Source organism: Dendrobates tinctorius, unplaced genomic scaffold, assembly GCF_039654945.1.
Source record: "Dendrobates tinctorius isolate UK_male_01 unplaced genomic scaffold, ASM3965494v1 ptg000039l, whole genome shotgun sequence".
NCBI lineage: Eukaryota > Metazoa > Chordata > Amphibia > Anura > Dendrobatidae > Dendrobates > Dendrobates tinctorius.
Genome location: NW_027361707.1, coordinates 45,464,253 through 45,608,431, shown reverse-complemented (window position 1 = coordinate 45,608,431; position 144,179 = coordinate 45,464,253).

Below are 144,179 nucleotides of genomic sequence, written 5' to 3'. Positions count from 1 at the left end.
AAAAAGATGCACACATTGCAAGCTTAATTCCGTTAACGAACGAGACTCCGTCATGCCCCGCGGTCCGAGTCCGGCTTACTAGAGGGACACGCGAGGCTCTGGCACGTGAGATTGGCCAATAACTGGTGTGTCATGCCCTTACATGTCCGTGGCTACATGTGCGCTACACTGAAAAGGCCAGTGTTTGTTGCTTACAGGTGCAGATAACCCGCTGAACAACGTTAGTGATGGGGATCTGTGATTACAATTATTACCCGCGAACGATGATTTCCCAGTAAGTGCAGGTCAACCGCAGTTCCGGAATTAGGCCTAACCGTCATTCCTGAAAAAATGAAAAACTTACGTGTGCAAACTACAGGTGCTGTAGCTTGCTTAACAGCTCGCCAGCCCTTCTCAGGCCCAGTATGGATTACACGTGATTGCACAAAGGTGAGAAAGGGTATCGTATCCCCGGATAACATGTATGGATAGCATAGTGTACACATTCAAAATATATGTCTATACATCAGGAGGCAGGCTCAGATGGTGTCAGGCCCAGTATGGTTTACACGTGATTGCACAAATGTGAGAAAGGGTACCGTATCCCCGGATAACATGTATGGATAGCATTGTGTACACATTCAAAATATATGTCTATAGATCAGGAGGCAGGCTCAGACGGTGTCAGGCCCAGTATGGATTACACGTGATTGCACAAAGGTGAGAAAGGGTACCGTATCCCCGGATAACATGTATGGATAGCATAGTGTACACATTCAAAATATGTCTATAGATCAGGAGGCAGGCTCAGACGGTGTCAGGCCCAGTATGGATTACACGTGATTGCACAAAGGTGAGAAAGGGTACCGTATCCCCGGATAACATGTATGGATAGCATAGTGTACACATTCAAAATATATGTCTATAGATCAGGAGGCAGGCTCAAACGGTGTCAGGCACAGTATGGATTTGATGGCCCAAACTACACAGCGGAGGAGCAGGGAGAGGTAAAGATTGCAAATGCTGGGGCCCTGCCCAAGCAAGGGGGGCCCACTCATGGGCGTCGGTACTGGCACTGGGCCCCTCATAGTACGGCGGTGTGTCTGACGGCGGGTGTGCACCACCACCGTCAGAGACACTTGATTGCACTATGAGGGAACCTGTGCCAGTGCCCGCGCCCGCGCCCAAGAGTCTGCCTACCCACCTGTCCAGGGCAATGGCACTCGCACGGTTTCGTGCACTAGGTGGTGACCCTGGCCATGGGGGGGAGGCAGCACAGTTAGGGAGTTTTAGAAAGTGGCATATGTTGATGTTGGACATTCAGCTGATGCAAAAGGCGAAATTATTCAAGTCCCAGGAAGAGGAGGACCAAAGCAAGCCATTTTTCTGTCACCCTATGTGTCACCAGGGGAAGGTGGGACAAAATCCTTGGAAACCCATGCATGGTTCATTTTAATGAAGGTTAGATCATCCACATTTTGGGTTGACAGACGGGTCCTTTTTTCTGTCAGGGTTGATCCAGCTGCACTGAAGACTCTTTCCGATAGCACACTTGCAGCTGGGCAAGCGAGCTCCTGTAAGGCATATTGTGCCAATTCAGGCCAGGTGTCCAGTTTAGCGGCCCAATAGTCAAAGGGGAATGACCTGTGCGGGAGTATATCGATATGGGAGGAAAAGTAGTTTGTACCCATAGTTGACAACTGCTGTCTCCTGTCACTTTCCATCGATGCAGTATTACCAGTTGTGTGAGCGGTACTTGAAAAATCAGTCCACAACATTGTCATGAAACCCCTGTCTCCAACGCCACTTCTGCTGTGTGCACCACGAACACCTGTGCCAAGCTGCCCCCGGCCCGTACGGCTCGTGTGAGAACCATCACCGCTGCTGTGTGCTGGGAATGCCTCAACCAACCGGTTTACCAGAGTTGCTTGTTTATTAGCCAATATTAGGTCAAGGTTCTCGTGTAGCATGATGTTTTGTTATTTGCCTTTATAGCGTGGATCCAGGATGCTGGCCAACCAGTAGTCATCATTAGAGTTGAGCAAAACGGGTCGAAAAAATTCAAAAGTCGCCGACTTTTGGCAAATTCGGGTTTCATGAAACGAAACCCGACCCTAGGATGAGGTCGGCCACGAGGTCGGCGACTTACGCGCCAAAGTCGCGTTTCAAAAGTTTGTTTTGCGCTCTTTTTCAGCCAATCAGGATCCACGGACACTGTGGGCAACGTGATGACATAGGCACGGGTCACCACCATCTTTCAGAAGGGCATGCAAGTGATTGGCTTGCTTTGGGGGGCGTCACAGGGGGTATAAAAGGGCGTGCACGCCGACCGCCATGTTACTCATGCTGATCTCAGAATAGGGAGAGCTGTGCTGCTGATGATTTTGTAGGGAGAGCGTTAGGCAGGGAAGAAGACACCAAAAACTGCTTCTGCTGCTAGCGATTTTGCCTGTACAACACACCAGTCACTGTGCAGTGCAAGGGGAGGCTATATAGTGGTGTATCAGTGGTGTTGGTTGTTGGGCTGCCTTCTAAGGCTTCCTGACATTCCTGCATTGCTGTTTACCCACTGCTCCGCAAACTGCTTTTTTAAAAGCAATCCCAATTTTTTCTTTTTGTCCTGCTGAGAAGAAGAAAAAAAAACTGCTTCTGCTGCTAGCGATTTTGCCTATACAACACACCAGTCACTGTGCAGTGCAAGGGGAGGCTATATAGTGGTGTATCAGTGGTGTTGGTTGTTGGGCTGCCTTCTAAGGCTTCCTGACATTCCTGCATTGCTGTTTACCCACTGCTCCGCAAACTGCTTTTTTAAAAGCAATCACAATTTTTTTTTTGTCCTGCTGAGGTACTGAGCGTGCATTTTTTCACACCATACAGCGGTGTACGCTCCTCACACAGTACCGTGTAACGGCTGTTATCACAGCCACAGTGAAGCTATCAGTGAGTCACTCTGTGAGAATAAGTCGAGGACATGTTCCGTTCTTACAGACCTGCACTCTAGGGAGATTCCAATTCTGCCCAATTCTACATACACCTTTTAGTTTGTGATACACTAGCCAATTTCTGCCTGTGACATAGCGCTCAGATACTCAGTGGGCCTCACACAATCCATAAGTGTCCAGTGTCCACAAGTGTGTGCAGAAATTCAAAATCTCCCTTATCCTCTAGTCACTTTGGTCACAGCTCTGCCATCGAGCCTGTGACAGAGCGCTCAGATACCAGTCAGTGGGCCTCACACAATCCATAAGTGTCCAGTGTCCACAAGTGTGTGCAGAAATTCAAAATCTCCCTTATCCTCTAGTCACTTTGGTCACAGCTCTGCCATCGAGCCTGTGACAGAGCGCTCAGATACTAGTCAGTGGGCCTCACACAATCCATAAGTGTCCAGTGTCCACAAGTGTCTGCAGAAATTCAAAATCTCCCCTGTCCTATAGACACCTTGTACCTTGTTTTACATTACTATATAGTTTGTTGGATTTTGTCTACATTTCTACCAAAAATGAGGAAGGCTGGTGGAAGAGGTCGTGGAATTGGGCGGGGGTTGGCAGCTGGTAATGATGGTGTTGGTGGTGGATCTGATGGTAGTGGCAAGAGCAAAATAGGACCGAATGCAGGAGGTGTTGAGCCTGCGTCATCGTCTGGCTACATAAGGCCTCGAACGCTTAGTTTTCTAGGAGTTGGCAAACCGCTTTTAAAGCCAGAGCATCAGGAAAAAGTTTTGTCTTACATTGCTGACTCAGCCTCCAGCTCTATCGCCTCCTTTTCTTCAGATGTAAAAAGTAAAAGCACTGAGTCGTCATTGGAGGCTCATGTTCATGAACCACACCTTTCCTTGTGTCCTTCACCCCAACCAAGATTGAAGGATGACGCAGGCCATACTACTGATTACTCCATGGAGCTGTTTTCACATACCATGCCTGGATTATCAAGTGAAATGGTGAATTACCCAGGCCAAGATGAATCTGACATGGAGTGCACTGATGCACAGCCGCTGATGGATGATTCTGCTAGTACATTCACTCAGAGCACTACATTGTCCTCGCAGTGTACAGAGCCAGATTCTGACCCTGATGAGACTCAGGTGCCCTTTCCCGCACACTATACCACCATACACGGTGACACAGAGGAAGGTGCACATGACATAGAAGAGGAGGTGATGGATGACCCAGTTGTTGACCCAGATTGGCATCCATTGGGGGAAGAGGGTGCTGCTTCCAATAGCTCAGATGAGGAGCATCCACAGCAGACATCGACATCGCAACAGCTGTTATCTGGCAGGCCCGGAGCACTCCAAAGACAGGTTCCAAACATCAAAAGAGTTGCTGGACAGCTTGTCCAGAGGGTCAAAAGATCACAGCGTGCTAGGCCGCAAAATGTCTGCCAAAGTAGGAAGAGTGCAGTGTGGCACTTTTTTGAACAAAATCCTCATGATCAGGCCAAGGTTATCTGTAAGAAGTGCGCAAAGACCTTTAGCCGAGGGAAAAATCTGAAAAATTTGAATACCAGTTGCATGCTTAGACATTTAACCAGCATGCACTTGCAAGCGTGGACACAACACCAAACCTCAAGTGCCACATGTGCAACTGATCACAACGAAGGTAGTCAGCAACGCTACATTGTTTCCCCCCCTGTAAGCCCACCGGTTAGCACAGCAGCAAATGTTGAGGTGTCGGTGCAATGCCACAGCAGTCAGGGAATCCCACTGTTATATCAACGAAAGACTGATTCTAGGCCATCAGAAAGAACAACTCCATCACCATCATCAAGCGTCTCTCAGTCCGCCCTGTCCACCGCTACTTCCACCATATGCAGCTCTCAAGTCCAGCTCACCCTCCCAGACACTATGAGTAGGTCAAGAAAATACTCAGTCTCTCATCCGCGTACACTGGGTTTGAACGCCCACATTGCCAAACTAATCTCGTTTGAGATGGTGCCCTTTCGGTTGGTGGAAAGCGCAGCTTTCCGCGAACTCATGGCCTATGCAGTACCATGCTATGACCTACCCAGTCGCCACTTCTTCTCTCGCAAAGCCATCCCAGCGCTCCACCATCATGTGAAAGACCGCATTGTCCATGCACTCAAGCAGTCAGTGAGCGGAAAGGTGCACCTCACAACTGATGCATGGTCCAGTCGGCATGGCCAGGGCTGTTACGTGTCCATCACTGCGCACTGGGTTAATGTGGTGGATGCAGGGTCCACAGGGGACAGCGGTGGTGGGACAGTGCTGCCTAGCCCACGGTATAGGAAACAGTTGGCTGTAGGCGTTCGACCCTCCTCCTCCTCCTCCTCCTCCAGAAGCGAAAGCTCGTCCACAGAGCGCAGTCGTACGAGCACTCCATCTGCAGCTGCCACTGTTGCACACGATGTGTCCCCCTATCGAGCAGCTAGTGGAAAGCGTCAGCAGGCTGTGTTGCAGATGACGTGTTTGGGCGACAGACACACCGCCGAGGTACTGGCCGAGTACTTGAAGCGACAAACTGAGTCATGGCTGGGCAGTGTACATCTTGAGGCAGGCAAGGTAGTTAGTGATAACGGCCGTAATTTTGTGGCAGCCATAGCCCTTTCAAAACTCAGCCACATACCTTGCTTGGCTCACACCTTGAACCTGGTGGTGCAGTGCTTCCTCAACAATTATCCGGAGTTAACAGCCCTGCTCCAGAAGGTGCGAAGACTGTGCGCGCACATCCGCCGGTCGCGTGTACACTCCGTTCGTATGCAGAAGCTGCAGCGATTGCTCCACCTTCACAACCACCGCCTCATTATCGACATTGCAACAAGGTGGAACTCCACCCTGCACATGGTGGAGCGGCTGTGCGAGCAGAGGCAGGCCATAATGCATTTGTGGGAGGCTACACGGCCAGGCACTTTGAGAGCAGACATGGAGTTGACAGGTGTGCAGTGGTCGAAGCTGAAAGACCTCTGTAAAGTCCTTCAGTGTTTTGAGGAATGCACATGGCTGGTAAGCGCAGACGACGCCATCCTAAGCATGAGCATCCCACTTATGCGTCTGCTCATGCAAACTTTGACGCACCTTAAGGAGCAGGCGTCTGCAGCCAATGTTGATGAGGAGGAAGAGGAGGAGGGAATCCTTGATGACATTCAGCCATTGTCTGCTCAGGGACCTATCCTGGTCGAGGTGGAGGAAGAAGAGGAGGATGATGATGGGGATGATTACTTAGGGAGGAGGATGCATCTCGTGGGGCAAGTGAAAATGTTGGCGTGGCAAGGTCTGGTACAGGGTTTGTGCGTGACTGGAGGGATGTGGATTTGCCAGAAAGTGCTCCTCCAACCAGCACTCGCAGTGCATCATTGACACCGGGAACATTGGCCCACATGTCAGATTATGCCTTGCAGATCCTAAAAAGGGACCGCCACATTGCCAAAATGATGAACAATGATGACTAGAGTTGAGCGACTTTTGGTTTTTTAGGGTCGAGTTTCGTTTCGTGAAACCCGACTTTTCCAAAAGTCGGGTCGAGCAAGATCGTCCGACTATAGGGAAAAGTCGGGGTCGTCCCGAAACACGAAACCCAATGTAAGTCAATGGGGAATAAAAGTCGGCAGTGAGAGGAGGACAGGAAACACACCTACGGTGCCCATTTGAATGCCAAAAGCATCAATTCTTCTTACTTAAGCTTGTCAACCTTAATTAACTTCATAATACAAGTTACGCACTGAAAAATGGGGGTTATTTGGCTAAAGTTGTGGGGAGGGAGGGCTGACTCTAGGTTTTCATGTGCCCTGGGCGAAAGAGCGCCCCTTTAACACATACCACAACTCATCATGCTCCGATACGGCAGAGAAATAGCGGTATAGTACAATGAAAAATACTTCACTTATTACATCTCATGACGAGGCCCATCTATTTCTCCATACAGAATCATTGGTCCCATATAATGTTTGAAACAGTATATGATGAGCTCCACATAATGCTACAGTATATGTTGGTCCCCATGGATGAAGCTCCACTGTCTTATGGGCCCAAATAATGCTCCAAACATAATGGGCCCCATTTCTAATGCTCTAGTGTATAATGGGCCCTGTAAATGCTGCTCCAGTGTCTGGGAAGGTCTGGTACAGGGTTTGTGCGTGACTGGAGGGATGTGGATTTGCCAGAAAGTGCTCCTCCAACCAGCACTCGCAGTGCATCATTGACACCGGGAACATTGGCCCACATGTCAGATTATGCCTTGTGGATCCTAAAAAAGGACCCCCGCATTGCCAAAATGATGAACGATGACGACTACTGGTTGGCCAGCATCCAGGATCCACGCTATAAAGGCAAATTACAAAACATCATGCCACAGGAAAACCTTGACCTAATATTGGCTAATAAACAAGCAACTCTGGTAAATCGGTTGCTTGAGGCATTCCCAGCACACAGCAGCGGTGATGGTTCTCACACGAGCCGTACGGGCCGGGAGCAGCTTGGCAGAGGTGTTCGTGGTGCACACAGCAGAAGTGGCGTTGGAGTCAGGGGTTTCATGACAATGTTGTGGACTGATTTTTCAAATACCGCTCACACAACTGGTAATACTGCATCGATGGAAAGTGACAGGAGACAGCAGTTGTCAACTATGGTTACAAACTACTTTTCCTCCCATATCGATGTTCTCCCACACAGGTCATTCCCCTTTGACTATTGGGCCGTGAAACTGGACACCTGGCCTGAATTGGCCCAATATGCCTTACAGGAGCTTGCTTGCCCAGCTGCAAGTGTGCTATCGGAAAGAGTCTTCAGTGCAGCTGGATCAATCCTGACAGAAAAAAGGACCCGTCTGTCAACCCAAAATGTGGATGATCTAACCTTCATTAAAATGAACCATGCATGGGTTTCCAAGGATTTTGTCCCACCTTCCCCTGATGACACATAGGGTGACAGAAAAATGGCTTGCTTTGGTCCTCCTCTTCCTGGGACTTGAATAATTTCGCCTTTTGCATCAGCTGAATGTCCAACATCAACATATGCCACTTTCTAAAACTCCCTAACTGTGCTGCCTCCCCCCCATGGCCAGGGTCACCACCTAGCGCACGAAACCGTGCGAGTGCCATTGCCCTGGACAGGGGGGTAGGCAGACTCTTGGGCGTGGGCACTGGCACAGGGTCCCTCATAGTGCAATCAAGTGTCTCTGACGGTGGTGGTGCACACCCGCTGTCAGACACACCGCCGTACTATGAGGGGCCCAGTGCCAGTACCGACGCCCACGAGTGGGCCCCCCTTGCTTGGGCAGGGCCCCAGCATTTGAAATCTTTACCTCTCCCTGCTCCTCCGCTGTGTAGTTTGGGCCATCAAATCCATACTGTGCCTGACACCGTTTGAGCCTGCCTCCTGATCTATAGACATATATTTTGAATGTGTACACTATGCTATCCATACATGTTATCCGGGGATACGGTACCCTTTCTCACCTTTGTGCAATCATGTGTAATCCATACTGGGCCTGACACCATCTGAGCCTGCCTCCTGATCTATAGACATATATTTTGAATGTGTACACTATGCTATCCATACATGTTATCCGGGGATACTGTACCCTTTCTCACCTTTGTGCAATCACGTGTAATCCATACTGGGCCTGACACCATCTGAGCCTGCCTCCTGATCTATAGACATATATTTTGAATGTGTACACTATGCTATCCATACATGTTATCCGGGGATACGGTACCCTTTCTCACCTTTGTGCAATCACGTGTAATCCATACTGGGCCTAACACCGTCTGAGCCTGCCTCCTGATGTATAGACATATATTTTGAATGTGTACGCTATCCATACATGTTATCTGGGGATACGGTACCCTTTCTAACCTTTGTGCAATCACGTGCAATCCATACTGGGCCTAACACCGTCTGAGCCTGCCTCCTGATGTATAGACATATATTTTGAATGTGTACGCTATCCATACATGTTATCTGGGGATACGGTACCCTTTCTCACCTTTGTGCAATCACGTGTAATCCATACTGGGCGTGAGAACCGCTGGCGAGCTGTTAAGCAAGCTACAGCACCTGTGGTTTGCACACGTAAGTTTTTAATTTTTTCAGGAATGACGGTTAGGCCTAATTCCGGAACTGCGGTTGACCTGCACTGGGAAATCATCGTTCGCGGGTAATAATTGTAATCAGTGATCCCCATCACTAACGTTGTTCAGCGGGTTATCTGCACCTGTAAGCGACAAACGCTGGCCTTTTCAGTGTAGCGCACATGCAGCCACGGACATGTAAGGGCATGACACACCAGTTATTGACCAATCTCATGTGCCAGAGCCTCACGTGTCCCTCTAGTAAGCCGGACTCGGACCGCGGGGCATGACGGAGTCTCGTTCGTTAACGGAATTAAGCTTGCAATGTGTGCATCTGTTCTGTAGCTGGCATGGTTGAGGTTTCCCAGGTGGACTCGAATTTAACCGTAGGCTCCACTCCTGGTGGTGCCCTTCTGGACATTCCTTTAAGGTTCAGCTTTGCAACCATACTGCCCATGTAAAACAAACACTTTGCCTTCATGAACGCTGTTTGGAGGGTCATGACTCGTGGGAATAACGCCGCCCAATCAGTTAACCTGCTAGAGAGATCCTTCGTTGCTCCCAAGCATGACTTCACACTCCCTAGGAGGAAGGTAATGCCACTGTGGCGACCGTACTCCTGGGGGCGACACAAGTGCACTGATGCCCAGCCACTGCTCGATGAATCTGCTGGTACATTGACCCAGACCACTACATTCCCCTCGCACGCTACACGGCCTGAATCTGACCCTGATGAAACTCAGGTTACCCTTCCCATATACAGTTCCATCTTACACGGTGACAAAGAGGAAGCTGCAGATGAAAGTGCAGGTTCGGCCCACCCACCATCAGACACACCACCGTACTATCAGGGGCCCTGTGCCAGTGCCGTCGCCAACGAGTGGGCCCCCCCTGCTTGCTCAGGATCACAGCACTTGCAAGGTTGAAATACTGTGCAGTGAGATGGAAGATGGGGACGACGAGGAGTCCAGACTAGTACAGGGATTCCCTAGCGAGGAGACTTATTTCATTGTTTTCAATGTTGGGACAGCAATTTTTGGGGAGCACTATACTCTGGAGAATGATAGATGGGGCCCACCATACACTGGAACATTCCAAAGGTGGACATCAGACACTGGAGCAGCATTTACAGGGCCCATTATACACTAGAGCATTAGAAATGGGGCCCATTATGTTTGGAGCATTATTTGGGCCCATAAGACAGTGGAGCTTCATCCATGGGGACCAACATATACTGTAGCATTATGTGGAGCTCATCATATACTGTTTCAAACATTATATGGGACCAATGATTCTGTATGGAGAAATAGATGGGCCTCGTCATGAGATGTAATAAGTGAAGTATTTTTCATTGTACTATACCGCTATTTCTCTGCCGTATCGGAGCATGATGAGTTGTGGTATGTGTTAAAGGGGCGCTCTTTCGCCCAGGGCACATGAAAACCTAGAGTCAGCCCTCCCTCCCCACAACTTTAGCCAAATAACCCCCATTTTTCAGTGCGTAACTTGTATTATGAAGTTAATTAAGGTTGACAAGCTTAAGTAAGAAGAATTGATGCTTTTGGCATTCAAATGGGCACCGTAGGTGTGTTTCCTGTCCTCCTCTCACTGCCGACTTTTATTCCCCATTGACTTACATTGGGTTTCGTGTTTCGGGACGACCCCGACTTTTCCCTATAGTCGGACGATCTTGCTCGACCCGACTTTTGGAAAAGTCGGGTTTCACGAAACGAAACTCGACCCTAAAAAACCAAAAGTCGCTCAACTCTAGTCATCATTGTTCATCATTTTGGCAATGTGGCGGTCCCTTTTTAGGATCTGCAAGGCATAATCTGACATGTGGGCCAATGTTCCCGGTGTCAATGATGCACTACGAGTGCTGGTTGGAGGAGCACTTTCTGGCAAATCCACATCCCTCCAGTCACGCACAAACCCTGTACCAGACCTTGCCACGCCAACATTTTCACTTGCCCCACGAGATGCATCCTCCTCCCTAAGTAATCATCCCCATCATCATCCTCCTCTTCTTCCTCCACCTCGACCAGGATAGGTCCCTGAGCAGACAATGGCTGAATGTCATCAAGGATTCCCTCCTCCTCTTCCTCCTCATCAACATTGGCTGCAGACGCCTGCTCCTTAAGGTGCGTCAAAGTTTGCATGAGCAGACGCATAAGTGGGATGCTCATGCTTAGGATGGCGTCGTCTGCGCTTACCAGCCCTGTGCATTCCTCAAAACACTGAAGGACTTTACAGAGGTCTTTCAGCTTCGACCACTGCACACCTGTCAACTCCATGTCTGCTCTCAAAGTGCCTGGCCGTGTATCCTCCCACAAATGCATTATGGCCTGCCTCTGTTCGCACAGCCGCTCAACCATGTGCAGGGTGGAGTTCCACCTTGTTGCAATGTCGATAATGAGGCGGTGGTTGTGAAGGTGGAGCAATCGCTGCAGCTTCTGCATACGAATGGAGTGTACAGGCGACCGGCGGATGTGCGCGCACAGTCTTCGCACCTTCTGGAGCAGGGCTGTTAACTCCGGATAATTGTTGAGGAAGCACTGCATCACCATGTTCAAGGTGTGAGCCAAGCAAGTATGTGGATGAGTTTTGAAAGGGCTATGGCTGCCACAAAATTACGGCCGTTATCACTAACAACCTTGCCTGCCTCAAGATGTATACTGCCCAGCCATGACTCAGTTTGTTGCTGAAAGTACTCGGCCAGCACCTCCGCGGTGTGTCTGTCGCCCAAACACATCATCTGCAACACAGCCTGCTGACGCTTTCCACTAGCTGCTCGATAGGGGGACACCTCGTGTGCAACAGTGGCAGCTGCAGATGCAGTGTTCGTACGACTGCGCTCTGTGGATGAGCTTTCGCTTCTGGAGGAGGAGGGTCGAACGCCTACAACCAACTGTTTCCTATACCGTGGGCTAGGCAGCACTTTCCCACCACCGCTGTCCCCTGTGGACCCTGCATCCACCACATTAACCCAGTGCGCAATGATGGACACGTAACGGCCCTGGCCATGCCGACTGGACCATGCATCTGTTGTGAGGTGCACCTTTCCACTCACTGACTGTTTGAGTGCATGGACAATGCGGTCTTTCACTTGATGGTGGAGGGCTGGGATAGCTTTGCCAGAGAAGAAGTGGCGACTGGGTAGGTCTTAGCGTGGTACTGCATAGGCCATGAGTTCGCGGAAAGCTGCGCTTTCCACCAACCGATAGGGCATCATCTCTAACGAGATTAGTTTGGCAATGTGGGCGTTCAAACCCAGTGTACGCGGATGAGAGACTGAGTACTTTCTTGACATACTCATAGTCTCTGGGAGGGTGAGCTGGACTTGAGAGCTGCATATGGTGGAACTAGCGGTGGACAGGGCGGACTGAGAGAGGGTTGATGATGGTGATGGAGTTGGTGTTCTTTCTGATGGCCTAGATTCAGTCTTTCATTGATATAACAGTGGGATTCCCTGACTGCTTTGGCCTTGCAACGACACCTCAACATTTGCTGCTTTGCTAACCGCTGGGCTTACAGTGGGGGAAACAATGTAGCGTTGCTGACTACCTTCTTTGTGATCAGTTGCACATGTGGTACTTGAGGTTTGGTGTTGTGTCCACGCTTGCAAGTGCATGCTGGTTAAATGTCTAAGCATGCAACTGGTATTCAAATTTTTCAGATTTTTCCCTCGGCTAAAGGTCTTTGCGCACTTCTTACAGATAACCTTGGCCTGATCATGAGGATTTTGTTCAAAAAAGTGCCACACTGCACTCTTCCTTCTTTGGAAGACATTTTGCGGTCTAGCACGCTGTGCTATTTTGACCATCTGGACAAGCTGTCCAGCAACTCTTTTGATTTTTGGAACCTGTCTTTGGAGTGCTCCGGGCCTGCCAGATAACAGCTGTTGCGATGTCGATGTCTGCTGTGGATGCTCCTCCTCCTCATCTGAGCTTTTGGAAGCAGCACCCTCTTCCCCCAATGGATGCCAATCTGGGTCAACAACCGGGTCATTCATCACCTCCTCTTCAATGTCATGTGCAACTTCCTCTGTGTCACCGTGTATGGTGGTATAGTATGCGGGAAGGGGCACCTGAGTCTCATCAGGGTCAGAATCTGGCTCATTACACTGCGAGGACAATGTAGTGCTCTGACTGAATGTACCAGCAGAATCATTTATTAGTGGCTGTGCATCAGTGCACTCCATGTCAGATTCATCTTGGCCTGGGTAATTCACCATTTCACTTGATAACCCAGGCATGGTATGTGAAAACAGCTCCATGGAGTAAACAGTTGTATGGCCTGCGTCATCCTTCAATCTTGGTTGGGGTGAAGGACACAAGGAAAGGTGTGGTTCATGAACATGACCCTCCAATGACGACTCAGTGCTTTTATTTTTTATAACTTCAGAAGAGGAGGCGATAGAGCTGGAGGCTGAGTCAGCAATGTAAGCCAAAACTTTTTCTTGAAGCTCTGGCTTTAAAAGCGGTTTGCCAACTCCTAGAAGACTAAGCCTTCGAGGCCTTGTGGAGCCAGACAATGACGCAGGCTCATCACCTCCTGCATTCGGTCCTATTTTGCTTTTGCCACTACCATCAGATCCACCACCAACACCATCAGTACCAGCTGGCAACCCCCGCCCAATTCCAGGGCCTCTTCCACCAGCCTTCCTCATTTTTGGTAAAAATGTACACAAAATCCCACAAACTATATAGAAATGTAAAACAAGGTACAAGGTGTATATAGGACAGGGGAGACGTAGAATTTCTGAACACTCTTGTGGACACTGTTGGATTGTGTGAGGCCCAGTTAATATCACGCCGCTATGTTACAGGCTCAAAGTCGCAGGTGTGAAAAATGTCACTATAGGACAGGGGAGATGTAGAATTTCTGAACACACTTGTGGACACTGTTGGATTGTGTGAGGCCCAGTTAATATCACACCGCTATGTCACAGGCTCAATGTCGCAGGTGTGAAAAATGTCACTATAGGACAGGGGAGATGTAGAATTTCTGAACACACTTGTGGACACTGTTGGATTGTGTGAGGCCCAGTTAATATCATACCACTATGTCACAGGCTCAATGTCGCAGGTGTGAAAAATCTCACTATAGGACAGGGAAGATGTAGAATTTCTGAACACACTTGTGGACACTGTTGTGTGAGGCCCAGCTAATATCACACCGCTATGTCACAGGCTCAATGTCGCATGTGTGAAAAATGTCACAATAGGACAGGGGAGATGTAGCATTTCTGAACACACTTGTGGACACTGTTGTGTGAGGCCCAGTTAATATCACACCGCTATGTCACAGGCTCAATGTCGCAGGTGTGAAAAATGTCACTATAGGACAGGGGAGATGTAGAATTTCTGAACACAATTGTGGACACTGTTGGATTGTGTGAGGCCCAGTGAATATCACACCGCTATATCACAGGCACAAATTGGCTAGTTTATGACAAACTACAAGGTGTATATAGAATTGGGCAGAATAGGAATCTCCCTAGAGTGTAGGTCTGTAAGAATGGAACATATCCTCGACTTATCCTTACAGAGTGACACACAGATAGCTTCACTGTGGCCGTGATAACAGCCGTTACACGGTACTGAGAGAGGAGCGTGCACGTACACCGTTGTCCGGTGTCCGTAAAATTGTCAAGCTCCGTGTTTTTTAAGTATACGGACTGACACACACTGTCTCTCTATAGTTTTGAATGTGATCCAACAGCAAACATACTTAACTGTTTGAAAAGCAGACAAAACTAGAAGGTGTAGGTCTGTAAGAACGGAACTTGTCCTAGACTACTTCTTATAGAGTGACACACAGATAGCTTCGCTGTGGCCGTGATAACAGCCGTTACACGGTACTGAGAGAGGAGCGTGCACCGCTGTATGGTGTGAAAAAATGCACGCTCAGTACCTCACCAGGACAAAAAAAAACATTTGAATTGCTTTTAAAAAAGAAGTTTGCAGAGCAGTAGGAAAACAGCAATGCAGCTATCAGGAAGCCTTATAAGGCAGCCTAACAACCAACACAGCTGAGCCAGCAAAATATAGCCTCCCCTTGCACTGCACACTAACTAGTGTGTTGTACAGGCAAAATCACTAGCAGCAGAAGCAGTTTTTTGTATCTTCTTCACTGCCTAACACTCTCCCTACAGAATCAGCAGCAGCAGCATCTCTCCCTATTCTGAGATCAGCATGAGTAACATGGCGGTCGGCGTGCACGCCCTTTTATACCCCCTGTGACGCCCCCCAAAGCAAGCCAATCACTTGTATGCCCTTCTCAAAGATGGTGGTGACCCCTGCCTATGTCATCACGCTGCCCACAGTGTCCGTGGATCCTGATTGGCTGAAAAAGGGCGGAAAACAAACTTTTGAAACGCGACTTTAGCGCTAAAGTCGCCGAGCTCGTGGCCGACCTCACCCTAGGATTGGGTTTCGTTTCATGAAACTCGACTTTACCAAAAGTCGGCGACTTTTGAAATTTTTCGCCCCGTTTCGCTCAACTCTACTCTTCATTATTTCCACTTTTTTAATGTAATACCTTATATCCAGAACATAGATTAATAACAACATAGGGAGGGAGAGTGAACAACTCTAATGCACGTATTGCTATGAAATGATCTATGGTCCGAACTGGGCATTCGGGAAATGACAACTAATGCTGTGTGACTATGCCTGGCACACCTTCCAACCGCATGGCTAGCAAGAATTCAACTGTGACCTCCATTTCTGTTTTGAAATATATTCCCTCATCCCCATGTTCCCAGTTATAATGATACTGCATCCCAAATTTGCAGACATTAGAAAATGCACTGCTCAAAAAAATAAAGGGAACACTTAAACAACAGAATATAACTGCAAGTAAATCAAACTTCTGTGAAATCAATCTGTCCACTTAGGAAGCAACACTGATTGACAATCAATTTCACATGCTGTTGTGCAAATGGAATAGACAACAGATGGAAATTATTGGCAATTATCAAGACACCCTCAATAAAGGAGAGGTTCTGACAGACCACAGACCACATCTCAGTACAAGTGCTTTCTGGCTGATGTTTTGGTCACTTTTGAATGTTGGTTGTGTTTTCACACTCGTGGTAGCATGAGACGGACTCTACAACCCACACACGTGGCTCAGGTAGTGCAGCTCATTCAGGATGGCACATCAGTGGGAGCTGTGGCAAGAAGGTTTGCTGTGTCTGTCATTGTAGTGTCCAGAGGCTGGAGGTGCTACCAGGAGACAGACCAGTACATCAGGAGACGTGCAGGGGGCCATAGGAGGGCAACAACCCAGCAGCAGGACCGCTACCTCTTCCTTTGTACTAGGAGGTACAGGAGGAGCACTGCCAGAGCCCTGCAAAATAACCTCCAGCAGGCCACAAATGTGCATGTGTCTGCACGAATAGCTAGAACCTGACTCCATGAGGATGGTCTGAGTGCTCAATATCCACAGATGGGGGTTGTGCTCACAGCCCAACACTGTGCGGCCCTCCAAAGAAATGCCACCCCACACCATTACTGACCCTCTGCCACTGGCATTCAAAAGTAACCAAAACATCAGTCAGAAAGCATGAGATGTGGTCTGTGGTCCCCACCTGCAGAACCACTCCTTTATTGAGGGTGTTTTGATAATTGCCAATAATTTTCATCTGTTGTCTATTCCATTTGCACAATGACATGTGAAATTGATTGTCAAACAGTGTTGCTTCCTAAGTGGACAGTTTGATTTCACAGAAGTTTGATTTACTTGGAGTTATATTCTGTTGTTTAAGTGTTCCCTTTATTTTCTTGAGCAGTCTATAATGTGGAGAATGACGATTTGAGCAGTAGCTGCCTTTTTAAGAAGAGGATGATGTTGGTGATGGTAGTTTGTGCACCTAATCCACAATTATGAAGAAGCAGAGATAATTTGAAAAGAACAGCCTCTTTACTAATGATAATGGGGCTCGACAATAGTTCTCATAATGTGTTACAGCATACAGTTTACACAGAAATCACAGTACTTGCATGGAACACATTATACATCCCGTATCCCATGGAGATGGGATTTTTGTGGAATAAAACAATGAGAGCACAGATTAAAGCCCTGATAGCATTGAGGCCAGAAATAAACCGGTTAAGCAAGCCATCACTCTCTTATGAAACAGCCAGTATTTTTGAAAGAAAAAACATATGTGCTACAACATTTCCTTAAAATCTCCTAATTACTCCACAAAGATGTAAAAAATGCCTTTCATGCAGCAAAAAATACTCTTAAAACTCCTTTGTGACAAGACCAAATGTTTCAAATATGACATGTTACTTCATGTAGCAATAATGCTGGAATGTATCCAGTGAATTTGAACATTTTTCGTGACACATTATGCTTTATGTTAATGGTAAATTTAGGTTAATATGTTTGCATCTATTTATAAAAATTATAGAAATTGGACAAAAATTTCCAAAAAAATTGCAATTTTCAAACTTTCAATGATTATCCCTTTAATCTAGATATTCACACCACACAAAATAGTTAATAAATAACGTTTCCCTCGTGTCTGCTTTACATGAGCACCATTTGTAAAATGTTCTTTTACTTTGTTAGGATGTTAACAGGTTTAAAAATTAAGCAGCAATGTTTTCTTTTTTCTAAGAAATTTACAAAACTTATTTTTTAGGGACCTATACAGATTTTAAGTGACTTTTGGGGACATATATACTGGAAATCCCCCAAAAGTGATACCATTTTATCAACTGCGCCTCTCAATATATTAAAAACTGCTATCAGTTAGTGCATTACTCCTTCAGGTGCTTTTCAGGAATTAGTACAAAATGGCATGACAGAATGAAAATGTTAACTTTTAAAACCTAAATGTTGCTAACTCCTGAACAGGCCACTATATCCGGCCGGCATTAAGGCCGTTATTTGTCCATGAATTGCAATAGAAACCATCAGGATCACACAATCATGATAGCAGGGTCTCAATAGGGTTAAAGATGGAGACCCACATTCTCTTAACCATTTACATACATTGTCACTATTGACAGCAGCATCTGAGGGGTTAAATAGCGATGGTCAGTGTCATCACCGATTGTAGCTTATACAGCAAGGTGTTGGCTATAGTGTACAGTTGACAGCTGCATAATTTTCACCCATCAAGGGATGCTATTCTCTTGTTAAGGTGTTAGAAGAATTAAAAGTTTAACACTAATTTCTCATTTTTTCAAGAAATTTCCAAACCTGTTTTTTAGGGACCTATTCAGCTTCAAATGGGCTTTGAGGGGACTATATATTAGAAACTTCCCAAAAGTGATACCATTTTTAAAAATCTTTAAATACTACAAAACTGTTGTCAGTAATTTTTCTAACCATTCAGGTGTTACACAGGATTTAATGCAAAGTGGAATGAAAAAACAATTGTAATGTTTCCTCTAAAATGTTGCTTTAGCCCCAATTTTTTCACTTTAACAAGGGATGACATGAAAAAATGTACCTACTAATTTATTACCCAGTTTCTTCTGTGCGTGCTGATAACCAACATGTGGTCAGAGACCTCTGTTTGGACAATCGGCTGGGCTCGGAAGGGAAGGTGCACCATTTGAATTTTTTAACACAAATTTTCTGAAATAGATTGTGGGCACCATGTCACCTTTGTAGGGTCCCTAAAGGGCCTAAACAGCAGAAACCCTCCACAACTGACCACTTTTGGAAACTAGAACCCTCAAAAGATTTAATCTAAGAAATCATGAGGATTTTGAACTCAGAGGTACTACACAGAATTTGATGAAATTAGGTAATCATTACTGATGAGCAGTGTTGAGGAAATTCCCACGCAGCAATGGCATAAAGTGAGACTAGGGACTTTTTTTTTACAGTGGTGGAGGAATACAGTGCGGAAGGATACCTACCTTCCGTCATTGTATTCCTGGAGCTTGTAGAGAACGGTAGCATCAGCTGATGCTGCTGTTCTCCACGCAAGATGGACGTGGGACCCTCGTGGACTTCTGCGGATCGGGGTAAGTATATTGGTGTTTTTTTATTTTGATATTTATTCCTCAGGCGACAATGGCTTCGGGGATCAAAGTGACAAGTGACGGTGAGTATGTACTCTATGTTATATGTACTGTATGTCTATATGTATGTATTGTATGTAGTATATATGTATGTTGCATGCATGTAGTATATATGCAGTATATATGTAGTATACATGTTGCATGCATGTGGTATATATGTAGTATGTATGTAGTATATATGCAGTATATATGTAGTATGCATGTTGCATGCATGTGGTATATATGTAGTATGCATGTAGTATATATGCAGTATATATGTAGTATATATGTTGCATGCATGTCGTGTATGTATGTAGTATGTATGTAGCATGTATGTAGTATGTATGTTGCATGTATGTAGCATGTAGTGTGTATGTTGCATGTATGTAGCATGTAGTATGTATGTTACATGTAGTATATATAGTATATATGTAGTATGCATGTTGCATGCATGTAGTATATATGTTGTATGTATGTTGCATGCATGTAGTATATATGTATTATGTATATATGTTGCATGTATGTAGCATGTAGTATATATGTAGTATGTATGTTACATGTAGTATATATAGTATATATGTAGTATGCATGTTGCATGCATGTAGCATATATGTTGTATGTATGTTGCATGCATGTAGTATATATGTATTATGTATGTAGTATGTAGCATGTATGTAGCATGTAGTATATATGTAGTATGTATGTTACATGTAGTATATATAGTATATATGTAGTATGCATGTTGCATGCATGTAGTATATATGTTGTATGTATGTTGCATGCATGTAGTATATATGTATTATGTATGTAGTATATATGTGCATGTATGTAGCATGTAGCATGTATGTAGTATGCATGTAGTATGTAGTATGTATGTTACATGTAGTATGCATGTTGTATGTATGTAGCATGTATGTAGCATGTATGTAGCATGTAAATTTTTATTTTTTTTTACATTCAACACATTAGCCGGATGATGGGACTACTACTGTCCCATCATTGGCTAATGTGTCAAACACTGTCATGGTAGCAGGCATCGCCCGATGGGACTTGTAGTCCCATCGGACGATACCTGCACAGACCCCCGGAGCCTGCACAGACCATCGGCAGGCCGGCACAGCCCCCGGCAGGCCGGCACAGACCCCCGGAGCCTGCACAGACCACCGGCAGGCCGGCACAGCCCCCCGGCAGGCCGGCACCGACCACCGGAGCCTGCACAGACCACCGGACAGTCGGCACAGCCCCTCCGAAGGCCCGAACTGATGGCGCATCATGATGCGCACAGACAGCGCATCATGATGACGTCATTTCGGCAGCCAATCAGAGCCACAAAAGTGGCTCATTGCATTTTGGACTTCCGATTCCGGTATCCGATACGAAAAAAGTATCGGTACTCAGTATCGGAATTCCGATACGGCAAATATCGGCCGATACCCGATACTTGCGGTATCGGAAAGCTCAACACTACTGATGAGCGATCACTAAAATGCTCAGGTGCTCGTTACTTGAGTCATGGAAATCTTAATGCTTGGGTGCTCAACCCGAGTAACGATTAAAATGGAAGTCAATGGGAAACGCGAGCATTCTTCCTGTGGCTCCCCCCGGAGGTATGGAGGGGTCTAAATATTGCTCAAAATGATGGAAAAATGCTAAAATGGCATGGGAACAGCATGGGCAGACCCAGGTCACTGCTGGGAACAATGCTGTCATAGTATTATGCCACTTTTAGGGACTGACAATAAAATATACAAAACCGGAAATAAAAAAGATTTCACTGGAAAAAATGTTAAGAAACCTTCTATCCAGGATAATGACTTGTACATAAGGCAAAATAAATAAGAGAAAAAAAATGCTGCTCAACATCTTGGGCTATGTTGACACGTAGTATTTTTGCTGCATTTTCATTGCTTTTAATGTTGTAAAAAACCAGTCACCAGGAATGTAATTTTAGCAATTTACTATCTTGTCTTTCTGTGTGCTGTGTGAGACATGATCAACATAAGGAACCTCTCTCGGAGCCTTACTGTATCTGGGAGCCTGACTGTAGGTTCAGGAGAGTGCAATGAGATATCAACAGTGTTAGAATACTTACAGATAGACTGGGAAGAAATTCCCAGCAAAGATTTTAGAGCCAGAAAGTTCCCTTTGCAGGTGGTTAGGAGACGAGGCCAAGGCACTATGTTCCACAGACAGATCCTGCATCATTTGTGTCAGACTATCCATTTGATCCGCCAAGGTATGGAGCAGATCCATAGAGAGCAGAGCAGAGAAGAAAAAACTATCTGTTTCGGGTGGGTTATAATATCATGCTGCTGCGATGCAGGTAGGAATAAGCAAAGGAAAAAGCAAACTCACTGTCAGGGACAAGCGAGAGAATTAGCAACGGTAGGAAGCGGATAAGACAAACACAAAAGACAGAAGCAGGTCAGGATGCAAGCCAAGTCAAAATCAGGGAGTCAGCACACTAAAGGGAAACACTGAGTCAGGGCGGGAATAGGGGAAAACAGAGACACAGGATCAGATGGCAAGCGTAGCAGGACCAATCAGAGCAATCAGAGTCAGCTGCAGCAGCCCTAGGCAGGAACTATAACCGACTTCGCCTGCAGGAAGCAGCAGCGATAAATGGCAAACCTGAATCCAGACTGAGGCTGAGAAAGGTTAACACCTTCATGACCAGATCAGGAAAAATGGAAATCAGGGCTCCAACCCCAGTCTGGATCATGACAATTATAATGTAGGAGCATGTTGGAAGCTATTGATTTTTTAAAAACCTTAGTAATAATATTATCATTTATTATACTTATTTGCACATCTAAAAACTTTAGACTATTAGGCCCAAATTTTACTTTAAATTTCATGTTAATTTTGTTGTAATTATTTAAATAATTAACAAAGTCATTCAACTCTGTTTCTGTTCCTGACCATACAACAAATATATCAACCATCGTCTCTTGGGTTGGATTTATTACTGAAATTGGAGATTAAAACCTTTATTAAAAATATTACCAGCATATATAAAAGACACTAATGATTTTTTAAAATTTTTTCAGATTTACAGTGGAAAAAAGTTTGTAAACTGAATAGATGTTGAAAGTTTATAAACGAGGATCCCACAATCATTGGGGATAGATTCTATTAAGAATATTTTGAAATAACCAAAGGATATAGAACTAAATATAAAATTCATGACAGAAGGACTAGATGTTGTATTATCTCATAATGCCTTCACCTTTGACAATAATTGGTATGTGCAAGCAACGGGTACAGTAATAGGTACGCCCGTAGAGTGCACTTTTGCAAATTTGTTTTTGGCTAGTTTTGAAAATGATTATATCTACAGTGTTGGCAACCTTTACATCAAATACTTATATGCAGCGTATCATAGATACGTGGATGATATATTTGTTGTATGGGCAGGAACAGAAACAGAGTATAATGACTTTGTTAATTAAATAATTACAACAAAATGAACATGAAATTTACAGCAAAATTTGCGTCTAATAATCTAGAGTTTCTAGATGTGCAAATAAGTATAATAAATGATAATATTATTACTAAAGTTTTAAAATAATCAACAGCTTCTAACATGCTCCTACATTATAATATTGCACAGCCCAGTCATACTAAAAAAGGAGGACCTTTTAGTCAGTATCTTAGACTAAGGCCGGGGTCAGACTTGCGAGTGTGATGTGAGAAACTCTCGCATCAATACCTGGCACTGCCACCGGCACTCGGATCGGAGCGTGCAGCTGCATGTAATTCTATGCAGCCGCACACTGAGTGTGCCGGCGGCAGTGCCGGGTACTGATGCGAGAGAATCGCACAAGTTTATTGCATCACACTTGCAAGTGTGACCGCAGCCTAAGACGAATCAACAGTAGTGATGAAGGTTTTGAAACTCAAGCAATAAAACTCACAAAAAACTTTAGAGCTAGGGGTTACCCTTCCACATTACTAAAAGAGGCACAAAATAGAGCCAAAGAAAAAACGCACGCCGAATTAATAAAAAGCAAAGAAGAATTGATATGATTAAAAGAAAACAAAGATTTTTTTATTTTTAGAAAGAACCCAGATATGAGATTGATATAGAATGCGAACAGAAAAAAATGACATTTATTAGTGTCACGCGGCGGCTGCCGCGCGCTCCTCTCTCTGCCTCCTCCCGGCCGCAGCTTACCCTTCCTCCGGCATCCTGCTTCCCTCTGCGCCGGCGTCCGCGGTCTTCTCCACGGTCCTCCCCGGCTCCTCTTCTCCGTCCGGCGGTCCCCTTCGTCCGGTCTTCCGGACCGCGCCGGGTGCACGCCCCCGCCCCTCCTGCTCGGCGGGCGCGCGCACATACTGTGCCTGGGCACGCGCGCGCCTCCCCCTCCTCCTCCTACTGAGGACGCGCGCCTGCTCTCTCTCCTTTAGGTCACGACCCGGAAGCCCTTCTACCAGTCCCTATATCTGGCCACCTCTCCCTGCCAGCTGTGCCTGAGTATCACTGTCCTTTCCTAGTGATTCTGGCCGTCCTCTTTGCACGCCTTCGCGCCCTGTCCATCCGTTGCTCGTTCACCTCTCCATTTTCCTCTCTCCTAGGTCCTGTGTCTCCCAGCCGTGCCCGCCTATCCTGTGTCTCCCAGCCGTGCCCGCCTATCCTGTGTCTCCTAGCCGTGCCGCCAGTTCTGTGTCTCCCAGGCCGTATCTACCTGTCTCGTGTCTCTAAGCCGTGGCTGTCTGTCCTGTGGTTCCCAGCCGGTACCGTCAGTCCTGTATCCCCAACTCGGCTCTAGCAGTCTGTCTGTCGTTACCTCCCAGGGTACCAGCTGCCGTGGTAATAGTTACCCGCGGGCTTGCCCCAAACGCTCCCTGTATAGGGGGTGGTCCACCTGGTCAGCTCGCCCCCGGGAGGTTGTTGCCACGGTCTAGCGGGTCCACCCCAGGTGTACCTTACAGAATACTCAGGCCATGGATTCCGCTGGTACCCCGACCCCGACCCAAAAGGAACTTTTGTTCCTTCGTGAGAATCAGGCGAGGATCATGTCGTTCCTCAAGTCCATGGAGTCCAGACTTTCATCTCTACAAACCTCCGATCCGGGGATTGCCTCCCAAATCTCCGGCTTACAGCAGGAGCTTGCTCAGCAGCGCGACACCCAGGCCCATATTTTAAACTACATGGCCTCTGTAGATAACCGCCTTCTAGCTCTACAGACGGCGGCCGCTGTCCCTGCGCCTGCGGCAGCCTCCCAGTCCTCGCCCCGCTTGGCTAAACCCCCACGCTATAGTGGGGATCCCAAGCTCTGTCGGGGGTTCATTAACCAGTGTCAGTTGCACTTCGAGCTGGCATCCCTGCAGTATCCCTCCGACCGGGCCAAGGTGGCCTTTATGATTTCCCACTTAGAGGGTGAGGCATTGGCTTGGGTGAATCCTTTGTGGGAGCGAGATGACCCGATAGTCTCCCAGCTCGCAACCTTCTTGGAGACATTCCGCAAGGTCTTTGATGAGCCCGGGCGTCTGGTCTCCGCTACCGAGTCCTTATTTTGCCTTCGCCAGGGTGCTCTCTCTGTGGGACAGTACGCCATCCAGTTCCGTACGTTGTCTTCTGAACTAGGATGGAACAATGAGGCTTTAGTAGGGGCTTTTTGGCGTGGCTTGTCGCCCCGAATCAAAGATGAGTTGGCAGGCAGGGATACACCTGCGTCTTTGGAAGATCTCATCTCGCTGGCAACGCGAATTGACCTGCGTTTCCGGGAGCATTCCCGCGAGGCCGTCAGGGAGAGAAGACCCACTCGGTTCTCTCCTCCCATGCGCAGTCCTCCCCGCGCTCGGCCTTCCACCTCGGCGTCAGCCCCTGAACCCATGCAGGTTGACCGACTCAGGCCCGCAGAGCTACGCCGCCAGGAGACACTCACTCATGGTCTCTGTCTCTATTGTGGCAGTGCCTCCCACCTTCTACGTTCCTGCCCTGTGAGGCCGGGAAACTCCTCCGCCTAGGACAGGTAAGAGAGGCCTCCCTAGGTGCCTTTGACACCTCTCTACCTTTGACCCTTCCTGTTTTGTTTATCCAGGGATCCAAACGTTTCTCGGAGCTAGCCTATATTGACTCAGGGGCTGCTGGTAATTTCATCCAACTCGAGGCGGTGAAGAGATTGGGGATACCTGTTAGGTCCTTGGAGGTTCCCCGGCAGTTAGCCTCAGTCGACGGGATTCCCTTGCGCGAGACCGTAACGTTGGTCACTGAAGAGCTGGAGTTACAGATCGGGGTCCTGCACCGTGAGAGAATAACCTTCTTCGTGCTGCCGTCTCTATCCCACACCTTGCTCCTGGGCCTTCCGTGGTTGAGGATGCATGAACCTGTCCTGGATTGGCGGACCGGAGACATCCTTCGCTGGGGCTGCGTTTGCCAGACTAGATGTCTTCGTCCAGTACAACCCCTCAAATGCTCGTCTCCTGTCTCGGGTCCTGCGGATTTGCCCTCGGCCTATTGGGCTTTTTCAGATGTCTTTGATAAGAAAGAGGCAGAGGCTCTTCCACCGCACCGGCAATATGATTGCCCCATCGAGCTTGTACCCGGCTCAACTCCGCCCCGGGGGCGAATCTATCCGTTGAGTCCACTCGAGTCCCAGGCCATGTCTGAATATGTACAAGAGAATTTGGCCAAAGGCTTCATCCGAAAGTCGTCTTCTCCCGCTGGGGCTGGCTTCTTTTTTGTTAAGAAAAAGGACGGGTCTCTCCGCCCCTGTATTGACTATCGAGGTCTTAACCAGATTACCATCAAGAACAGATATCCTCTGCCTCTCATCCCCGAGCTGTTCGACCGGCTGCGAGGTGCGCGAATCTTCTCTAAATTGGATCTCCGTGGAGCCTATAATCTTGTCCGTATTCGCTCCGGAGATGAATGGAAGACCGCCTTCAACACCAGGGATGGACACTACGAGTACCTCGTCATGCCCTTCGGGTTGTGCAACGCTCCCGCAGTTTTTCAAGAATTCGTGAACGACATCTTCCGAGACCTTCTGTACTCCAGTGTGGTTGTATACCTTGACGATATCCTGATCTTCTCTCCCGATCTGTCCACCCACAGAAAAGATGTCCGCCGAGTGCTGTTCCGATTGAGGGAGAATCGCCTGTACGCCAAATTGGAGAAGTGCGTCTTTGAACAGTCCTCCCTTCCATTTTTGGGATATATCATCTCCGACTTTGGCCTGCGTATGGATCCGGAGAAGGTGTCTGCCGTGCTCAACTGGCCACGTCCCCAAGGGGTGAAAGCCGTTCAGCGATTTCTCGGCTTCGCAAATTATTATCGGCAGTTCATCCCTCATTTTTCCTCATTGGCCGGCTCTATCTCTTCTTTGATTCGTAAAGGAGCCAATCCGCACGTCTGGACCCCTGAAGCAGAGGAGGCCTTTCTATCTCTAAAACGAGCTTTTACCACGGCGCCCGTACTCCATCGTCCTGAGGTCAACAAACCGTTCGTCCTCGAAGTGGATGCATCAGCAACTGGAGCCGGAGCGGTTTTGTCTCAAAAATCTTCTTCCGGTAAACTCGTCACGTGCGGCTTCTTTTCCAAGTCCTTTTCCACCCCAGAGCGGAATTATTCCATAGGGGACCGAGAACTACTGGCCATCAAGTTAGCTCTAGAAGAGTGGAGATACTTATTGGAGGGCGCCGCACATCCCTTCACAATCTTCACAGATCATAAGAATCTAGCTTACCTTCGGTCTGCGCAGAGACTCAACCCACGCCAGGCCAGGTGGTCTCTGTTCTTCGCTCGATTCGATTTTGATCTACATTTTCGCCCAGGCAACAAGAACCTCAAAGCTGACGCCTTGTCCAGGTCCTTCCTTCCCGCAGATGTCGAAGAAGAACCCACGCATATCTTGGATCCATCCCGGCTCATCACGGTGGCACCACTTTCTCTTCTCTCACCTCCACCTGGCAAGACTTTTGTGCCGGAGAAGGACCGAGGACGAATCCTCCACTGGGGACATGCTTCCAAGCTGGCTGGCCATCTCGGGCTTAAGAAGACACTTCACCTGGTATCCCGCTACTACTGGTGGCCGACTCTTCCCCAGGATGTCCGGGATTTCGTCGCCTCCTGTCTCTCCTGTGCCAAGATCAAGGTGCCTAGGCAGCTGCCTTCTGGGCTTCTACACCCGCTTCCTATACCCTCGTCCCCCTGGCAACACATTGCCATGGACTTTATTACGGACCTACCCCACTCTGCCAACTGTACAGTCGTCCTAGTGGTGGTTGATAGGTTTTCTAAGATGGCACACTTCGTTCCCCTTTCCGGCTTGCCATCGGCCCCAGCCTTGGCGAAGATCTTTGTTCAGCACATCTTCCGTCTTCATGGACTGCCCCAACATATTGTTTCTGACAGAGGAGTCCAATTTACCTCTCGCTTCTGGAGAGCCCTATGCAGATCAATGGATGTCACTCTCGACTTCTCCTCATCTTACCACCCCCAGTCCAACGGTCAGGCCGAACGGACAAATCAGTGCTTGGTGAACTACCTCCGGCATTTTTCCAATGTCCACCAGAACGACTGGGCTGAACTTCTCCCGTGGGCTGAGTTCGCCTATAATAACCACGCCAGCGAGTCTTCAGGCAAGTCCCCTTTCTTTATCGTCTATGGGCAACATCCTGGTGTACCTCTACCGGTTCCTCCTGCCTCGGGTGTACCGGCGGCTGACCTTCTGACCGGGGAATTCTCCAGGATCTGGCAGGAGACCAAGGCCGCTCTCGAGTTGGTACGTAACAGAGTTAAGAGACACGCCGACAAAAGACGCCTGGATGCTCCGCCATATCACCCTGGTGATAAAGTTTGGCTGGCCTCCAAGTTTATTCGCCTCAAGATCCCTTCCCATAAACTGTGTCCCCGTTATATTGGACCTTTTGAGATCTTGTCCCGTATTAATGATGTCTCCTATAAACTACGGCTTCCTGCCTCTCTCCGTATCCCTAATGCCTTTCATGTGTCCTTGCTAAAACCAGTCGTCTTCAATCGTTTCCTTTCTAAGGCCCCTCACTCACCTCCGCCTGTCTCCGCAGACGATGTATTTGAGGTTAAAGATATTTTGGCCATGAGGAAGCAAAAGGGGAGAACCTTTTTCTTGGTTGATTGGAAGGGCTTTGGCCCCGAGGAGAGGTCCTGGGAGCCCCAAGAGAACATCCAGGCCCCTCGAATCTTGGCCAAATTTTTTTCCGGACTGCGGAGGGGGGCGCGTAAGGAGGGGGGTACTGTCACGCGGCGGCTGCCGCGCGCTCCTCTCTCTGCCTCCTCCCGGCCGCAGCTTACCCTTCCTCCGGCATCCTGCTTCCCTCTGCGCCGGCGTCCGCGGTCTTCTCCATGGTCCTCCCCGGCTCCTCTTCTCCGTCCGGCGGTCCCCTTCGTCCGGTCTTCCGGACCGCGCCGGGTGCACGCCCCCGCCCCTCCTGCTCGGCAGGCGCGCGCACATACTGTGCCTGGGCACGCGCGCGCCTCCCCCTCCTCCTCCTACTGAGGACGCGCGCCTGCTCTCTCTCCTTTAGGTCACGACCCGGAAGCCCTTCTACCAGTCCCTATATCTGGCCACCTCTCCCTGCCAGCTGTGCCTGAGTATCACTGTCCTTTCCTAGTGATTCTGGCCATCCTCTTTGCATGCCTTCGCGCCCTGTCCATCCGTTGCTCGTTCACCTCTCCATTTTCCTCTCTCCTAGGTCCTGTGTCTCCCAGCCGTGCCCGCCTATCCTGTGTCTCCCAGCCGTGCCCGCCTATCCTGTGTCTCCTAGCCGTGCCGCCAGTTCTGTGTCTCCCAGGCCGTATCTACCTGTCTCGTGTCTCTAAGCCGTGGCTGTCTGTCCTGTGGTTCCCAGCCGGTACCGTCAGTCCTGTATCCCCAACTCGGCTCTAGCAGTCTGTCTGTCGTTACCTCCCAGGGTACCAGCTGCCGTGGTAATAGTTACCCGCGGGCTTGCCCCAAACGCTCCCTGTATAGGGGGTGGTCCACCTGGTCAGCTCGCCCCCGGGAGGTTCGTTGCCACGGTCTAGCGGGTCCACCCCAGGTGTACCTTACAATTAGAAAGTGAGAGAGACCTTAGTACTGTAGCTCAGAATAAACCGTTAGTTAAGATGAAACAAAATTATTGGCAACCTACTAGTGAGAAAAAGATTTACAACTGATATAAAACATCTACATGGTTAACAGATAGTAAACCATTAGGTAATTTTCGTTGTGGACATTGATCATACTGTTGCCTGCGGATTACAGGGCAGGTTTTAAAATTAGGTAAAATGATGCATACAATAAAAGATATCATCACGTGTCATACAAATTACGTGGTATATGTAATTTTATGCCCTTGTCAGTTCTACTATATAGAGAAAACAATTAGGCCATTATACACACTCTTCAGGGAACATTTCCATTCTATCACTCTAATGAAAGGGTCAGTAAGATTCATCAAACACATACATGATTGCCACAGTGCAGATACAGTCATATGTTAAAGTTTGGGCACCCCTATTAATGTTAACCTTTTTTCTTTATAACAATTTTGGTTTTTGCAACGGCTATTTCAGTTTCATATATCTGATAACTGATGGACTCAGTTATATTTCTGGATTCAAATGAAGTTTATTGTACTAACAGAAAATGTGCAATCTGATTTAAACAAAATTTGACGGTGCAAAAGTATGGGCACCTCAACATAAAAGTGACATTAATATTTCGTAGATCCTCCTTTTGCAAAAATAACAGCCTCTAGTCGCTTCCTGTAGCTATTAACCCTAGAACGCATACCCATAGAAATCTACACATTCACGCACCTGAGGCCTTTTAGGCCTGTTTACAATTATCATGGAATAACTCAAATAAAAATACTTTTCAAAGTTTATTGCAAAGTAAGGATGCATTCCCTCTAGTGCTGGGGTCCGCCAGGATGGGATTCCGTAATGCATCTGACCTCCTGGTGACCCCAGCTAAGGCTGGTGGACGCATACCTGGGGCCTCGCAAGCCTGCCAGGTTACTTGTTTTCAATTTTCTGTAAAATTACTTTAGTTAGAATTTTGAAACTCTAGGTATTCCTCAGGTATATAGTTGTTAGTAATTTCCAGTTCATATATTTTTATGTTATAGGCATTTCGGTATAACAACCTTTTTTTGGGACTACCCCATATTCATGCACCTGGGGCCTTTTAGGCCTGTGTGCAAATAACACGGAATAACTCAAATACAAATACTTTTCAAAATTTATTTTACAATTGCAAAGTAAGGATGCATTCTCACTAGCGCTGGGGTCCGCCAGGAGGTGATCCGTAATGGATCTGTAATCCGTAGAGCAAGTGTTTTTACTATGTCGAAACATAGGTCTTTCTGGACTGGAGCATCAGCTTCTTTACCACAGTAAATCAGACCATTCATCCCATAATAGCTTGCTGAATCGCACATCCAGAAAATTTTTATGCCATACTTAGCTGGCTTACTGGTCATATACTGAATGAATTTTCAACATCCCCTAAAGGCAAGAAGTTGCTCGTCCACTGTCACATTATCACTGGAATGGTAAAGCTTTGTACAGTTCTTGATAAAAAGATTCCAGATATAGCTAATAGGGGCTAATTTATCGGTTGCCAACCTCACAGGGCGAGTTCTCTTTTCATCAAAACGAAGGCATCTCCGAATACCCTCAAATCTATTGATGGACATAGTAGCTTTGTAGTGTGGATCTGCAAATGGGTTCTGAAATAACTCTCTGATTGGAACATCGTATGATTTTGTTGACCCTGCCAGAAGAGTAAGGCCAATATAAGCATATAGTTCCTCTTTAGTTATATTTTTCCATGTTTTTTTCTTCCTGACGCGATACGTTTTCCTTCCACGTTAGTACACAAAACTACCTCATCTGCAATATCATCAGAAACAAATTTACTGAAAACATCTCTTTTGGACATGAATTGGGGAATTCCAACAGCTCCTTGAGCAACTCTAATAATGTTATGTGATGGGGTGCGTGCAGGAGCCGCAGCAGTACTGTTCCAAAAAATATTCGTTTTAGATGTTCTATTTGAACGTTCTGCTGGATCCACTACTCCTTCATCATCTGAAGAATCGCTGGACGATGAAGTTGATACATTAGCTGGTGGCATGTACTCTTCATCAGACAAAGAAATTTCACTTTCTTCATCACTATTGAAAACAATCACCTCGATTTCATGGTCAGTCAATCCCCTGGAAGTAGACTGTGCCATTGTAATTTTAGATGTCAGTAAACTAAAATGAAAAAAAAAAAAGATTACAATCAGGCTTGTGCACTGTAAACAGTATGTGATAAGACTCTTTGTTAGGGTCCCAGCACACCAAGCGATATAAAGCAAGTAAAGTGCAGCCCCCCTCCTCTTACCTCCAACAGATCACTTTCTTGTAGTGCAGTAGAAGCCTCTGGTTTTGGAGCTCAGAAAGTTTCTATTTCCAGACAAAAGAAAGCTGACTTCTTCCTCCAAAGTCTCTCCAGCAATTAGGACAAAAAGACCTACGATGAGGTCAGAGACACATGACTTTGTGAGGGAGCCTCCCTTCCAAGATCACATGACCATGTTGTCATGCAGAACCCACACTCTTCCCAGCAATAGCAGAGTCATAAAAGTTCTTCCCCAGCAACAATACAGACAAAAAGACTGAGTATCACATTCAAACCTAGTACAGGCCTAAAAGGCCCCAGGTGCGTGAATATGGGGTAGTCCCAAAAAAAGATTGTTATACCAAAATGTCTGTAACATAAAAATATATGAATAACTGGAAATTACTAACAACTATATACCTGAGGATTACCTGGATTTTCAAAATTCTAACTAAAGTACTTTTACAGAAAATAGAAAACAAACAAGTAACCTGGCAGGCCTGCGAGGCCCCAGGTATGCGTTCTAGGGTTAATGAGTTCCTGGATCCTGGATGAAGGTATTTGTGACCATTCCTGTTTACAAAACAATTCCAGTTCAGTTAAGTTTGATGGTCGCCGAGCATGGACAGCCCGCTTCAAATCATCCCACAGATGTTCAATGATATTCAGGTCTGGGGACTGGGATGGCCATTCCAGAACATTGAAATTGTTCCTCTGCATGAATGCCTGAGTAGATTTGGAGCGGTGTTTTGGATCATTGTCTTGTTGAAATATCCATCCCCTGCGTAACTTCAACTTCGTCACTGATTCGTGCACATTATTGTCAAGAATCTGCTGATACTGAGTAGAATCCATGCGACCCTCAACTTCAACAAGATTCCCGGTGCCGGCATTGGCCACACAGCCCCAAAGCATGATGGAACCTCCACCAAATTTTACTGTGGGTAGCAAGTGTTTTTCTTGGAATGCTGTGTTTTTTTAGCCTCCATGCATAACGCCTTTTTGTATGACCAAACAACTCAATCTTTGTTTCATCAGTCCACAGGACCTTCTTCCAAAATGTAACAGGCTTGTCCAAATGTGCTTTTGCATACCTCAGGCGACTCTGTTTGTGGCGTGCTTGCAGAAACGGCTTCTTTCGCATCACTCTCCCATACAGCTTCTCCTTGTGCAAAGTGAGCTGTATTGTTGACCGATGCACAGTGACACCATCTGCAGCAAGATGATGCTGCAGGTCTTTGGAGGTGGTCTGTGGATTGTCCTTGACTGTTCTCACCATTCTTCTTCTCTGCCTTTCAGATATTTTTCTTGGCCTGCCACTTCTGGGCTTAACAAGAACTGTACTGTGTTCTTCCATTTCCTTACTATGTTCCTCACAGTGGAAACTGACAGGTTAAATCTCTGAGACAACTTTTTGTATCCTTCCCCTGAAAAGCTATGTTGAATAATCTTTGTTTTCAGATCATTTGAGAGTTGTTTTGAGGAGCCTATGATGCCACTCTTCACAGGAGAATCAAATAGGAGAACTACTTGCAAGCGGCCACCTTTAATACTTTTTCTCATGATTTGATACACCTGGCTATGAAGTTCAAAGCTCAATGAGGTTACAAAACCAATTTAGTGCTTCAGGAAGTCAGTAAAAAGTAGTTAGGAGTGTTTAAATCAAGAAAATTTTAAGGGTGCCCATACTTTTGCACCGGTCAAATTTTGTTTAAATGCAGATTGTACATTTTCTGTTAGTACAAAAAGCCTCATTTGAATCCAGAAATATAACTGAGTCCATCAGTTATTAGATATATGAAACAGAAATTGCTGTTGCAAAAACCAAAATTGTTATAAAGAAAAAAGGTTGACATTAATAGGGGTGCCCAAACTTAAACATATGACTGTACTAACAGGTTAAAATGTGCATGTAGAAAATCCACTAAGAGGAAGCAATAGCAATTAATTGCTTCTGCCAAGAGAAGCAAAATGGATTTTAGACACTGAAGCACAGGGTCCTCTAGGCTTACATGACATGTTAGATCTGTCTGTTTTTTGTGACATGTTTTTCTTTGTGGACACATGTGATGTTTAATCAATGTTATTGTATTCACCTAGTCTTTCACTTCCCTCATGGAATGAGGTGTTTTCACATAGTAACATGGACCAGTAGAAGCGCAAACTAGTGTGAAACATTTGAATTATACTTAATCGGATAACGTCCCTCCTCGTGGGATCATGTAATCACCATACACGGCACATTGACAGCGGTTTACCCTGGGCTTTACTGGGCGTGGCTGCACCCCGAAAAATAAAGTGCAAAAAATACAAAATTAGTGAGGTATTAGCTGATATTTTTGGCCAAAATACGTGAGCCCGTAACCTGCACCAAAGGTCCCCACGATTTTTTGCACTATATTTTTCGGGGTGCATCCAAGCCCAGACACGTCTGGTCTCTCATGAGGGGTGTTCTCATAGCTATGCACTGAGAGTGTGCTGTCCAGCCTGCCTAATCAAATAGTAGGGGCGAGACTAATACGCTGTGAACCAGACACTGTGCGGTATCTTTGTGTGAACATCGCCCTATGTGGGCCTTTATTGTGCAGTTGTATACTGGGCAGTGATCCCCTCCTTGAATGGGTAGGTGGAGAGTGGCTGCTTATCTAGTATTTTGCACCTGTGTTGCTGACATCTTACTTTATAGGCTGGCTGCACCCTGCAGTGCATTTGTTTCAAGATCTGGGCAGGTAAGTGTTGCTGCCTTTTGTCTGCGGTTTAAAAATGAATTTTTGGAGACCTTCAGTCTTCTTTAGTGGCTTTGCTATTTGGTCATTAAGTACCAAATTGGCTCTGTCACTAAAGGGTAGAAAAACTACCAGGTCTGGGAGAGCCAGAATTCTTGCTGGTTGGTAGGTGATCAAATACTTATGTCATGCAATAAAATGCCACTTAATTATTTAAAAATCATATAATGTGATTTTTTTTTATTTTTATTTTTAGATTCTGTCTCTCATAGTTGAACTGTACCAATGATAAAAATTACAGATCTCTCCATTCTTTGTGGGTGGGAAAACTTTCAAAGTTGTCAGTGTATCAAACAGTTATTTTCTCCACTGTATTTGTGCAGAGCCGATCCTTGAAGATTCTATAACAAGATTCCGTGATGACATCACTGATGATGCTCGGCCATTATGAGATCACTGATGATGCTTGGCCATTATGACATCATTGATGATGCTCGGCCATTATGAGATCACTGATGATGCTCGGCCATTATGAGATCACTGGTGATTCTTGGCCATTATGACATCACAGCTCAGTCACTACTTATAGAATGTACACTGGGTCACCGGTGCCATTTTTGGTTCTATAGTGACTGAGAGCATTTGCAATTTTTCACTATGGCTGAATTACTTTTACAGAATTTTCAGGTGCAAGCACTGCGGGAGATTGTTATCAATAATCGCCCTGGCATTGTGCTTCCACCATCTGATGGCATCCTCAGCTTAACTTACCGGCTGGTGGTGCAGCTAGCAATGGATTGCCTGACTAAACATCAAATAGATGAACTAACGTCAGAGTATCTGACGGATTTATGTCACAACATCAGGACACTACTACACCAGGTAAGTGGCGGACGCTACGCACAAAATTTCTCCATAATCCCAGATGATAATGGTGGGAGAGAAGCTTCTTCTTTCCTCCAATATAAAACACGACGAGTCCCCAGATATGGAGTCATTGTATCTGCAGAGAGGAGCAGATGTCACATACAATGGCCGCCTCCATTGTGTCTTTTCTCATCTCACACTTTTCCTTTTTGTTTCTTTTCTTCTTTATAGGCTGAAAAAAGATCTCAAATTGAAGATTTGGCTTTTATTAAAGACCTGGCCGAAAAAATCCTGTGTGTACTAGAACGTCCGGCCCGCTCGTCGGAACGCCCGGTAAGGAGCCATCATCTTCTCTATCACATGTCCTTGTTTTCTGATCTTCTCCAGATCACCAGTCAGAGATGAGAAGATCTGGTGTTAGATCTTACAGGCCTCCCTGTCAGTCCCGGCAGGCACAGGAGGTTTTATGGCCGCCTGTCTGTGCTGCTTTCTATGCTGCAGATCTAGCAGAGCTCTGAATCCTGAGCCTTGTAGAACCCCGCACTCACTACTGATTTGCAGCTTTCTGTGTACACTGTGTATAGGCAGAAAGCAGCTATTCAGTGGTGGTGGAAGGTTTACAGAGCAATAGGACTACATGGCATGAGACACATAGTCCTCCAGTGATAATATCCTGCTGATAAAGCACTTATTTTATTAAAACAACAGCACATAGCCTATTAAGTAACATAGCTGGAATCAGGGTCTCTGCTCCTAAATCATGCTGCTCTCAGAATACATAGTTCTCCCCTGTGTAACCTCCCATATTATCCAGCCCATTACAAAAATACTGGTATATATTACATCCGTGTCTACGGTGCATCTGGCTTGTATTGTTCCCTACATCGGATCAGTGTAAATCAGCTGGGAAATAATAGAGGAGGACAAGTTTTTACATCCTGAGATGTTTTCTTGTAGCTTTTTTATCTTAGTATTATTTCTTATTCTTTTTTAGGACTTGATCAGATCATTGATCCCGGCAGGAGAGCCGCGTATGAACGATTATGAGACGTCTAAACTGATCAGCAGCGGAGCTTTTGGGTGAGATTTCTGTTCTCATAATCCCCATTTCTCAGGGTTCCCCATGACAATGCTGCTGCCTCTGTGCTCTGCCATTCAGTGTTGTCGTAGGGAAACGATCAGAGTCCACATCACTGTCCACAACTCAATGTCACTATTCAGCTCAGTTATATACAGCTGAGCGATCAGATCTGTAACAAATCAGTCTGTAAGGAAAGGGATGATATAATACATTACACCCACCGGTCCTAGACCTCATCTTCTCTTATGCTGCCACCTCCACCACCGATTCCTCGTCCTCTGCACCGATCTTTGGATTTTTTGGGACCCTATTATGAAGCTGATAATAGTGATTGGCTGCACACGGTCACGTGAGGGGTGACACGATACTGACGCCAATGACATCTGCACCTCCACCATGACCATGTTAGTCCGATCATTGTCCTCAGCAGCAGAAGGGAGAACAACCAAAGACTGGCACAGAGGGCGGAGGACTGCAGTGATGGACGGGGAGGGTCGAGGACAAGTGGGTTATTGTGTTTAATTATATTATAACTTCTTCCCTCCCTTCCATTTATTCTGCCTTGGGCTGTGGAGAAAGCCTAAAATCCATCCTGCTACTGCAATTGAGGCATTTTCAATTTAGACCAATTTTTATTTGGACTGAATCGTATGTACTGGTCGGTTATAGCGAATCTGCCCAACATGAATTTCAGTAGATTCTGTCATCTATAATGTGACCTGGGTGAGGGTCCGGCAGACGTGGCATTGTGCAGACCCCCATAGGTGATCTATGTAGAGCTCTTTTATGTATTCGTAGATGTGGATTTCTAGTGATGGCCGGACTGCTGGCAGATACGGACTGGGGCTAAAATTCAGCCCAGGCATTTGAAATCACACATGCCCATGCTGTCCCAGTAATCAAGCACCAGATGGGATATATTACTAATATTACCCTTGATGGAGGAAAGCAAGATTTATTACAAGACCAATATTTCTAATGATACCTCTGTTACAACTCTTAACAGTATGGGTGTCATGAGAACACCGATTCTGTTAATAACATAGCAGACAAGGTGGCGCACCACCAGACAGGCCCTTCTTGCATTTGCCAGAATTGCCAAATGGCCAGTCTGGCCCTGACTGCTGGTATCAAACATTACTACAAAAGATCATATAATGACTTCTATATACAGACTGTTAGTAAGGGTTCATTATAAACCATGGATTCTCCTTCTCTCCAGGGCCGTCTACTTAGTGCGCCATAAAGAATCACAACAGATCTTCGCTATGAAGAAAATGGCCAAGCGCAACCTGAATACTCCACAGAAAGTGGAAAGGGCCTTTATTGAGAGGGACATCCTAACATTCGCAGATTGTCCCTTTGTGGTCTCCATGCTCTGCTCCTTCCCTACTAGATCTCACCTGTGTATGGCCATGGAGTATGTAGGAGGTAGGACACGTACATTGTATTATATTCAGCCTGTGTCTGCTGACATTTTATCACCACTCACTTCATTAAGACTTGTCCCCGTGGATGGTTATATCCCCACACAGCATTTACTATAGGTTATCTATTTCCTAGATGCTCAGAAAGTCATTGATCTGTGTGATCTCCCTGTATGTCCTCACAGAGAACGTCAGTATCTCCAGCTGTAGACGATACGTGACATCACTTTATGTCATTAGTTACATAGATGACATTTCACCATGACATCAGACTAATTCATTTGTGCAGTATACAGTACATTATATCTTTATATATTGTCTCCTGCCCCAATGTTTCCTGTCACTTCTCATCACACATCATGGCGATCTGCTGTATAAACCCCTCACCGGTCATATTTCCTTTCTTCTCTAGGTGGAGACTGTCGGACCCTTCTAAACACATGTGGTCCTTTCCCTGTCCCGTTGGCCCGCTTGTACATTGCAGAAGCTGTCCTTGCTGTGGAATATCTGCATAGTTATGGTGTGGTGCACAGAGACCTGAAGCCGGATAAGTAAGTGTATACCTGTAGTATAACAAAGAGAGGAAAGTTATCCTTTATTATCTCATGGTCTATGAAGCTAAAATCATCTTCTGTTTCACAGCCTCCTGATAACTTCTGATGGACATATTAAAGTTACCGACTTTGGACTTTCAAAACTTGGTGTCATGATACCCCACACCAACATCTACAAACAATCAGCAGATGACATCTCCACAGAGTTCCTGGACGAGGAGGTCAGCATTACCTACAGGAACTTTGCTTGTTCTTCACTACGTTCTTCATTTTTAGAGAGCTTTTTCACTGATATTTTATTTTCTGTCATTCTGTTTTTATGTCAAAAACTTGTCATAATAATTGTTTCATCGATTCTCATCTCTATCTTCCATTGGTTCCAGGTGTGTGGCACCCCGTATTACATAGCCCCTGAGACCATCCTGAAAGAAGGCTATGGAAGACCTGTTGACTGGTGGGCAATAGGCATCATATTATATGAATTCCTCATGGGATATACACCATTTGATGGGGATTCCATAACTGAGATTTATGACAATGTGATCAATGGTAAGTAGAATAATCTGATCATTGCTTTGACTGGTTATCTTGGTTTAGTTACGTCCTTTGCTTTATCTTACAGTCCAGTAAAGAGGTTTTATGTTCTGTAATTTTCTATATAACAGGAGATATAATATGGGATCCTCAATACACTCCTCCACCCGATGCTCAGGACCTCATCACTCAGCTGCTCAGAAAAGATCCTGTGGATAGGCTTGGGACAGGTAACATATAATAATATTAATATTCCCATATTACACCGAGGACATATCGCTTATGTCCATGAGGATCAGCTCTTCTCTATCAGCTTCTCCATTTATAGTTCTCCGTACTAAGATTTTCAGTCTATTTCCTACATGTCTGCTTGGTTACGTAATTAGTTCAGATTAAGATAAACTGTTCAAATATAGTTACATAGTTACAAAGGTTGAAAAAAGACCTTCGATCCATCATATTCTCCCTTTCTCCACCAATTATTCATTTTGTCACTAAATTAACTATAACCCACAACCTTATGTTATTTTTTAAAAGCTGTTATAATGTCTGCCATTACAACCTCTTGTGGTCGGCATTCCACAGTCTGACTGCTCTAACTGTAAGGAACCCATTCCTATTTAGCTGCTGGAATCGCCTTTCTTCCAACCATAATGAGTGCCCCCTGGTCCTTAATATGGTCCTTGGAAAGGAATAAGACATGCGCCAGTCCTCTGTATTGACCACACATATATTTCTACATATAAATGAGATGTCCCCTGAGGCACCTTTTTTCCTAAGGAAAACAATTCCTTGTAATAATCTAGTTGCCCGTCTTTGAACTGACTCTAATTTCTGAATGTCCTTTTTTAAATGTGGAGCCCAAAGCTGGATCACATATTCTAGATGTGGCCTCAACAGTGATTTGTAAAGGGCTTACAATACATTGGGATCGCGGGATTTTATCTCTCTTTTTATACATCCTAAAACTTTTCCTTTTGCGGCTGCTGCTTGACATTGAGTGCTGCTGCTCACCTTACTTGTAACCAGAATACCCAAGTCCTTCTCCTGTTCTGTAGTCCCAAGTATTCTCCCATTTAATATACATGTAGCTATAGGATTACTCCATCCCAGGTGCATTACTTTACATTTATCTACATTAAACCTCATTTGCCAAGTGTTTACTCATTCAGACATCTAATCAAGATCGTTTTGCAAAATTGTAATGTCAAGGTCAGATTTTAGTATTCTACATAGTTTGGTGTCGTCAATAAAGAGTAATACCGACTCTTTACTCTCAATCCCATCAAAAAGGTCATTAATAAAGAGGTTAAAAAGAATCGGTCCTAGCACAGATTCCTGCGGTACCACATTACTACCAATACAGATCCCTGTGGTCCTCACTGCTCCTAGTACAGATCCCTACGGTACCCCTCAGTACAGATCCCTGCGGTACCACACTACTACCAATACAGATCCCTGTGGTCCCCACTGCTTCCAGTACAGATCCCTGTGGTACCACACTGCTCCCAATACAGATACCTTCCGTACCCCACTGCTCCCAGTACAGATCCCTGCGGTCCCCACTGCTCCCAGTACAGATCCCTGCGGTACCCCACTGCTTCCAGTACAGATCCCTGTGGTCCCCACTGCTCCCAGTACAGATCCCTGTGGTACCACACTGCTTCCAGTACAGATCCCTGTGGTCCCCACTGCTCCCAATACAGATCCCTGTGGTCCCCACTGCTCCCTGTACAGATCCCTGCGGTCTCCACTGCTCTCAGTACAGATCCCTGCGGTCCCCACTGCTCCCAGTACAGATCCCTGCGGTCTCCACTGCTCTCAGTACAGATCCCTGTGATCCCCACTGCTCCCAGTACTGATCCCTGCGGTCCCCACTGCTGACTATAACCCATTTACAGAATGTACCATTTATGATGACTTTTTGTTTCCTGTCATTTAGCCAATTCCTTACCCATCTGCATATAGTTTCCCCCAGTCCCTGCTTATGGAGCTTCAGTATAAGGCTGTTATGTGGTACAGTATCAAACACCTTTGCAAAGTCCAGATAAATCACATCAGCTGCCTTACCAACATCCAGACTTGCACTTACCACCTCATAGAAACCCAACATATTCGTTAGACACAACCTATCTTTAATGAATCTGTGCTGTTATCAGTTATTATATTATTATCTACAATATTTTTCTGCAGGTCATCTCTTATAATGCCCTCATAAATTTTGCACACTACTGATGTCAGTCTTACATTTCTTAAATATCGGTACCACTTCAGCCATCCCCCAATCCTGTGGCACCACCCCAGTTACAAGAGGGGCTAAGAATATAAGATACAGCGGTCTGTCAATTACTGAGCTCAATTCCCTCAGGATCCATGGAAGAATGCCAGGGGATATGTCAATGTTAATTTGCTCACATGCAGACATACTTCTTGTGTTATTTCCAGTGGTGACCTTAGATTTTTGCCCTGTTGAATGATCCCTGGAACAGTTAGTTCATTGGTGAACATGGATGAAATGTGCCTGCTTAATATCTCAGCCTTTTCTTTTATTGTCTTTTAAGGGACCCATACCATCTTTTTTTTTCTTTTTGGTATTGATATGTTTATAACATTTTAGGGGATTTATTCTAATGTCACTGGCAATTTGTTTCTCTGTGGATAACTTTGCCAGCTTCATTTCTATTTAATATTTCTTACTTAGATCTTTATACTCTTGAAATGGTATTTCAGTATTCTCAGCTTTCAGGATTTTGAATGCCCTTTGTTTCAGTCTGAATAAACTTTGTAGTGTCTTATTTATCCTTAATGGTTTCTTTTTAGTCCTGGACATTTTATTACCAGAGGGTATAAGTTTTCAACAGGATTCTAGTAGGATATCCATAAACATGCCCCATTTATAGTCAGAATTCCCAGTTACCATGAGATGGTCCCAGCCTACTCGATTAAGTGCTTACCTTAATTTGTTGGTATGGAGCTGTCTCTGACAATGTCCCAATCACTTCTGTTTTACTTTATTCAGGAGGCGCATTTGAGATCAAGGATCATGCATTCCTTAGAGATTTAGACTTTGATAACCTTCTAAGTCAAAAGCCTGTTTATATTCCTCAGCTTGCATCAGATGTGGACACCAGTTTATTCATCAGTAAGTAGATGAGACGTCATCTAGACTTAGTGTCTGCTTGTCTCGTCTTCCATATTATGTCATAATCGGCTCCCATTAATATTAATGATAAATGGTGACTGTGTTATACTGACAACCTCTAATAACACTTCATTGTCTATGTTTTATAGACCATTATAATATGAAAATACATCTGGTCTCAGAGGATGAGAAAAGCACAAGTGAGGCCAATGAGTGGATTGACTTACAAAATTTTACATCATCATCTGAAAGGCTTTCTAAAGTAAGTATGTGATTAATAAATCCAAAATATGCATAAAAAGACCCTTAAAAGTAAACACAAAATGATTTAATATCTTGTTGCTTCCGCATTTAGCTCTATACCACCACTAACGGGACGAAGAACGATGAGGATCCCAAGTCACCTCCAGAGTGTACCCCAACATCCAACACTGACATCTCAGAAATGTGAGTAGATCATTACTGGGAGCTCCAGACTAATATATGTGCACAACACCAAATATAGGACAGAAATACCGTAATATCACATGCAGCATGCATGGTTAGCGGTCATTGTGCTTTTGGCTTCAGAAACCGCTGGTGATAACAGCCCATGATTGTGGCCAGTCATACATTTTTAGTAATACCCACACTGTAGGAGAGATATAGTATTACATGCCAAAAATTCTTGGTAGTTGTTTTCCACTCTGCTCTATAAAAGTTAGTTTTGAGCATTAGACCTTCCCCACTATGGCAGTCATATGTCCTATTAGGCCTTATAGTCAGTGTTCTTATAGTGAGACAACCACTTTTATACTGTTTCCTTGTGATTCACGTGTTTTTCTTCTTCCAAACAGGCAGATAGATTCTGTCCCCGTATCTGATAGAGACAATGCTAGAGACAACGCTATTATTATCTTGCCATCCTTGTCCCAAATGTCAGGTATGTCCTTGTTTGCAGCACCAACAATGGGAATGTTGACTTCAAGGCTCAAATATAACCACATGGTTTTTATGTGTTCCATGTTTCATGCATAAATGTTGACTGTGTTATATTGACAACCTGTAATAACACTTCATTACCTATGTCTTGTAGATCACTCTGATATAGACAAACATCTGGTCTCAGAGGATGAGGAGGATCCCAAGTCATCTCCAGAGTGTGCACCAAAATCCAGCACAAATATCTCAGAAATGTGAGTAGATTATAGGGTCATTTCTGGGAGCTCCAGGCTTATATATGTGCACAACACCAAATACAGGACAGGAATACCATAATATCAAATGCAACATCCACCACCCCATGGTTAGTGGTCATTGTGCTTTTGTCCTTAGAAAGTGCTGGTGATAGCAGCCCATGATCGAGGCCGGTCATGTATCTTTAGTGCTGTCCCCACACTGTAGGAGAGATGTAGTATTACATGCCAGACATTATTGGAAGTTGTTTTAGTCTCTGCTCTATAAAAGTTAGTTTTGAGCATTAGACCTTCCCCACTATGGAAGTCATATGTCCTATTAGGCCTTATAGTATAGTCGGTGTTCTTATAGTGAGACAACCCTTCTATACTGTTGCCTTGTGATTTACGTGATTTTCTTCTTCCAAACAGGCAGAAAGAATCTGTTCCCATACCGGATAGAGATTACGCTATTAGCATTCTACCAACCTCGTCCTCACTATCAGGTATGTTCATGTCTGCAGCACCAACAATGCGAATGTTGACTTCAAGGCTCAAATATTTCCACGTGGTTTTTCTGTAATAAGTCTCCTATGTTATTCATGATTCATGGATCACAATTATGTTGCCCATGGGCCCATACTGAATCCCTATTTCACAAATTTTGTACAATTGTTTTCATGGATTCTGTGAGATACGTTGCAGCGTCCAATGACCTACATCATCGTAAGAAGACATCATCTCCTATAATAGAATATCGCTCATCAGTGATGCACCACATGGCGGCACACAGGGCGCTTACTAATCTATATCAGTGACACATCTAATGCCCCTCAGATAGGATTATGTACATTATATAGGACTTATTCTGTCCTATTATGATATAATACCAGATTATCAGGACTATAGGAGACAGGACTAGAACAATCCTACTATATACAGGAGACAAAGCAGATCCCATTAGGATATGTCATTACTGAGGGGTTTTTTTTACTTTCTAATCAGAATTTCCAGCTCAGATGGAAAGAATATCTGCAATAAATTTGATTAAAGAAGAAGAAAAATCAGAAACTAGAGAAAAGGGCAAAAAGAAACTAGGTAAGTGTGAGAATCAATTCCATGTTGTGTGATGTCAGTGAGAATCATTCGTGTGGAGCAGATGTCATCTGTCAGTGATGGGATTATCACATGAATGATGGCTGACAATGATCCCTGACATCTGTGTGATAATATTCCTCTGCCGTCTGGCCACAGTGACCGCACAGTAATATAATGTCATATGGAGTCCCATCTCTTACATTATATGTACTTCTCTTCTCATAGGTTCCATCTTCCGCCGGATCTCATCATCCTTCCGGCGCGGATTATCCAGGGCTGCGCAAGTATTTGCTTGTTGTTACTGTTGCCCTAGAACCATCTGAAAGACAGTAAACCTAAGCATCCAGCGCCCTGAAGTCCAGCAGATCCTCCATCACTGCTAGACCATCACTGCTGGACCTGTTTAGAAGCGGGACTAACTCCTAGCCGCGGTCTACGGACCAAACATTGGGCATGGGCAGGGCCTTGGGGGCAGATCCCAAGTGCGCTCAACCATGTGAAATAGCTTGCGCTCAGGAACATTGAGGGATGGCGCTATCGGATAGCTCTACCCGTTCATTTCCTTTAGGAATAGAGCTATGGGATAGCTCTACCCGTGCACTTTCTTCATGGATAGCGCTATCGAATAGCTCTACCCGAACAGTATTAACGACAGAGCTTTTCATACACAAGGTAGGAGTGGCAGGAGAGGCACACCAGGTATTTATGTTTGCTGTTAGTCTGCACATAAGCCAGTCTGATGTGTGGTTACACCCCATTGCAAGGTCAGCCTGATGTCTGGTTACACTTCATTGCGTGGTTCGTAATCCCAGCGCGCTCCCGAAGGGCGCTCGATCACTCGTTATTAACTAAAATAAAAAAATAAAAAAACTTTTGGCTTCTTGAAATTTTTTTTCACATTTATCAAACTTAGCTATGTATTTTGTTATCTGATAAAATTCAGTACATACAAATACTGGCCGGTTCATGCAGCCTTATATGTATATCCTCATTTATTGTAAAGGTGGCCGTGTGGTGCCGGCAGGTACGCGGGATGCAGTGACGAGACACAAGACTTTATGCTTTTGGTAATAACTAGTATAGATCAGGTGACTAGTCTAAGCAACCAAACAGGTAACAGGGATTGTCCTCGCAGGGACTCAACACAAGCAAACATGGATATATATGAACACGACAACCCCGGCAACGGCCGGTCACTATAGGGCCACGGTATGGCCGACTACGGGTCCTTAGTTATATAATGTCACTTATCCGTCCTGATATCTTCGGCGTCCTGGGTGATGGGCCCAGCTGCTGAAGAACAGGCAAAGCAGGGCCACAACAGGCCCCGGAAGAGTTCTTGGACAGATGGGCCGCAATCTCTGGATGGGGGGTAAGCGGTCACGAAGCGGGGTGGCAATTGGCAAGCCACCGGCACTGCCAGCGGCTGTAACAGGGGGTCCGCGGCAGGCGATGGCCCGGCCCTTGCCACGGACTGGAACGGGGAACTAGTGGCTGCCGTCTGCAATGAACTGGCCGCAGCCGTGGTCGGGAGTGGGGCGGCTGCGGGCGGCGTGGGGTAGGCCGCAGCTGCGGGCTGGAGTGAGGCGGCAACAGCCTTGAGTGACCGCGGGCAGGCCGCAGCCACAGGTTGGAGTGTGGCGGCAACAGCCACGGGCGACCATGGGCAGGCCGCAGGCGTGGGCTGGAGTGAGGCGGCAGCAGCCACAGGTATCCGCGGGCAGGCCGCGGGTTGAAGCGGAGCAGCAGTTCACTGACGGCCGACTCGGCGCCGTCCCTCTGCTGTCCAGTGTAAGTGTCCCTCTTGCTTCTGTCCTCTATGGCCTCTGTATGTCGCTCTGGCTCTCGCACACTCCCACTGTCTCCAGCTCCTTCTTCCCCGTTCTGCTAACTCACTGTGACTAGCGTTCTCCTCCCCTTTTATATCGGCTCCTCCCCCAGCCCATCTGTCAGTCTCCACGGTCCGGCCCTGAACTCTGTCCCCCGGAAACAACCTGCCTCGGAACCTAAATGACGGTCCCCTTGGTTCCGGCCAGGACACTCGACGGGGGCCCCTTCTCCCACTCTCCCCCATCCTGTATGCTCGCCAATCCTCTGGCGAGGGCCTTAGTCGGCTTGTAGTGGTCTTTGGAGATGACAGTTCTTGTCGCCATATGAACTGGTCCTATTCGTAACGTTCAGGGGGTTTGCCAGCTGTTGACCGCTCAGAGTGTCTGAGTTCAACTGTGGTGGAGCCTTCTGGGGTGGTGGAGGGTGGTGGGCTGGTCAACTCTGGTAGGCCGACTGTCTACTGCCATGTCCCTACTTGGAGGGCCCGCTGATATGGCTGAGCAGTCCTCTTCGTCATCTAGGTCCAAGACCGTTAACGGAGGGTCGGGGACCTGAGGGATAGGCTCGGGTCACGTGGGATCGGTGGATGCACATGGGCGTAACATATTACGGTGCACGGTACGAGTGAGAGGTACGCCGTCCTTCTCAGATTGTATTTCGCACACAGGTCCATCGGGGCTTACTCGGCACAACACTCGATAAGAGTTTTCCTCCCACCGTGGGTCTAACTTGTTTTGGGGCCGCTGATCTAGGACGAGTACTCGATCTCCAGTTCGGAAGTCAGTGGGTGGAGGCAGCGCTCCCCCTGGGTGCTCCAGGTCCTGAAGTTTTGTATGGACGATTTGGTGGAGGGTTTGCAGCCTGTGCTGTTGGTTTCGGACCCATGATGATACTTCGGTCCAAGGTTGAGGTTCTTCCGGGTTTACTTCCACTTCCGTGATTCCTTTGCCATCTCGTCCAAATAGCAGTGTGTAGGGGGTGTACCCGGTCACTCGATGCACCCGGTTGTAATAAACTCACACCAGCTCAGGGACATACTCAGCCAGCGTGCCATTTGGTCACTCTCCAGGGTGCGCAACATTTGGATTAATGTCCGATTGAATCGCTTGCAGGCTTCGTTTCCCTGCGGATGATAAGGCGTAGTTCTGGACTTGTCAATACCATAGAGTCGATGTAATTCTTCCATAACTTTTCCTAAGAAGCACGCTCCCTGGTCTGAGTGTATTTGTTGTGGGCAGCCATATACTTGGATGAAATTTTTACAAATTGCATAGGCGGCCGACTCCGCAGTTTGGTCTCGGGTGGGGGTGACCACGGCGAACTTAGTGAAATGATACATCATCACGAGACAATGTTCATACCCCTGGTATGCGGGACCTATGGTTAAATAGTCCATCATTAGGAGCTCAAGGGGAGCTGACGTCACTATTGTTTGCATCGGGGCTCGTTGTGCGATTGGTTTGGAGAGCTCACATGGGCGGCAGGTCCGGCAAACTTCTTCCACGGCAGCATACAAGCGCGGATGGTAAACGATCTGTTGCAAACATTGCAAAGTCTTTTGAGCACCATAGTGAGCCCCCTTTTCATGGGGTTCCCTAGCCAGTTTGGCTAGTAGGGCTCCGGGCACTATGACCTGCCAAGTTGTAGCAGACGTCGTCCGTGACACTGCTTTACATTACAATAGCCCTTTCTTGAAGGCAAATTTTTCCCATTGGCGCAACATCAACAACATGTCCTGAGTCAGAGTCTGTCTCTGTGAATCAGTGGGCAGTTTGCCGGTGATCACCCATCAGCGCAGGAGCCCAATTTCTCCATCTTCCTGCTGCTGTTGGATCCATTTGTCCCGTGGTTGCTCCAGCATCCCCCATGAGGGTCCTGAATGGGATGCCTCCTGTGCGCCCGCTGTAAAAACGGCATGGGTGAGGACGAACGGCGTCTCTTCCCCTTCCAATTCGTCGTGACGACTTATCCCTAGAGATGTATGCCGAATTCTGGAAAGGGCGTCAGCATGTACATTTTCGGCCCCTCTTTTATAGAGGATCTTATAATTGAACTTAGCCATTCGAGCAACCCACCGTTGCTCCAGGGCTCCCAATTTGGCATTTTCCAGATGGGACAGCAGGTTGTTGTCCGCACTACTACCTCAGAGCCCGCCAGGTACTCTGCGAACCGCTCCGTCATGGCCCACACTACCGCGAGGCGCTCGAGCTTAAAGGAGCTGTAATTGTCAGGGTTATGCTCGGAGTCATTCAGCGATCGGCTACCATAGGCCATCGCTTTCTCTCGAAGATCCTGAACCTGTGATAACACAGCCCCTAGTCCCTGGAGACTCCCGTCAGTGTGCAGTATGAACGGTTGCGAGAAATCCGCATATGCTAACACCGGGGCTCCTGGGAGTGCAGCCTTAAGGTCTTGAAATGCGTCTTCTTGCAGTTGCTGCCATTGAATTTTCTGTCCATTCGCCCCGGCAGGAGCTCCCTTTAGCAGGTCCTGCAGGGCTCGGGCTCGGCATGCAAAATTCTTCACGATCTGACGGTAATAGCCGGACAACCCCAGGAAAACCCATACGTCTTTCATCGTCTTGGGGGTAGGCCACCCCTGCATGGCAGCAACCTTTTCCAGGGACGGCCGAACGCCCTCAGCCGAGACTACGTGCCCCAGATATTCGATCTGGGTGCGAAACAGGTGGCATTTCTGGGGCTTTACCTTCAACCCGTACTTCTGCAGCCGGCCGAGCACCTGCCCCAACCACCGCAAACGTGGCGGAATAAATGATATTATCCAGGTATATCAGAGTGGCTTCAAAGTTGAGATCTCCTAGACACAGCTCCATCAATCGCTGGAAAGTTCCCAGGGCGTTGGCCAGCCCAAACGGCATTCGGTTGAATTCAAACAGTCCCATAGGGAGAATAAATGCCATCTTGGCTATTTCTTCCTCCGACTTTGGCACCTGCCAGTACCCACTGGCCAGGTCTAGAGAAGAGAAGTACGTTGCTTTTCCAAAGGCGGACAGAGACTCTTCTATGCGGGGCAGCGGATACGAGTCCTTAATGGTGCAGGCGTTCAGCTTTCGGTAGTCCACACAGAACCGGAGGGTACCATTCTTTTTGCGGACCAGCACAATGGGAGCCACCCAGGGGCTCTGGCTTTCTTGTATGACCCCTTTCCAGAGCATTTGTGCTAGTAGAGTTTTCACCTCCTGATATAGCTGTGGAGGGATTTGCCGATATCGTTCCCGGATTGGGGCCGTTCCTGCCATGGGGATTCCATGTGTGATGGCCGTGGTACACCCAAGATCATCCTCGTGGCTAGTGAATACTTTGTAATACTGTCCAAGAAGGGTTTCTACCTGGAGAAGCTGGGTTGACGTCAGGCCGGAGAGTTCGGCCCGCATTCTTTCCAGTATGGTTCGACCTTTCTCCTTGGTCGAGGATTCGGCAGTCTGTATGGTTCGTATCATTACTGCCCATGGGTCCTCGGGTTGCACCTTTAACTGGACCGCCGGGGCTGGCAACATCTCCTCCAAAGGCCTTACTAACTTGGCCACTTTGGCCCGGGGGTTCAAGATGATATCTTGGTCTTCCAGGTTAACGCAGCGGACCAGGATGGTTCCTCCTCACACCGTGGCCAGGGAGCGAGCTACCAGTATGCCAGGGTGCAGGCGTTACGAGAAGCATGGCTCTACCTACATCTCCACGCCTTACAATGTTATCGGGGTGCGGATCAGCAGGGCCACCACTGTCTGCCCGGTGGGAGCATGAACGGGGGAGCCGCAGGCGTGATGATTTTGTCCAGCGCCTCGCCCTCCGGGCAGTCCTGGAGTACTCGCGCCTCCCGCACCAGCCGCTGGAAGACCTGCCCTTGAGCTGTGCGGGAACCCCAATGTTTCATGGTCTCTTGCGTGGGGTCATTGAGGAGTAGATTGCCGAACTCCCGCAGTACGTTCATGCCCAGGATAACTGGATGATGGTGGTTAGTTTCTCTTTGGGTCAGGACTAGAGTTGAGCGACTTTTGGTTTTTTAGGGTCGCGTTTCGTTTCGTGAAACCCGACTTTTCCAAAAGTCGGGTCGAGCAAGATCGTCCGATTATAGGGAAAAGTCGGGGTCGTCCCGAAACACGAAACCCAATGTAAGTCAATGGGGAATAAAAGTCGGCAGTGAGAGGAGGACAGGAAACACACCTACAGTGCCCATTTGAATGCCAAAAGCATCAATTCTTCTTTCTTAAGCTTGTCAACCTTAATTAACTTCATATTACAAGTTACGCACTGAAAAATGGGGGTTATTTGGCTACAAACTGTGGGGGGGGAGGGCTGGCTCCAGGTTTTCATGTGCCCTGGGCGAAAGAGCGCCCCTTTAACACATACCACAACTCATCATGCTCCGATACGGCAGAGAAATAGCGGTATAGTCCAATGAAAAATACCTCACTTTTTACATCTCATGACGAGGCCCATCTATTTCTCCATACAGAATCATTGGTCCCATATAATGTTTGAAACAGTATATGATGAGCTCCACATAATGCTACAGTATATGTTGGTCCCCATGGATGAAGCTCCACTGTCTTATGGGCCCAAATAATGCTCCAAACATAATGGGCCCCATTTCTAATGCTCTAGTGTATAATGGGCCCTGTAAATGCTGCTCCAGTGTCTGATGTCCACCTTTGGAATGTTCCAGTGTATGGTGGGCCCCATCTATCATTCTCCAGAGTATAGTGCTCCCCAAAAATTGCTGTCCCAACATTGAAAACAATCAAATAAGTCTCCTCGCTAGGGAATCCCTGTACTTGTCTGGACAGGTGCTGTAGCTTGCTTAACAGCTCGCCAGCCGCTCTCACGCCCAGTATGGATTGCACAAAGGTTAGAAAGGGTACCGTATCCCTGGATAACATGTATGGATAGCGTACACATTCAAAATATATGTCTCAGGAGGCAGGCTCAGACAGTGTCAGGCACAGTATGGATTGCACGTGAATGCACAAAGGTTAGAAAGGGTACTGTATCCCCGGATAACATGTATGGATAGCGTACACATTCAAAATATATGTCTATACAGCATGAGGCAGGCTCAGACGGTGTTAGGCCCAGTATGGATTGCACGTCATTGCACAAAGGTTAGAAAGGGTACCGTATCCCCGGATAACATGTATGGATAGCGTACACATTCAAAATATATGTCTATTCAGCATGAGGCAGGCTCAGACGGTGTTAGGCCCAGTATGGATTGCACGTCATTGCACAAAGGTTAGAAAGGGTACCGTATCCCCGGATAACATGTATGGATAGCGTACACATTCAAAATATATGTCTATACAGCATGAGGCAGGCTCAGACGGTGTTAGGCCCAGTATGGATTGCACGTCATTGCACAAAGGTTAGAAAGGGTACCGTATCCCCGGATAACATGTATGGATAGCGTACACATTCAAAATATATGTCTATACAGCATGAGGCAGGCTCAGACGGTGTTAGGCCCAGTATGGATTGCACGTCATTGCACAAAGGTTAGAAAGGGTACCGTATCCCCGGATAACATGTATGGATAGCGTACACATTCAAAATATATGTCTATACAGCATGAGGCAGGCTCAGACGGTGTTAGGCCCAGTATGGATTGCACGTCATTGCACAAAGGTTAGAAAGGGTACCGTATCCCCGGATAACATGTATGGATAGCGTACACATTCAAAATATATGTCTATACAGCATGAGGCAGGCTCAGACGGTGTTAGGCCCAGTATGGATTGCACGTCATTGCACAAAGGTTAGAAAGGGTACCGTATCCCCGGATAACATGTATGGATAGCGTACACATTCAAAATATATGTCTATACAGCATGAGGCAGGCTCAGACGGTGTTAGGCCCAGTATGGATTGCACGTCATTGCACAAAGGTTAGAAAGGGTACCGTATCCCCGGATAACATGTATGGATAGCGTACACATTCAAAATATATGTCTATACAGCATGAGGCAGGCTCAGACGGTGTTAGGCCCAGTATGGATTGCACGTCATTGCACAAAGGTTAGAAAGGGTACCGTATCCCCGGATAACATGTATGGATAGCGTACACATTCAAAATATATGTCTATACAGCATGAGGCAGGCTCAGACGGTGTTAGGCCCAGTATGGATTGCACGTCATTGCACAAAGGTTAGAAAGGGTACCGTATCCCCGGATAACATGTATGGATAGCGTACACATTCAAAATATATGTCTATACAGCATGAGGCAGGCTCAGACGGTGTTAGGCCCAGTATGGATTGCACGTCATTGCACAAAGTTTAGAAAGGGTACCGTATCCCCGGATAACATGTATGGATAGCGTACACATTCAAAATATATGTCTCAGGAGGCAGGCTCAGACGGTGTCAGGCACAGTATGGATTTGACGGCCCAGATTACACAGAGGAGGAGCAGGGAGAGGTAAAGATTGCAAATGCTGGGGCCCTGCCCAAGCAAGGGGGGCCCACTCGTGGGCGTCGGTACTGGCACTGGGCCCCTCATAGTACAGCGGTGTGTCTGACGGCAGGTGTGCACCACCGCCGTCAGAGACACTTGATTGCACTATGAGGGACCCTGTGCCAGTGCCCGCGCCCAAGAGTCGGCCTACCCACCTGTCCAGGGCAATGGCACTCGCACGGTGTCGTGCGGTAGGTGGTGACCCCGGCCATGGGGGGGGGAGGCAGCACAGTTAGGGAGTTTTAGAAAGTGGCATATGTTGATGTTGGACATTCAGCTGATGCAAAAGGCGAAATAGGTGAAGTACCAGGAAGAGGTGGACCAAAGCAAGCCATTTTTCTGTCACCCTATGTGTCATCAGGGGAAGGTGGGACAAAATCCTTGGAAACCCATGCGTGGTTCATTTTAATGAAGGTTAGATCATCCACATTTTGGGTTGACAGACGGGTCCTTTTTTCTGTCAGGATTGATCCAGCTGCACTGAAGACTCTTTCCGATAGCACACTTGCAGCTGGGCAAGCGAGCTCCTGTAAGGCATATTGGGCCAATTCAGGCCAGGTGTCCAGTTTAGCGGCCCAATAGTCAAAGGGGAATGACCTGTGTGGGAGAACATCGATATGGGAGGAAAAGTAGTTTGTAACCATAGTTGACAACTGCTGTCTCCTGTCACTTTCCATCGATGCAGTATTACCAGTTGTGTGAGCGGTATTTGAAAAATCAGTCCACAACATTGTCATGAAACCCCTGTCTCCAACGCCACTTCTGCTGTGTGCACCACGAACACCTCTGCCAAGCTGCCCCCAGCCCGTACGGCTCGTGTGAGAACCATCACCGCTGCTGTGTGCTGGGAATGCCTCAAGCAACCGATTTACCAGAGTTGCTTGTTTATTAGCCAATATTAGGTCAAGGTTCTCCTGTGGCATGATGTTTTGTAATTTGCCTTTATAGCGTGGATCCAGGATGCTGGCCAACCAGTAGTCGTCATCGTTCATCATTTTGGCAATGCGGGGGTCCCTTTTTAGGATCCGCAAGGCATAATCTGACATGTGGGCCAATGTTCCCGGTGTCAATGATGCACTGCGAGTGCTGGTTGGAGGAGCACTTTCTGGCAAATCCACATCCCTCCAGTCACGCACAAACCCTGTACCAGACCTTGCCACGCCAACATTTTCACTTGCCCCACGAGATGCATCCTCCTCCCCTAAGTAATCATCCCCATCATCCTCCTCCTCCTCCTCCTCTTCTTCCTCCACTTCGTCCAGGAGAGGTCCCTGAGCAGACAATGGCTGAATGTCATCAAGGATTCCCTCCTCCTCTTCCTCCTCATCAACATTGGCTGCAGACGCCTGCTCCTTAAGGTGCGTCAAAGTTTGCATGAGCAGACGCATAAGTGGGATGCTCATGCTTAGGATGGCGTCGTCTGCGCTTACCAGCCGTGTGCATTCCTCAAAACACTGAAGGACTTTACAAAGGTCTTTCAGCTTCGACCACTGCACGCCTGTCAACTCCATGTCTGCTCTCAAAGTGCCTGGCCGTGTATCCTCCCACAAATGCATTATGGCCTGCCTCTGCTCGCACAGCCACTCCACCATGTGCAGGGTGGAGTTCCACCTTGTTGCAATGTCGATAATGAGGCGGTGGTTGTGAAGGTGGAGCAATCGCTGCAGCTTCTGCATACGAACGGAGTGTACAGGCGACCGGCGGATGTGCGCGCACAGTCTTCGCACCTTCTGGAGCAGGGCTGTTAACTCCGGATAATTTTTGAGGAAGCACTGCACCACCAGGTTCAATGTGTGAGCCAAGCAAGGTATGTGGCTGAGTTTTGAAAGGGCTATGGCTGCCACAAAATTACGGCCGTTATCACTAACTACCTTGCCTGCCTCAAAATGTACACTGCCCAGCCATGACTCAGTTTGTCGCTTCAAGTACTCGGCCAGCACCTCGGCGGTGTGTCTGTTGCCCAAACACATCATCTGCAACACAGCCTGCTGACGCTTTCCACTAGCTGCTCGATAGGGGGACACCTCGTGTGCAACAGTGGCAGCTACAGATGGAGTGCTCGTACGACTGCGCTCTGTGGATGAGCTTTCGCTTCTGGAGGAGGAGGAGGAGGGTCGAACGCCTACAGCCAACTGTTTCCTATACCGTGGGCTAGGCAGCACTGTCCCACCACCGCTGTCCCCTGTGGACCCTGCATCCACCACATTAACCCAGTGCGCAGTGATGGACACGTAACGGCCCTGGCCATGCCGACTGGACCATGCATCAGTTGTGAGGTGCACCTTTCCGCTCACTGACTGCTTGAGTGCATGGACAATGCGGTCTTTCACATGATGGTGGAGGGCTGGGATGGCTTTGCGAGAGAAGAAGTGGCGACTGGGTAGGTCATAGCGTGGTACTGCATAGGCCATGAGTTCGCGGAAAGCTGTGCTTTCCACCAACCGAAAGGGCATCATCTCAAACGAGATTAGTTTGGCAATGTGGGCGTTCAAACCCAGTGTACGCGGATGAGAGACTGAGTACTTTCTTGACCTACTCATAGTGTCTGGGAGGGTGAGCTGGACTTGAGAGCTGCATATGGTGGAAGTAGCGGTGGACAGGGCGGACTGAGAGAGGGTTGATGATGGTGATGGAGTTGGTGTTCTTTCTGATGGCCTAGAATCAGTCTTTCGTTGATATAACAGTGGGATTCCCTGACTGCTGTGGCCTTGCAACGACACCTCAACATTTGCTGCTGTGCTAACCGGTGGGCTTACAGTGGGGGAAACAATGTAGCGTTGCTGACTACCTTCGTTGTGATCAGTTGCACATGTGGCACTTGAGGTTTGGTGTTGTGTCCACGCTTGCAAGTGCATGCTGGTTAAATGTCTAAGCATGCAACTGGTATTCAAATTTTTCAGATTTTTCCCTCGGCTAAAGGTCTTTGCGCACTTCTTACAGATAACCTTGGCCTGATCATGAGGATTTTCTTCAAAAAAGTGCCACACTGCACTCTTCCTACTTTGGCAGACATTTTGCGGCCTAGCACGCTGTGATCTTTTGACCCTCTGGACAAGCTGTCCAGCAACTCTTTTGATGTTTGGAACCTGTCTTTGGAGTGCTCCGGGCCTGCCAGATAACAGCTGTTGCGATGTCTATGTCTGCTGTGGATGCTCCTCATCTGAGCTATTGGAAGCAGCACCCTCTTCCCCCAATGGATGCCAATCTGGGTCAACAACTGGGTCATCCATCACCTCCTCTTCTATGTCATGTGCACCTTCCTCTGTGTCACCGTGTATGGTGGTATAGTGTGCGGGAAGGGGCACCTGAGTCTCATCAGGGTCAAAATCTGGCTCTGTACACTGCGAGGACAATGTAGTGCTCTGAGTGAATGTACCAGCAGAATCATCCATCAGCGGCTGTGCATCAGTGCACTCCATGTCAGATTCATCTTGGCCTGGGTAATTCACCATTTGACTTGATAATCCAGGCATGGTATGTGAAAACAGCTCCATGGAGTAATCAGTAGGATGGCCTGCGTCATCCTTCAATCTTGGTTGGGGTGAAGGACACAAGGAAAGGTGTGGTTCATGAACATGAGCCTCCAATGACGACTCAGTGCTTTTACTTTTTACAACTGAAGAAGAGGAGGCGATAGAGCTGGAGGCTGAGTCAGCAATGTAAGACAAAACTTTTTCCTGATGCTCTGCCTTTAAAAGCGGTTTGCCAACTCCTAGAAAACTAAGCGTTCGAGGCCTTATGTAGCCAGACGATGACGCAGGGTCAGCACCTCCTGCATTCGGTCCTATTTTGCTCTTGCCACTACCATCAGATCCACCACCAACACCATCATTACCAGCTGCCAACCCCCGCCCAATTCCACGGCCTCTTCCACCAGCCTTCCTCATTTTTGGTAGAAATGTAGACAAAATCCAACAAACTATATAGTAATGTAAAACAAGGTAAAAGGTGTCTATAGGATAGGGGAGATTTAGAATTTCTGCACACACTTGTGGACAGTGGACACTTTTGGATTGTGTGAGGCCCACTGATATCTGAGCGCTATGTGACACGCTCGATGGCACAGCTGCCTGTGACCAAAGTGACGAGAGGATAATGGAGATTTTGAATCTCTGCGTACACTTTTGGACACTGGACACTTGTAGATTGTGTGAGGCATACTGATATCTGAGCGCTATGTGACACGCTCGATGGCACAGCTGCCTGTGACCAAAGTGACGAGAGGATAATGGAGATTTTGATTCTCTGCGTACACTTTTGGACACTGGACACTTGTAGATTGTGTGAGGCCCACTGATATCTGAGCGCTATGTGACACGCTCGATGGCACAGCTGCCTGTGACCAAAGTGACGAGAGGATAATGGAGATTTTGATTCTCTGCGTACACTTTTGGACACTGGACACTTGTAGATTGTGTGAGGCCCACTGATATCTGAGCGCTATGTGACACGCTCGATGGCACAGCTGCCTGTGACCAAAGTGACGAGAGGATAATGGAGATTTTGAATCTCTGCGTACACTTTTGGACACTGGACACTTGTAGATTGTGTGAGGCCTACTGATATCTGAGCGCTATGTGACACGCTCGATGGCACAGCTGTGACAAAAGTGACTAGAGGATAAGGGAGATTGGATTGCTTTTAAAAAAGCAGTTTGCGGAGCAGTGGGTAAACAGCAATGCCAGCGTGTCAGGAAGCCTTAGAAGGCAGCCCAACAACCAACACCACTGATACACCACAATATAGCCTCCCCTTGCACTGCACACACAGTGACTTGTGTGTTGTGCAGGCCAAATCGCTAGCAGCAGAAGCAGTTCTTTTGTCTTCTTCCCTGCCTAACGCTCTCCCTACAGAATCAGCAGCAACCTCTCCCTATACTAAGATCGGCAGAAGTAAGATGGCGGTCGGCGTGCACGCCCTTTTATACCCCCTGTGACGCCCACCAAAGCAAGCCAATCACTTGCATGCCCTTCTGAAAGATGGTGGTGACCCGTGCCTATGTCATCACGTTGCCCACAGTGTCCGTGGATCCTGATTGGCTGAAAAAGAGCGCAAAACAAACTTTTGAAACGCGACTTTGGCGCGTACGTCGCCGACCTCGTGGCCGACCTCATCCTAGGGTCGGGTTTCGTTTCATGAAACCCGACTTTGCCAAAAGTCGGCGACTTTTGAATTTTTTCGACCCGTTTCGCTCAACTCTAGTCAGGACCACTCCCCAGCGGCCGAGGGATTTACCACACAGCGTCATTTGTAGCCATACTAGTCCGGCGACAAGTACTGGAAGGTGGTTAGCGGCTACCAGTCTTATCATGGATCCCCACTGGGGCCTTGCTGCTTCAGGGAAATGCTGCCAAAAATAGGTTGCCAGCATGGTCGTCACTTGCGACCCCGTGTCCACTAGGCACCGTACGGCACGGCCCTCGACCTCTGCCCGTATCACTGGATATTTTGCGATCAGATTTTCGGGACTTCCACCACCCCTTGTTGTGGCTTTTGGCTCTGAGCGGTGTCCCCCCTGCCCGGAGCCCTCTAGTTTATTGGCCGTTGGGGTGGATATCTCCCACGCCGCGGACACTCTCGTGCGAAGTGGCCCGGCTCCCCGCACTCATAACACCGGGATGGCGAGGTACGGCCACTCTGAGCATTGAAACCAGGCCGCCCAGTTGTGGACTCTGTTCTCCTTTTCTCTTCAGCCACCTTGCGTCTGATGTTCTTCAGCTCTTGTCTCATCTCTTCGGTCTAGTGGGGTTCTTCAACAGCGCTTACGGAAGCCTCCATGCCCCAGACCTCTCCCACGGGGACCGTCATTCCCTGCTCCTGCTCTCGTACTTGTGCCTGACTCCCCACCTCAGAGAAGGCTATATGTGGGTTCATCCGGACCTGCTCCCGCAATGCCTGCTTGATTAACAGGTTTCGGAGTCCAGTCACTAACAGGTCATGTAGGGTAATGTCGATGGGTCCTATGTCCTTCCATTCGATGGCCGTGTATAGCTCTTGGAGGACATTCATATACTGGGTGATGGTCTCCCCCCCTCCCTGCATTCGACAGAACAACCGGTTCCTCAACTTTCCCGCATTGGTTGGATCCCCATGGGTCTCTTCCGGAATCCGCAAGACCCTAACAAATGTGTTACGGTGTCCCAGGGGCCTCAACATTACTGAATTCTGGGCCTCCCCATCTAAGGCCATGAGAGCCACCTCAGCTTCTAAGTCAGGGGTCATCGGATGCATGCGGAAGAGCCCTCGCTTACGCTCGGTCCAGCACCACAGCATGGTATTGGAGCCCAAAAACCATGGCAGGTTGTTTAGCATAGCCCCTAAAGAAATGCTGGACTGGGGACCGCCATTACCTGCGTCAAACACGGCCCCAACTGGGTCGGGTGTGCCGCTGTCTGCGCTCGGAGACTGCATCCTGCCAACTACGCCAATTGTGGTACCGGCAGGTACGCGGGATGCAGTGACGAGACATGAGACTTTATGCTTTTTGGTAATAACTTTTTATAAGTATAGATCAGGTGACTAGTTTAAGCAACCAAACAGGTAACAGGGATTGTCCTCGCATGGACTCAACACAAGCAAACACGGATATATATGAACACGACTATCCCGGCAACGGCCGGTCACTATAGGGCCACAGTTTGGCCGACTACGGATCCTTAGTTATCTAATGTCACTTAGCCGTCCTCATGTCTTTGGCGTCCTGGGTGATGGTTCTTCGGCATAGCAGCCACTAGGCCCAGCTGCTGAAGAACTGGCGAAGTCTTTGAGCGTTCCGATGCTCAGGCGAAGCAGGGGCACAACAGACCCTGAAAGAGATCTAGGACAGAAGGGCCACAATCCCCGGACGGGGGTAAGCGGTCGCAAAGCGGGGTGGCGATTGGCAAGCCACCGGCGCAGCCAGCGGCTGTAACAGGGGGTCCGCTGGGAGACGGCCAGGCCCTTGCCATGGACTGGAGTGAGGAACTAGTGGCTGCCATCTGCAATGAACTGGCCACAGCCGCGGTCAGGAGCAGTGTGGCTGCGGGCGGCATGGGGTAGGTCGCAGCCGCGGGCTGGAGTGAGGCGGCAACGGCCACGGGTGACTGTGGGCAGGCTGCAGCCGTGGGCTGGAGTGTGGTGGCAATGGCCACAGGCGACCATGGGCAGGCCACAGGCGCGGGCTGGCGTGAGGCGGCAGCAGCCGTAGGTATCCGCGAGCAGGCCGCGGGTTGAAGCGGAGCAGCGGTTCGCTGATGGCCGACTCTGCACCGTCCCTCTGCTGTCCAGTGTAAGTGTCCCTCTTGCTTCTGTCCTCCTCTCTGGCCTCTGTACGTCGCTCTGGCTCTCGCACACTCCCACAGTCTCCAGCTCCTTCTTCTCCGTTCTGCTGACTCACTGTGACTAGCGTTCTCCTCCCCTTTTATATCGGCTCCTCCCCCAGCCCATCTCTCAGTCTCCACGGTCCGGCCCCGAACTCTGTCCCCCGGAAACAACCTGCCCCGGAACCTAAATGACGGTCCTCTTGGTTCCAGCCCGGACACTCGACGGGGGCCCCTTCTCCCAGACTCGCACCTTATACTACAAACATTTATTACCTTTTATGTCCAACATTTTACTTATGGGATGTAAATGTTTGTGCAGAGTCATCACCTCCTCTTGTAGGAATTGAACTATGTGTTACTTTGTGATGTCTCACATTGTACCTGTAACCTCTGAATTATGAAATACCATGGAATAGTTACATTATGTTTATTATTATTATTATTATTATTATTATTATTATTATTAATAAAAAGTACCTAATAATTTTATATTTATGTTTGATGACATTGATCAATTAAAATGTTTTTAGTCCATTTTTTCTCAATTTCTTTTTCAATGACTCTCCATAGAGAGTCATTATGTGTCAAGGGGCAGTAATAAGGCTATGGATATGCCCGGCCAGTAATAAGGCTATGGATGTGCCCGATATTCAGGGATCGTTTACTGTGAGCCTTTTGTCTATGGCATTATACCCTCACATAGTCGTCCTAACTAGACCGTTAGACTGGCACTATCATCCCCCTCTAAACTGTGGATAGATTTGCCATTTTACAAAGAAAACATTGCTCACATATCGCCAGCTGTGGTTTTTGACAACACTACCAAAATATACAACGCAAACGAATGAATAACATGACCATACAAAACGGATAACGACATTTTGCACTAAATCTCTTCATTATTTCCACTTTTTTAATGTAATACCTTATATCCAGAACATAGATTAATAACAACATAGGGAGGGAGAATGAACAACTCTAATGCACGTATTGCTATGAAATGTTCTATGGTCCGAACTGGGCATTCGGGAAATGACAACTAATGCTGTGTGACTATGCCTGGCGCACCTTCCAACCGCATGGCTAGCAAGAATTCAACTGTGACCTCCATTTCTGTTTTGAAATATATTCCCTCATCCCCATGTTCCCATTTATAATGATATTGAATCCCAAATTTGCAGACATTAGAATGTGCACTGCTCAAAAAAATAAAGGGAACACTTAAACAACAGAATATAACTGCAAGTAAATCAAACTTCTGTGAAATCAATCTGTCCACTTAGGAAGCAACACTGATTGACAATCAATTTCACATGCTGTTGTGCAAATGGAATAGACAACAGATGGAAATTATTGGCAATTATCAAGACACCCTCAATAAAGGAGAAGTTCTGACAGACCACAGACCACATCTCAGTACCAGTGCTTTCTGGCTGATGTTTTGGTCACTTTTGAATGTTGGTTGTGTTTTCACACTCGTGGTAGCATGAGACGGACTCTACAACCCACACACGTGGCTCAGGTAGTGCAGCTCATCCAGGATGGCACATCAATGGGAGCTGTGGAAAGAAGGTTTGCTGTGTCTGTCATTGTAGTGTCCAGAGGCTGGAGGTGCTACCAGGAGACAGACCAGTACATCAGGAGACGTGCAGGGGGCCATAGGAGGGCAACAACCCAGCAGCAGGAACGCTACCTCCTCCTTTGTGCAAGGAGGGACAGGAGGAGCACTGCCAGAGCCCTGCAAAATAACCTCCAGCAGGCCACAAATGTGCATGTGTCTGCACGAATCGTTAGAACCTGACTCCATGAGGATGGTCTGAGTGCTCAACGTCCACAGATGGGGGTTGTACTCACAGTCCAACACCGTGCGGCCCTCCAAAGAAATGCCACCCCACACCATTACTGACCCTCTGCCACTGGCATTCAAAAGTGACCAAAACATCAGTCAGAAAGCATTAGCACTGAGATGTGGTCTGTGGTCCCCACCTGCAGAACCACTACTTTATTGAGGGTGTTTTGATAATTGCCAATAATTTCCATCTGTTGTCTATTCCAGGGTTCTCCAACTCCAGTCCTCAAGGCCCACCAACAGGTCATGTTTTCAGGATTTCCTTTGTATTGCACAGGTGAAGCAATTATCACCTGAGCAATACTAAGGGAATCCTGAAAACATGATCTGTTGGTGGGCCTTGAGGACTGGAGTTGGGGAACCCTGGTCTATTCCATTTGCACAACGACATGTGAAATTGATTGTCAAACAGTGTTGCTTCCTAAGTGGACAGTTTGATTTCACAGAAGTTTGATTTACTTGGAGTTATATTCTGTTGTTTAAGTGTTCCCTTTATTTTCTTGAGCAGTCTATAATGTGGAGAATGACGATTTGAGCAGTAGCTGCCTTTTTAAGAAGAGGATGATGTTGGTGATGGTAGTTTGTGCACCTAATCCACAATTATGAAGAAGCAGAGATAATTTGAAAATAACAGCCTCTTTACTAATGATAATGGGGCTTGACAGTAATTCTCATAATGTGTTACAGCATACAGTTTACACAGAAATCACAGTACTTGCATGGAACACATTATACATCCCGTATCCCATGGAGATGGGATTTTTGTGGAATAAAACAATGAGAGCACAGATTAAAGCCCTGATAGCATTGAGGCCAGAAATAAACCGGCTAAGCAAGCCATCACTCTCTTATGAAACAGCCAGTATTTTTGAAAGAAAAAACATGTGCTACAACATTTCCATAAAATCTTCTTTTATATTTTTGTTGATACATCTTAAAATCTCCCTATTACTCCACAAAGATGTAAAAAGTGCCTTTCATGCAGCAAAAAATACTCTTAAAACTCCTTTGTGACGAGGCCAAATGTTTCAGATCTGACATGTTACTTCATGTAGCAATAATGCTGGAATGTATCCAGTAAATTTGAATATTTTTCGTGACACATTATGCTTTATGTTAATGGTAAATTTAGGTTAATATGTTTGCATCTATTTATAAAAGTAATAGAAATTGGACAAAAATTTCCAAAAAAATTGCAATTTTCAAACTTTCAATGATTATCCCTTTAATCTAGATATTCACACCACACAAAATAGTTAATAAATAACGTTTCCCTCATGTCTGCTTTACATGAGCACCATTTGTAAAATGTTCTTTTACTTTGTTAGGCTGTTAACAGGTTTAAAAATTAAGCAGAAATGTTTTCTTTTTTCTAAGAAATTTACAAAACTTATTTTTTAGGGACCTATACAGATTTTAAGTGACTTTTGGGGACATATATACTGGAAATCCCCCAAAAGTGATCCCATTTTATCAACTGCGCCTCTCAATATATTAAAAACTGCTATCAGTTAGTGCATTACTCCTTCAGGTGCTTTTCAGGAATTAGTACAAAATGGCATGACAGAATGAAAATTTTAACTTTTAAAACCTAAATGTTGCTAACTCCTGAACAGGCCACTATATCCGGCCGGCATTAAGGCCGTGATTTGTCCATGAATTGCAATGGAAACCATCAGGATCACACAATCATGATAGCAGGGTCTCAATAGGGTTAAAGATGGAGACCCACATTCTCTTAACCATTTACATACATTGTCACTATTGACAGCAGCATCTGAGGGGTTAAATAGCGATGGTCAGTGTCATCACTGATTGTGGCTTATACAGCAAGGTGTCGGCTATAGTGTACAGTTGACAGCTGCATAATTTTCACACATCAAGGGATGCTATTCTCTTGTTAAGGTGTTAGAAGAATTAAAAGTTTAACACTAATTTCTCATTTTTTCAAGAAATTTCCAAGCCTGTTTTTTAGGGACATATTCAGCTTCAAATGGGCTTTGAGGGGACTATATATTAGAAACTTCCCAAAAGTGATACCATTTTTAAAAATCTTTAAATACTACAAAACTGTTGTCAGTAATTTTTCTAACCATTCAGGTGTTACACAGGATTTAATGCAAAGTGGAATGAAAAAACAATTGTAATGTTTCCTCTAAAATGTTGCTTTAGCCCCAAATTTTTCACTTTAAGGGATGACATGAAAAAATGTACCTCCTAATTTATTACCCAGTTTCTTCTGTGCGTCCTGATAACCAACATGTGGTCAGAGACCTCTGTTTGGACAATCGGCTGGGCTCGGAAGGGAAGGCGCACCATTTGAATTTTTTAACACAAATTTTCTGAAATAGATTGTGGGCACCATGTCACATTTGTAGGGTCCCTAAAGGGCCTAAACAGCAGAAACCCTCCACAACTGACCACTTTTGGAAACTAGAACCCTCAAAAGATTTAATCTAAGAAATCATGAGGATTTTGAACCCACAGGTACTACACAGAATTTGATGAAATTAGGTCATCATTACTGATGAGCGATCACTAAAATGCTCAGGTGCTCGTTACTTGAGTCAAGGAAATCTTAATGCTTTGGTGCTCAACCCGAGTAACGATTAAAATGGAAGTCAATGGGAAGCTCGAGCATTCTTCCAGTGGCTCCCCCCGGAGGTATGGAGGGGTCTAAATATTGCTCAAAATGATGGAAACAATGCTAAAATGGCATGGGAACAGCATGGGGAGAACCAGGTCGCTGCTGGGAACAATGTTGTCAGAGTATTATGCCACTTTTAGGGACTGACAATAAAATATACAAAACCGGAAATAAAAAAGATTTCACTGGAAAAAATGTTAAGAAACCTTCTATCCAGGATAATGACTTGTACATAAGGCAAAATAAATAAGAGAAAAAAAAATGCTGCTCAACATCTTGGGCTATGTTGACACGTAGTATTTTTCTGCATTTTCATTGCTTTTAATGTTGTTAAAAACCTGTCACCAGGAATGTAATTTTAGCAATTTACTATCTTGTCTTGCTGTGTGCTGTGTGAGACATGATCAGACATATCCTGCTTAATTTATGAAGGAGGGACTCTGAAAGTCACACATTTTTTTTTCAGGGTAATCAGGCGGCCTTCATTATTTTTATAGGGTCTACAGATGTCTTGTGGACATATGAGACTAACATAGAGCTTTTTGGTAATGCACATCATTGTACTATTTATGGAAAATGGAATGAGGCCTACAAATAAAAGAACACAGTAGTTAAAGTCAAATATTTCAGTGGCAAATCAGAAGGCCTAATGATTTTTACGTGGAAATCTGGCATTTTGATTTGCCACTGAAACACAATTTTAGCACAAGCAATTTGGAGTAGCTAATTGGCCCTCCAGGCTGCAACCCAATATTAATTCTAATGATTTTAAAGAGGAAATCTGGCCTTCTGATTTGCCATTGAAACACGGTTTTATCACAGCCGCTTTGGAGAAGCAAATGGGGCTTCTGGAGACTGCCACACAGTTTTTGCACAATTTTCTTCCATGCTGGATGATTGATTTCACAAATGACAGGATCCTATCTATTTCACTGACAAGTTCACTTTCAGCACCAGCACTAGCGCAGGAACATCCTCTCTGTACTGTGACACTGTGCAAATGGTGCCAGCAAAACAAAATGGCCAGGGACATGTGTGTTTGGCAACCAATCACAGAAGACCTTGTGTCATGACATTGTGGATGGTTTCTGTGCGACTTCTCTTAGAAATAATGTTGTATGCCCTGTTTATTGTCCAATCAGGATATTTGCACTTTTTTAACTTCTGTGAGGAATGAGCCAACTCAGCTTGCAAACTGTTATTGTCGCTGCAGTTGCGTTTGAATCTAATAAATTCACCCACAGGTCTAGACCTAATGGTGTGCTTAGGAGGACTACTGGTGGCATTAAATATAGTATTTCCTGAAAAAGGGTTAGAAAACGTTTTGGTAGAAATAATTTCACCATGCACACCCTGCAACTTAAGATCAAGAAATTAAATGCATGTGGGATCACTATTGTAAGTGAATCTTAAATTATAATCATTGGTGTTGCGATATCGCACAAGTCCGGTATGGCAGAGACATCCCCACTACATATAATGAATGTATCATCAATGTATCTGCCATAACAGATGATGTGCAACATGAAAACATTGGAAACAGAATACAAATAATTGTTCTCCCAAAAGACCATGACGAGGTTTGTCAATGAAGTGGAAAATTTTGCCCCCATAGCCACGCCTGAGCACTGTAAAGAATATTGCCGATCAAAAGGGAAAAAATTATGATTAAGTAAATATGACGTCACCTGTAAATCATAATCAATCAAATCCTGAGAAGAAACACTAAACCTCAGTAGATTAAAATCTAATGCCTCTGTAAGGAGAAAGACCGGACCGTGGGTACCTGTGTAAGGGGGTGAAGCATAAGAAGGACAAGAAAGGGTTTACCTCCTCTGCTCCATGCCTGCAACCATATAGCTGCACAGTAGGGTTGCCAGGGGGGAGACTCTTGGACCTGGACCGACTGCATCATGGCCTGTCAGTAGCAGTGGGGAGGAGGAAGTTGTGCTGCACAGGAAGGAAGCCAGGCAGAGAGCAGAAAGACAAGGCACACTGAGCAGAGAGCAGCTTGTGCAGCTGTTAGGACAGGACGCAGCAGAGCTCCGGGGAGGAGAGAGAACTCCCGTTCTGAGGGCAAATTCCCGGGGGACTGCACAGAAAGACTGCAGCTCGTGACTGCACGGAGCTGGAGTTTGCAGTGACAGCAGAGGTGTGTCCTGACTCCCGTGCTGAGACTGTGCCCTGTGTAGAGACTGTTGCTCGTGCTGAGACTGTTCCCTGTACAGAAACTGTGACCCGTGCAGAGATAGTGAACCCCACGCGAAGCCCCAGTACCCACGGTGTTAGTGCAGAGCCTCTGATTCCTGTGGAGAGACTTAACTGTAGTGTTGGAGTGAAGGACTAGGAGCAGAGGGGACCCCATTTGTCTCGTACCCCCTCTAGCTCCCGCAGTAACCCCTGAGACCCCGGCTGGGGAAAATTAAAGACCACAGAGTACAGAGAGACTTTAAACGACAAGTGCCGCTGGTGATTCGGCATCAACGTGGGAGAAGTTCGACCCTTCAAGCAAGTCCCCTTCCGACTGATAAGTTTTTTCACAGAAAACACTGTCTGATACTGTTTAATACTGTTGAATACTGTTTATGCCTTTTGCCTGTTTTAGAACTTGCTTTCACATTACCAATACTTGCACTGCTATATTGCCAGTGTTAATCCCTGTAAATAAACCCCCCTTTAACTGTTGGTCCGTCTGTTCCGTGGTGGCATACCCAACACCTGCACTTTATTACACTTGGCATAGTCAGCAGGATGTCACATGGAAGTGCGGAAGGGGCGGACCAAGCAGTAAGGGAAGGCCCCAGGTCTAGCATTCCCCTGGGAGTCATGTTGAATAATTTGCCGAGGTTTACTGGGAGCAATGCGATGTTGTGGGGTTGGACGGAGCGTATCCGTGGAATGATGCAGATGCATCCCATGACACCAGCCCTGGAGGCAGAGATTGCATTGATGGCCTCCCTGGAGGGGGAGGCACGTGACTCTGTCATGCATAGGTCCCCCTGGGAGAGAGATACCCTGGACAAAGTAATACGCATACTTGAGGAGACGCATCGGGACCCCACTGATGTAGGGGAGCTGTGCATGCGACTGTTTCACTGGGTACAAAGAGAGGGGGAGACTGTGATGCAGTTTATGAACGCCCTTCAGGAACTCCATACTGCCATCATATGGAAGGACTGCGTAGGTGTATGGCCAATTGACGTTGTCCTACGAGACCAACTGGTGACGGGCTTGGGAGATGTGTTGATGAAGCAGGCCCTGCGAGAGCGCATGCGGGTAAAGACAGACATGACTTTCTCTCAGGTTGGAGTGAGGCACGCACGCGCGAGCAGGGGCAGGGAGTGATAGCACCGGTGAGGAAGGAATGTAGTGAGGAGGTAGCTGCCCCTCAATGGGTAGAAGACTTGAAAGAAGAGATCAAGCGGGTCCGTGAGGAAATGGCTGAATATAAGAGGGCCCCTGCTGTAGAGACCGCCTCCCCAACATGAGACTAGTGCCGCTCAATGAAGGAGACCGTCTACATGCTATAACTGCAGAGTACTCAGACCAAATAAAGGAGAGACGACAGGGACCCGGGATTCCAGGCTGAAGATAAGAAGAATGTGGGAGAAGATTGAGAGTCTGGGGGAAACCCTTACTACTGTCTTGGGGACCAGCTGCATGCCCCGAGGTAACGTGTGGAAGCAGACAGAGGAAGATAGAGGAGAGGTGCGGAGCATGAGGAAGACTTCAGGGGCGGTTCCAGAGCGTAACCACGTATCCGGGAGTGAAGAGCAACCAACGATGAGAGATACTTCCCACTGAGGTCGACGATCCAGACCAAAGTGCCCACCAGACAGACGCAGACGTGAGTGCTGGGCATGCAGAATAGTGGGACACCTGTCCAGATATTGCCCTACCCGAGAAAGGCGGTGGCAGAGATCCGCTCACCCCTTTGAAGGTCCTGCTAATTGGAGGGAGCACCGCCCCTGGAGAGAATGGTACGGCGGGAGATGGAGAGCTCCACTCAGAGCAAGACAGTGTCACAGTTTCAAACGGCAAGAAGAGGTAGAGAGGATGTCGACTGTCCACAAACAAAGGTCTGTACTGTCCAGATACGCGGAGGCGGGATTAGTAAAACCTCAACCTGGGTTAGCGGTCGCGACGGTGAGAATCGACCAGAAGAGGAGGAAGAGACGATTGCCCGAGTAGCGCATCGAAGTGAGTTACTGATAGGTCCGCCACAAGCCACTGACAAAGGAGAAGAGGTGAAAAGATTTTCTGCAACACACGCCCCTACAGTTCTGGTCAATGAAAAGAAGGAGCTGCTAGTGTCGTCCTCTGAGGTGGAGAATTTGCTGGCTGTCAGTTCACAAGATCCTGGCTGGACAGAGGAGGTGGAACAGCTGAGTGAGACAGGGAGTAGAGCTGAGAAGCCCTGGGAAATGACACCCGCAGAGCCCAGCGTGGATGGTAAAGGTTCCTCCTTGCGTGGTTTAAATCCATCTAGTCCTAGTTTGGATGACAGTGCCCCTGTCAAAGAGGGGGGAGCTGTTTAGAAGAGTCACTCGTACTAAGCCTCCAGACCGAGGGATCCGAGCAAGGAACCCCTGAGGTTGTTAATAACGATAGAGGAGGGGACAGATCATCTACTCAAGCGGCTGCCAGCAACAAGGCAAAAAGGAAAATAAAAAAGAAGACTAAGCCAAGTTCTTCCCAAATATTTTCCTCTGCGGCTGGTGAAGATGAAGAGGAAGATGGGGATATCTTCGACTGGCCTCACCTGAAGGATTTAAAGCCAGAAGAAAGAGTTGCGAAGGATGTGGGCAGCTGTCCGTTCTTGGCAGAGCATAGTGGAGTACGATGACCCCTCGCCCATGGATTGGCAATATTTAAGAGAGGAGGAATGTAAGGGGGTGAAGCATAAGAAGGACAAGAAAGGGTTTACCTCCTCTGCTCCATGCCTGCAACCATATAGCTGCACAGTAGGGTTGCCAGGGGGAATACTCTTGGACCTGGACAGACTGCATCATGGGCCTGTCAGTAGCAGTGGGGAGGAGGAAGTTGTGCTGCACAGGAAGGAAGCTGGTCAGAGAGCAGAAAGACAGGGCATGCTGAGCAGACAGCAGCTTGTGCAGCTGTCAGGACAGGACACAGCCATGCTCTGGGGAGGAGAGAGAACTCTCGTTCTGAGGGCAAATACCGGCAGACTGCACAGAAAGGCTGCAGCTCGTGACTGTATGGACCCGGAGTTTGCAGTGACAGCAGAGGTGTTTCCTGACTCCCGTGCTGAGACTGTGTCCTGTGTAGAGACTGTTGCTCATGCTGAGACTGTGCCATGTACAGAGACTGTGACCCGTGCAGAAACAGTGACCCCTGCACGAAGCCCCAGTACCCGCGGTGCTAGTGCAGAGCCCCTGATTCCTGTGGAGAGACTTAACTGTAGTTTTGGAGTGAAGGACTCTGAGCAGAGGGGACCCTGTTTGTCTCATACTCCCTCTGGCTCCCGCAGTAACCCCTGAGACCCCGATTGGGGATTATTAAAGACTACAGAGTACAGAGAGACTTTAGACAACAAGTGGCGCTGGTGATTCGGCGCCAACGTGGGAGAAGTTCGACCCTTCAAGCAAGTCCCCTTCAGACTGATAATTTCTTTCACACTGTCTGATACTGTTTAATACTCTTTATGCCTTTTGCCTGTTGTAGAACTTGTTTTCACATTACCAATACTCACACTGTTCTATTGTCAGTGTTAATCCCTGTAAATAAACCCCCTTTGACTGTTGGTCCGTCTGTTTCGTGGTGGCATACCCAACACCTGCACTTTATTACACCTGCATGCTGGGTCTGGAACTGAAAGGGCTGCATCCTCTGTTTTCAGGGGGGAAGCCTGAGAGAGGCGTACCTTCCCCTACTGCATGAGGGAAGCATTAGTGAGATGAAGCTTCCTGCTGACAAAAGAGGGGGGAGATTGAGTGGGGAAAAGCGCGTGCAGCAGCAAAGGTATAAGAGCAGAAAGCACGCGCTGCCTCCACTCAGAGAGTACCAGCGCTGCATAGAGAGAGAGCCCGTTGCCTACAAAGAGAGCTGTGTAGAGCAGAGCAGTGCAAAACAGGGTTGTGCAGTGCCAAGTCGGGTGCTGCAGCATTGAGTGAGAGGAGTGCTCCATCCTGGGAGCACCTATGCCACACAGACCAGCGACCGCCGTCGCCCGCTGTCATCAGAGGGGACAAGAGGAAAGGAGACGTACAGTGCGTGCCCCGTGACCGCCATAAAGTCAGGTGCAAGACGCTCCAGGAAAGTGAGTACCACGCGCGTGCTGCTTGAAAAGAGACCGGGAGAGTGACCTTCAGGTACCCCTGACTGTGTTAGTTAATAGCTGCCCAGACACGCGTGACCTGACTTCACCAGGGGTTATATTTTTTGTGCATTATTATACCATTCTCTGATTGTAGACTGGCTGTCTCATCAGGTATTTTAGCACCTGTGCCATCTTATTGGGTCCACTGCACCTTGTTAGTGCATTTGTTCCGTGGCCTGGGCAGGTAAGCATTTTTTGCCTGTGTGTTGGTTGTTTTTTACACACTTTTATTACAGTTATTAATGTGCAATGCTAACGGTAAAGATGAGACCATGAATCCTCCCATGAAGTGTGCGGTGAATAAAATGTCTTTCTACTTTACAATTCCTGGAAAGCGGCGCCTAGTAAAACAGGCAATCATTTCATGGAAACAGATGAGCAATTGGCTAATGGAGAAAGCCATCTACTGCAACGCCTTAATGCTGTGATTTTGTTTCTCTCAGTCAACAAAAGCCATTCCTATGGGAATTAGGAGCCTGCACATTAAGGAACAGCTTACACATTAGACCAGTGATGTGTATAGTCACAGAAAATCACAATCATTTCCCAAAATAAGGAAGCATAACTGAGAATCCAAACATTAATGCTCGCGTGAAATTTGGGGAATGACCTTGGAGATGAGATGAAAAAAAAATGCAATGATATAAATGTAACTCGTGAAGGTATGAGAAATGAGAGCAGAGCACGACAAGACGAGGACCACTAGAAAGTCCATGGAAGGTCATCATTTATGTTGATAATTGTCCCTGATTTGCTTAATCAAAGTTTTCATCTTCTTAATTTTTATTGCACTGGGAAATAGTGCACATTTCAATGCATTAGGAGCAGGGCCAGCTCCCGGTTTTCATGGGCCATGTGAGACAGAGTCACGATTCATGATACACAGATGAGAAATATAGTTATAGTACAATGCCAAAGATTTCACTTACTTCTTACATTACATGAGTGATATCAATTATAAATTCTACAATAGCTGAGAGATTAGCGAATACTCGCAGTGCATCGTGCGTGCCCTGTGGAGAGTCAAAGATCTGCAGTCACACAGAGAGACTGCAGACTTTTCATTTTAGACCAGACAGTATAGTCCTACATACAGTATTATGGGCACCATATATTGCTCCATATACTATTATGGGTCCCATGTAATGCTCATTACAATATACTGGGCCCATATAATACTCTATACAGAATATTGGGCCACATATATTGCTCCGTACAGTATATTGACCCCATATAATGGTCCATACAGTGTAATGGGCCCCATATATTGCTCCGTACAGTATATTGACCCCATATATTGGTCCATACAGTGTAATGGGCCCCATATATTGCTCCATACAGTATATAATGGCCCCATATAATGCTCCATACAGTATGAAGAGTCCCATAAATTGATCCATATAGCATACATACTGCTTGGCAGAAGTTGAGCTGTAGTGACGTCATTGCCCCCCTGCCCTGAAACTTCCCATAAAGTTAGAAGATGCTGAAGAGACCGGAGCAGTGGGGGAATGGGGAGAGGTGATTATTTGATTACTTATTTTTTGTGTGCGATATTTGGGGCCAATATACTGTATTTAGACTTATATGGGGCCGCTATACTGTATGTAGCAATATATGGAGCAGTTATACTGTATGGAGCATTATAAGGGGGCCATTATACTATATGGAGCAATATATGCTTGCGAGGGTGCGCCAGGTGGTGGTCACGCTGGACTTGGTTAGAAGTATTTATCACTATTTGTAACATAGTCATGAATCCCATTGATCTGCTTCTCATGGTGGGTGAAGAGGCCATATCCAAGTGAAAACTTAATCGTGACTTGACCACATGTGAATAACTCTTTCCATTAAGGTCTATATGCCTGATTTATTATAGCATTTGTGCATTTTTTATCTAATTTGTCTTAAGTTTTTTCATTTTTCTTTTTTAATTGTTGTTCACCTGGTTTTTTTTTACATTGTGGGTAAAGTTTTAGTATTTCCAGATATTTTCTGTTGGTTAAACATTTGTCAATTTGTCACAAATGAACAATACTTTTTAGTGCAATTTTTCAACATGTACGCCTTTTTGCACTAAAAAGTTGCAAATAAGGTCAAAGACAAAAATATTGAAGATTTTTTACTTTGCAGAAAATTAATGTGCCATTTGTAAGAATTTGGCACAAAATCCAGCAATGAATACCACAAGACAAATAAAAAACGAAAAGAGACTTAAAAACTGCAGATAATGAATTAGTGCTTAAATTCTTCACCTGAAATTTACAGTATATGTATATAATACATTTCATAAAGGGAGTGTCAGGGACTCACCTGCACTGTAGGGGGGCCCAGGGTCAGGTACAGCCGGAAAGTACAGATACACAGGACGTGTGGACGCTGAAGTTTAGCAAGCAGTCACAGGACCTACGGTCATGTGACTGCAAGGGGGTGGGGCTTAACGTCCTGCTTTCAGAGATGGCAGGACACTATACAGAAATACTCAGTCAGGCAAAACGGAGGTCATACCCAGAGATATCAGTAAAGTACCAGTGATGAGACAAAATGGATAGTCAGGGCCAAGCAGAAGTCAAAACCAAACAGACATAGAAGATGCCAAGCAGAATCCAAAGCAATAACCAGAGAACAGACCGAGTCGTACACAGAGAATCAAGCAACCAGAACACAGCACAAACACACTCAGGGGTCACCACACTATGCCAAGGACGAAAGTATAACTGACGGGGGATAGGAGCTTCCTGAGGCTATAAGAAGCTTTCCCAGAACCAATGAGAGGCCACCATAATAGGTCCCAGGTGTGCAGGTAAGAGTCTGCACTGAGATCAAAACATTAACCCCAGAAGTGCCGGTCACCCAGCACTGGTATCATGACAGGGAGAAAGCCTATTTAATGATTCCCTTACACACATTTTTTATCAGTTTTTTGTCTTGTACGTGCCCTTTGATTTATAAGAATTTTAAAAGCATTTTTGGGTATTTTGTTTCCTTTTTATTAAGGGTTTTTTTACATGCACTTCCAATAAGTTTATGGGGAAAATGTCAGAAATTAAGATATGCCTAGAGCGTGATGTGTTTTCAGAAAAAAAAACATTACGGACCTAAGAAATGCAGAGTGAACAAAAAAATAAAAAACACACAAAGAAGCGCTCTTTGTACTGTTTTATATTTTCCATTTACTTTCCAGCTAATATCTAGCTGTAGGGTTGAAAAAAAAAAATTGCTAGTGTGCACCAGGAAATGAACTGATTTACTGAGATCTCGGGGGCAAGTTCTCCATCTGCTTTGCTGTGTACATAGGGGTCGGTATAAAAATTAATTGTGGCTTACAAAGAACATAAAATAAAAAGCTTTGATAAAAACATTGTGCATCAAAATTTTTTTATTATATACCTATGTATGAAATCGCGTATCGGAGGACAAAATGGATTTTTTGGTTTCTTTCTTGCTAATGGACAAAATTTTTTTTGAACATGCCAGGATCATCTACACCAAATACTTGCTCATAGTGGGATGTGTAATAGATAGCGTCGATCCATTTAAAGCTGAATTCTTACATCTAGGGCTAGGTTTGCGGAACATACAGCATTTTCTATAAATTAGATTTTTCTGCAGCCTGTCCTCCTCCCACCCTGGTGCTGCACTAACCCTATAAGAGCTGGATCCACTTCTCATCTTCCAACCACACCATCACAGGATCTGACAGCAATCTGTGCCCTGTCCACCTCGATTTACACTGCAGCCCCCAGGATGGACACAAAGAAAGTGGAGAGTATTTCAGCCCGGTTGGATGTGTCGGAGGATTCTTCAGGGGGTAGGACCTGAGGCATGCTCTTACTGCATCAACCTTCATTATAGCTTTTATTAATACGTCTCCCGGGACTGCATGACAAATTAAAGCGGCGACAAAAGCCACTGACCTGTAACTGCAAGTGAGCAACTGAAAAAGATTGAAAAGAAAGACTTGGTTGTGGTCCATGTGTTTTTCTGCAGGTTTTGATTCTACTTTATCGTATTCTGTAAATTTTATTTTACTTTTTTCTTTTACATTTTTGATTACTGCACTTTGTGAATGATTATATTTTGTAATTTTTGTTAAACATTTTATTTAGTGCACAGAAAAGTTTTGAAGAGAAGTTAACATTTAAGAATTACATAAATTTTTGATAAATTTGTCAGACTTGTAATTGTTTAGCAGACTTCTTTTTTTTGCTATATAGCTTTTCTGGCGTTTTTAATTTATGTTAAATTTTGTTTTTTGGTAAAATTGTAAGCTTGTTTAATAGAGTCAATATATAACACAAGTGATCTTTAGTACAAGGTTATTTTTCTCCGTCTTGTCATACACTATTTTACAGTAGTTGTTAGCAAATAGTCACTACTACCAGGGCGATGGCAGTCATCCAGTCAGGCACATCAATAACGCTGCACTGACAGAAGTAGATTTTCCGAACCACTTGTCAAGCAGGTAGAATCATAATATATTCACATCCCGGGATCCCGGGATACATAATTTATGGTTTACACATGAGATTCGAAATTTGGCAATGGTAGTTGACTGTAAACAGTAAAATCTTTTTTGTGCATGCTGTTTTTATATTTCTTCATTTAGCTAATTTGTATTCGTTAATTAACACAAAGCCTGAGTTTACGTTGATTTTTTTTTGGCATTTGCTAAGTTTTCAATCAATGGAAATATAGTGTTAGTAAGAAAAACCAAAGTCAGATTTTAGCCAAGGCCAGCCAGCAGCCTTTTCCACACTCCTGAACATTGATCTTGCAGCAACCAAAATGAAAATTTGTTGAATTATGTAAATCACAAGATGAATAAACATGTTAATGATATGCAAATGATGAAAAATTGAAACAAAATTTTTTAAATAAGTTGATTTATTCAGTTTGGAGAAATCCTTTACCATATAGGTTATTAATGGTTGTTCTGGAATGATGAATGCAGTTGGATTTGGCTTACAAATACTCAGGCCAAAAAAAATCTCCAAATAATCAGTGTGCACGTGGCCTTAGGCTGGTTTCACACTTGCGTTTTTTGTGCTGTATTTTAGCGCTAAAAAATGCATGCGCTTTTTTCCCTATATTTTGCATGGGATGCGCTTATATGTGCATAAACATGCGCTTCTATGCATTTTTACGTGCATGCGTTTTTTTGTGGTGTGCGCTCGGGCGCACAAAATGCATCCTGTTGCATTTTTTGGGCGTCTGACTTGCCTCAAAAAAACACATGCCCGCGCAATGCGTTTTTTTACAGCAAGACACCCATGATAAGTCTATGGGTGCGCATATGTGCGCATTGGCATGCTCATGTATGTGTTTTCTTGCGCATGCGTTTTTTTGTTGACCATTAGTTAGACAATGGAAATTAGGGGTTTGGGTTAGAGTTAGGGTTAGTTAAGGGGGTTAGGGTTTGGGTTAGGGTTAGTATGGTTTGGTTAAGGGCAAAGCAAGTGTGAAAGTAGCCTAAATCTGATCTACAGGTGATAGTCACAAATTTCAAAAGTATAGCGGCCAAATAAAAAGTGAACACAAAATGAACAGGATCCGTGTGGTTTCCATACAGTAAGGAGTGGTCTAACCAGATTGTACGGTCAATCTCAGTCTTGCTGTGTACTACTTCATCCCATCAGTTTCTTGTATGTTTACTAGGACAACCCCTTCTTAAACTAAATGTTCGGCCCCGATAAAATAATAAAGACTATACTCACCTCCCATGCCGGGTCAGTTCCAGCGGCATTGGCACTCGTGGTCCTGGGGCTGGGATGCGGTGGAATGACACGAAATGCCCAGTGCCAAATCAGCACTGGCGTCACAGTCCTGGCCTTAGGACAAATTGAACATGAAAAGGACGTATGGACTGCAGGTGATCCATGGCTTCCTCTTCATGTTCAGTTTGTATGAAAGCGGAGACAGAGACACCAACACTGACTGGGCGCCGGCGTCACGTGTCACAACACTGCATCATAGCCCCTGGGAGAGCGAGTGCCGATATCATGGGAACAGCACCGGCACGGGAGGTGAGTATAGGCTTTATTTTATCGGGGTCAAACATTTACTGTAGTTTAAGAAGTGGTGAACAACTCCTTTAAGTGCAATTATAGGCTTCTGCTGCAACCTCTTATAACTATGAATCACTGTCGATGATATTTCAATTGCAACTAATTTTTTTTTTAAAAGAGGTTGATAGAGTATAAAACTGAGATGAAAAGACAAACCTCTTGTTATAATTTTTCCTATGAACCTTTATTAAAAGGCATCAATAGATAGAATCAAGCCTCGTAAGCTGTCTATATGGGCATGCAGCTCATAGAACGTTACATCAAATGATACCCTTGATATCTGTGATCTGATAAATGGTTTGCAAAAAGTCCACGTATTTCAAATATGTAAATAAGCTGCGTGGTCTAGCCCTGTAGCCATGTTTTGTTCCATTTCTACTGTTTTCTCTCCTTCAGTGTAAGATGGACATATTGATCTGCATAGGAGCTGTTTACTGAAAATAGGAGAATTTGAATAAAAAAAAGAAAGACCACATATTAGCTGTAAAATGTAACATAAAATGCAGAAAGTTGGAATTTTGTAATCTTTCAGTTGTCCCTCTGTTAGTCTATACTCAGACTGAGTTTTTGAGACTGTCAGGAAACGTTTCTTTCTTGGGGGGGGGGGGGGAGTTTTGGGTTTTGAAAAATTTTTCCCCCTGATTTTTTTTTTTTACAGTCTTTTAATGGAACAATGCCTAAAATTGAGTATTTTCCATTAGGAATTTTGCTACTGGGACGTCCTGTAAGTTTTTAAAACCTGAAGAGGAAAAATACTCTCAAAACACTGAACATATGAACAGCAAAGTGGTTTTACAATAGAAACTAATAGGAAGAGTCTTTCAGTAATTTTTTAAACAACTTTTCACGTGTTTTTTTTTGTTGGAGTGGGCCATGTCGACATAGCCTCTGATACCCACATAAAACAAGTTGTGCAAAACAACTAAATAGGTTTTTATTACAGTACTGTAATCAAGAAAGTGCTGATGTAATCATGCATTCAGTGAGTAGATTGGTGGAGTGTTACTCTGGGGTATTGCAATTGGTAATTTAAGCTATTCAGCTTTTTTTTTAAATTATTTCCCATAAGTTTAGTGCCCGGTTACTGAACTGAGACCGCGGATCCCATAACTGCACATTCAGGTAGTCATTGCCTTGTTGCATGCATGAGACGGGAGGTCCGAAATTTCTTATGAAGCAGAGTTGTTCTGCTTCTTTTGTGCAGTGAAAAACCACTTAATTCAGTAGATTTCCTGACTTTTCACAAAGAAGATACATTACGCTGAGTTTAAGCTTTTCTGCATTTGAACATCTGCTTTACAAGACTGGTGACATGGAAATGTGTGCTCTAAACACATCCATTATAAGAGTTCGTTTTACCAGAAAAATCAATATTCGTCTCCATAAAATTGACTATTCTACTTGACACCATAAACACAATAATTCACTTTCCTACATGATAATGGAGCAGTTTCTCACGGGTCCAATATGCCGACATTTCCCACCAACCCCAACAGCCTTAGGTTGGCACACAACCGTTAACGTCACCTTCATGTGAGCATTCTGTCTGTTTTCTTCTTTTGTTAAAGGGAACGTGCCAGTCTTTAATATAAAAATGAAATTTACGTTAGCACCTATAAGTGATGAATAACTGCTATTTATTTTCCATAGTATTCTTTAGCTGCTTTTCAGCTCCCCCTCTTTAAAGCAGAGCTGTAATTTGTGACTACAGCTCATATACAATGTGAAGTCAGGAAGTCAGAGTTAGGCTGGAGTCACATACATCGTATAAAAAAATGGTCCATTTTTCACGGACCAGAATTGCACAAATGTTTCATGAACAGTGATCCGTATGTCATCCGATTGTAATGTGAGGATGTGATTTTCTCACAGCTAAGCATCCTTGTGACATCCATATGGCATCCGTATGGCGAGGTTTTGTCGCCGGCTTGCAAATTGGACACATAATGGATCCCAATGACAGGTTTTAAAACACAAATGAAAGAATAGATTTATACACATTGAATACATATGTAATGATTTCTGTAAAGTCATTACAGAATCCGACATGAAATGACCATTTCATTTCATTTAGTTTTATATACTGTATGTCTTTGATTAATAATTAGATTAGTGTATGTGTGTAAAATTTGGGACATGTAGGTGTTAAATTAACAGGTAAATTCGTTGAAAAAAATTGCGTGGGCTTCCACGGTATTTTCTCCTCCAGAGAGGGAAAGCCAGTGACTGAGGGCAGATATTAATAGCCTAGGAAGGGACCATGGTTATTGCCCCCCCCTCGGGTACAAACATCTGTCCCCAGCCACCCCAGAAGAGGCGCATCTATAAGATGCGCCTTTTCTGGCACTTAGCCTCTCTATTCCCAATGCCTTTAGCGGTGGCTAATGGGTTAATATGGGGTTAATGTCACCTTGCTACTGAAAGGTGACATTAAGCCGGGTTAATAATGGAGAGGTGTCAATAAGACACCCATCTATTAATCCTATAGTAGTAAAGGGTTAAAAAAGACACACATTAATTAAAAATTCCTTTAATGAAATAATTACACAAAGTTTTTGACCAAATTTATTACGCTGCCAATCCAACAGAATCCCTTTTTCTCCTGTAACAAAAAAAAATAAAAACAACAATATCCATACCTCTCGTGAGTTCAGTCAGGTCCGCTGCTGCAATCCATCACAAGGGGTTAGCTAGTTTACAACAGGGACCGGTGCTAATGCTACCGGCCTGGCTGTAAACCACTGCAGAATGAACGAAATCATGTCTGCGCAGCCTTCCCGCCTGACCGGAGATGAACTGATTAGCGTGGGAAAGTTTCTGAACTTTTCCCCACGCACGAGTTCACCTCAGGGAAGCCTCAGTGACGTCAGCGGTAGGGAAAGGGAGCATTTTTTGATGAAAGCAAAGTTCGAAGAAGAAAATTATTACTTCAAATATAAATCTTTTTATCGAGCCTTGTCAATGTCTGGACTAGATTTTAAATTCATTTGACAACTTATTTGATTAATAAAAGTATGAGTTTTCATGGAAAACACAAAATTGTCTGGGTGACCCCAAACTTTTGAATGGTAGTGTATATGTATTCTATGTGTATATATCTATTCTTTCTATTCTTTATTAAACATGTCAGTGTGATTTTACTGTATCTCGCACTGAATTGCTGGCTTTTCTAAAGGACACCTATGCGAATTTTTCGCAAGTCCGTGTGTAATCTGTTTTTTTCTCGCACCCATAGACTTGCATTGGCGAGTCTCGGGCGTAATACGGTGGAAATCGGAGCATGCTGCGATTTCTCTCGCACGTATAATACGGGCGAAAAAAAACGGATGATGGGAGCTGCCCCATAGATTAACATTGGTCTGAGTACTATGTGATTTTTTCTCGCATAGCACTCATCCGTATTTCTCACTAGTGTGACCCCTGCCTTAGCCTGAGACACGCCTCTTGTTTAATTATTGGTTCAGAGTGCGGCATTCTTTCTCTTTCTCTTCTGATTGGCTGCTAATAAGCCATCAACAGACTCATCAGGTAATTAGTGTATGTGGCTCTGATTTCCATTACAATAGTGACAGTGATTATCAAATACAGACTACGAAACCACCAGTGAGAAAAAGATTATTAGTTAACTACACTGCTTACTGTGTAATGAGTAGCGATGAGCGAATTTGTTTGCATAACGATCGCCAAATATATATTCGGCATGAATATGGCACATTCGGATTCGTGATCAGAAGCACAAGCAAAATTGTATAAAATTGTTAAAAATCGGTAACATGCAGTAAAATTGTGGGAAAATATTTGCATTGCCACAAAAATATTTTCAGCACTTTAGCAACGATAATGGTGGGGTTTTGTGAGAGTTTGGCATGTGTATGAAGAGGGGCGGGGGTTTGGCGCACAGCACAGCAGTCATTTATTTCCCCCTAACTTTATGTGCGTACATTGAGGCTAGCCAATCAGGGCACAAGAAACCCCCACAGTGTCCTGACACAACGGCTTGTGCCATTGGCTGCTGAAATCACATGTCCCTCTCCATATAAATAGTGGGCATTTTGTTTTAGCACCATTTTGACACTGTAACAGCGCATCCCTGTGACACATACCTCCCCTTAATTATGCAACCATTAGTCACATTACAGTACATTATATATGTGATTCTGTGACTGCTGCATATACAATTTAGGCCGAGTTCACACTAACCAATGAGAAATACGGCCCTTATTTTACGGGCGTAATATGGAGAATTGTTCCATGAACAGTGATCTGTGTGTCATCCTTTGTCAGGGTGTGGCCGCGCATTTTGCGCATGTAAGCATCCATATGTAATCTGTATGGCATCCGTATGCCGAGATTTTCTCGCAGGCTTGCAAAATGGACATATAATGGAGCCCTATGACAGGTTAAAACCCAAACAAAAGAAAAGATACATACACACGGAATACATATATATATATACACTCACTGGCCACTTTATTAGGTACACCATGCTAGTAAGGGGTTGGACCCCCTTTTGCCTTCAGAACTGCCTCAATTCTTCGTGGCAGAGATTCAACAAGGTGCTGGAAGCATTCCTCAGAGATTTTGGACCATATTGACATGATGGCATCACACAGTTGGCGCAGATTTGTCGGCTGCACATCCCTGATGCGAATCTCCCGTTCCACCACATCCCAAAGATGCTCTTTTGGATTGAGATCTGGTGACTGAGGAGGCCATTTGAGTACAGTAAACTCATTGTCATGTTCAAGAAACCAATCTGAGATGATTCGAGCTTTATGACATGGCGCATTATCCTGCTGAAAGTAGCCATGAGATGTTGGGTACATTGTGGTCATAAAGGGATGGACATGGTCAGCAACAATACTCAGGTAGGCTGTGGCGTTGCAACGATGCTCAATTGGTACCAAGGGGCCCAAAGAGTGCCAAGAAAAAATTCCCCACACCATGACACCACCACCACCAGCCTGAACCGTTGATACAAGGCAGGATGGATCCATGCTTTCATGTTGTTTACGCCAAATTCTGACCCTACCATCCGAATGTCGCAGCAGAAATCGAGACTCATCAGACCAGGCAACGTTTTTCCAATCTTCTACTGTCCAATTTCGATGAGCTTGTGCAAATTGTAGCCTCAGTTTCCTGTTCTTAGCTGAGAGGAGTGGTACCCAGTGTGGTCTTCTGCTGCTGTAGCCCATCTGCCTCAAAGTTCGACGCACTGTGCGTTCAGAGATGCTCTTCTGCCTACCTTGGTTGTAACGGGTGGCAATTTGAGTCACTGTTGCCTTTCTATCAGCTCGAACCAGTCTGCCCATTCTCCTCTGACCTCTGGCATCAACAAGGCATTTCCGGCCACAGAACTGCCGCTCACTGGATTTTTTTTCTTTTTCGGACCATTCTCTGTAAACCCTAGAGATGGTTGTGCGTGAAAATCCCAGTAGATCAGCAGTTTCTGAAATACTCAGACCAGCCCTTCTGGCACCAACAATCATGACACGTTCAAAGGCACTCAAATCACCTTTCTTCCCCATACTGATGCTCGGTTTGAACTGCAGGAGATTGTCTTGACCATGTCTACATGCCTAAATGCACTGAGTTGCCGCCATGTGATTGGCTGATTAGAAATTAAGTCTTAACACACAGTTGGACAGGTGTACCTAATAAAGTGGCCAGTGAGTGTATATATACACTGTATATATATACACGTCATTGAGACACATATATATATACTGTATATGTATATATTTACATTTCATAGAGTTCTACATAGCAGAATAGCCGCAAAATCAATTGCCGGCTTCTGTAAAATCATTCTAAAACCCGACATGAAATGACACATGGTTTACATACAGTAAACCATTTCATTTCATGTATTTTTTTTATATGTCCTTGACTAATAATTAAATTAGGGTTTGTGTGTAAAATTTGGGATGTCTAGGTGTTAAATTAACGAGTTAATTCGTTGGAAAAAAATGCGTGGGCTCCCGCGGCAAAATCGCAACCAGAGAGGTAAAGCAGGTGAGTGAGGGCAGATATTAATAGCCTTGAGAGGGACCATTGTTTTTGGCCCCCCTGGCTACAAAAAACTGCCCCCGGACACCCCAGAAAAGGCGCATCTATTAGACCGCACCTATATCATCCGACCGCTGGGACTCCCATGATCCTGAGAACTGGGTCTCTAAAGGGCACCATGTAAATGGAGCTGTGGTCGATCATGCTCACTGCAACACCATTCACATGTGACTCTTCAAATAAGTCCTTTAAGAGGAGCGTAAAGGGGCATGACATAGTAAAGAAAAATCCACTGATCAGGTGTGGGGGGAGTGTTATAGTATGTGGGTTGGTGGGGTTTTTGTGGCACGGCTGCTTTTTTGTCCCAGTTTGTCACTGCTGGGATAAAGGGGTTCAAGGGGTTGGGGGTGAAGGGGTTACAAGTGATCTGTAAAATGAAATTTATTTTGTGTTCATATATTTTCATTTGTGGATTTTCTTTTGAAAGATTGTAGACATAAATCCTCATTTAACAGTGTTGATCATATTAATGTAAGAATTTATGTGATCCTGCCCTGCACTAATATGTAGAAGTCCAATTTAAATTACAAAACTGTTCAATGATCCAATGATCCAACAATGCGTGAAGTCATAGATGTGACATTGTAACAGATGGAATATTGCGAATTTCACAGTTTCTATCTCATCTCCTCCTTGCAGAGCCAAGAGGCTGAAGGATACTAAATCCGGCCAAAATGTGGCTTTTATTTTTGTTGCCTCATACTGAACTAAGTAGTATTTTAAGAGACATTAAAACACGCTCTTTTTTTCTTTTACAGATATTATGCTTTTATTTTGCTTAAATGGGCCAAATCTAAGATAAGAGTCAATGTCTAAGCCAGGGGTAGGCAGCCTTAGTGTCAGTTGATTCGAGAGATGTCTGATTCGGCTGACAGTCTAATTTGCATGCGAGTCCCTGACAGAGGATTATTGGTTAAGATAAGGACTAGCAATGTCTGATTTTTGACTACTGATCCTTTTGTTCTCTAAAAATAAACCGCCACCAGAAATGACTGACATCTGCTCTCATATAAAAACACAAGAGTGCTCGGCAGAGTGGACACCCTGTGTATGGGAGAATCAGGCGAGATAGCTGCAGGCTCAATGGTTGTCCAATCCATAGTTTTACCTACAGCTCTCTAATGTGCATGGGCGGTTTAGAGAGGCTGATATCTGCTGTTTGTAATATGAGAGGGTTTTGAAATCTTCTTGTACTGAGTTGCAAAAAGATTATGGGAGAAGCGTGTGTAAGTTATTAGGTATGCAAGTGACCAAACTGCAACTCAAAACCCATTCATTTACAGTGCCTTGCGAAAGTATTCGGCCCCCTGGAACTTTTCAACCTTTCCCCACATATCGTGCTTCAAACATAAAGATACCAAATGTAAATTTTGGGTGAAGAATCAACAAGTGGGACACAATTCTGAAGTTGAACAAAATTTATGGGTTATTTTAAATTTTTGTGGACATGCAAAAACTGAAAAATGGGGCGTGCAATATTATTCGGCCCCTTTAATTTAATACTTTGTTGCACCACCTTTTGCTGAGATTACAGCTGCAAGTCACTTGGGGTATGTCTATCAGTTTTTTACATCAAGAGACTGAAATTCTTGTCCATTCTTCCTTGGCAAACAGCTCGAGCTCAGTGAGGATTGATGGAGATCTTTTGTGAACAGCAGTTTTCAGCTCTTTTCACAGATTCTCGATTGGATTCAGTTCTGGACTTTGACTTGACCATTCTAACACCTGGATACGTTTATTTGTGAACCATTCCATGGTAGATTTTGCTTTATGTTTGGGATCATTGTCTTGTTGGAAGACAAATCTCCATTCCAGTCTCAGGTCTTTGGCAGACTCCAACAGGTTTTCTTCAAGAATGGTCCAGTATTTGGCTCCATCCAACTTCCCACCAATTTTAACCATCTTCTCTGTCCCTGCTGAAGAAAAGCAAGCCAAAACTATGATGCTGCCACCACCATGTTTGACAGTGGGGATGGTGTGTTCAGGGTGATGAGCTGTGTTGCCTTTATGCCAAACATATCGTTTGGCATTGTTGCCAAAAAGTTCGAGTTTGGTTTCATTTGACCAGAGCACCTTCTTCCACATGTTTGGTGTGTCTCCCAGGTGGCTTGTTGCAAACTTTAAATTACACTTTTGATGGATATCTTTGAGAAATTACTTTCTTCTTGCCACTCTTCCATAAAGGCCAGATTTGTGCAGAGTACGACTGATTGTTATCCTTTGGACAGACTGTCTCACCTCAGCTGTAGGTCTCTGTAGTTCATCCAGAGTAATCATGGGCCTCTTGGCTGCATCTCTGATCAGTCTTCTCCTTGTTTGAGATGAAAGTTTAGAGGGAAGGCCGGGTCTTGGTAGATTTGCAGTGGTATGATACTACTTCCATTTCAATATGTTGTGGAAATCATTTGGTATCTAAATCCTGCTTTAAACTTCTCCACAACAGTATCACGGACCTGCCTGTTGTGTTCCTTGGCCTTCATGATGCTCTCTGTGCATCAAACAGAACCCTGAGACTATCACAGAGCAGGTGCATTTATACGGAGACTTGATTACACACTGGTGGATTATATTTATCATCATTAGTCATTTAGGACAACATTGGATCATTCAGAGATCCACAATGAACTTCTGGAGTGAGTTTGCTGCACTGAAAGTAAAGGGGCCAAATAATATTGCATGCCCCACTTCAGTTTTTGAATATCCACAAAAATTTAATATAATCAATAAATTTCGTTCAACTTCCCAATTGTGTCCCACTTGTTGATTCTTCAACAAAAATTTACATTTGGTATCTTTATATTTGAAGCATGATATGTGGGAAAAGGTTGAAAAGTTCCAGGGGGCCAAATACTTTCGCAAGGCACTGTATCTTAAAGTGCCAGCATTGCAATTTAAACTGAATACTGAGGTTTTAAATAAAAAAAAAAAAAAACAACTCCTACATTAACATTTTTTTTTGCTTTAAAAGAAAAACAAAATAACAGAGCTATCAATTATATATACAGCTTTGTAGTGAAAGGTAAAAGTTTGCATTTGACTTCTATGGAAGGCACTGTGTCACAGGTGCTCTCAGGAATACATGGTGTTGTGGGTACTCTGAGGAAGGCACCCTATACTAACTCCTTGGCTCCACCACAAGTCACTCTGGTGGTCTCTGACTACTTCTTGGTACTTGAACTCAGCTTGGACCCTGACCTGCTTTTGTCTCTTGTCTTTGGCAAATCTGCTCCTGACCGTTAATGATCCCCTGGCTTGTCTCTGTCCCTGACTTTCCTTATTCCTTTGGTATTGCACTACTGTTTAGGATTTGACCCGGCTTGCTTGACTTCTCTGCTGCCACGAGGTGGTAGCTTCGCTGCTGCACGGTAGGTCTGCTTCGTCTGTGTGCATGACCTCTCTCCACTCTATCGCCACTTAGAGGAGCTAGCTTCTACCTGCATTGCAGCAGCGTGATATCAAGCCTTACCACACAACTTGGGATAAGAAGCCAAAGCAGAAATTTCATTTGGAATCACGTATTTTGGAGCATTTTCCCCTCACCAGTGAAAAGCGGGAGATCTAATCTGGCAGGGTGAGAGACCTCTACCTGGAAATCAAAGGGGGAATATTTCTCTCTGAAGAGACTATATGCATATTTAATTTCCCAGAGGAGCAAAATTCAAGCATTAACACAGCACAAATGGGGAAACCGTACTGTGTACTACATGTGTGTGACCAGTCCCCAATACAAGCCTGATGATACCCTGAAGCCATAACTCACTCCACTGATCCCAATGTCAAGCCACCTGCATTGCAGCAACGTGATATTATAACTGACCACTGACAGTTTTTTTTTCTTTGCTTTGCTCCTTATGGATCCGCTGCACACTCTTGCGGGTCAGATGTCGAATCTGACCCAAATGATGCAGGATTTGTCAGTGGAACATAGAGCTCTTGCTTCTTCTCATAACCAACTGCAGAGGGAGCTTTCTGAGATGGTTAAATCTTTTCAGGGTTCTATTTCCCAATTTGTCTGTAAGCACTCTGACACTGTTTATGTTTCGCTGCACTCTCCTGAACCTATGGTCAGACTCCCAGATACCTTCTGCGGAGAAAAGGATAAGTTCAGTACTTTCAGGGAGAGTTGTAAGCTGCTGGTCTCTCTTAGACCCCAATCTTCTGGAGATGAGAGGCAGTGGGTGGGGATAATTATTTCCTTACTTCGGGAAGGACCTCAATCGTGTGCTTTCTCTTTACCTGCTACTGCCCCTGAACATGTGTCTGTGGATAGGTACTTTGAGGCCTTAGGACTTATTTTTGATGAAGCAGACTTGGTCAGGGTGTCAGAGGACATGATCATGGGTCTCTCCCAGAGTTAATTTACTGCTGAACGGTATTGTTCTGAGTTTAGAAGGTGGTCTACTGAGGTGTCTTGGGATGACTCAGCTTTGAGATGTCCGTTCAGGAGAGGACTTTCAGATCATCTCAAGGATGCTCTGGCCCTCCATCCACCACCCAGTTCCCTGGAGGAGGCCATGACCCATGCCATTCTTATGGAACGGAGATTATGGGAAAGAGGAGTTAACCAGTGAGAGATTCCGGTATTGCCTGCTAAGTCTGAGGTGATGCTGTTTACGGAGACCATGGAGGTTGGTGCCACCAACTTCAAGGAGAAGGAGAGGAAGCGACGATGTGATGGGAAAATATGTTTTAATTGTGGATATCTGGGACATTGGAGGAAGGACGTCCCCTCTTGTCCATCGATTAACAAGCTTCCGAGTCTGGGTGATTATCGAGGAAGTCACCCAGACACTCAGGTACCATTTTCATCATTTCAAAAAAATTTGTTAGAGGTGGTACTGTGTTATGGAGGTGGTTACATGTCCACTTCAGCATTTGTGGACTGTGGATCTTCCATGAACTTCATTGACTCTAGTCTAGTGTCCAAGTTAGTTAGGGACAGTTAGGCTAGAGACTCCCATCCATATCATTGCCATTGATAAGACATCATTGCCTCAAAATGTTATTAAATTTGTCTCTGATGAGTTCCTCCTCAAGGTGGGTTCCTTGCACCAGGAACAAATTTCATGTTATGTTATGCATAATCTTCCTGTGGGACTGGTGTTGGGGTTCCCCTGGTTACAGAGGCATAATACTATTATAGACTGGGGATCTCATCATATTTTTAAATGGGGTCCTAATTGTTCCAATAGTTGTCTTACCTACTCTTTTTGTGTCTGCCATTAATCTGGAGGGTATTCCAGAGTACCTGAAAGACGTGCGACGTGTTCTCCGAAAAAGAGGCTGAGGTCTTGCCACCACATCGTCCTTATGATTGTACGAATAATCTTATTTTGGGCTCAAAATTGCCCAAAGCCTGTTTGTACAATCTTTCTGTCAGGAACACCGCACTACACTTGCTCACTGAGCCAGTGCGCGTGTCCTGAGTACAGAAACAGTGCTAAAAGATACCTGTTTTGAGCAGGGCAGCAGAGGTGACAATGCGTGCTTCAAACTATCGGTGTCAGGATCCTGTCAGCGCCGGAAAGTAAAGATGCACAGGACCTGAGGACACTGAAGTTAGCAAGCTGGCACAGGACCTATGGTCATGTGACTGCAAGGGGGAATGGCGGGGCTTAGCGTCCTGCTTTCAGAGATGACAGGACACCATGCAACAACTCAGAGTCAGGCAAAATGGAGGTCACACACCATACGGGCAAACGAGGCACAGGAGGGACAAACAGACAGGTGGTCAGACAAAGCCAAAGGTCATACACAAGAGGGCGACGTGATACCAAGGGGACGAGCAGAGAGAAGTCGGTCACAAGCAGAGAGTCATACATGTGAGGTAGCGCAGTACAAGAGGGACAGGCAGAACTCGTAACAGGGACAGAACCGGATCAAAACCAAACAAGCAAGCAAGATATCAGGCACAAGGCACACGTACGCACAAGGTCAACTAACTCAGCCGAGGGCAGGAGTATAACTGACACCAGAACTAGGTCCAGTGAGCATTAAATAGCCACCCTCTGCCAGCGAGAGGTGGAACAATTAACCCCCAGTCAGATCAGGACGGGCCAAAGCGAAACCCCGTCCTGGATCATGACACTTTCTGGCCAGAATGTACAACTATGAAAAACTATATCTCTGATAGTCTACACAAAGGCCACATCCATCCTTCTCTCTCACTTTTGGCTGCTGGATTCTTTTTTGTTAAGAAAAAAGATGATGCTTTACGCCCGTGCCTCGATATCCGGGAACTAAATAAAATTACAATGAGAAATACCTATCCTCTCCCACTCATTCCAGATCTTTATAACCAATTGTCTGGGGCTAAGTAATTTTCCAAACGATCTCAGGGGAGCATATAACCTGATCCGCATTCGGGAAGGGGATGAGTGGAAAACGGCATTTCTCACCTCTGAGGGTCTGTTTGAAAATTTGGTCATGTCCTTTGGCCTCACGAACGCGCCTGCGGTGTTTCAGAACTTCATGAATGATGTTTTTTCTCATTTTATTAGGCGCTTTATGGTTGTATACCTGGACGATATCCTTGTTTTCTCTCCTGACAAGGAATCCCACATTGGTCATTTACATGCTGTTCTTCATATGTTACGGGGAAATTCTCTGTTCGCTAAACCCGAGAAATGTTCGTTTTGTGTACAGTAGCTTTCCTTTCTGGGGTTCATCCTTTCTGCGAACGGGTTTCAAATGGATGCCGGAATGGTACAGGCCATTGTTGATTGGGTGCAGGTCATAGACCACAAGGGTCTGCAGTGTTTTCTGGGTTTTGCCAATTATTATTGAAAATTCATCAAGGGGTTTTCTCAGGTGGTCAAGTCACTCACAGATCTCACTTGCAAGGGGGCTGATCTCAAAGTATGGTCACCCCTGGCGGTTGCAGCATTTATTGCATTAAAGAAGTGTTTTATGTCGGCTCCCGTATTGGTTCAGTCCGATCCGTCAGAACCATTCATCGTAGAGGTGGGCACATCGGAGGTGGGAGTGGGGGCAGTGTTGTCTCAGGGACCCTTTACTTTGACCGATTTAAGACCATGTGCCTTTTTCTCCAGGAAGTTTTCTTCTGTGGAGAGGAATTATGATGTTGATAACCAGGAGTTATTGGCCATTGAATTGACTTTTGAAGAATGAAGGCATTTTTTGGAGTGGGCGGTTCATTGGATCACGGTGAATACGGACCACAAGGACCTGTCCTACATTGAGTCTGCCAAGCAGTTAACTCCTAAACAGGCGAGGTGTTCGCTCTTTTTTCACGTTTTCATTTTTCTATCACCTTTCGGCCTTGTTCCAAGAATGTCAAGGTGGATGCCTTATCTTGCAATTTTTATTCAACATCACCCCCCGAACCTCCTTCCTCCATTCTTAAGAACGGGGTGGTTGTTGCTGAAATATCCTCTGAATTGGAATGTAAAATTTGGGAGGCTCAGTCTCTTGCTCCTCTGTCTTTGCCTGATAATAAGCTCTTTGTCCCAGTTTAGTACCGGTGCAGGGTTCTCTGGGAGTTCCACGACTCTGCTGCCGGGGGGCACCCGGGGATCTCGGCCACTTGGAAAGCCATTGCCAGGCTGTTTTGGTGGTCCTCCATGACCTCTGATGTCACTAGGTTTGTGTCTACTTGTGATACCTGTGCCCGTGCTAAGAGCTCCCAGAAATGGTCGGCCGGGGAATTGGTGCCATTAACAATTCCGGATAGACCTTGGGCTCATTTGACCATGGATTTTATCACTGATCTCCCTCTTTCCAATGGCAAAACTGTGATCTGGCTAGTGGTTGACATATTCAGTAAACAGGCGCATTTTGCACCTTTGACAGGACTGCCTAATGCAGAAACACTATCTAAATTGTTTGTTGAGCCCGCTGTGCGGTTGCATGGTGTGCCTTTGAGTGTGGTTTCTGACAGAGGGGTGTTATGATTAGGTCACCGAGGAGGATAGCTGGGGAATAAGCTAAGCGAATTGCAGACCCCTAAACTAACAACACAACTAGAATTAGCCGTGGGACATACCTACGATGCCCTAGACGCCTCGGCACAGCCAAAAAAGTTAACTAAGCCTAAAGCAAGAAAGGGGAAAGCTAAACTGCCCTGGAGTAGAACCCCAAAGGAATAGATATCCCCAAACGTATATTGCCTGTGAGACAAGATGAGGCACAAACACAGGCAGAAAATAGAGTAAGCAAATGACGGGGCCCAAACTGTCTAGATAGAACAGGACAGGAAAGATACTGTCTGCAATCACGCAACCTCTCCCATACTAGATCAGTGTTCTGGTGTGAACCGGAAGCAAAGCAAAAGATACTGATATAACAGGGGAATAGCAATACTGAACAGACTGACATAAGCTGTGGCACATGGAACGGGGTCCAGCACTCATCCCGGCCAGGAACAATGCTGAACCAACACAGCAAAGCAGAAAAAGGCAAAAACTGGATCAAATGCAAAAGGATTCCAGCAAACAAATCACTTATCTGAACGATACAGGACAATGCAGGGGGCAAGCAGACTTCAAAATGCACAGGAAGAAAAAAAAATCACCAGCAGCAACTGAGGGAAGTTTGCTGACTTAAATCTTCCCAGTCTGTAACACCTGATCTCCACTCATCCTCTTCAGGTGATTGACTTCAGTGAACCCGACCAGCTCCATTACCCACAGCAACCACCAGAGGGAGCCCAAACTCAGAAGTCAGGTCACAAGTGTTCACAACAGAGGGGTGCTGTCACGGGGTCCTTCTTCGGTATCATGCAATCAACAGAGCAAGGGAAGTGTGAACAATCCCAAGACCTTTATTATAGGCAAAATTAGAAGGTTCATAAACAATCCACCACACTGAGGATACAATAGTCCAGAACACGAATGAAGTTTAGTAACAGGATAAAAAGTCCAGGGAGATGAGAGAACAAAAATCTAGCAGCCAGAGGATAAAAAGTTCCTTTCTCTCTCTTACGTGCTGTGTTCCACACAGGAACTGACTTCCCCCCTCCTGTCCCTTCCAGCCCCCTCCCCATGTCCAGGAGTAGCCAGATGGGTAGGGGCGGTTCTCAGGCCTCCCATGCCTGACAAAGGTGCCTGGTGGATTATAACACTACAGGGGGTCATCAAGAGACATAGATACAGTCAGGCTGCAGACATACAAGGCAACAAGAAAAACACTACGAAAATCAGTGAAACAGAAATATACACAAAATGATATCCACATAGCATATCACACCATCACAACCTCTCCCACCTCATAATAAGGGAGCACGCCATGAGGTCCACACAGACCTCTGGCCTGCTCATTTTAGTCCACATTGCTCAATCGTTTATAGTTCCTTGTACAGTGGCTGGGGTAGGTCAGCCAGGGGAGCCTATGGTTCTTCTTGTCGAGACAGTCCATCGGCATTCTGGTGTTGGCTTCCCCGTTTGTATTGGATGGAGAAGCTGTAGGGTTGTAAGGACAAGTTCCACCGCAGCAATCTTTCATTGTCCCCTGATACATGGTTCAGCCATGTGAGGGGGTTGTGGTCTGTAACAATTGTAAAGTCTCTGCCATATAAGTATGGCTACAATTTTTTTAGCGCCCATACGATGGCAAGGCACTCCATTTCAATAGTGGCATAGGCAACTTCCCGATCCATTAGTTTCCGACTGGCAAAAGCAACAGGATGTTCTTCTCCGGCGGCGTTCACTTGGCTAAGTACTGCCCCAATCCCAAAGGTGGATGCATCTGTCTTCACGAGGAACCTGCGCTTATAATCAGAGGCAGCCAAGACAGGAGCAGTGATGAGAGCAGTCTTTAACGCTGAAAAGGCATCCTCGCATGCAGTCGTCCGTGTCACATTCCTAGGCATGTTCTTGCGGGTCAGGTCGGTTAGGGGCTGGGCCAAGGTGCTAAAATTAGCAACAAATTTTCGATAGTATCCAGCAGTTCCTAAAAATGTAAGTACCTGCTTTTTAGTCTGGGGTCTACACCAGTTGCTAATGGCTTCCACCTTGGCAGGCTCAGGCCTTAGAGTCCCACCCCCTACTCTATGCCCGAGGTACTGCACCTCAGCCATCCTTTTTGGCATTTATCAGGGCGAATGGTCCGTCCTGCAGCAAGGATACAGTCTAGCTCTTAAGTGTTTAAGATGTTCCTCCCAGATGGTGCTAAAAATGGCCATGTCATCCAAGAAAGTCCTGACATTGTTGTAACAGTCGATCTACTAGTCTCTGGAAAGTAGCGGTGGCAGTTTTCATCCCAAAGGACATTCCCAGGAACTCAAAAAGCACAAATGGAGTAATGAAGGCCGAGCGCTCCCAAGTGTCCTCCGTTAGGGGTATCTGCCAGTACCCTTTGCTCAAGTCTAACGTGGTCACAAATTGGGCACTGGCCAGACGATCCAATAGATCATCAATGCTGGGAATGGGGTAAGCATCACTCTTGGTTGCATCATTTAATCGTCTGTAATCAACGCAGAATCGTGTTGTACCATCCTTCTTGGGGACCAGGACGACAGGAGAGTCCCAAGAACTGTGAGATGGCTGAATAACTCCCAGTCGTTTCATCTCCTCCAGATTGTTCTTTATCATACCTTGAACAGCTTCTGGAACTTGGTAGGCAGCCTGCTGGATGGGGCATTGTCCGGGGGTTTCCATATGGTGGCTGGTGAGAGTAGTCTTCGCCGTCTTTGAGGAGAAAGCAGCAGCCCTTGGCCTTAGTACGGCGAAAATATCGTCCTTTTGTATATCCGATAAATGGGAGCCCAGGGGCACTTGTTCCAGTGATCCTCCTGCTTGGGCAATCTGGGGGAGTTATTCATCGTTGGCGGTATCACTAGGGGTTTGGCAGACAGCTAGAACAGGCAGAGATCGGTCGGGGTAGTCTTTCAGCATGTTAATGTGGATGGTTTTCTGTCGTCGACCACTAGAGTCCAAGGCAATAACGTAGTTAGTGTCATTAATTTTCTTGACAACCTGATAATGGCCTTCCCACACTGCTTGAAGCTTGTTGACAGGGGAAGCAGTAATCATGAGCACTTGTTGTCCTTCCATAAATTCCCGGGTCTGGCATTACGATCATACCAGGTTTTTTGTCTGGACTGGGCCATTCACTGATGTTCTTTAGCCAAGGTAGCTAGCTGGGCAAGACGGTCTCTGAACTCTAGAACATAGGGAATGATGGGCATTCCAGTGTCTGAGATATCTCCCTCCAAATGTTCTTTCAGAAGTGTGAGGCCAACGGACCTTCCGGCTAAACAGTAGTTTGAAGGGAGAGAACCCTGTGGACTCTTGGGGAACCTCCCGATAGGTGAAGAGGAGATGTGGCAGGTACTTTTCTCAGTCTTTTTCAACATCTACAAAAGCCCTCAGCATATTTTTTAGGGTTCCAGTAAAGCGTTCACATAGTCCATTGGTCTTCGGGTGGTATGGGGTGGTGCGGATGGCTCGAACACCACAAGTATGCCATAGGGACTGGACCAGATCTGACATGAACTGAGTGCCTTGATCCGTTAAAATTTCACTAGGAAATCCTACCCGGGAAGAGTTGAGCGAAACGGGTCGAAAAATTTCAAAAGTCGCCGACTTTTGGCAAAGTCGGGTTTCATGAAACGAAACCCGACCCTAGGATGAGGTCGGCCATGAGGTCGGCGACTTACGCTCCAAAGTCGCGTTTCAAAAGTTTGTTTTGCGCTCTTTTTCAGCCAATCAGGATCCACGGACACTGTGGGCAACGTGATGACATAGGCACGGGTCACCACCATCTTTCAGAAGGGCATGCAAGTGATTGGCTTGCTTTGGTGGGCGTCACAGGGGGTATAAAAGGGCGTGCACGCCGACCGCCTTCTTACTTCTGCCGATCTTAGCATAGGGAGAGGTTGCTGCTGATTCTGTAGGGAGAGCGTTAGGCAGGGAAGAAGAAAAAAAAACTGCTTCTGCTGCTAGCGATTGTGCCTGTACAACACACCAGTCACTGTGTGTGCAGTGCAAGGGGAGGCTATATTGTGGTGTATCAGTGGTGTTGGTTGTTGGGCTGCCTTCTAAGGCTTCCTGACAGCTGCATTGTGGTTTACCCACTGCTCTGCAAACTGCTTTTTTAAAAGCAATCCCAATTTTTTTTTTTTTGTCCTGCTGAGGTACTGAGCTGCAAACTGCTTTTTTAAAAGCAATCCCAATTTTTTTTTTTGTCCTGCTGAGGTACTGAGCGTGCATTTTTTCACACCATACAGCGGTGTACGCTCCTCACACAGTACCGTGTAACAGCTGTTATCACAGCCACAGTGAAGCTATCTGTGTCACTCTGTGAGAATAAGTCGAGGACATGTTCCGTTCTTACAGACCTGCACTCTAGGGAGATTCCTATTCTGCCCAATTCTACATACACCTTGTAGTTTGTGATACACTAGCCAATTTCTGCCTGTGACATAGCGCTGTGATATTCAGTGGGCCTCACACAATCCAAAAGTGTCCAGTGTCCACAAGTGTCTGCAGAAATTCAAAATCTCCATTATCCTCTAGTCACTTTGGTCACAGCTGTGCCATCGAGCCTATGACATAGCGCTCAGATATTCAGTGGGCTCACACAATCCAATAGTGTCCAGTGTCCACAAGTGTCTGCAGAAATTCAAAATCTCCGTTATCCTCTAGTCACTTTGGTCACAGCTGTGCCATCGAGCCTGTGACATAGCGCTCAGATATTCAGTGGGCTCACACAATCCAAAAGTGTCCAGTGTCCACAAGTGTCTGCAGAAATTCAAAATCTCACTTATCCTCTAGTCACTTTGGTCACAGCTGTGCCATCGAGCCTGTGACATAGCGCTCAGATATTCAGTGGGCCTCACACAATCCAAAAGTGTCCAGTGTCCACAAGTGTCTGCAGAAATTCAAAATCTCCCTTATCCTCTAGTCACTTTGGTCACAGCTGTGCCATCGAGCCTGTGACATAGCGCTCAGATATCAGTGGGCCTCACACAATCCAAAAGTGTCCAGTGTCCACAAGTGTCTGCAGAAATTCAAAATCTCCCCTGTCCTTGTTTTACATTACTATATAGTTTGTTTGATTTTGTCTACATTTCTACCAAAAATGAGGAAGGCTGGTGGAAGAGGCCATGGAATTGGGCGGGGGTTGGCAGCTGGTAATGATGGTGTTGGTGGTGGATCTGATGGTAGTGGCAAGAGCAAAATAGGACTGAATGCAGGAGGTGTTGAGCCTGCGTCATCGTCTGGCTACATAAGGCCTCGAACGCTTAGTTTTCTTGGAGTTGGCAAACCGCTTTTAAAGCCAGAGCATCAGGAAAAAGTTTTGTCTTACATTGCTGATTCAGCCTCCAGCTCTATCGCCTCCTCTTCTTCAGTTGTAAAAAGTAAAAGCACTGAGTCGTCATTGGAGGCTCATGTTCATGAACCACACCTTTCCTTGTGTCCTTCACCCCAACCAAGATTGAAGGATGACGCAGGCCATACTACTAATTACTCCATGGAGCTGTTTTCACATACCATGCCTGGATTATCAAGTCAAATGGTGAATTACCCAGGCCAAGATGAATCTGACATGGAGTGCACTGATGCACAGCCGCTGATGGATGATTCTGCTGGTACATTCACTCAGAGCACTACATTGTCCTCGCAGTGTACAGAGCCAGATTCTGACCCTGATGAGACTCAGGTGCCTCTTCCCGCACACTATACCACCATACACGGTGACACAGAGGAAGGTGCACATGACATAGAAGAGGAGGTGATGGATGACCCAGTTGTTGACCCAGATTGGCATCCATTGGGGGAAGAGGGTGCTGCTTCCAATAGCTCAGATGAGGAGCATCCACAGCAGACATCGACATCGCAACAGCTGTTATCTGGCAGGCCCGGAGCACTCCAAAGACAGGTTCCAAACATCAAAAGAGTTGCTGGACAGCTTGTCCAGAGGGTCAAAAGATCACAGCGTGCTAGGCCGCAAAATGTCTGCCAAAGTAGGAAGAGTGCAGTGTGGCACTTTTTTGACCAAAATCCTCATGATCAGGCCAAGGTTATCTGTAAGAAGTGCGCAAAGACCTTTAGCCGAGGGAAAAATCTGAAAAATTTGAATACCAGTTGCATGCTTAGACATTTAACCAGCATGCACTTGCAAGCGTGGACACAACACCAAACCTCAAGTGCCACATGTGCAACTGATCACAACGAAGGTAGTCAGCAACGCTACATTGTTTCCCCCACTGTAAGCCCACCGGTTAGCACAGCAGCAAATGTTGAGGTGTCGTTGCAAGGCCACAGCAGTCAGGGAATCCCACTGTTATATCAACGAAAGACTGATTCTAGGCCATCAGAAAGAACACCAACTCCATCACCATCATCAACCCTCTCTCAGTCCGCCCTGTCCACCGCTACTTCCACCATATGCAGCTCTCAAGTCCAGCTCACCCTCTCAGACACTATGAGTAGGTCAAGAAAGTACTCAGTCTCTCATCCGCGTACACTGGGTTTGAACGCCCACATTGCCAAACTAATCTCGTTTGAGATGATGCCCTTTCGGTTGGTGGAAAGCACAGCTTTCCGCGAACTCATGGCCTATGCAGTACCACGCTATGACCTACCCAGTCGCCACTTCTTCTCTCGCAAAGCCATCCCAGCCCTCCACCATCATGTGAAAGACCGCCTTGTCCATGCACTCAAGCAGTCAGTGAGCGGAAAGGTGCACCTCACAACTGATGCATGGTCCAGTCGGCATGGCCAGGGCCGTTACGTGTCCATCACTGTGCACTGGGATAATGTGGTGTATGCAGGGTCCACAGGGGACAGCGGTGGTGGGACAGTGCTGCCTAGCCCACGGTATAGGAAACAGTTGGCTGTAGGCGTTCGACCCTCCTCCTCCTCCAGAAGCGAAAGCTCGTCCACAGAGCGCAGTCGTACGAGCACTCCATCTGCAGCTGCCACTGTTGCACACGATGTGTCCCCCTATCGAGCAGCTAGTGGAAAGCGTCAGCAGGCTGTGTTGCAGATGATGTGTTTGGGCAACAGACACACCGCCGAGGTGCTGGCCGAGTACTTGAAGCGACAAACTGAGTCATGGCTGGGCAGTGTACATCTTGAGGCAGGCAAGGTAGTTAGTGATAACGGCCTTAATTTTGTGGCAGCCATAGCCCTTTCAAAACTCAGCCATATACCTTGCTTGGCTCATACCTTGAACCTGGTGGTGCAGTGCTTCCTCAAAAATTATCCGGAGTTAACAGCCCTGCTCCAGAAGGTGCGAAGACTGTGCGCGCACATCCGCCGGTCGCCTGTACACTCCGTTCGTATGCAGAAGCTGCAGCGATTGCTCCACCTTCCCAACCACCGCCTCATTATCGACATTGCAACAAGGTGGAACTCCACCCTGCACATGGTGGAGTGGCTGTGCGAGCAGAGGCAGGCCATAATGCATTTGTGGGAGGATACACGGCCAGGCACTTTGAGAGCAGACATGGAGTTGACAGGTGTGCAGTGGTCGAAGCTGAAAGACCATCTCTAAAGTCCTTCAGTGTTTTGAGGAATGCACACGGCTGGTAAGCGCAGACGACGCCATCCTAAGCATGAGCATCCCACTTATGCGTCTGCTCATGCAAACTTTGACGCACCTTAAGGAGCAGGCGTCTGCAGCCAATGTTGATGAGGAGGAAGAGGAGGAGGGAATCCTTGATGACATTCAGCCATTGTCTGCTCAGGGACCTCTCCTGGACGAGGTGGAGGAAGAAGAGGAGGAGGAGGAGGATGATGGGGATGATTACTTAGGGGAGGAGGATGCATCTCGTGGGGCAAGTGAAAATGTTGGCGTGGCAAGGTCTGGTACAGGGTTTGTGCGTGACTGGAGGGATGTGGATTTGCCAGAAAGTGCTCCTCCAACCAGCACTCGCAGTGCATCATTGACACCGGGAACATTGGCCCACATGTCAGATTATGCCTTGCAGATCCTAAAAAGGGACCCACGCATTGCCAAAATGATGAACGGATCCACGCTATAAAGGCAAATTACAAAACATCATGCCACAGGAGAACCTTGACCTAATATTGGCTAATAAACAAGCAACTCTGGTAAATCGGTTGCTTGAGGCATTCCCAGCACACAGCAGCGGTGATGGTTCTCACACGAGCCGTACGGGCCGGGGGCAGCTTGGCAGAGGTGTTCGTGGTGCACACAGCAGAAGTGGCGTTGGAGACAGGGGTTTCATGACAATGTTGTGGACTGATTTTTCAAGTACCGCTCACAAAACTGGTAATACTGCATCGATGGAAAGTGACAGGAGACAGCAGTTGTCAACTATGGTTACAAATTACTTTTCCTCCCATATCGATGTTCTCCCACACAGGTCATTCCCCTTTGACTATTGGGCCGCTAAACTGGACACCTGGCCTGAATTGGCACAATATGCCTTATAGGAGCTCGCTTGCCCAGCTGCAAGTGTGCTATCGGAAAGAGTCTTCAGTGCAGCTGGATCAATCCTGACAGAAAAATGGACCCGTCTATCAACCCAAAATATGGATGATCTAACCTTCATTAAAATGAACCACGCATGGGTTTCCAAGGATTTTGTCCCACCTTCCTCTGATGACACATAGGGTGACAGAAAAATGGCTTGCTTTGGTCCACCTCTTCCTGGGACTTGACCTATTTCACCTTTTGCATCAGCTGAATGTCCAAGATCAACATATGCCACTTTCTAAAACTCCCTAACTGTGCTGCCTCCCCCCCCCATGGCCGGGGTCACCACCTAGCGCACGACACCGTGCGAGTGCCGTTGCCCTGGACAGGTGGGTAGGCCGACTCTTGGGCACGGGCACTGGTACAGGGTCCTTCATAGTGCAATCAAGTGTCTCTGACGGTGGTGGTGCACACCCGCCTTCAGACACACCGCCGTACTATGAGGGGCCCAGTGCCAGTACCGACGCCCATGAGTGGGCCCCCCTTGCTTGGGCAGGGCCCCAGCATTTGCAATCTTTACCTCTCCCTGCTCCTCTGCTGTGTAGTCTGGGCCGTCAAATCCATACTGTGCCTGACACCGTTTGAGCCTGCCTCCTGATGTATAGACATATATTTTGAATGTGTACTCTATCCATACATGTTATCCGGGGAAACGGTACCCTTTCTAACCTTTGTGCAATCATGTGCAATCCATACTGGGCCTAACACCGTCTGAGCCTGCCTCCTGAGACATATATTTTGAATGTGTACGCTATCCATACATGTTATCCGGGGAAACGGTACCCTTTCTAACCTTTGTGCAATCACGTGCAATCCATACTGGGCCTAACACCGTCTGAGCCTGCCTCCTGAGACATTTATTTTGAATGTGTACGCTATCCATACATGTTATCCGGGGATACGGTACCCTTTCTAACCTTTGTGCAATCACGTGCAATCCATACTGGGCCTAACACCGTCTGAGCCTGCCTCCTGAGACATATATTTTGAATGTGTACGCTATCCATACATGTTATCCGGGGAAACGGTACCCTTTCTAACCTTTGTGCAATCACGTGCAATCCATACTGGGCCTGACACCGTCTGAGCCTGCCTCCTGAGACATATATTTTGAATGTGTACGCTATCCATACATGTTATCCGGGGATACGGTACCCTTTCTAACCTTTGTGCAATCACGTGCAATCCATACTGGGCCTAACACCGTCTGAGCCTGCCTCCTGAGACATATATTTTGATTGTGTACGCTATCCATACATGTTATCCGGGGAAACGGTACCCTTTCTAACCTTTGTGCAATCACGTGCAATCCATACTGGGCCTAACACCGTCTGAGCCTGCCTCCTGAGACATATATTTTGAATGTGTACGCTATCCATACATGTTATCCAGGGAAAAGGTACCCTTTCTAACCTTTGTGCAATCACGTGCAATCCATACTGGGCCTAACACCGTCTGAGCCTGCCTCCTGATGTATAGACATATATTTTGAATGTGTACGCTATCCATACATGTTATCTGGGGATACGGTACCCTTTCTCACCTTTGTGCAATCACGTGTAATCCATACTGGGCGTGAGAACGGCTGGCGAGCTGTTAAGCAAGCTACAGCACCTGTGGTTTGCACACGTAAGTTTTTCATTTTTTCAGGAATGACGGTTAGGCCTAATTCCGGAACTGCAGTTGACCTGCACTTACTGGGAAATCATTGTTCGCGGGTAATAATTGTAATCAGTGGTCCCCATCACTAACGTTGTTCAGCGGGTTATCTGCACCTGTAAGCGACAAACGCTGGCCTTTTCAGTGTAGCGCACATGCAGCCACGGACATGTAAGGGCATGACACACCAGTTATTGGCCAATCTCATGTGCCAGAGCCTCACGTGTCCCTCTAGTAAGCCGGACTCGGACCGCGGGGCATGACGGAGTCTCGTTCGTTAACGGAATTAAGCTTGCAATGTGTGCATCTGTTCTGTAGCTGGCATTGTTGATTTTTCCCAGGTGGAGTCGAATTTAACCATAGGCTCCACTCCTGGTGGTGCCCTTCTGGACATTCCTTTAAGGTTCAGCTTTGCAACCATACTGCCCACGTAAAACAAACACTTTGCCTTCATGAACGCTGTTTGGAGGGTCATGACTCGTGGGAATAACGCCGCCCAATCAGATAACCTGCTAGAGAGATCCTTCGTTGCTCCCAAGCATGACATCACACTCCCTAGGAAGAAGGTAATCTCACTGTGGCGACCGTACTCCTGGGGGCGACACAAGTGCACTGATGCCCAGCCACTGCTCGATGAATCTGCTGGTACATTGACCCAGACCACTACATTCCCCTCGCACGCTACACGACCTGAATCTGACCCTGATGAAACTCAGGTTACCCTTCCCATATACAGTTCCATCTTACACGGTGACAAAGAGGAAGCTGCAGATGAAAGTGCAGGTTCGGCCCACCCGCCATCAGACACACCACCGTACTATCAGGGGCCCTGTGCCAGTGCCGTCGCCAACGAGTGGGCCCCCCCTGCTTTCCCAGGATCACAGCACTTGCAAAGTTGAAATACTGTGCAGTGAGATGGAAGATGGGGACGACGAGGAATCCAGACAAGTACAGGGATTCCCTAGCGAGGAGACTTATTTGATTGTTTTCAATGTTGGGACAGCAATTTTTGGGGAGCACTATACTCTGGAGAATGATAGATGGGGCCCACCATACACTGGAACATTCCAAAGGTGGACATCAGACACTGGAGCAGCATTTACAGGGCCCATTATACACTAGAGCATTAGAAATGGGGCCCATTATGTTTGGAGCATTATTTGGGCCCATAAGACAGTGGAGCTTTATCCATGGGGACCAACATATAATGTAGCATTATGTGGAGCTCATCATATACTGTTTCAAACATTATATGGGACCAATGATTCTGTATGGAGAAATAGATGGGCCTCGTCATGAGATGTAAAAAGTGAGGTATTTTTCATTGTACTATACCGCTATTTCTCTGCCGTATCGGAGCATGATGAGTTGTGGTATGTGTTAAAGGGGCGCTCTTTCGCCCAGGGCACATGAAAACCTGCAGCCAGCCCTCCCCCCCACAACTTTAGCCAAATAACCCCCATTTTTCAGTGCGTAACTTGTATTATGAAGTTAATTAAGGTTGACAAGCTTAAGTAAGAAGAATTGATGCTTTTGGCATTCAAATGGGCACTGTAGGTGTGTTTCCTGTCCTCCTCTCACTGCCGACTTTTATTCCCCATTGACTTACATTGGGTTTCGTGTTTCGGGACGACCCCGACTTTTCCCTATAATCGGACGATCTTGCTCGACCCGACTTTTGGAAAAGTCGGGTTTCACGAAACGAAACGCGACCCTAAAAAACCAAAAGTCGCTCAACTCTAGTCACAAGCCATCAAACAAAGAACTGCTTTAATTTTTGCGCCAGGGGCAGTGTGAAAGACTAGTGGAAAGCATGTCAAGACGCATGAAAGCAGTGATTAACAATCATGGTTATTCCACAAAATATTGATTTCTGAACTCTTCCTGAGTTAAAACATTAGTATTGTTGTTTCTAAATGATTATCAACTTGTTTTCTTAGCATTATTTGAGGTCTGAAAGCACTGGTTCTTTTATTTAATTTTGACCATTTTTCATTTCTAGAAAAAAAATTCAAAATTTATTGCTTGGCATTTCGATGACATGTTGTCAGTTGTCAGTAGTTTATAGACTAAAAGAACAATTTACATTTTACTCAAAAATATACCTATAAAGAGAAAAATCAGACAAACTGAAAATTATGCGGTGGTCTCTTAATTTTTGCCAGAGCTGTATCTTTATTTTAAGGTGCGGACTTCACCAAGAATCACTGAGATGAGTTAGTTACTATACCAAGTGTCTTGATTCAACAGGGTTGCGGGTGTGAACTACACCAGGATAAGAGGAGCACAGTTGGTTTTCAGAGATGAAAGTGGAGACTACTCCAAGGACAGCTGACATGAGTTAGTAATTAGGAATCTTCGAATCTGAGTTTAGCAGCGCAGAGTTATAATGGGTTGCGCGGTACATAAAATGCTCTCTCTCTTGTGTGTGTGTGTGTATATATACATATATATATATATATATATATATTTTTTTTTTTAAGCCCTAAATAGTTTTGTAATTTGCTTTATTATAAGATTCCCTACCATTCTCCCTATACTGCTAATCCCTATATGTATTTTTTTTTACTTTATCTTCTGTGACATTTGGTTTGAGGGGAGTCTCAAATGTAATGTCACAGAAGCATGACCCTGCAGTCATTCACCTCCACGGAACAGGACATCATCATTCACTTAGTCCGAAATTAATGATCACACCATGTTTTCAGTTACCGCCCTGAATTATCATCAGAGAGCAGTGCTGCTGTTGGTCACACTGCTTCCATCACTGTCCCTGATGACGTCTTGTTTCAGTGAAACAGGCGGTGGTGATAGAAGCTGTGGGGTGGCTGTGACAGAAGTGTCACGGAAGTGATAGAACCTGCTGTACACTTCTCCATACCTTCATCACTGCAACTGATTCGTAAAGAAAAATGAAGCTTAGCTCATGGCAGTATGTGGTAGGAGCGTGAGCTACTTCCTGAATACTCAGGCAGCCTGCAGCCACCAGAACCAGCCTGAAAAGGTCTTGGATGATGACATCAGACATCAGATGAACCATCAGAGCACGCTAACCTACATGAGTTGATAATTTTACATAGTTATCTAATCTATTCTAGAGCTTTTGTTAAAGTAGTTTTTGAAACGTCAGAATATAATGCTCGGCATTTGCTTACAACTTGCAGGACATATTGCTTTTGTTCTTCATCTTTTGTCAGAAGGTCGTTAAAGTCGGTTACTTCCTACCTCTTTTAATTTTTCTTTCCTAACTTTTGGATTTACAACCCTAGCATGCTCTGATGGTTCATCTGTGCTACTGAGCAATTTATTAGCCATTAACAACTTTTCATTGTCTGTAATGGTGGGATCAAAAAACGATAATCCCACCAACTCTGCATTCAAATACCACAAATGGTTCGAGAATTTGGTCAGGGCTATTTCTGCAATGTTGTTGTCACATTCTTTATAGTCTAACAGACTATGCAAAATACCTAAATCTTAAAATACCTCAATTTGGATTTTTTCAAACTTTGAGCGACGAGCGGCACGGGTTAACGTCGTTTGATCGAGCTCAAATTTTGGCTCTCTCAATATCTGGAAAGGGGAATCGTTTTGTGGGGTCCAGACGGGCAAAATTCCGACATCGATTTTTTGCGGTCACCCTAGTGGTCACCTATGAATTTTCCATTTCTTAAGTGGCATAAGGTTTTCATTTACAGGTGATTTAATCTGGCTACAATTACAATTTTTCAGCTTGAATTGGCTACAGATTGTCTATCTATCATCTATCTATTATGTATCTATTTATCCTTCTATCTATCCCATATCTATCTATCTATCTATCTATCTATCTATCCTTCAATCCATCCATCTATTATCCATCTTTTCTGTCTTAAATATCTATATATCTCATATCCATCTATCTATCTATCTATCTATCTATCTATCTATCTATATATCATCTATCTAGCTATCTAACTATCTCTCTATCTATTATCTATCCTTCTATCTATATATCCTTCTATTATCTATCTATCTAAATAAAGAAAGCACAGCAGCACCCTGTGAATGCCAAGACATATAATGTCAATGGAAATAAAAACTTCCAAAAGCTCTGTCCCTCAGCAAGATGTACTTACCAAAACGAAGGTTCTTAGCGCATGACCTTCACTTTTGTAAGTACATCTTGCTGAGGGACAGAGCTTTTGGAAGTTTTTATTTCCATTGACATTATATGTCTTGGCATTCACAGGGTGCTGCTGTGCTTTCTTTATATATGTTTTGCAGTCATTACAGCTTGCACCTATTCACACTTGGAATGTTCTGGTCAGATTTTTTTTGTATATCTATCTAGCCATCTATTATCTATCCATCCATCTCTCTATCTATCTCTCTATCATCTATTTATCTATCTATCTCTCTATTATCTCTCTATAATCTCTGTCTCTGTCTCTCTATTGTCTCTCTATCTCTCTATCCTATTGCTTGATATGCAGAAGTCCTAGTTAAGGAGATATTGTACGTCAGAGTTACTGTAATGCTACATGATCAGCAAATCCCAAATGTCTTCAGAACTCTCCATATAAATTTAGGAAAGAAGAAAGAAGCGTTGGCGACTTGCATCCGCTCTACATAGCATCGCCCCCTCTAGTGGAAAAATCAGGTCATGTAAAAAAGAAGCAATGGCTGCAGCATCAGCGCAGATTGTGCTTAGACTTAACATTTTGTTACTGAAAATAATGAATCATGAGTTTGGAAATTTAAGAACATACGTCCCGAAAAAGTGTCACTTGTAATCCAGACATTGTAATCATTTTAAGGGGACACACCCTTTTTCCTGTGCATTATATGGGTGGTAGGACAAATACAGATATTATATTACTACATCAATTACATTACCAATATTATAGTAGAGAACATAGTCACAATAAAGTGAAACTCCTGAAGTTATGATGTCATGAAAACTTTTCGGGTCTATTGACTAATATAATAATTGGCATAAACTAAAATTTTCCTAGTGTACTAGTGTATCATTCCTTGGTGGCAGGCTCTGGCGCAACAATGAGCCCAAAGGTCAGCAGAAGACCACCCTATGTGGAGGACACACTTAGTACTGGGGACATTGCTTTTATGGGTTGATTAAATAAAACTTATATAACGATATTACAAAGGTTACCGCAGTTTCTAAAATGTAAACACATTTTTATTAAAAAAAAAAGAATTTAGTATAGATACCTGTATAGTTTTTTCTGACTAACATAGTAGCACACGAAATCCACAAACCCCAGTGAAGAAATCAACATGGGGAAGAGATCCGTTTGAATAAAAATGAACTTTTATTAGTAATTAAAAACTAAATGCATGAATAATAAAACAGCAGAGTGCCTCACCTATAGGAGACAGCCCAGTCCTCAAATAAATTACATTCAATAATGCAAATGTATCAGTAAAGGGAACTATACCAATCTAAAAAAACGTCACCAGGTAATCAACTTATTGGGGTTGAGAATTTTGCTCACCTTATGGGGTTGTGCATACAGACACAACTCTAGGATATTCCATATTAATACTTGATTACTTGATACCGGTCTGCTGCCACCTTGATATACCGTGCAGGCTCTTTCAAAAAGTTCAAATGTTACATGTGTATTTGTAGAAGAAAAAACAAGAGAGAGGTGCTTCTATTATGTGCTTCCAGGATTCATTAATATGATTTATTAAAATGCAATGTTAAAACACAACACGTTTCGCTTAACCAGCCTTCATCAGGTATCCTGGCCAACTGTCATGGACTTACTGGGACTTGGGCTCAAAGGGGTGAGGTTTAAGTAAACCATGAATGAAGTAGAGGTTTTCATAAGAGGGCTTCATTACTTCCTGAAGGGTAAGGCCAGGTTTGGGATATGGCTTAAACATCCCTAGAAATGTTGGCATTTATGCCTCAAATAAATGACTCTCATCAATGAAATCAGGGTTTCCCAATTATGCTATTTGTACCCCTTCACAATATAGCACATACTACTATGATTTATTTTGGGTGTGTGGCGCGGGCGTAGGAGTGTTAATGCATTATGAAAGCCGTATGAAGAAAACTCCTTCAAAATTGACAATGGCAAAACTGTGTTAATTTTTCAATACAATAAATGATAAAATTAAAGGGAATCTGTCACCCCATTTTTTGAGTATCAGCTGCCGGCACCGCCATCATGGGCTTATCTACAACATTCTGTAATGCTGTAGCTAAGCCACTGATGAAACCTGAAAGATAAGAAAAATGAGTTAGATTATACTCACTGGGGGGGGCGGTCCGGTCTTGGTCCAATGGGTGTTGCGGTCTGGCGCCTGCCATCTTCTAACGGTGACGTCCTCTTCTTTGCTACCTGTCGTGGCTCCTGCGCAGGCCCACTGCTCTGCCCTGTTGAGGACAGAGCAGAATACTGCAGTGTGCAGGCGCCGGACCTTTCCCGGCGCCTGCGCATTGCAGGACTCTGCTCTGCCCTCAACAGGGCAGAGCAGTGAGCCTGCACAGGAGCCACAACAGGTAGCAAAGAAGAGGACATCACCATCAGAAGATGAGAGGCGCCGGACTGGACCACGACACCCATCGGCCAAAACCGGACCCGGACCGCCCCTGGGTGAGTATAATATAACTCATTTTTCTTCTCTTTCAGATTACATCGGGGGCTTATCTATAGCATTACAGAATACTGTAGATAAGCCCCTGATGGCGGTGCCGGCCGCTGATACTTGAAAAATGGGGTGACAGATTGCCTTTAAAAAAGCCATCATAGAGCTATATCCATGGTAAAAATAAAAAAGCTATAACTTTAGGCATAAGAAAGGGAAAAAAAGAGGAAAATAGGGTTTTATGAGCTTTCTATTTTAATGTTTAATATGTGACCCCTGAGCCTCAATTTTAAAGTGGTTCTCCGACAACTGCAACTTATCTCCTATCCACATTGTAAATGATGAATTGTTGGTTGCCAAGGTCCACCCACTGGAACCAGTACAGGCCTGTTGCCAACATATATTCTATGGGGGCAAGTGCAAAGCACTGGCCCATAAGTGTCAGCCCCTCCTGAGGCTGGGGTCTTATGTAGCACTTGGTGCATCCGAGGTGCGGCTGCTAAGAAGTCATTTCAGAATAATCAACTTTGTTCTCCTGTATCATTAGAAATGAATCTCAGATGCTTTACTTATTGCTAACAGCTGCACAGTTTCTGTAAAATCATGCAGCCATTAACGTTAAGCAAGCAATTAGCTTTCATATTATTAATTTCTAACGATACATTGAAAAGATCCTGCGTCTTGAATCGGATTGTGGCAGCCACACCTCAGAAAATACAGAATATTACATGAGACCCAAGTCTTAGCCTGCTTATGTTTGTTACCACATAGCTCCTTGCCGTAATCCCCCCAATTGACGTATAATAAATATCCCCTTAGATTATAATCACATGGCCCCTTGCAGTAATAACTTCCCCTCAGATTACAATGACATGCCCTCTTGAAGGAATGTCAATGATTACTTGCAGAAATGACTCCCTGCCCTAAGATCCAGAATGTCACCAACTGTCCCATACATCCTTTTAACCAAACGGCAGCACACCGGCAGCTCTCAACAGCGCCAAACCTCTTCTGCTACAGCACAGATCAGACAAGGCCCACAAGCTCCTCTGAGGCTGATAGCAGAGGCATGTCATTAGCAGACACTGCCGTGCACAGCGTGGATGCATCTGCCTTACTGTGATGCAACTAAAGCGAAGGTGATCAGAGCTACCCTAAGCATGGAGAGCATATTCCCACCTGCTCACCCTAGAGGTCCAGGGCCCCATGTTTGAACTGAGCCATTGTCAAGCATGTGCACCGCAACTGCATTTAATGTCCTTGGGATTGTTGGTTAATCCTACTCACCGATCTTCGATAGTCCCATACAAAAATGAATTGAGCGGCAGTATAGGGGACATGGTACAACTGTTGTTATGATCTGAGGTTGTTCTAAAGTTAGGAATCCCAAGTGATCAGCGAGATATCACTACCTACCCTGTGCAATTGTGGGACGACCCATCTAGCAGAACTATTTGTTTTTTCCTTGTCATCCTCTTCTATAAAACGTAAGCCAATAACTCAGGTAATGGGAGCTTATATTTCACACCTCCGACATGGTGGACAGTTATGACTCTACCGCAGAAATACATTACACTACAGTTCTGACCAAACTTTTTGAGACTGACAAAATTTTGGCTGCTTCATATTTTATAGTGGAAGTTTGCATTAATTCTCGATTGTTATGAAGAATAATAGCATGACTTTCAAAAAATTGAAAAGTATTTCCTTGTCATGAAAATTAACTTAAAACCCCCCATTTCCAATAAACTTCAGCCCTGCCACAAAATGACCGGTTTCAATCATTTCAGTGATCTCTTTAGTTTAGGAAAAAGTATTAATGAGGACAAGACAGCTGTCATGTTGAGTGAAATATAAGAGTAGATTGTTTGCATCAAAAGAGGTGGCTGATGATTGAAATCATTGACAGGCTGACATTCTGTTAGGAAGTACCGGGGTAGGACGGCAGAAGACTGGGATAAACTTATTTTCTCAGATTAACCCCCATTCAGACTGTTTAAAGGGAACCTGTCAGCAGGATTGTGCACAGCGACCTACTGACAGTGTCAGGTCGGTACCATAATACTGATTACAATGATACCTTGGTTGATGAAATCCGTCTTGTTTAATCTTCATTTTCAGCTTTGAGTAAATGATAAGCTCATGCTTTGGGGGGCGGCCTGTGATGCTTTGCTTAGGTATTCATCTGTATGACTTCCGACAGGTCCCTGATCCCTCAGTGACCTGCCCCCAATTTTACATACTGAATATTATATTTGCATGTTGCATTTTGTTGCGGGTGGCCCAGCGTCAAAGTGACGCAAGCGGAGGCATCCGCATACATTTGCATGGCCTGCATAACCAATGTTAAAGATAGGTACGCAGGATGCAGGCAGACGTAGGCGGTGCTGAATGAAAGAGGTACGGCAGTGGGCGGGGCTTAACAGAGGAAGTACGCAGAACTCCGCAGCTCTGCCCAACTCATGTGTGAAACCAGCCTAAGATGGCGTCGCCTGCGCAGTTGTATCTATCAGCGATCGGCATATCATTAACTGAAAACTGAAAATAAAAATTTAACAACAACCACATGACTGATTTGATCAACCAAGGTATCATTGTAATCAGTATAACGGTGCCAACCTGACACTGTCTGTAGGTTACTGTGCACAATCCTGCTGACAGGTTCCCTTTAAGGACATCTGGAAGAATGATTGTATGGAGAAGAAAATTTGAGCACTGCCATGAATCCTGTGTCATGCCAACAATATACGATCTGGAGACCATTCACATATAGGGGATTTTCACCATGGTAGTGGGCTCATTCACAGTTTTGCCTAAGAACACTGCCATGAATAAATTATGGTATCTAAATATCCTCCAGAAGTAACTTCTACTTACCATTCAGGAGCAATCTGGTGATGATGAACAATGTTTTTTTTCCAGGAAGATGAAGAACCATATCGCAAGACAAAAGTGACAACTATGTTGCTCAGTGAACAAAACCTTGAAATTTTAGGTCCATGACCAAGAAACTACCCAGATCTCATTCCCATTGAAATTCTGTGGTCAATGCTTAAAAAGCAGGTGGGCAAAAACACATAGTCATTGTGATAAACACTAAACAGTGATTAGACAAGAATGGGTTGTCATCAGTCAGTATTTGACCCTGAGGCCGGAGTCACACTACAGCGAGATACGGCCGAGTCTCTCAGGTTAAAACCAAGCTCTGGCACCGGCACTCCGGAGCGGAGCGTGCAGCTCCATGTATTGCTGTGCAGCTGGACGCTCCGCTCCGGAGTGCCTGCGCCAGAGCTTGGTTTTAACCTGCGAGACTCGGCCGTATCTCGCTGTGTGTGATCCCGGCCTGAAACTGATATCAAGCACTTGAGGGGAAATTGAAGAAGTCTTGAAAATTAAGAGTCAGCACTAAAAATATTGGACCAGATGCATCAAAGCTTTTAAGATAGAATTCTGGTGTAAAAGTTTGAAAAATTTCAAAATGTAGGTATACCTTGAAGCTCTACCTAATTTTTGTGACTTCTGAAGTTTTAACGCTAGTTTCTCTCAGCTCCACCAAATGGGATATGGGCATGGTGACCGTTGCTCATTCGGGAGGGTCTGAATCCAGCCCGCCCCTCATCAAGACCGGCACCTCTCTTGATGAATCAGATCCATTGAGTTTTTGCATAAACTTTACTACCTTATGAAATCGTTACAATTGTACTTCAGTAATCACAGAAACATCTGACAAAAAGATCTAAAGACAATGTGAAACCAAAATTTGTCAGTCTCAAAACTTTAGGCTATGAGTATACCTACACAGTCAAGTCCTTGAAGACGTACATTTTCTGAATAAAACGCTGTTGACGCTGTGCCCTTCACATGATGAGTAACTTCGGTATTCTCATCTGCATGACGTGCGGCACCTTTATTTTATAATGCTTTATAATTTGGATAAATGAACCTTTCAGTGGGTAATCACATTCCCTTAACTACATTTGGGCAGTGGTACATGAAAAATAAGAAAAGCCTCATGCCTCGTCCTTTTCTGCTCCCTGTCACTAGCTTAAGCTCTGATCCATGCTGACACTTATTACTTACATCACAACCCCCCGAATGCAGATCCCATTTACTAAGAAGCTGTCATGAATGATTAAGTATTTGCACATGAATTTGTGTGGAGAAAATAAATTAGGCAGCAAAAAAGTATTTCCATTGTAAAACCAGGTGAAGGCAACAATGCACACTTTAGCTCCTGCTGACCTACTTCTCCCATCATTCTCAGCCAACCCCTCGTCACATCTATTCCAAGCCTTTTCTGGTTCTGTGAATTTTCTTATGACCACACGCTTCACGTCTACTTCATACATCTCATACTCACGGCTCTACAATAATGAAAAATGTGACCCTATAGAAAGACCCTTTCAGAAGTCCCATTATTTGTTTCATTAACTTGTGAGCAAGGCTATGTCTTGGGAAGTTACCGATGTCAAAACATTATTCTACACTTCAGTGATTCTACTAGACCGAGCCCTAGAAGAGGCCAATTGCACACCATATGGACCATGTAATAGAACATACGACATAAGAGGCTTTTGTCACAAAACTGCTGGGGAACTATAAGTATGCATTGGCTTTCCTGGAGTCTTATGTAAAAACAATAAAAAAATATAACCTCAGTTCCAAAATAGTTGGGACGCTGTGAAAAAATGTTAAATAAAACAAGAATGGAATGATTTGGAAATTTCTTACAGCTATATTTTATTCACAGCAGAACATAGATCATAAAGTGAACGTTAGACATTTTCCCACATCTATTGAAAAAATTAACTAATTTAAAGGGAGTAGATAAGCAGGTTTTTGCAATATAATCTGAAGACAGCATGAGATAGAGGCTGAGACCTAGAATTCAGGGATGTGTCACTTGTCAATGTGCATGCTGTTGTTTATTGACTGTGAAGGATTTATCACTAAGAGATTAACAGTGATAAGCAGCTCACTGTTTATGGACTTTATATACAGACAGCTTGGTGTGGGTGGGGTTAGCGGTGGTGTCGGTGGGGTTAGCTGTGGTGTTTGTGAGACCAGCTTTCTCAGGTCTGCTTCATTCTAAATTTAAAAACTCACAGATGATGTATCAATAACCTACTGACAGATTCCCTTAAACCCCTTTCTGCCATTGGACGTACTATTCCATCCATGTGTCCTGGGACTTAATTCCCATGGATGGAATTGTACGTTAAAGGCGATCAGCTGCGTTCACTGGGGGAGCGCGGCTGATCGTGGTCAGGTGTCAGCTGATTCTCATAGCCCCTGTGACAGCCCCTCTGCCTTTGGATCGGAGACCCCGCTGCATGATGTGGGGTCCCGATCGCTCCCATGGTAACCCGATGTTGTCATGATGACATCCGGGTTACCAGTGCTCAAAGACTTCCTGTCATGTGCATTGCATATCAGGAAGTCTCTGAGGTTAGTGACAAATCCCTGCAGCGCTGACAACTTATATGGCATGCAGATCTGGATGCCATATAAGCAATCAACCTGCACAAAATGAGTGTCCCATAGTGGGACACAGTATAAAACATAGAATGAAATAAAAAAATGATAATAATTGTAAAAATATTTTACAAAATAATAATAAAAAATCAATATTTATTCTATCATTAAATCAATATTTGAATAGAAAAAATCTAAACAATAAAAGTACACATATTTAGTATTGACGCATCCGTAATGACCTGACCTATAAACCTGTCCCACTAGTTAACCCCTTTAGTGAACACCATTTAAAAAAACAAGGCAAAAAAACAATGCTTTATCGTCATAACACTGGACAAAAAGTTGAATAACATGTGATCAAAAAGACGGATATAAATTAACGTGGTACCGCTGAAAACGTCATCTTGTCCCGCAAAAAACAAGCCACCATATAGCTCCATCACCAGAAAAATAAAAAAGTCATAGCTCTCAGAATAAAGCGATGCAAAATTAATTATTTTTTTCTATAAAATGCTTTTATAAAATAAAAATCCCAACACATTAAAAAGATATAAATGAGGTATCGCCGACATCGTCCTGATCCAGGAAAAAAACTGTTTTATCAATTTTACCACACGTGGGATGGTTTAAACACCCACCCAAAAGAAATTCATAAATTGCCGGTTTTTGTTCATTCTACCTCCCAAAAATTGGAATAAAACGCGATAAAAAAAGTCATGTGCCCAAAAATGGTACCAATAAAAGCGAAAGCTCATCACGCAAAAAAACAAGACCTCATATGACTCTGTAGGCCAAAATATGGAAAAATTATAGCTCTCAAAATGTGGTGATGCAAAAACTATTTTTTGCAATACAAAGCGTCTTTTAGTGTATGTCAGCTGCCAAACTTAAAAATCTGCTATAAATAGTAAATCAAACCCCCCTTTATCACCCCCTTAGTTAGGGAAAAATAATAAAATTTAAAAAAATGTATTTCCATTTTCCCATTAGGATTAGGGTTAGGGTTGGGGCTAAAGTTAGGGTTAGGGTTGAGGCTAAATTTAGGGTTAAAGTTGGGATTAGGGTTAGGTTTGTGGTTAGGGTTATGGCTACTGTTGGGATTAGGGTTAGGGGTGTGTTTGAGTTAGGGTTGGAGTTAGAATTGGGGGGGTTTCCACTGTTTAGGCACATCAGGAGCTCTCCAAACGTGACATGCATCTGATCGCAATTCCAGCCAATTCTGCGTTGAAAAAGTCAAACGGCGCTCCTTCCCTTGCAAGCTCTGCCATGCACCCAAACAGTGGTTTACCCCAACATATGGGGTGTCAGCACACTCAGGACGAATTGCACAACAACTTTTGGGGTCCAATTTCTGTGTTACCCTTGGGAAAATATAAATTTTGGGGGGTGAAAAGATCATTTTTGTGAAAAAAATAAGATTTTTTTATTTTTGCTGCTCTACATTATAATCTTCTGTAAAGCACTTAGGGATTCAAAGTATTCACCACACATCTAGATAAGTTCCTTTGGGGGTCTACTTTCCAAAATGGGGTCACTTGTGGGGGGTTTCCACTGTTTAGGCACATCAGGGGCTCTCCAAACGTGACATGGCGTCCAATCTCAATTCCAGCCAATTTTGCATTGAAAAGTCAAATGGCGCTCCTTCCCTTCCAAGCTCTTCCATGCGCCCAAACAGTGGTTTACCTGCATATATGGGGCATCAGTGTAGTCAGCACAAATTGTAAAACAACTTTTGGGGTCCAATTTCTCCTGTTACCCTTAGTAAAATAAAGCAAATTGGATCTGAAGTAAAGTTTTTGTGAAAAAAAAGTTGAATGTTCATTTTTTTTAAACATTCCAAAAATTCCTGTGATGTACCTGAAAGGTTAATAAACTTCTTGAATGTGGTTTGGAGCACCTTCAGGGGTGCAGTTTTTAGAATGTTGTCACTTTTGGGTATTTTCTGTCATATAGACCCCTCAAAGTGAATTCAAATGTGATGAAGTCCCTAAAAAAAAAATGGTGTAAAAATGAGAAATCGCTGGTCAACTTTTAACCCTTATAGCTTCCTAACAAAAAAAAAATTTTGGTTCCAAAATTGTGCTGATGTAAAGTAGACATGTGGGAAATGTTATTTATTAACTATTTTGTGTGACATAGTTCTCTGTTTTTAAGGGCATGAAAATTCAAAGTTCAAATTGTGAAATTTTCTAAATTTTTGCCAAATTTCCTTTTTTAACAAATAAACGCAAGTCATATCAAAGAAATTTTACCACTATCATGAAGTGCAATATGTCACGAGAAAACAATATCAGAATCAAAGGAATCCATGGAAGCGTTCCAAAGGTATTACCTTATAAAGGGACAGAGGTCAGAATTGTAAAAATTGACCTGGTCATTAAAATGCAAACCACCCTTGGGGGGTAGAGGGGTTAATTAATGGCAGCAACACATTAGAAAAAAGTTGGGACCGCATTAACAAACAACTGGGAAAATATGTTTATATGGTATGACACTGGCGCTTCCTCTAAATCCTCAATTGAGGATGCAGCTGCAGGTAGGAAAAACGCTGTAATAGCTCCCTACAGGTAGAGATGTAGTCCCAGGGCAGTAGTAATAGATATTGAGGAAGAGGGTGCAGTGTTAGGCACAGAGATGTAGCAGTGGTGAAGGGGTTACAGGAAGAAGGAAATGACACAACAGGGTGCAGTTTCATTTACCTTTACTGTGCTTTGTGAGTGCAGTCCAGGATCCAGATTACAGATGGAACAGGATTTGATTAGCCTGGAAGCAACTTAGGAATCTCTCTATGCAGATGGGTTGTGTAGTCTCTGTTCTAGCGCTTATCTGAGGCACTTGCAGTACTTAGTTACACTGAAGTTCCCCTTGCTTGCTCTCTTTAGAACTCCCCTCGTATGGCAGACAGCCGTAGCCTCCTATTTCTGGCTCACACAAGTTGCTGCTGTGCCTCCAAGTCTTAGCTGGGAACAGAGCATACAGCCTCTTGTTCCTCTGGTTTCTGCTGCAGGACCATCAGCATCCATACAACCTCGGATACCGGACTCCGGACCATGCGCTACAGCTAGAAGTGAGCTTGCATTCTGCTCAATCCTCCAGCTCCTCTTTTCTCTCTCCACACGAACTGAACTAACTTCCCTTTTCTGGCCCCAGAGAGCAGCTCCTCCCCCCAGTTTGGTTCAGAGCTCCCTCTGCTGGCCTGGAGTGGGAACTGAGCTGTGTGCTGGATTTACCTGACAGAGAGATCCTTCATTGCTTCCAAGCATGACATCACCATCCATAGGAGGAAGGTAATGCCACTGTGGCGACCATACTCCTGGGGGGCCACAAAAACTTCACACAATATAGCCACAGTTTGCACATCGTAGATTACAAATTCATCTTCACTTGCTTCCTCAGCTCTCCCTACTTTGCTGACTCATACAGCACGTGACTGGACTGGACCGTCGTAGCCTGCTTCCCAGCTTCTTCCTGGCCTAATCTCACCATGATGACAATTTCTTCTGTCTGTTTCATCCCAGAGTTGAAATCATCCACCACCTGGTTTGGCTGCCTCTGGTAAAGCATCTGACCTGTGTGTACCGCTCCCTGTAAAGCTACAGCATCCTTCTGTTCCTCACTCCATCCAACTCCCGCCCTATGAGTGTCATCCCAGGCTACGGGTCAACACATCTTCTTTACTGCTTTGGTCCACTAAACTGATGTCCAATGGATGCGGTTAAATTGAACTGAAGTAACAGGAAAAAAGGGAAGGGAAAAAAGTCAGCTCACCTGATCTTCAATATGTATCCATAGCTTCCAAGCACACGGAGCCGCCTGAATCACGGCGTTGTCGAAGCAAACCACAAGGAAAGAGAATCTCCAGTGCTGGATTAAAATTAAAATACAAGATTATTTAGAATTGAGAGTCCTTAATGGTTGATACCTTTTGATGACTAACTGAAAAGATGGTAACACATTGCAAGCTTTCAAGACTACGCAGGTCTCTTCATCAGGCTAGACTAATACAAAATCTGAAGGATAACATATTTATACAAAAGACAGCACAGAAATAATCCAATAGCTAAGACAAGTGATGTGAAGTGGAATAGTCATTATTAGAGTTGAGCGACTTTTGGTTTTTTAGGGTCGCGTTTCGTTTCGTGAAACCCGACTTTTCCAAAAGTCGGGTCGAGCAAGATCGTCCGATTATAGGGAAAAGTCGGGGTCGTCCCGAAACACGAAACCCAATGTAAGTCAATGGGGAATAAAAGTCGGCAGTTAGAGGAGGACAGGAAACACACCTACAGTGCCCATTTGAATGCCAAAAGCATCAATTCTTCTTACTTAAGCTTGTCAACCTTAATTAACTTCATAATACAAGTTACGCACTGAAAAATGGGGGTTATTTGGCTAAAGTTGTGGGGGGGGAGGGCTGACTGCAGGTTTTCATGTGCCCTGGGCGAAAGAGCGCCCCTTTAACACATACCACAACTCATCATGCTCCGATACGGCAGAGAAATAGCGGTATAGTACAATGAAAAATACCTCACTTTTTACATCTCATGACGAGGCCCATCTATTTCTCCATACAGAATCATTGGTCCCATATAATGTTTGAAACAGTATATGATGAGCTCCACATAATGCTACAGTATATGTTGGTCCCCATGGATGAAGCTCCATTGTCTTATGGGCCCAAATAATGCTCCAAACATAATGGGCCCCATTTCTAATGCTCTAGTGTATAATGGGCCCTGTAAATGCTGCTCCAGTGTCTGATGTCCACCTTTGGAATGTTCCAGTGTATGGTGGGCCCCATCTATCATTCTCCAGAGTATAGTGCTCCCCAAAAATTGCTGTCCCAACATTGAAAACAATCAAATAAGTCTCCTCGCTAGGGAATCCCTGTACTTGTCTGGATTCCTCGTCGTCCCCATCTTCCATCTCACTGCACAGTATTTCAACTTTGCAAGTGCTGTGATCCTGGGCAAGCAGGGGGGGCCCACTCGTTGGCGACGGCACTGGCACAGGGCCCCTGATAGTACGGTGGTGTGTCTGATGGCGGGTGGGCCGAACCTGCACTTTCATCTGCAGCTTCCTCTTTGTCACCGTGTAAGATGGAACTGTATATGGGAAGGGTAACCTGAGTTTCATCAGGGTCAGATTCAGGTCGTGTAGCGTGCGAGGGGAATGTAGTGGTCTGGGTCAATGTACCAGCAGATTCATCGAGCAGTGGCTGGGCATCAGTGCACTTGTGTCGCCCCCAGGAGTACGGTCGCCACAGTGGCATTACCTTCTTCCTAGGGAGTGTGATGTCATGCTTGGGAGCAACGAAGGATCTCTCTAGCAGGTTAACTGATTGGGCGGCGTTATTCCCATGAGTCATGACCCTCCAAACAGCGTTCATGAAGGCAAAGTGTTTGTTTACGTGGGCAGTATGGTTGCAAAGCTGAACCTTAAAGGAATGTCCAGAAGGGCACCACCAGGAGTGGAGCCTATGGTTAAATTCGACTCTACCTGGGAAACCTCAACCATGCCAGCTACAGAACAGATGCACACATTGCAAGCTTAATTCCGTTAAAGAACGAGACTCCGTCATGCCCCGCGGTCCGAGTCCGGCTTACTAGAGGGACACGTGAGGCTCTGGCACATGAGATTGGCCAATAACTGTTGTGTCATGCCCTTACATGTCCGTGGCTGCATGTGCGCTACACTGAAAAGGCCAGCGTTTGTCGCTTACAGGTGCAGATAACCCGCTGAACAACGTTAGTGATGGGGATCACTGATTACAATTATTACCCGCGAACAATGATTTCCCAGTAAGTGCAGGTCAACCGCAGTTCCGGAATTAGGCCTAACCGTCATTCCTGAAAAAATGAAAAACTTACGTGTGCAAACCACAGGTGCTGTAGCTTGCTTAACAGCTCGCCAGCCGTTCTCACGCCCAGTATGGATTACACGTGATTGCACAAAGGTGAGAAAGGGTACCGTATCCCCAGATAACATGTATGGATAGCGTACACATTCAAAATATATGTCTATACATCAGGAGGCAGGCTCAGACGGTGTTAGGCCCAGTATGGATTGCACGTGATTGCACAAAGGCTAGAAAGGGTACCGTTTCCCCGGATAACATGTATGGATAGCGTACACATTCAAAATATATGTCTCAGGAGGCAGGCTCAGACGGTGTTAGGCCCAGTATGGATTGCACGTGATTGCACAAAGGTTAGAAAGGGTACCGTTTCCCCGGATAACATGTATGGATAGCGTACACATTCAAAATATATGTCTCAGGAGGCAGGCTCAGACGGTGTTAGGCCCAGTATGGATTGCACGTGATTGCACAAAGGTTAGAAAGGGTACCGTTTCCTCGGATAACATGTATGGATAGCGTACACATTCAAAATATATGTCTCAGGAGGCAGGCTCAGACGGTGTTAGGCCCAGTATGGATTGCACGTGATTGCACAAAGGTTAGAAAGGGTACCGTTTCCCTGGATAACATGTATGGATAGCGTACAAATTCAAAATATATGTCTCAGGAGGCAGGCTCAGACGGTGTTAGGCCCAGTATGGATTGCATGTGATTGCACAAAGGTTAGAAAGGGTACCGTATCCCCGGATAACATGTATGGATAGCGTACACATTCAAAATAAATGTCTCAGGAGGCAGGCTCAGACGGTGTTAGGCCCAGTATGGATTGCACGTGATTGCACAAAGGTTAGAAAGGTTACCGTTTCCCCGGATAACATGTATGGATAGCGTACACATTCAAAATATATGTCTATACATCAGGAGGCAGGCTCAGACGGTGTCAGGCACAGTATGGATTTGACGGCCCAGACTACACAGCGGAGGAGCAGGGAGAGGTAAAGATTGCAAATGCTGGGGCCCTGCCCAAGCAAGGGGGGCCCACTCGTGGGCGTCGGTACTGGCACTGGGCCCCTCATAGTACGGCGGTGTGTCTGACGGCGGGTGTGCACCACCACCGTCAGAGACACTTGATTGCACTATGAAGGACCCTGTACCAGTGCCCGCGCCCAAGAGTCGGCCTACCCACCTGTCCAGGGCAACGGCACTCGCACGGTGTCGTGCGCTAGGTGGTGACCCCGACCATGGGGGGGGAGGCAGCACAGTTAGGGAGTTTTAGAAAGTGGCATATGTTGATGTTGGACATTCAGCTGATGCAAAAGGTGAAATAGGTCAAGTCCCAGGAAGAGGTGGACCAAAGCAAGCCATTTTTCTGTCACCCTATGTGTCATCAGAGGAAGGTGGGACAAAATCCTTGGAAACCCATGCGTGGTTCATTTTAATGAAGGTTAGATCATCCACATTTTGGGTTGTCAGACGGGTCCTTTTTTCTGTCAGGATTGATCCAGCTGCACTGAAGACTCTTTCCGATAGCACACTTGCAGCTGGGCAAGCGAGCTCCTGTAAGGCATATTGTGCCAATTCAGGCCAGGTGTCCAGTTTAGCAGCCCAATAGTCAAAGGGGAATGACCTGTGTGGGAGAACATCGATATGGGAGGAAAAGTAGTTTGTAACAATAGTTGACAACTGCTGTCTCCTGTCACTTTCCATCGATGCAGTATTACCAGTTGTGTGAGCGGTACTTGAAAAATCAGTCCACAACATTGTCATGAAACCCCTGTCTCCAACGCCACTTCTGCTGTGTGCACCACGAACACCTCTGCCAAGCTGCCCCCGGCCCGTACGGCTCGTGTGAGAGCCATCACCGCTGCTGTGTGCTGGGAATGCCTCAAGCAACCGATTTACCAGAGTTGCTTGTTTATTAGCCAATATTAGGTCAAGGTTCTCCTGGGGCATGATGTTTTGTAATTTGCCTTTATAGCTTGGATCCAGGATGCTGGCCAACCAGTAGTCGTCATCATTCATCATTTTGGCAATGCGGGGGTCCCTTTTTAGGATCTGCAAGGCATAATCTGACATGTGGGCCAATGTTTCCGGTGTCAATTATGCACTGCGAGTGCTGGTTGGAGGAGCACTTTCTGGCAAATCCACATCCCTCCAGTCACGCACAAACCCTGTACCAGACCTTGCCACGCCAACATTTTCACTTGCCCCACGAGATGCATCCTCCTCCCCTAAGTAATCATCCCCATCATCCTCCTCCTCCTCCTCTTCTTCCTCCACCTCGTCCAGGAGAGGTCCCTGAGCAGACAATGGCTGAATGTCATCAAGGATTCCCTCCTCCTCTTCCTCCTCATCAACATTGGCTGCAGACGCCTGCTCCTTAAGGTGCGTCAAAGTTTGCATGCGCAGACGCATAAGTGGGATGCTCATGCTTAGGATGGTGTCGTCTGCGCTTACCAGCCGTGTGCATTCCTCAAAACACTGAAGGACTTTACAGAGGTCTTTCAGCTTCGACCACTGCACACCTGTCAACTCCATGTCTGCTCTCAAAGTGCCTGGCCGTGTATCCTCCCACAAATGCATTATGGCCTGCCTCTGCTCGCACAGCCGCTCCACCATGTGCAGGAGGAGGAGGAGGAGGGTCGAACGCCTACAGCCAACTGTTTCCTATACCGTGGGCTAGGCAGCACTGTCCCACCACCGCTGTCCCCTGTGGACCCTGCATCCACCACATTAATCCAGTGCGCAGTGATGGACACGTAATGGCCCAGGCCATGCCGACTGGACCATGCATCAGTTGTGAGGTGCACCTTTCCGCTCACTGACTGCTTGAGTGCATGGACAATGCGGTCTTTCACATGATGGTGGAGGGCTGGGATGGCTTTGCGAGAGAAGAAGTGGCGACTGGGTAGGTCATAGCGTGGTACTGCATAGGCCATGAGTTCGCGGAAAGCTGTGCTTTCCACCAACCGAAAGGGCATCATCTCAGACGAGATTAGTTTGGCAATGTGGGCGTTCAAACCCAGTGTACGCGGATGAGAGACTGAGTACTTTCTTAACCTACTCATAGTGTCTGGGAGGGTGAGCTGGACTTGAGAGCTGAATATGGTGGAAGTAGCGGTGGACAGGGCGGACTGAGAGAGGGTTGATGATGGTGATGGAGTTGGTGTTCTTTCTGATGGCCTAGAATCAGTCTTTCGTTGATATAACAGTGGGATTCCCTGACTGCTGTGGCCTTGCAACGACACCTCAACATTTGCTGCTGTGCTAACCGGTGGGCTTACAGTGGGGGAAACAATGTAGCGTTGCTGACAACCTTCGTTGTGATCAGTTGCACATGTGGCACTTGAGGTTTGGTGTTGTGTCCACGCTTGCAAGTGCATGCTGGTTAAATGTCTAAGCATGCAACTGGTATTCAAATTTTTCAGATTTTTCCCTCGGCTAAAGGTCTTTGCGCACTTCTTACAGATAACCTTGGCCTGATCATGAGGATTTTGTTCAAAAAAGTGCCACACTGCACTCTTCCTACTTTGGCAGACATTTTGCGGCCTAGCACGCTGTGATCTTTTGACCCTCTGGACAAGCTGTCCAGCAACTCTTTTGATGTTTGGAACCTGTCTTTGGAGTGCTCCGGGCCTGCCAGATAACAGCTGTTGCGATGTCGATGTCTGCTGTGGATGCTCCTCATCTGAGCTATTGGAAGCAGCACCCTCTTCCCCCAATGGATGCCAATCTGGGTCAACAACTGGGTCATCCATCACCTCCTCTTCTATGTCATGTGCACCTTCCTCTGTGTCACCGTGTTTGGTGGTATAGTGTGCGGGAAGGGGCACCTGAGTCTCATCAGGGTCAGAATCTGTCTCTGTACACTGCGAGGACAATGTAGTGCTCTGAGTGAATGTACCAGCAGAATCATCCATCAGCGGCTGTGCATCAGTGCACTCCATGTCAGATTCATCTTGGCCTGAGTAATTCACCATTTCACTTGATAATCCAGGCATGGTATGTGAAAACAGCTCCATGGAGTAATCAGTAGTATGGCCTGCGTCATCCTTCAATCTTGGTTGGGGTGAAGGACACAAGGAAAGGTGTGGTTCATGAACATGAGCCTCCAATGACGACTCAGTGCTTTTACTTTTTACAACTGAAGAAGAGGAGGCGATAGAGCTGGAGGCTGAGTCAGCAATGTAAGACAAAAATTTTTCCTGATGCTCTGGCTTTAAAAGCGGTTTGCCAACTCCTAGAAAACTAAGCGTTCGAGGCCTTATGTAGCCAGACGATGACGCAGGCTCAACACCTCCTGCATTCGGTCCTATTTTGCTCTTGCCACTACCATCAGATCCACCACCAACACCATCATTACCAGCTGCCAACCCCCGTCCAATTCCACGGCCTCTTCCACCAGCCTTCCTCATTTTTGGTAGAAATGTAGACAAAATCCAACAAACTATATAGTAATGTAAAACAAGGTACAAGGTGTCTATAGGACAGGGGAGATTTTGAATTTCTGCAGACACTTGTGGACACTGGACACTTTTGGATTGTGTGAGGCCCACTGATATCTGAGCGCTATGTGACAGGCTCGATGGCACAGCTTTGACCAAAGAGACTAGAGGATAAGGGAGATTTTGAATTTCTGCAGACACTTTTGGACACTGGACACTTTTGGATTGTGTGAGGCCCAATGAATATCTGAGCGCTATGTGACAGGCTCGATGGCACAGCTGTGACCAAAGTGACTAGAGGATAAGGGAAATGTTGAATCTCTGCACACACTTTTGGACACTGGACACTTTTGGATTGTGTGAGGCCCAATGAATATCTGAGCGCTATGTGACAGGCTCGATGGCACAGCTGTGACCAAAGTGACTAGAGGATAAGGGAGATTTTGAATCTCTGCACACACTTTTGGACACTGGACACTTTTGGATTGTGTGAGCCCCAATGAATATCTGAGCGCTATGTGACAGGCTCGATGGCACAGCTGTGACCAAAGTGACTAGAGGATAAGGGAGATTTTGAATCTCTGCACACACTTTTGGACACTGGACACTTTTGGATTGTGTGAGGCCCAATGAATATCTGAGCGCTATGTGACAGGCTCGATGGCACAGCTGTGACCAAAGTGACTAGAGGATAAGGGAGATTTTGAATCTCTGCACACTTTTGGACACTGGACACTTTTGGATTGTGTGAGGCCCAATGAATATCTGAGCGCTATGTGACAGGCTCGATGGCACAGCTGTGACCAAAGTGACTAGAGGATAAGGGAGATTTTGAATCTCTGCACACACTTTTGGACACTGGACACTTTTGGATTGTGTGAGGCCCAATGAATATCTGAGTGCTATGTGACAGGCTCGATGGCACAGCTGTGACCAAAGTGACTAGAGGATAAGGGAGATTTTGAATCTCTCCACACACTTCTGGACACTGGACACTTTTGGATTGTGTGAGGCCCAATGAATATCTGAGCGCTATGTGACAGGCTCGATGGCACAGCTGTGACCAAAGTGACTAGAGGATAAGGGAGATTTTGAATCTCTGCACACACTTTTGGACACTGGACACTTTTGGATTGTGTGAGGCCCAATGAATATCTGAGCGCTATGTGACAGGCTCGATGGCACAGCTGTGACCAAAGTGACTAGAGGATAAGGGAGATTTTGAATCTCTGCACACACTTTTGGACACTGGACACTTTTGGATTGTGTGAGGCCCAATGAATATCTGGTCGCTATGTGACAGGCTCGATGGCAGAGCTGTGACCAAAGTGACTAGAGGATAAGGGAGATTTTGAATCTCTGCACACACTTTTGGACACTGGACACTTTTGGATTGTGTGAGGCCCAATGAATAACTGAGCGCTATGTGACAGGCTCGATGGCACAGCTGTGACCAAAGTGACTAGAGGATAAGGGAGATTTTGAATCTCTGCACACACTTTTGGACACTGGACACTTTTGGATTGTGTGAGGCCCAATGAATATCTGAGCACTATGTGACAGGCTCGATGGCACAGCTGTGACCAAAGTGACTAGAGTATAAGGGCGATTTTGAATCTCTGCACAAACTTTTGGACACTGGACACTTTTGGATTGTGTGAAGTCCAATGAATATCTGAGCGCTATGTGACAGGCTCGATGGCACAGCTGTGACCAAAGTGACTAGAGGATAAGGGAGATTTTGAATCTCTGCACACACTTTTGGACACTGGACACTTTTGGATTGTGTGAGGCCCAATGAATATCTGAGCGCTATGTGACAGGCTCGATGGCACAGCTGTGACCAAAGTGACTAGAGGATAAGGGAGATTTTGAATCTCTGCACACACTTTTGGACACTGGACACTTTTGGATTGTGTGAGGCCCAATGAATATCTGAGCGCTATATGACAGGCTCGATGGCACAGCTGTGACCAAAGTGACTAGAGGATAAGGGAGATTTTGAATCTCTGCACACACTTTTGGACACTGAACACTTTTGGATTGTGTGAGGCCCAATGAATATCTGAGCGCTATGTGACAGGCTCGATGGCACAGCTGTGACCAAAGTGACTAGAGGATAAGGGAGATTTTGAATCTCTGCACACACTTTTGGACACTGGACACTTTTGGATTGTGTGAGGCCCAATGAATATCTGAGCGCTATGTGACAGGCTCGATGGCACAGCTGTGACCAAAGTGACTAGAGGATAAGAGAGATTTTGAATCTCTGCACACACTTTTGGACACTGGACACTTTTGGATTGTGTGAGGCCCAATGAATATCTGGTCGCTATGTGACAGGCTCGATGGCAGAGCTGTGACCAAAGTGACTAGAGGATAAGGGAGATTTTGAATCTCTGCACACACTTTTGGACACTGGACACTTTTGGATTGTGTGAGGCCCAATGAATATCTGAGCGCTATGTGACAGGCTCGATGGCACAGCTGTGACCAAAGTGACTAGAGGATAAGGGAGATTTTGAATCTCTGCACACACTTTTGGACACTGGACACTTTTGGATTGTGTGAGGCCCAATGAATATCTGAGCACTATGTGACAGGCTCGATGGCACAGCTGTGACCAAAGTGACTAGAGGATAAGGGCGATTTTGAATCTCTGCGCAAACTTTTGGACTCTGGACACTTTTGGATTGTGTGAAGTCCAATGAATATCTGAGCGCTATGTGACAGGCTCGATGGCACAGCTGTGACCAAAGTGACTAGAGGATAAGGGAGATTTTGAATCTCTGCACACACTTTTGGACACTGGACACTTTTGGATTGTGTGAGGCCCAATGAATATCTGAGCGCTATGTGACAGGCTCGATGGCACAGCTGTGACCAAAGTGACTAGAGGATAAGGGAGATTTTGAATCTCTGCACACACTTTTGGACACTGGACACTTTTGGATTGTGTGAGGCCCAATGAATATCTGAGCGCTATATGACAGGCTCGATGGCACAGCTGTGACCAAAGTGACTAGAGGATAAGGGAGATTTTGAATCTCTGCACACACTTTTGGACACTGAACACTTTTGGATTGTGTGAGGCCCAATGAATATCTGAGCGCTATGTGACAGGCTCGATGGCACAGCTGTGACCAAAGTGACTAGAGGATAAGGGAGATTTTGAATCTCTGCACACACTTTTGGACACTGGACACTTTTGGATTGTGTAAGGCCCAATGAATATCTGAGCGCTATGTGACAGGCTCGATGGCACAGCTGTGACCAAAGTGACTAGAGGATAAGGGAGATTTTGAATCTCTGCACACACTTTTGGACACTGGACACTTTTGGATTGTGTGAAGTCCAATGAATATCTGAGCGCTATGTGACAGGCTCGATGGCACAGCTGTGACCAAAGTGACTAGAGGATAAGGGAGATTTTGAATCTCTGCACACACTTGTGGACACTGGACACTTTTGGATTGTGTGAGGCCCAATGAATATCTGAGCGCTATGTGACAGGCTCGATGGCACAGCTGTGACCAAAGTGACTAGAGGATAAGGGAGATTTTGAATCTCTGCACACACTTTTGGACACTGGACACTTTTGGATTGTGTGAGGCCCAATGAATATCTGAGCGCTATGTGACAGGCTCGATGGCACAGCTGTGACCAAAGTGACTAGAGGATAAGGGAGATTTTGAATCTCTGCACACACTTTTGGACACTGGACACTTTTGGATTGTGTGAGGCCCAATGAATATCTGAGCGCTATGTGACAGGCTCGATGGCACAGCTGTGACCAAAGTGACTAGAGGATAAGGGAGATTTTGAATCTCTGCACACACTTTTGGACACTGGACACTTTTGGATTGTGTGAGGCCCAATGAATATCTGGTCGCTATGTGACAGGCTCGATGGCACAGCTGTGACCAAAGTGACTAGAGGATAAGGGAGATTTTGAATCTCTGCACATACTTTTGGACACTGGACACTTTTGGATTGTGTGAGGCCCAATGAATATCTGAGCGCTATGTGACAGGCTCGATGGCACAGCTGTGACCAAAGTGACTAGAGGATAAGGGAGATTTTGAATCTCTGCACACACTTTTGGACACTGGACACTTTTGGATTGTGTGAGGCCCAATGAATATCTGAGCACTATGTGACAGGCTCGATGGCACAGCTGTGACCAAAGTGACTAGAGGATAAGGGAGATTTTGAATCTCTGCACAAACTTTTGGACACTGGACACTTTTGGATTGTGTGAAGTCCAATGAATATCTGAGCGCTATGTGACAGGCTCGATGGCACAGCTGTGACCAAAGTGACTAGAGGATAAGGGAGATTTTGAATCTCTGCACACACTTTTGGACACTGGAAACTTTTGGATTGTGTGAGGCCCAATGAATATCTGAGCGCTATGTGACAGGCTCGATGGCACAGCTGTGACCAAAGTGACTAGAGGATAAGGGATATTTTGAATCTCTGCACACACTTTTGGACACTGGACACTTTTGGATTGTGTGAGGCCCAATGAATATCTGAGCGCTATATGACAGGCTCGATGGCACAGCTGTGACCAAAGTGACTAGAGGATAAGGGAGATTTTGAATCTCTGCACACACTTTTGGACACTGGACACTTTTGGATTGTGTGAGGCCCAATGAATATCTGAGCGCTATGTGACAGGCTCGATGGCACAGCTGTGACCAAAGTGACTAGAGGATAAGGGAGATTTTGAATCTCTGCACACACTTTTGGACACTGGACACTTTTGGATTGTGTGAGGCCCAATGAATATCTGAGCGCTATGTGACAGGCTCGATGGCACAGCTGTGACCAAAGTGACTAGAGGATAAGGGAGATTTTGAATCTCTGCACACACTTTTGGACACTGGACACTTTTGGATTGTGTGAAGTCCAATGAATATCTGAGCGCTATGTGACAGGCTCGATGGCACAGCTGTGACCAAAGTGACTAGAGGATAAGGGAGATTTTGAATCTCTGCACACACTTTTGGACACTGGACACTTTTGGATTGTGTGAGGCCCAATGAATATCTGAGCGCTATGTGACAGGCTCGATGGCACAGCTGTGACCAAAGTGACTAGAGGATAAGGGAGATTTTGAATCTCTGCACACACTTTTGGACACTGGACACTTTTGGATTGTGTGAGGCCCAATGAATATCTGAGCGCTATGTGACAGGCTCGATGGCACAGCTGTGACCAAAGTGACTAGAGGATAAGGGAGATTTTGAATCTCTGCACACACTTTTGGACACTGGACACTTTTGGATTGTGTGAGGCCCAATGAATATCTGAGCGCTATGTGACAGGCTCGATGGCACAGCTGTGACTAGAGGATAAGGGAGATTTTGAATCTCTGCACACACTTTTGGACACTGGACACTTTTGGATTGTGTGAGGCCCAATGAATATCTGAGCGCTATGTGACAGGCTCGATGGCACAGCTGTGACCAAAGTGACTAGAGGATAAGGGAGATTTTGAATCTCTGCACACACTTTTGGACACTGGACACTTTTGGATTGTGTGAGGCCCAATGAATATCTGGTCGCTATGTGACAGGCTCGATGGCACAGCTGTGACCAAAGTGATTAGAGGATAAGGGAGATTTTGAATCTCTGCACACACTTTTGGACACTGGACACTTTTGGATTGTGTGAGGCCCAATGAATATCTGAGCGCTATGTGACAGGCTCGATGGCACAGCTGTGACCAAAGTGACTAGAGGATAAGGGAGATTTTGAATCTCTGCACACACTTTTGGACACTGGACACTTTTGGATTGTGTGAGGCCCAATGAATATCTGAGCACTATGTGACAGGCTCGATGGCACAGCTGTGACCAAAGTGACTAGAGGATAAGGGAGATTTTGAATCTCTGCACACACTTTTGGACACTGGACACTTTTGGATTGTGTGAAGTCCAATGAATATCTGAGCGCTATGTGACAGGCTCGATGGCACAGCTGTGACCAAAGTGACTAGAGGATAAGGGAGATTTTGAATCTCTGCACACACTTTTGGACACTGGACACTTTTGGATTGTGTGAGGCCCAATGAATATCTGGTCGCTATGTGACAGGCTCGATGGCACAGCTGTGACCAAAGTGATTAGAGGATAAGGGAGATTTTGAATCTCTGCACACACTTTTGGACACTGGACACTTTTGGATTGTGTGAGGCCCAATGAATATCTGAGCGCTATGTGACAGGCTCGATGGCACAGCTGTGACCAAAGTGACTAGAGGATAAGGGAGATTTTGAATCTCTGCACACACTTTTGGACACTGGACACTTTTGGATTGTGTGAGGCCCAATGAATATCTGAGCACTATGTGACAGGCTCGATGGCACAGCTGTGACCAAAGTGACTAGAGGATAAGGGAGATTTTGAATCTCTGCACACACTTTTGGACACTGGACACTTTTGGATTGTGTGAAGTCCAATGAATATCTGAGCGCTATGTGACAGGCTCGATGGCACAGCTGTGACCAAAGTGACTAGAGGATAAGGGAGATTTTGAATCTCTGCACACACTTTTGGACACTGGACACTTTTGGATTGTGTGAGGCCCAATGAATATCTGAGCGCTATGTGACAGGCTCGATGGCACAGCTGTGACCAAAGTGACTAGAGGATAAGGGAGATTTTGAATCTCTGCACACACTTTTGGACACTGGACACTTTTGGATTGTGTGAGGCCCAATGAATATCTGAGCGCTATATGACAGGCTCGATGGCACAGCTGTGACCAAAGTGACTAGAGGATAAGGGAGATTTTGAATCTCTGCACACACTTTTGGACACTGAACACTTTTGGATTGTGTGAGGCCCAATGAATATCTGAGCGCTATGTGACAGGCTCGATGGCACAGCTGTGACCAAAGTGACTAGAGGATAAGGGAGATTTTGAATCTCTGCACACACTTTTGGACACTGGACACTTTTGGATTGTGTGAGGCCCAATGAATATCTGAGCGCTATGTGACAGGCTCGATGGCACAGCTGTGACCAAAGTGACTAGAGGATAAGGGAGATTTTGAATCTCTGCACACACTTTTGGACACTGGACACTTTTGGATTGTGTGAGGCCCAATGAATATCTGAGCGCTATGTGACAGGCTCGATGGCACAGCTGTGACCAAAGTGACTAGAGGATAAGGGAGATTTTGAATCTCTGCACACACTTTTGGACACTGGACACTTTTGGATTGTGTGAGGCCCAATGAATATCTGAGCGCTATGTGACAGGCTCGATGGCACAGCTGTGACCAAAGTGACAAGAGGATAAGGGAGATTTTGAATCTCTGCACACACTTTTGGACACTGGACACTTTTGGATTGTGTGAGGCCCAATGAATATCTGAGCGCTATGTGACAGGCTCGATGGCACAGCTGTGACCAAAGTGACTAGAGGATAAGGGAGATTTTGAATCTCTGCACACACTTTTGGACACTTTTGGATTGTGTGAGGCCCAATGAATATCTGAGCGCTATGTGACAGGCTCGATGGCACAGCTGTGACCAAAGTGACTAGAGGATAAGGGAGATTTTGAATCTCTGCACACACTTTTGGACACTGGACACTTTTGGATTGTGTGAGGCCCAATGAATATCTGAGCGCTATGTGACAGGCTCGATGGCACAGCTGTGACCAAAGTGACTAGAGGATAAGGGAGATTTTGAATCTCTGCACACACTTTTGGACACTGGACACTTTTGGATTGTGTGAGGCCCAATGAATATCTGAGCGCTATGTGACAGGCTCGATGACACAGCTGTGACCAAAGTGACTAGAGGATAAGGGAGATTTTGAATCTCTGCACACACTTTTGGACACTGGACACTTTTGGATTGTGTGAGGCCCAATGAATATCTGAGCGCTATGTGACAGGCTCGATGGCACAGCTGTGACCAAAGTGACTAGAGGATAAGGGAGATTTTGAATCTCTGCACACTTTTGGACGCTGGACACTTTTGGATTGTGTGAGGCCCAATGAATATCTGAGCGCTATGTGACAGGCTCGATGGCACAGCTGTGACCAAAGTGACTAGAGGATAAGGGAGATTGGATTGCTTTTAAAAAAGCAGTTTGCAGAGCAGTGGGTAAACAGCAATGCCAGCCTGTCAGGAAGCCTTAAAAGGCAGCCCAACAACCAACACCACTGATACACCACAATATAGCCTCCCCTTGCACTGCACACACAGTGACTGGTGTGTTGTGCAGGCCAAATTGCTAGCAGCAGAAGCAGTTTTTTTTTCTTCTCAGCAGGACAAAAAAAAAAATTGGGATTGCTTTTAAAAAAGCAGTTTGCGGAGCAGTGGTAAACAGCAATGCAGGAATGTCAGGAAGCCTTAGAAGGCAGCCCAACAACCAACACCACTGATACACCACTATATAGCCTCCCCTTGCACTGCACACACAGTGACTGGTGTGTTGTGCAGGCCAAATCGCTAGCAGCAGAAGCAGTTTTTTTGTCTTCTTCCCTGCCTAACACTCTCCCTACAGAAACAGCAGCAACCTCTCCCTATACTGAGATCGGCAGAAGTAAGATGGCGGTCGGCGTGCACGCCCTTTTATACCCCCTGTGACGCCCACCAAAGCAAGCCAATCACTTGCATGCCCTTCTGAAAGATGGTGGTGACCCCTGCCTATGTCATCACGTTGCCCACAGTGTCCGTGGATCCTGATTGGCTGAAAAAGAGCGCAAAACAAACTTTTGAAACGCGACTTTGGCGCGTAAGTCGCTGACCTCGTGGCCGACCTCATCCTAGGGTCGGGTTTCGTTTCATGAAACCCGACTTTGCCAAAAGTCGGCGACTTTTGAAATTTTTCGACCCGTTTCGCTCAACTCTAGTCATTATGGTGGAGTGATAAGCATAAATATTAGAACAGTTCATAGATAAGCAGTGTGAAGCTTTTATTGCCCTCTGTCTAGTTCTGTGTTGTGGTGACCCTAGAAGGTCTAAAGGGCAAATTCCTTAATTGATGTAAAAAGACATAAATCCATGCGACACATTCATTCCTGCACTGAATGTTTGGAAAATTTTCATAAATGTGTACTCTGAGATTCTTCTTTCTCTCTGAGACTGGAAGTTACCTTTAAATACAAGTAATTTAATGTCCATCATGCTATGGCCAGGGAGGGATACAAAAATGTTTTGAAACAGGTAGATCCATTCTTTTTTCTCTTATTGTGTGACGATGAGCATTCATCCTTGTTCTCAGTTTTTGCCCTGTCTCCCCCACATACAGACCCCAGGTGGACATTTAGTACAAATAATTAAGTACACCACATTAGATGTGATGCAGCTGAATGTACCTGGGATCTTGTAGTCCTGATGTGAATTGGGGATCTTTATCTTGTCTGTGGTCATTATTAGAGTTCAGCGAAACGGGTCGAACAATTTCAAAAGTCACCGACTTTTGGCAAAGTCGGGTTTTATGAAACGAAACCCGACCCTAGGATGAGGTTGGCCACGAGGTTGGCGACTTACGCGTCAAAGTCGCGTTTCAAAAGTTTGTTTAGCGCTCTTTTTCAGCCGATCAGGATCCACGGACACTGTGGGCAACGTGATGACATAGGAAGGGGTCGCCACCATCTTTCAGAAGGGCATGCAAGTGATTGGCTTGCTTTGGTGGGCGTCACAGGGGTTATAAAAGGGCGTGCATGCCGACCGCCATCTTACTTCTGCCGATCTTAGCATAGGGAGAGGTTGCTGATTCTGTAGGGAGAGCGTTAGGCAGGGAAGAAGACAAAAAAACTGCTTCTGCTGCTAGCGATTTTGCCTGTGCAACACACCAGTCACTGTGTGTGCAGTGCAAGGGGAGGCTATATTGTGGTGGATCAGCAGTGTTGGTTGTTAGGCTGCCTTCTAAGGCTTCCTGACAGCTGCATTGCTGTTTCCCCACTGCTCTGCAAACTGCTTTTTTAAAAGAAATCCCAATTTTTTTTTTGTCCTGCTAAGGTACTGAGCGTGCATTTATTCACACCATACAGCGGTGTACGCTACTCACACAGTACCGTGTAACGGCTGTTATCACAGCCACAGTGAAGCTATCTGTGTGTCACTGTGGAAGGATAAGTGGAGGACTTGATCCGTTCTTACAGACCTACACTCTAGGGAGATTCCTATTCTGCCCAATTCTACAATTCACTTTTTTCACACCTGTGCCATCGAGCCTGTGACATAGCGCTCTGATATTCAGTGGGCCTCACACAATCCAAAAGTGTCCAGTGTCCACAAGTGTCTGCAGAAATTCAAAATTTCCCTTATCCTGTAGTCACTTTTTTCACACCTGCTGCATCGAGCCTGTGACATAGCGCTCTGATATTCATTGGGCCTCACACAATCCAAAAGTGTCCAGTGTCTGCAGAAATTCAAAATCTCCCTTATCCTGTAGTCACTTTTTTCACACCTGCTGCATCGAGCCTGTGACATAGCGCTCTGATATTCATTGGGCCTCACACAATCCAAAAGTGTCCAGTGTCCACAAGTGTCTGCAGAAATTCAAAATCTCCCTTATCCTGTAGTCACTTTTTTCACACCTGTGCCATCGAGCCTGTGACATAGCGCTGTGATATTCAGTGGGCCTCACACAATCCAAGTGTCCAGTGTCCACAAGTGTATGCAGAAATTTAAAATCTCCCTTATCCTGTAGTCACTTTTTTCACACCTGTGCCATCGAGCCTGTGACATAGCGCTGTGATATTCATTGGGCCTCACACAATCCAAGTGTCCAATGTCCACAAGTGTCTGCAGAAATTCAAAATCTCCCAGAAATTCAAAATCTCCCTTATCCTGTAGTCACTTTTTTCACACCTGTGCCATCGAGCCTGTGACATAGCACTGTGATATTCAGTGGGCCTCACACAATCCAAGTGTCCAGTGTCCACAAGTGTCTGCAGAAATTCAAAATCTCCCTTATCCTGTAGTCACTTTTTTCACACCTGTGCCATCAAGCCTGTGACATAGCGCTGTGATATTCAGTGGGCCTCACACAATCCAAGTGTCCAGTGTCCACAAGTGTCTGCAGAAATTCAAAATCTCCCAGAAATTCAAAATCTCCCTTATCCTGTAGTCACTTTTTTCACACCTGTGCCATCGAGCCTGTGACAAAGCACTGTGATATTCAGTGGGCCTCACACAATCCAAGTGTCTAGTGTCCACAAGTGTCTGCAGAAATTAAAAATCTCCCTTATCCTGTAGTCACTTTTTTCACACCTGTGCCATCGAGCCTGTGACATAGCGCTGTGATATTCAGTGGGCCTCTCAAAATCCAAGTGTCCAGTGTCCACAAGTGTCTGCAGAAATTCAAAATCTCCCTTATCCTGTAGTCACTTTTTTCACACCTGTGCCATCGAGCCTGTGACATATCACTGTGATATTCAGTGGGCCTCACACAATCCAAGTGTCCAGTGTCCACAAGTGTCTGCAGAAATTCAAAATCTCCCTTATCCTGTAGTCACTTTTTTCACACCTGTGCCATCGAGCCTGTGACATAGCACTGTGATATTCAGTAGGCCTCACACAATCCAAGTGTCCAGTGTCCACAAGTGTCTGCAGAAATTCAAAATCTCCCTTATCCTGTAGTCACTTTTTTCACACCTGTGCCATCGAGCCTGTGATATAGCGCTGTGATATTCAGTGGGCCTCACACAATCCAAGTGTCCAGTGTCCACAAGTGTCTGCAGAAATTCAAAATCTCCCGTATCCTGTAGTCACTTTTTTCACACCTGTGCCATCAAGCCTGTGACATAGCACTGTGATATTCAGTGGGCCTCACACAATCCAAGTGTCCAGTGTCCACAAGTGTCTGCAGAAATTCAAAATCTCCCTTATCCTGTAGTCACTTTTTTCACACCTGTGCCATCGAGCCTGTGACATAGCGCTGTGATATTCAGTGGGCCTCACACAATCCAAGGGTCCAGTGTCCACAAGTGTCTGCAGAAATTCAAAATCTCCCTTATCCTGTAGTCACTTTTTTCACACCTGTGCCATCGAGCCTGTGACATAGCACTGTGATATTCAGTGGGCCTCACACAATCCAAGTGTCCAGTGTCCACAAGTGTCTGCAGAAATTCAAAATCTCCCTTATCCTGTAGTCACTTTTTTCACACCTGTGCCATCGAGCCTGTGACATAGCACTGTGATATTCAGTGGGCCTCACACAATCCAAGTGTCCAGTGTCCACAAGTGTCTGCAGAAATTCAAAATCTCCCTTATCCTGTAGTCACTTTTTTCACACCTGTGCCATCGAGCCTGTGACATAGCGCTGTGATATTCAGTGGGCCTCACACAATCCAAGTGTCCAGTGTCCACAAGTGTCTGCAGAAATTCAAAATCTCCCTTATCCTGTAGTCACTTTTTTCACACCTGTGCCATCGAGCCTGTGACATAGCGCTGTGATATTCAGTGGGCCTCACACAATCCAAGTGTCCAGTGTCCACAAGTGTCTGCAGAAATTCAAAATCTCCCAGAAATTCAAAATCTCCCTTATCCTGTAGTCACTTTTTTCACACCTGTGCCATCGAGCCTGTGACATAGCACTGTGATATTCAGTGGGCCTCACACAATCCAAGTGTCCAGTGTCCACAAGTGTCTGCAGAAATTCAAAATCTCCCTTATCCTGTAGTCACTTTTTTCACACCTGTGCCATCGAGCCTATGACATAGCACTGTGATATTCAGTGGGCCTCTCACAATCCAAGTGTCCAGTGTCCACAAGTGTCTGCAGAAATTCAAAATCTCCCTTATCCTGTAGTCACTTTTTTCACACCTGTGCCATCGAGCCTGTGACATAGCACTGTGATATTCAGTGGGCCTCACACAATCCAAGTGTCCAGTGTCCACAAGTGTCTGCAGAAATTCAAAATCTCCCAGAAATTCAAAATCTCCCTTATCCTGTAGTCACTTTTTTCACACCTGTGCCATCGAGCCTGTGACATAGCGCTGTGATATTCAGTGGGCCTCACACAATCCAAGTGTCCAGTGTCCACAAGTGTCTGCAGAAATTCAAAATCTCACAGAAATTCAAAATCTCCCTTATCCTGTAGTCACTTTTTTCACACCTGTGCCATCGAGCCTGTGACATAGCGCTGTGATATTCAGTGGGCCTCACACAATCCAAGTGTCCAGTGTCCACAAGTGTCTGCAGAAATTCAAAATCTCCCTTATCTTGTAGTCACTTTTTTCACACCTGTGCCATCGAGCCTGTGACATAGCACTGTGATATTCAGTGGGCCTCACACAATCCAAGTGTCCAGTGTCCACAAGTGTCTGCAGAAATTCAAAATCTCCCTTATCCTGTAGTCACTTTTTTCACACCTGTGCCATCGAGCCTTTGACATAGCACTGTGATATTCAGTGGGCCTCACACAATCCAAGTGTCCAGTGTCCACAAGTGTCTGCAGAAATTCAAAATCTCCCTTATCCTGTAGTCACTTTTTTCACACCTGTGCCATCGAGCCTGTGACATAGCACTGTGATATTCAGTGGGCCTCACACAATCCAAGTGTCCAGTGTCCACAAGTGTCTGCAGAAATTGAAAATCTCCCTTATCCTGTAGTCACTTTTTTCACACCTGTGCCATCGAGCCTGTGAAATAGCACTGTGATATTCAGTGGGCCTCACACAATCCAAGTGTCCAGTGTCCACAAGTGTCTGCAGAAATTCAAAATCTCCCTTATTCTGTAGTCACTTTTTTCACACCTGTGCCATCGAGCCTGTGACATAGCGCTGTGATATTCAGTGGGCCTCACACAATCCAAGTGTCCAGTGTCCACAAGTGTCTGCAGAAAATCTAAATCTCCCTTATCCTGTAGTCACTTTTTTCACACCTGTGCCATCGAGCCTGTGACATAGCACTGTGATATTCAGTGGGCCTCACACAATCCAAGTGTCCAGTGTCTACAAGTGTCTGCAGAAATTCAAAATCTCCCTTATCCTGTAGTCACTTTTTTCACACCTGTGCCATCGAGCCTGTGACATAGCGCTGTGATATTCAGTGGGCCTCACACAATCCAAGTGTCCAGTGTCCACAAGTGTCTGCAGAAATTCAAAATCTCCCAGAAATTCAAAATCTCCCTTTTCCTGTAGTCACTTTTTTCACACCTGTGCCATCGAGCCTGTGACATAGCGCTGTGATATTCAGTGGGCCTCACACAATCCAAGTGTCCAGTGTCCACAAGTGTCTGCAGAAATTCAAAATCTCCCAGAAATTCAAAATCTCCCTTATCCTGTAGTCACTTTTTAAACACCTGTGCCATCGAGCCTGTGACATAGCGCTGTGATATTCAGTGGGCCTCACACAATCCAAGTGTCCAGTGTCCACAAGTGTCTGCAGAAATTTAAAATCTCCCAGAAATTCAAAATCTCCGTTATCCTGTAGTCACTTTTTTCACACCTGTGCCATCGAGCCTGTGACATAGCGCTGTGATATTCAGTGGGCCTCACACAATCCAAGTGTCCAGTGTCCACAAGTGTCTGCAGAAATTCAAAATCTCCCTTATCTTGTAGTCACTTTTTTCACACCTGTGCCATCGAGCCTGTGACATAGCACTGTGATATTCAGTGGGCCTCACACAATCCAAGTGTCCAGTGTCCACAAGTGTCTGCAGAAATTCAAAATCTCCCTTATCCTGTAGTCACTTTTTTCACACCTGTGCCATCGATCCTGTGACATTGCACTGTGATATTCAGTGGGCCTCACACAATCCAAGTGTCCAGTGTCCACAAGTGTCTGCAGAAATTCAAAATCTCCCAGAAATTCAAAACCTCCCTTATCCTGTAGTCACTTTTTTCACACCTGTGCCATCGAGCCTGTGACATAGCACTGTGATATTCAGTGGGCCTCACACAATCCAAGTGTCCAGTGTCCACAAGTGTCTGCAGAAATTCAAAATCTCCCTTATCCTGTTGTCACTTTTTTCACACCTGTGCCATTGAGCCTGTGACATAGCGCTGTGATATTCAGTGGGCCTCACACAATCCAAGTGTCCAGTGTCCATAAGTGTCTGCAGAAATTCAAAATCTCCCTTATCCTGTAGTCACTTTTTTCACACCTGTGCCATCGAGCCTATGACATAGCACTGTGATATTCAGTGGGCCTCTCACAATCCAAGTGTCCAGTGTCCACAAGTGTCTGCAGAAATTCAAAATCTCCCTTATCCTGTAGTCACTTTTTTCACACCTGTGCCATCGAGCCTGTGACATAGCACTGTGATATTCAGTGGGCCTCACACAATCCAAGTGTCCAGTGTCCACAAGTGTCTTCAGAAATTCAAAATCTCCCTTATGCTGTAGTCACTTTTTTCACACCTGTGCCATCGAGCCTGTGACATAGCGCTGTGATATTCAGTGGGCCTCACACAATCCAAGTGTCCAGTGTCCACAAGTGTCTGCAGAAATTCAAAATCTCCCAGAAATTCAAAATCTCCCTTATCCTGTAGTCACTTTTTTCACACCTGTGCCATCGAGCCTGTGACATAGCACTGTGATATTCAGTGGGCCTCACACAATCCAAGTGTCCAGTGTCCACAAGTGTCTGCAGAAATTCAAAATCTCCCTTATCCTGTAGTCACTTTTTTCACACCTGTGCCATCGAGCCTATGACATAGCACTGTGATATTCAGTGGGCCTCTCACAATCCAAGTGTCCAGTGTCCACAAGTGTCTGCAGAAATTCAAAATCTCCCTTATCCTGTAGTCACTTTTTTCACACCTGTGCCATCGAGCCTGTGACATAGCACTGTGATATTCAGTGGGCCTCACACAATCCAAGTGTCCAGTGTCCACAAGTGTCTGCAGAAATTCAAAATCTCCCAGAAATTCAAAATCTCCCTTATCCTGTAGTCACTTTTTTCACACCTGTGCCATCGAGCCTGTGACATAGCGCTGTGATATTCAGTGGGCCTCACACAATCCAAGTGTCCAGTGTCCACAAGTGTCTGCAGAAATTCAAAATCTCACAGAAATTCAAAATCTCCCTTATCCTGTAGTCACTTTTTTCACACCTGTGCCATCGAGCCTGTGACATAGCGCTGTGATATTCAGTGGGCCTCACACAATCCAAGTGTCCAGTGTCCACAAGTGTCTGCAGAAATTCAAAATCTCCCTTATCTTGTAGTCACTTTTTTCACACCTGTGCCATCGAGCCTGTGACATAGCACTGTGATATTCAGTGGGCCTCACACAATCCAAGTGTCCAGTGTCCACAAGTGTCTGCAGAAATTCAAAATCTCCCTTATCCTGTAGTCACTTTTTAAACACCTGTGCCATCGAGCCTTTGACATAGCACTGTGATATTCAGTGGGCCTCACACAATCCAAGTGTCCAGTGTCCACAAGTGTCTGCAGAAATTCAAAATCTCCCTTATCCTGTAGTCACTTTTTTCACACCTGTGCCATCGAGCCTGTGACATAGCACTGTGATATTCAGTGGGCCTCACACAATCCAAGTGTCCAGTGTCCACAAGTGTCTGCAGAAATTGAAAATCTCCCTTATCCTGTAGTCACTTTTTTCACACCTGTGCCATCGAGCCTGTGAAATAGCACTGTGATATTCAGTGGGCCTCACACAATCCAAGTGTCCAGTGTCCACAAGTGTCTGCAGAAATTCAAAATCTCCCTTATTCTGTAGTCACTTTTTTCACACCTGTACCATCGAGCCTGTGACATAGCGCTGTGATATTCAGTGGGCCTCACACAATCCAAGTGTCCAGTGTCCACAAGTGTCTGCAGAAAATCTAAATCTCCCTTATCCTGTAGTCACTTTTTTCACACCTGTGCCATCGAGCCTGTGACATAGCACTGTGATATTCAGTGGGCCTCACACAATCCAAGTGTCCAGTGTCTACAAGTGTCTGCAGAAATTCAAAATCTCCCTTATCCTGTAGTCACTTTTTTCACACCTGTGCCATCGAGCCTGTGACATAGCGCTGTGATATTCAGTGGGCCTCACACAATCCAAGTGTCCAGTGTCCACAAGTGTCTGCAGAAATTCAAAATCTCCCAGAAATTCAAAATCTCCCTTTTCCTGTAGTCACTTTTTTCACACCTGTGCCATCGAGCCTGTGACATAGCGCTGTGATATTCAGTGGGCCTCACACAATCCAAGTGTCCAGTGTCCACAAGTGTCTGCAGAAATTCAAAATCTCCCAGAAATTCAAAATCTCCCTTATCCTGTAGTCACTTTTTAAACACCTGTGCCATCGAGCCTGTGACATAGCGCTGTGATATTCAGTGGGCCTCACACAATCCAAGTGTCCAGTGTCCACAAGTGTCTGCAGAAATTTAAAATCTCCCAGAAATTCAAAATCTCCCTTATCCTGTAGTCACTTTTTTCACACCTGTGCCATCGAGCCTGTGACATAGCGCTGTGATATTCAGTGGGCCTCACACAATCCAAGTGTCCAGTGTCCACAAGTGTCTGCAGAAATTCAAAATCTCCCTTATCTTGTAGTCACTTTTTTCACACCTGTGCCATCGAGCCTGTGACATAGCACTGTGATATTCAGTGGGCCTCACACAATCCAAGTGTCCAGTGTCCACAAGTGTCTGCAGAAATTCAAAATCTCCCTTATCCTGTAGTCACTTTTTTCACACCTGTGCCATCGATCCTGTGACATTGCACTGTGATATTCAGTGGGCCTCACACAATCCAAGTGTCCAGTGTCCACAAGTGTCTGCAGAAATTCAAAATCTCCCAGAAATTCAAAACCTCCCTTATCCTGTAGTCACTTTTTTCACACCTGTGCCATTGAGCCTGTGACATAGCACTGTGATATTCAGTGGGCCTCACACAATCCAAGTGTCCAGTGTCCACAAGTGTCTGCAGAAATTCAAAATCTCCCTTATCCTGTTGTCACTTTTTTCACACCTGTGCCATTGAGCCTGTGACATAGCGCTGTGATATTCAGTGGGCCTCACACAATCCAAGTGTCCAGTGTCCATAAGTGTCTGCAGAAATTCAAAATCTCCCTTATCCTGTAGTCACTTTTTTCACACCTGTGCCATCGAGCCTATGACATAGCACTGTGATATTCAGTGGGCCTCTCACAATCCAAGTGTCCAGTGTCCACAAGTGTCTGCAGAAATTCAAAATCTCCCTTATCCTGTAGTCACTTTTTTCACACCTGTGCCATCGAGCCTGTGACATAGCACTGTGATATTCAGTGGGCCTCACACAATCCAAGTGTCCAGTGTCCACAAGTGTCTGCAGAAATTCAAAATCTCCCTTATCCTGTTGTCACTTTTTTCACACCTGTGCCATTGAGCCTGTGACATAGCGCTGTGATATTCAGTGGGCCTCACACAATCCAAGTGTCCAGTGTCCACAAGTGTCTGCAGAAATTCAAAATCTCCCTTATCCTGTAGTCACTTTTTTCACACCTGTGCCATCGAGCCTATGACATAGCACTGTGATATTCAGTGGGCCTCTCACAATCCAAGTGTCCAGTGTCCTCCAGAGGAGGAAGAGGTGGAGGGAATCCTTGATGACATTAAGCCATTGTCTGCTCAGGGACCTCTCCTGGACGAGTTGGAGGAAGAAGAGGAGGAGGAGGATGATGATGGGGATGATTACTTAGGGGAGGAGGATGCATCTCGTGGGGCAAGTGAAAATGTTGGCGTGGCAATGTCTGGTACAGGGTTTGTGCGTGACTGGAGGGATGTGGATTTGCCAGAAAGTGCTCCTCCAACCAGCACTCGCAGTGCATCTTTGACACCGGGAACATTGGCCCACATGTCAGATTATGCCTTGCGGATCCTAAAAAGGGACCCCCTCATTGCCAAAATGATGAACGATGACGACTACTGGTTGGCCAGCATCCTGGATCCACGCTATAAAGGCAAATTACAAAACATCATGCCACAGGAGAACCTTGACCTAATATTGGCTAATAAACAAGCAACTCTGGTAAATCGGTTGCTTGAGGCATTCCCAGCACACAGCAGCGGTGATGGTTCTCACACGAGCCGTACGGGCCGGGGGCAGCTTGGCAGAGGTGTTCATGGTGCACACAGCAGAAGTGGCGTTGGAGACAGGGGTTTCATGACAATGTTGTGGACTGATTTTTCAAGTACCGCTCACACAACTGGTAATACAGCATCGATGGAAAGTGACAGGAGACAGCAGTTGTCAACTATGGTTACAAACTACTTTTCCTCCCATATCGATGTTCTCCCACACAGGTCATTCCCCTTTGACTATTGGGCTGCTAAACTGGACACCTGGCCTGAATTGGCACAATATGCCTTACAGGAGCTCGCTTGCCCAGCTGCAAGTGTGCTATCTGAAAGAGTCTTCAGTGCAGCTGGATCAATCCTGACAGAAAAAAGGACCCATCTGTCAACCCAAAATGTGGATGATCTAACCTTCATTAAAATGAACCATGCATGGGTTTCCAAGGATTTTGTCCCACCTTTCCCTAATGACACATAGGGTGACAGAAAAATGGCTTTCTTTGGTCCACCTCTTCCTGGGACTTGACCTATTTCGCCTTTTGCATCAGCTGAATGTCCAACATCAACATATGCCACTTTCTAAAACTCCCTAACTGTGCTGCCTTCCCCCCCATGGCCGGGGTCACCACCTAGCGCACGACACCGTGCGAGTGCCGTTGCCCTGGACAGGTGGGTAGGCCGACTCTTGGTCGCGGGCACTGGCACAGGGTCCCTCATAGTGCAATCAAGAGTCTCTGACGGTGGTGGTGCACACCCGCCATCAGACACACCGCCGTACTATGAGGGGCCCAGTGCCAGTACCGACGCCCACGAGTGGGCCCCCCTTGCTTGGGCAGGGCCCCAGCATTTGCAATCTTTACCTCTCCCTGCTCCTCCGCTGTGTAGTCTGGGCCGTCAAATCCATACTGTGCCTGACACCGTCTGAGCCTGCCTCCTGATGTATAGACATATCTTTTGAATGTGTACGCTATCCATACATGTTATCCGGGGATACGGTACCGTTTCTCACCTTTGTGCAATCACTTGCAAGCCATACTGGGCCTAACACCGTCTGAGCCTGCCTCCTGATGTATAGACATATCTTTTGAGTGTGTACGCTATCCATACATGTTATCCGGGGATACGGTACCCTTTCTCACCTTTGTGCAATCACTTGCAAGCCATACTGGGCCTTACACCGTCTGAGCCTGCCTCCTGATGTATAGACATATCTTTTGAATGTGTACGCTATCCATACATGTTATCCGGGGATACGGTACCCTTTCTCACCTTTGTGCAATCACTTGCAAGCCATACTGGGCCTTACACCGTCTGAGCCTGCCTCCTGATGTATAGACATATCTTTTGAATGTGTACGCTATCCATACATGTTATCCGGGGATACGGTACCCTTTCTCACCTTTGTGCAATCTCTTGCAAGCCATACTTGGCCTTACACCGTCTGAGCCTGCCTCCTGATTTATAGACATATCTTTTGAATGTGTACGCTATCCATACATGTTATCCGGGGATACGGTACCCTTTCTCACCTTTGTGCAATCACTTGCAAGCCATACTGGGCCTTACACCGTCTGAGCCTGCCTCCTGATGTATAGACATATCTTTTGAATGTGTACGCTATCCATACATGTTATCCGGGGATACGGTACCCTTTCTCACCTTTGTGCAATCACTTGCAAGCCATACTGGGCCTTACACCATCTGAGCCTGCCTCCTGATGTATAGACATATCTTTTGAATGTGTACGCTATCCATACATGTTATCCGGGGATACGGTACCCTTTCTCACCTTTGTGCAATCACGTGCAAGCCATACTGGGCCTAACACCGTCTGAGCCTGCCTCCTGATGTATAGACATATCTTTTGAATGTGTTCGCTATCCATACATGTTATCTGGGGATACGGCACCCTTTCTCACCTTTGTGCAATCACTTGCAAGCCATACTGGGCCTTACACCGTCTGAGCCTGCCTCCTGATGTATAGACATATCTTTTGAATGTGTACGCTATCCATACATGTTATCTGGGGATACGGCACCCTTTCTCACCTTTGTGCAATCACTTGCAAGCCATACTGGGCCTAACACCGTCTGAGCCTGCCTCCTGATGTATAGACATATCTTTTGAATGTGTATGCTATCCATACATGTTATCCAGGGATACTGTACCCTTTCTCACCTTTGT